The 133101-nt window shown below is 48.5% G+C and overlaps 1 protein-coding gene across 3 annotated transcripts; it reads left to right on the plus strand.

Annotated features, from left to right (window-relative positions):
- The first annotated feature begins 43226 nt into the window (after positions 1–43226).
- ALDH9A1 (aldehyde dehydrogenase 9 family member A1) lies at positions 43227–91338 on the plus strand. Of its 3 annotated transcripts, none has more exons than XM_040419339.1 (12): positions 43227–43382; positions 46315–46503; positions 52343–52488; positions 57994–58123; positions 59717–59851; positions 61196–61392; positions 66344–66484; positions 72331–72519; positions 74563–74650; positions 74818–74959; positions 90763–90875; positions 91044–91338. In XM_040419339.1, the coding sequence occupies exons 2-12, from the start codon at positions 46323–46325 to the stop codon at positions 91136–91138; spliced, it is 1557 nt and encodes a 518-aa protein (XP_040275273.1). In that variant the 5' UTR covers positions 43227–43382; positions 46315–46322; the 3' UTR covers positions 91139–91338. The 3 variants fall into 3 exon arrangements, with proteins under 3 accessions (XP_040275273.1, XP_040275272.1, XP_040275274.1); XM_040419338.1 differs by lacking the exon at positions 43227–43382 and adding an exon at positions 45594–45611; XM_040419340.1 differs by lacking the exon at positions 43227–43382 and adding an exon at positions 46034–46149.
- Positions 91339–133101: the final 41763 nt, after the last annotated feature.

Genomic DNA, 133101 nt, shown 5'->3' on the forward strand with positions numbered 1-133101 from the left:
GCTTCCTCCATCGCCTACTCTGCCTCTTTCACCTACACCGCCATGTCCACCTCCTCCTTCTCTACTCGGACCTCTACCTCCTGGCTCAAGATTATTATTTTTTATGTTTATGTATTTTATGTTATTTTAAGTCATTTCTCTATCCACATTAGTTTGCAGAACAATTGTACTGCTCTTAAACCCATTTTGGATCCTTGTGCAGACCTCTAGCCCTTTCTATGACTTATTTACAGCAATTTTTCAGCCCAAAAGTTCGGGTCTTAATTGACTCCATTGGGTTTCAGTGTTCAGGGTCAAGTTTGGGACCCGAATCGAACTTTGAATCAAATTTTGGCCGAACCTGTCTAACCCGTACATCCACGGGTTCACTCATCTATAGTTACTAGTCAGTTGACTAGAACGAGTTGCTGGAGGTAGGTTCTACCAGCAGTAACTCCATTCTAGACAGTTCTGTAGTGAGGATTACTGATGGATGAACATCGTCCGGGACGGTTTCAAAAGCGATCACGCAAATGCGTTGAAATGTTCGGGAACCGCGAGTTCGCGGCGGGCCCCTATCACTTTAATGGCAGGTGAGCCTGAAAAACCTTCAGCTCATATTTGCAGCCACCAAATACTTAGTAGAAGTGTACAAATAGTCCCACAACATGGACAGTGACATACTAGAGGGGGATCAATGACAAAAATTCCAGCAAAAAATATGGATCTTAATCAGGTGACTCTTTTATGCGTCTTAAAAGGAAATTCTCTGAAATGTGCCCTGTTGAAGCTTAGAAAAATTGTATTTTAAGCCACGGGAGTACGGGTCTTAAAAATTAGGCATTCACCTGACAGAAAATAAATTCTGATTATGTGGCTCGAGGTACATTATGCGGTCAATGGATAACAATTTTACTGTAGGCCACCGGACTACAGCCCCAAACATTAAACATTCACCGGACAGAAAAGATCAAGTGATTATGTGTCCGGAGGTAGATTACACGATCATTCGATATCAACTTTCCAGCAGGCCAGTGGACTACAGGCCCCAAAAATTATGCATTCAGCGTACATAAAAGAACAAGTAAGTAAGTGGCTGGAGGTGTATTAGACGGTCAATGGATATCAATTTTACTGAAGGCCAGTACAAATGCAGGTCAAATACATATGTTTAAAAGAACTAAAAATATAAAATTGGATTAAAAACATGGCTAACAAAATCCCCCCTCTTGAAAAAAATAACTAATGATAATAGTTGAAACACGTGGTCGTCACAGGTGTTGAATTCCTCCAAGGCCCAAAACATTAGGCATTTAACGGATAGTAATGGCCGTTTATGCCGCAATATTTACCTAAGACAGGGACCAATATTTGTTCTGGGTGGTGGCGGATATTTGTGGGCTGGCATGAGGAAATTTAATTAATTGTGGTCGTCACATGTGTTCAATTCCTCCGAGATCCATGCCTCATTCATTTTTAGAAATGTGAGGTAGTCCACACTGTCGTGAGCTAGGCGAGTGCATTTATCAGTCACGATCCCCCCTGCTGCGCTGAACGTCCTTTCGGACAGGACGCTGGACGAGGGGAAAGCCAACAGTTTCATGGAAAATTGTGCCAGCTCTGGCCACAGGTCAAGCCTGCATACCCAGTAGTCAAGGGGTTCCTCGCTTCTCAGAGCCTCCACATCAGCCGATTTAGTCGGACACCTGAGGCTGGATACGGAGGGCGGCTGTCGATGGGTTGGCTGCTAGAATGATCTCACATCTGAAGTGACCAACACATCTTCAAATTACCCTCTTCTTGCATGCACTGTTGGATTGGTACCCGCAACTGTTTCTCTGTCAGTGGAAATTCCTCTGCCAGTGCCCGCAAAAGCAGAATGCAGTATTTCTGAAAGCAAGACATGGAAGTGCTGCATTCTGACAGCCTTCTGTGATGCTGGTAACATGTTTGCCATTTTGTGTTTGTCCCAGGGGTCTAAGTATGTTACCACCCAGTACTGGTTCTTGCCCTTTATGCTTTTTATACAAGGGTCCCCCTTCAAACATTGGAGCATGAAGGCCCACATTTGCACTAAACTGGAAGAGATGGAGTGGCCTGGCTCCAGCTCATCGTCCAGGATAATATCATCCTCGCTCTCCTTCCCCAGCCACGGACAACACCAGGGATCCCAAAAACGTTTAAAGCATGCTCTTATTGCTCCTCCTCCGCCCTGGAACCATCCTTCTCTGACTCCTCTTCAGACTTCTGTTGACTTGTCTCAGATGAATTAGCCCCCCTGGGAAATCATCCAGCATTGCGACTTCCTCATCTTCCTGCTCATACTCCTCGATGGCTTGATCAATGACACGATGCAATGCACGCTCCAGAAAGAAGGTGTAAGGTACGATGTCACTGATGGCGTCCTGGCTGTTACTGACCAGTTTGGGGATCTCATCAAATGGCCGCAGAAGTCTGCATGCATCGCGCATGAGCAGCCACTGGCGCGGTGAAAAAAAAAACAAGCTCCCAGAACCTGTCCTGCCACAGAGTTCATACAGGTAGTCGCTAACTGTACATTTCTGCTGGAGAAGCCTATCAAGCATATACAAGGTGGAGTTCCATCTCGTCGGGCAGTCACAAATCAGACGTCTGACAGACAGGTGGTGTCGCCGCTGAACATCAGCAAGGCGAGCCATGGCCGTGTAAGATCTAAAAGAATAACCAGAGATTTTCCTGGCCTGCCGCAAGATGTCCTGGACCCCAGGGTACTTGGCAACGAATCGCTGCATGATTAAGTTCAGGACATGTAACATGCACGGCACGTGTGTCATTTTGCCCTGTTTCAACGTGCTAAGCAGATTGGCACCATTGTCACACACCATTTTACCAACTGTCAAATTGAGCGGGGTTAGCCAATGATCGGTCTGTGACCACAAAGCTGAAAGGGGTGCAGGACCAGTGTGGCTCTTGGCTTCCAGGCACAACAGCCGCAGCACAGCATGGCAAAGTCTCACCCGGAACGTCAAATATGTTTTGGGGATCTTGGGGGCGTAGCGGAAGAGGCGGTAGCAGTGGAAAAGGAGGAGTCACCCGAGGAGGAGACGGCGGATGGAGTAGGAGAAGGAGAAGAAGAGGCAGGCCTGCATGCAATCCGTGGCGGTAACCCCAAATCCACACGGGTGCCACGGGTTGCATGCTTGAGATTCACCCAGTGGGCAGTAAAAGTTATGTACCTTCCCTAACCGTGTTTGCTAGATGTGTCTGTGGTCAGATATATCTTGGCACCGACACTGTGTGCCAGAGATTCACTTGCCGCTGAATGTGGCCATATAGCTCCGGGATGCCATTCTAGGAGAAATATTTCCTTCCGGGGACCTTCCATTGCGGTGTGCCAATGGCCACAATGTTTCTAAAGGCCTCCGAGTTCACCAGTTTATATGGCAGTAGTTGTCGGGCTAGCAGTTCCGACAAGCCAGCGGTCAGCCGTTGGCAAGAGGGTTATCCAGCGTCATCATCTTTTTTCGCTCAAACATTTGGGCCACGGAAGCCTGACTTTTGCCAGATGAACGCGACGACGGCATGGTGGAAGGTGGAGTGGAGGACAAATGGGAGGAGAAGGAGAAGAGTCAGGACGTGGAGCACCAGGAGTGTGTCTTTGTGGGTTCTGATAGTGTTGCTCCCACTGGGCTCGGTGATGGGAGGCCAGGTGCCTTCTTAAGTCAGTCGTCCCTAGGTGAGTGTTGGGCTTACCGCGACTTATGCGTTGACAGCACAGGCTGCAGATGGCAACACTATTGTCAGCAGCGGACACGTTAAAAAAAGCCCACATTGCGGAGCTATGTGCCGGCGTCCTGGGAGTGCCAGATGTGACTGTGCATGGTGGATGGCTCATTCCATATACATTAGCAGTCTGCTTTTTGCCTCCTGTGCACTGTAAGTTCTGCCTGCTTCTCCTCCTTCTTCTCCCTAATCTGCTGCTCCGTCTCCCCCTCTGAACTTTCCTCTTCTTCCTCTCTTGTATGCACCCAAGTGACGTCCATAGACACGTCATCATCGTCCCCTTCACAAACACTGACATTAGAGATCTCGTTGTAGGCAGCAACAGTGGGGACCTCCCTCCTTGGGCTGATCTGGGTACTGTCGTCAGACCGCTGGGTGGCGACCGTTTATACCTCCTCTTCCTGATCCGAAGCCAAGAATGGCTGCGCATCGGTAAGGTCTTGTAATTGATGGGAAAATAATTCCTCTGACTCGAGCGGAGGGTATATAGTGATGGTGGTGGTTTCTTTGGGGATGCACACAGCAGAGAGTGAATAGGGTCCAGATAGAGAGGATGAGGAGGGTGCAGAAGCGGAAGGCTGAGTGAGTCACTCAACCGAGTCTGGTGCGTTCTTTGACGTAATCGCACGCACCCTCTGCAACTCCCATTTAGGCTCCGGCCTGGTGCACCTGCCCGACCCCTACCACCCCTGCGGAATGGCCTGCCTCTTCCTCTGCTTGTCATTTTCAAAATGACCATGTGACAAAAGTCCCTATAGAAGAGCAGTATTTGTGGAAGATGGTATATCACACCCCTGCCTCAATCAGTTTTTTTGGGGGGTCAACTGTAGGGATGAGCGAACCCGAACTGTATAGTTCGGGTTCGTACCGAATTTTGGGGTGTCCGTGACACGGACCCGAACCCAAACATTTTCGTAAAAGTCTGTGTTCGGGTTCGGTGTTCGGCGCTTTCTTGGCGCTTTTTGAAAGGCTGCAAAGCAGCCAATCAACAAGCGTCATACTACTTGCCCCAAGAGGCCATCACAGCCTTGCCTACTATTGGCATGGCTGTGATTGGCCAGTACAGCATGTGACCCAGCCTCTATATAAGCTTGGGTCACGTTGCGCTGCACGTCACTCTGCTGATTCAAGCATAGGGAGAGGTTGCAGCTGCGACGTTAGGGCGAGATTAGGCAGTGATTAACTCCTCCAAAAGACTTCATTCTGTGATCGATCTGCAGCTGTGGATCATTGAAGTGCTAATATTGACTTGCTCACTTTTTTGAGGCTGCCCAGAGCGTTTTTAGATCACTTTTTTTCTGGGGTGATCGGCGGCCATTTTGTGACTTGTGGTGAGCCAGCACAAGCTATCACCAAGTGTATTTAACCATCAATAGTGTGGTTATTTTGTGCTATATCCTACATCAGCTGCAGGCTGAGCCTGTGTCACCGAAGTGCATTTAACCATCAACAGTCTGGTTATTTTTTGGCCATATACTACATCAGCTGCAGGCTGAGCCTGTGTCACCGAAGTGCATTTAACCATCAACAGTCTGATTATTTTTTGGCCATATACTACATCTGGTGCAGGCTGAGCCTGTGTCACCCAAGTGCATTTAACCATCAACAGTGTGGTTATTTTTTGGCCATATACTACATCAGGGGCAAGTTGAGCCTGTCACCCAGCGCCTAAAAAATAGACCTGACATTTCTATTCAACCAAATCTGTACTGTTTTAGCTGGTCAAGTTATTTGTAGTGACCGTAAAAGCACACTTTTTGTTCTGGGTTGAAAAACTATTCCCAAATTTGCCATTCTCAAAATAACTAGTTTCTGGTATATGAGGCCTACTTGAAATCTATCCCAAAAAGGATATCTTACATTGAAGGTACTGATAGTGTCATTCAGAAAAACCTAAGACACACGCTAGCGTGCTGATAGAAGTCTGATTCTGTGATTAAACCTATACCTGTCACACAGCGCAAAAAAAAACAGGTCTCACATTTCTATTCAAGCAAATCTGTACTGTTTTAGCTGGTCAAGTTATTTGTAGCGACCGTAAAAGCACTTTTTTTTTTCTGGGTTGAAAAACTATTCCCAAATTTGCCATTCTCAAAATAACTAGTTTCTGGTATTTGAGGCCTACTTGAAATCTATCCCAAAAAGGATATCTTACATTGAAGGTACTGATAGTGTCATTCAGAAAAACCTAAGACACACGCTACCGTGCAGATAGAAGTCTGATTCTGAGATTAAACCTTAACCTGTCACACAGCGCAAAAAAAAACAGGTCTACATTTCTATTCAAGCAAATCTGTACTGTTTTAGCTGGTCAAGTTATTTGTAGTGACCGTAAAAGCACTTTTTTTTTTCTGGGTTGAAAAACTATTCCCAAATTTGCCATTCTCAAAATAACTAGTTTCTGGTATTTGAGGCCTACTTGAAATCTATCCCAAAAAGGATATCTTACATTGAAGGTACTGATAGTGTCATTCAGAAAAACCTAAGACACACGCTACCGTGCAGATAGAAGTCTGATTCTGAGATTAAACCTTAACCCGTCACACAGTGCAAAAAAAAACAGGTCTCACATTTCTATTCAAGCAAATCTGTACTGTTTTAGCTGGTCAAGTTATTTGTAGCGACCGTAAAAGCCCTTTTTTTTTCTGGGTTGAAAAACTATTCCCAAATTTGCCATTCTCAAAATAACTAGTTTCTGGTGTTTGAGGCCTACTTGAAATCTATCCCAAAAAGGATATCTTACATTGAAGGAACTGATAGTGTCATTCAGAAAAACCTAAGACACACGCTACCGTGCAGATAGAAGTCTGATTCTGAGATTAAACCTTAACCTGTCACACAGTGCAAAAAAAAACAGGTCTCACATTTCTATTCAAGCAAATCTGTACTGTTTTAGCTGGTCAAGTTATTTGTAGCGACCGTAAAAGCCCTTTTTTTTTCTGGGTTGAAAAACTATTCCCAAATTTGCCATTCTCAAAATAACTAGTTTCTGGTGTTTGAGGCCTACTTGAAATCTATCCCAAAAAGGATATCTTACATTGAAGGAACTGATAGTGTCATTCAGAAAAACCTAAGACACACGCTACCGTGCAGATAGAAGTCTGATTCTGTGATTAAACCTTAACCTGTCACACAGTGCAAAAAAAAACAGGTCTCACATTTCTATTCAAGCAAATCTGTACTGTTTTAGCTGGTCAAGTTATTTGTAGCGACCGTAAAAGCCCTTTTTTTTTCTGGGTTGAAAAACTATTCCCAAATTTGCCATTCTCAAAATAACTAGTTTCTGGTATTTGAGGCCTACTTGAAATCTATCCCAAAAAGGATATCTTACATTGAAGGTACTGATAGTGTCATTCAGAAAAACCTAAGACACACGCTACCGTGCAGATAGAAGTCTGATTCTGAGATTAAACCTTAACCTGTCACACAGTGCAAAAAAAAACAGGTCTCACATATCTATTCAAGCAAATCTGTACTGTTTTAGCTGGTCAAGTTATTTGTAGTGACCGTAAAAGCACTTTTTTTTTTCTGGGTTGAAAAACTATTCCCAAATTTGCCATTCTCAAAATAACTAGTTTCTGGTATTTGAGGCCTACTTGAAATCTATCCCAAAAAGGATATCTTACATTGAAGGTACTGATAGTGTCATTCAGAAAAACCTAAGACACACGCTACCGTGCAGATAGAAGTCTGATTCTGAGATTAAACCTTAACCTGTCACACAGTGCAAAAAAAAACAGGTCTCACATATCTATTCAAGCAAATCTGTACTGTTTTAGCTGGTCAAGTTATTTGTAGCGACCGTAAAAGCCCTTTTTTTTTTCTGGGTTGAAAAACTATTCCCAAATTTGCCATTCTCAAAATAACTAGTTTCTGGTATTTGAGGCCTACTTGAAATCTATCCCAAAAAGGATATCTTACATTGAAGGTACTGATAGTGTCATTCAGAAAAACCTAAGACACACGCTACCGTGCAGATAGAAGTCTGATTCTGAGATTAAACCTTAACCTGTCACACAGTGCAAAAAAAAACAGGTCTCACATTTCTATTCAAGCAAATCTGTACTGTTTTAGCTGGTCAAGTTATTTGTAGCGACCGTAAAAGCACACATTTTTTTCTGGGTTGAAAAACTATTCCCAAATTTGCCATTCTCAAAATAACTAGTTTCTGGTATTTGAGGCCTACTTGAAATCTATCCCAAAAAGGATATCTTACATTGAAGGTACTGATAGTGTCATTCAGAAAAACCTAAGACACACGCTACCGTGCAGATAGAAGTCTGATTCTGAGATTAAACCTTAACCTGTCACACAGTGCAAAAAAAAAACAGGTCTCACATTTCTATTCAAGCAAATCTGTACTGTTTTAGCTGGTCAAGTTATTTGTAGTGACCGTAAAAGCACATTTTTTTTTCTGGGTTGAAAAACTATTCCCAAATTTGCCATTCTCAAAATTGTGGTGAACGGGAACAATGAGGAAAACATCTAATAAGGGACGCGGACACGGAAGTGGACATGGTCGTGGTGGTGTTAGTGGACCCTCTGGTGCTGGGAGAGGACGTGGCCGTCCTGCCCCAGCCACACGTCCTAGTGTACCAACTACCTCAGGTCCCAGTAGCCGCCAGAATTTACAGGGATATTTGGTGGGGCCCAATGCCGTTCTAAGGATGGTAAGGCCTGAGCAGGTACAGGCATTAGTCAATTGGGTGGCCGACAGTGCATCCAGCACGTTCACATTATCTCCCACCCAGTCTTCTGCAGAAAGCGCACAGATGGCGCATGAAAACCAAGCCCATCAGTCTGTCACATCAACCCCATGCATATCAGGGAAACTGTCTGAGCCTCAAGTTATGCAGCAGTCTCTTATGCTGTTTGAAGACTCTGCTGCAAGGGTTTCCCAAGGGCATCCACCTAGCTCTTCACCAGGGGTGGAAGAGATAGAATGCACTAACGCACAACCACTTATGTTTCCTGATGATGAGGACATGGGAATACCACCTCAGCACGTCTCTGATAATGACGAAACACAGGTGCCAACTGCTGCGTCTTTATGCAGTGTGCAGACTGAACAGGAGGTCAGGGATCAAGAATGGGTGGAAGACGATGCAGGGGACGATGAGGTCCTAGACCCCACATGGAATGAAGGTCGTGCCACTGACTTTCACAGTTCGGAGGAAGAGGCAGTGGTGAGACCGAGCCAACAGCGTAGCAAAAGAGGGAGCAGTGGGCAAAATCAGAACACCCGCCGCCAAGAGACTCCGCCTGCTACTGACCGCCGCCATCTGGGACCGAGCACCCCGAAGGCAGCTTCAAGGAGTTCCATGGCATGGCACTTCTTCAAACAATGTGCTGACGACAAGACCCGAGTGGTTTGCACGCTGTGCCATCAGAGCCTGAAGCGAGGCATTATGTAGTGTACGGGGACTGTAATACCCGTCACTACCAAAGTGTCACTTGGTGTGCTGTCGTCCCTCCTAATTATGGGAAGTTGGTATATGTCAGTTTTATAAAATGTCATATAATGTAATGCATGTATTTCCCTGTTACTGTGAAACTTGCATGTACAGGCCTGCTAGGGGTGTCATTCCAGCTTCTAGTCATTAGAGGGAGCTAGGGAGCCCTAGGTTATATAAGGCCCAGACAGGGAAGTGAAGGGGAAACGGAGTCTAGTGTCTGTAGTATACAGTTGGAGATTAGACAATGTCAGAAACCAGTCCAGGCCTGAAGCCTGATGTCCAGGAGAAGATTCCCTCCTGAATTCCCTCATGCAGAAACAGGAATACTTAAGTGAGGAACCTAAGGAAGCAGAGAGAGAGAGAGGCAAAGTGCAGAGAAGCAAGAGGTACTCAAAATAACAGAGGAGGTACTTTCTAAAGCTACAACCAAGGATATAAAGCCAGAACTAGGTTATTGGGCCTTGGTGAAGAATTGCTATATTCCAGGATCAGACAGAAATAGAGTGCAAGCTCCTGTACTGCAAGTCCTGTGGTCAACACTCTGTAATCACCTTGCTAAAGCTGTAATTGCCTGCATCAACCGTATTGCAAAATCGACTGTATGCCAAGGAACTGCGCTTCCATCAATGTCTCTATATTTATAACTACTAAAGTTGGAGTTCTGTTTTAACACCACGTGTTTCTCAAGTTATTCCTGCTATCCGCAAACGGCGTGCCACCGTTTACTTGGCACTAGCGTCACGAACAATTTCTACCATCACCTGCCTATGCAGAGAGTCAGCCGTCTCAGGTTAGTGTCATTGCACTACTACACCCAGAAACTCTATTACACACAACTTGAGTACGCTGCACCTTCTCTTTTGGCGTCACGAACAGGATACGCACGCTTTATAGTGCAAGAAGCGTGAACTTTGTGCCTTATACAGTTGCCTGTGACCAAAGTGACAATTTGCCCGTTTTATTCAAGTGGACTTTGTGGACTGAAAATCATACCCAAAGTGTACCAAAAACCTCTAAAAAGCGCTGTGCAGGGTTGCGCTACCCAGAGGAAGAAAATCGCCGCATTGGAGTGTGGTTTTGTGGACTTTTTACAATCCTGCTTGCTGTCAGTGAATGGACAGCGTTTTGCTAAAGATGGCTGCTGGGCTTGCTGAATTTACTACTGCATCATCTTTATCCCGTAAAGGCGTGAAAAATTGGCGCCTTTCTGAGGAAAAAGCGGGAAGAAGTTCAAGGTCAGGCGCCACTGCTTATCTGGACATTTGCATGTCTGCCAGCATGGACACCGCCTTCCATATACTGGAATACCTGGGGGGCGGCCTCCCAGTGCAATGGGAGGAGCTGGCTACTTTAATTGACGCGACCCTATCGCTCTCCAGAGAAGGATCGAGCATGTTGGAAAGTGAGCAGAGTGTTGCTGCAGCGTCCGCACCTGAAATTGCAAAGATGACTGACATCGGTGTAGAGCCAGAGGAGGCTCCACCGGCCTACTCTCCGGGACCGGAGCAACCCACCCGCCGCCTAAGGGAGAAAGAATCCGAGCCCTACTATGGCTCGTGGAGAGACTTTTTCCAGCCCTCGTTCAAATGGTCCTCACTAATGGCGGAGATCCGGGAGGCCGCTATAAAGCGGAATACAAAGACCAAAATCTATTATGAAGAATTGACTAAGACCATACATGAAAAGCATACTAACACCCAACCCCGCCTGGAAAGGAGAAAGGGGGTAGTGGTGTCCTTCGACAAAATCCGTGGCTACGGGTTTATCCAGGACTATCTAACTGGCAGAGACCTCTATGTGAATCGAAGGTCTGTCAAAAAAGACTACCTCCCTTCTTATCAGCACAGCCTCCGTGAGGGAGAGGAAGTGGAGTACACCCCTGCCACGAGCCTACGAGGCCCTTATGCGACTGCCGTGACCCGTCCCAAGCGAGCACCTGAGGACTGGGAGGCAGAAGAAGGAGAAGACTACTCTGGCTGCGAGCGGGAACCTGAACGCTCTCCAGAGCCGGCCCATCACGCCTTCCAGGAGCGGAGCTCCTTCATTGGGCCTAACGTCTTCTGGCAGCCAACCGTGTTGGAGAAATGGGTGAGCCCCTATCCTTCCCCCGAGCTGCCTCGTCGGGAAAAGACCATGTCAGAGATAGAAAACTGGAAAGGACTTCATGCTACCTTGGAGAACATCCGGAAGGGTCGGAGACCAGACGCATCGCCAGCAGATGACAGCGACTCTGACACGGGGAGCATCGGTGAGCAGATTGTCCGGCTGGAGGAGAAGTTGCGGGAGCTGCGCAAGATCGCGACCGCCAGGATCCAGACGCCGCCAAAGAAGGACGAGGTAAGGGTGACTGTCTCCACCCGCAGACCACCTTCTGTTGCCACCGCTCCGTCAGTGCCCCAGACCGGACCGCTTGCGGCGGCGGTACCCAGCACATTACACCCTGCAGTGATCATGCCAGGACCGGCACGGTCCACAAGAGGGTTCACCCCTAGGCCTATGGGGCCAATACCTATTAGGGGCCCCTTTACCCTACAGCTGCCCCCTGACACAGTTATGTGGGCACACCCTCCTGTAGAGGAATACTACAGACGATACTTGCCAGCGGAGCCAAGTGGTTATGATATGCCACTGTGATCAGCCTGCTAGGCCTTTGATTTATTTCCTCAATGAATGAGGGTATTAACCTTTCCAGGACAGGAGTCCTATGTTTCTGGCCCTTTGTTGCGGCTGCCAGTTTGTCCACGGCTCAGTGGTAGGTGTTGACCACTGAAATCACAAAGTCAGCAAGGCCAAGTTTGTTTCCAGGACCTCCTGCCTGCTTTTGCTACCCCACGCCAAGTTGTGCCTGTTCCTTTGTTGCACCTTTTACCCTTCACCCCCTTTTCAGGTTGATCAGGGGTATTACAGCACTTGTCTTTGCTGTCATGTTATTGTGCAACTTCATACTAAGGAACCGTGCCCAGAGACAGACTCAAAAGAACCTGAGCCTCTGAGATTCTTATTCTTTTAAAAGTATTGTGCCCAGAGATGGACTCCACCGAACGAGAGCCTCTGTGATTCTATAAGAAATAACCTGGGTACGGACTCATGTTTGTTCTTTGAGCCTCCAAGAACTTTTATGCTGTTTTATCCATTTTACTGTTCTATTATGGACTTATTCATTGTCATGGACTATCCTGGTTATAATGTTACGCTGTACCAGGTCAGCGCCCCCGTTCCATTCATTATCCTGAGAGAAGAGAACGACGCCCCTTGTCACCACACTTCACCTTTGCCAATTGGACCTGATGTAAATGTAAATGCAGATGAATTACATGTATGTATGCCTGCATGTCTCTTTTTCTGTTTCAGGTGGAGATTCCAGTTGGGCCAGCCATGATGGAGTACGAGGTCGTACTCAGCTTAAAGCAGTGGGGTATGTAGTGTACGGGAACTGTAATACCCGTCACTACCAAAGTGTCACTTGGTGTGCTGTCATCCCTCCTAATTATGGGAAGTTGGTATATGTCAGTTTTATAAAATGTCATATAATGTAATGCATGTATTTCCCTGTTACTGTGAAACTTGCATGTACAGGCCTGCTAGGGGTGTCATTCCAGCTTCTAGTCATTAGAGGGAGCTAGGGAGCCCTAGGTTATATAAGGCCCAGACAGGGAAGTGAAGGGGAAACGGAGTCTAGTGTCTGTAGTATACAGTTGGAGATTAGACAATGTCAGAAACCAGTCCAGGCCTGAAGCCTGATGTCCAGGAGAAGATTCCCTCCTGAATTCCCTCATGCAGAAACAGGAATACTTAAGTGAGGAACCTAAGGAAGCAGAGAGAGAGAGAGGCAAAGTGCAGAGAAGCAAGAGGTACTCAAAATAACAGAGGAGGTACTTTCTAAAGCTACAACCAAGGATATAAAGCCAGAACTAGGTTATTGGGCCTTGGTGAAGAATTGCTATATTCCAGGATCAGACAGAAATAGAGTGCAAGCTCCTGTACTGCAAGTCCTGTGGTCAACACTCTGTAATCACCTTGCTAAAGCTGTAATTGCCTGCATCAACCGTATTGCAAAATCGACTGTATGCCAAGGAACTGCGCTTCCATCAATGTCTCTATATTTATAACTACTAAAGTTGGAGTTCTGTTTTAACACCACGTGTTTCTCAAGTTATTCCTGCTATCCGCAAACGGCGTGCCACCGTTTACTTGGCACTGGCGTCACGAACAATTTCTACCATCACCTGCCTATGCAGAGAGTCAGCCGTCTCAGGTTAGTGTCATTGCACTACTACACCCAGAAACTCTATTACACACAACTTGAGTACGCTGCAATTAACGTTCTGAACCTTAGCACAACCTGCATGACCAGGCACCTGCATGCAAAGCATGAACTGCAGTGGAGCAAACACCTTAAATACAAAGAAGTCACTCAGGCTCCCCCTGCTGCCTCTTCTGCTGCTGCCGCCTCGGCCTCTTCTGCTGCTGCCGCCGCCTCAGCCTCTTCTGCTGCTGCTGCCGCCGCCTCGGCCTCTTCCTCTGCCTCTGGAGGAACGTTGGCACCTGCCGCCCAGCAAACATGGGATGTACCACCAACACCACCACCTGCGTCACCAAGCATCTCAACCATGTCACACGGCAGCGTTCAGCTCTCCATCTCACAAAAATTTGAGAGAAATCGTAAATTCTCACCTAGCCACCCTCGATCCCTGGCCCTGAATGCCAGCATTTCTAAACTACTGGCCTATGAAATGCTGTCATTTAGGCTGGTGGACACACACAGCTTCAAACAGCTCATGTCGCTTGCTGTCCCACAGTATGTTGTTCCCAGCCGCCACTACTTCTCCAAGAGAGCCGTGCCTTCCCTGCACAAACAAGTGTCCGATAAAATCAAGTGTGCACTGCGCAACGCCATCTGTGGCAAGGTCCACCTAACCACAGATACGTGGACCAGTAAGCACGGCCAGGGATGCTATATCTCCCTAACTGCACACTGGGTAAATGTAGTGGCGGCTGGGCCCCAGGCGGAGAGCTGTTTGGCGAACGTCCTTCCGCCGCCAAGGATCGCAGGGCAACATTCTTTGCCTCCTGTCTCCTCCTCCTCCTACTCAGCTTCCTCCTCCTCTTCTTCCACCTGCTCATCCAGTCAGCCACACACCTTCACCACCAACTTCAGCACAGCCCGGGGTAAACGTCAGCAGGCCATTCTGAAACTCATATGTTTGGGGGACAGGCCCCACACCGCACAGGAGTTGTGGCGGGGTATAGAACAACAGACCGACGAGTGGTTGCTGCCGGTGAGCCTCAAGCCCGGCCTGGTGGTGTGCGATAATGGGCGAAATCTCGTTGCAGCTCTGGGACTAGCCGGTTTGACGCACATCCCTTGCCTGGCGCATGTGCTGAATTTGGTGGTGCAGAAGTTCATTCGCAACTACCCCGACATGTCAGAGCTGCTGCATAAAGTGCGGGCCGTCTGTTCGCGCTTCCGGCGTTCACACCCTGCCGCTGCTCGCCTGTCTGCGCTACAGCGTAACTTCGGCCTTCCCGCTCACCGCCTCATATGCGACGTACCCACCAGGTGGAACTCCACCTTGCATATGCTAGACAGACTGTGCGAGGAGCAGCAGGCCATAGTGGAGTTTCAGCTGCAGCACGCACGGGTCAGTCGCACTGTGGATCAGACACACTTCACCACCAATGACTGGGCCTCCATGCGAGACCTGTGTGCCCTGTTGCGCTGTTTCGAGTACTCCACCAACATGGCCAGTGGCGATGACGCCGTTATCAGCGTTACAATACCACTTCTATGTCTCCTTGAGAAAACACTTAGGGCGATGATGGAAGAGGAGGTGGCCCAGGAGGAAGAGGAGGAAGAGGGGTCATTTTTAGCACTTTCAGGCCAGTCTCTTCGAAGTGACTCAGAGGGAGGTTTTTTGCAACTCCAGAGGCCAGGTACAAATGTGGCCAGACAGGGCCCACTACTGGAGGACGAGGAGGACGAGGATGAGGAGGAGGTGGAGGAGGATGAGGATGAAGCATGTTCACAGCGGGGTGGCACCCAAAGCAGCTGGGGCCCATCACTGGTGCGTGACTGGGGGGAAACACAGGACGATGACGATACGCCTCCCACAGAGGACAGCTTGTCCTTACCTCTGGGCAGCCTGGCACACATGAGCGACTACATGCTGCAGTGCCTGCGCAACGACAGCAGAGTTGCCCACATTTTAACGTGTGCGGACTACTGGGTTGCAACCCTGCTGGATCCCCGGTACAAAGACAATATGCCCACCTTACTTCCTACACTGGAGCGTGATAGGAAGATGCGCGAGTACAAGCGCACGTTGGTAGACGCGCTACTGAGAGCATTCCCAAATGTCACAGGGGAACCAGTGGAAGCCCAAGGCGAAGGCAGAGGAGGAGCAAGAGGTCGCCAACGCAGCTGTGTCACGGCCAGCTCCTCTAAAGGCAGGGTTAGCATGGCAGAGATGTGGAAAAGTTTTGTCACCACGCCACAGCTAACTGCACCACCACCTGATACGGAACGTGTTAGCAGGAGGCAACATTTCACTAACATGGTGGAACAGTACCTGTGCACACCCCTCTACGTACTGACTGATGGTTCGGCCCCATTCAACTTCTGGGTCTCCAAATTGTCCACGTGGCCAGAGCTAGCCTTTTATGCCTTTGAGGTGCTGGCCTGCCCGGCGGCCAGCGTTTTGTCTGAACGTGTATTCAGCACGGCAGGGGGCGTCATTACAGACAAACGCAGCCGCCTGTCTACAGCCAATGTGGACAAGCTGACGTTCATAAAAATGAACCAGGCATGGATCCCACAGGACCTGTCCATCCCTTGTGCAGATTAGATATTAACTACCTCCCCTTAACAATATATTATTCTACTCCAGGGCACTTCCTCATTCAATACTATTTTTAATTTCATTTTACCATTATATTGTGGGGCAACCCAAAGTTGAATGAACCTCTCCTCTGTCTGGGTGCCGGGGCCTAAATGTGTGACAGTGGCCTGTTCCAGTGGTGGGTGACGTGAAGCCTGATTCTCTGCTATGACATGAAGACTTATTCTGTGCTGACATGAAACCATATTCTCTGTTACGCAACCTCTCTCCTCTGCCTGGGTGCCTGGGCCTAAATATGTGACAGTGGCCTGTTCCAGTGGTGGGTGACGTGAAGGCTGATTCTCTGCTATGACATGAAGACAGATTCTGCGCTGACATAAGGCCAGATTCTCTGTTACGGGACCGCTCTCCTCTGTCTGGGTGCCGGGGCCTAAATGTGTGACAGTGGCCTGTTCCAGTGGTGGGTGACGTGAAGCCTGATTCTCTGCTATGACATGAAGACAGATTCTGTGCTGACATAAGGCCAGATTCTCTGTTACGCGACCTCTCTCCTCTGCCTAGGTGCCTGGGCCTAAATTTGTGACAGTGGCCTGTTCCAGTGGTGGGTGACGTGAAGCCTGATTCTCTGCTATGACATGAAGACTTATTCTGTGCTGACATGAAGCCAGATTCTCTGTTACGCGACCTCTCTCCTCTGCCTGGGTGCCTGGGCCTAAATATGTGACAGTCGCCTGTTCCAGTGGTGGGTGACGTGAAGCCTGATTCTCTGCTATGACATGAAGACAGATTCTGCGCTGACATAAGGCCAGATTCTCTGTTACGGGACCGCTCTCCTCTGTCTGGGTGCCGGGGCCTAAATGTGTGACAGTGGCCTGTTCCAGTGGTGGGTGACGTGAAGCCTGATTCTCTGCTATGACATGAAGACAGATTCTGTGCTGACATAAGGCCAGATTCTCTGTTACGCGACCTCTCTCCTCTGCCTGGGTGCCTGGGCCTAAATGTGTGACAGTGGCCTGTTCCAGTGGTGGGTGACGTGAAGCCTGATTCTCTGCTATGACATGAAGACAGATTCTGTGCTGACATGAAGCCAGATTCTCTGTTACGCGACCTCTCTCCTCTGCCTGGGTGCCTGGGCCTAAATATGTGACAGTGGCCTGTTCCAGTGGTGGGTGACGTGAAGCCTGATTCTCTGCTATGACATGAAGACAGATTCTGTGCTGACATAAGGCCAGATTCTCTGTTACGGGACCGCTCTCCTCTGTCTGGGTGCCGGGGCCTAAATGTGTGACAGTGGCCTGTTCCAGTGGTGGGTGACGTGAAGCCTGATTCTCTGCTATGACATGAAGACAGATTCTGCGCTGACATAAGGCCACGTTCTCTGTTACGGGACCGCTCTCCTCTGTCTGGGTGCCGGGGCCTAAATGTGTGACAGTGGCCTGTTCCAGTGGTGGGTGACGTGAAGCCTGATTCTCTGCTATGACATGAAGACAGATTCTGTGCTGACATAAGGCCAGATTCTCTGTTACGGGACCGCTCTCCTCTGTCTGGGTGCCGGGGCCTAAATGTGTGACAGTGGCCTGTTCCAGTGGTGGGTGACGTGAAGCCTGATTCTCTGCTATGACATGAAGACAGATTCTGCGCTGACATAAGGCCAGATTCTCTGTTACGGGACCGCTCTCCTCTGTCTGGGTGCCGGGACCTAAATGTGTGACAGTGGCCTGTTCCAGTGGTGGGTGACGTGAAGCCTGATTCTCTGCTATGACATGAAGACAGATTCTGTGCTGACATAAGGCCAGATTCTCTGTTACGGGACCGCTCTCCTCTGTCTGGGTGCCGGGGCCTAAATGTGTGACAGTGGCCTGTTCCAGTGGTGGGTGACGTGAAGCCTGATTCTCTGCTATGACATGAAGACAGATTCTGTGCTGACATAAGGCCAGATTCTCTGTTACGGGACCGCTCTCCTCTGTCTGGGTGCCGGGGCCTAAATGTGTGACAGTGGCCTGTTCCAGTGGTGGGTGACGTGAAGCCTGATTCTCTGCTATGACATGAAGACAGATTCTGTGCTGACATAAGGCCAGAATCTCTGTTGCGCGACCTCTCTCCTCTGCCTGGTTACCTGGGCCTAAATATGTGACAGTGGCCTGTTCCAGTGGTGGCTGACGTGAAGCCTGATTCTCTGCTATAACATGAAGACTTATTCTGTGCTGACATGAAGCCAGATTCTCTGTTACGCGACCACTCTCCTCTGCCTGGGCCTAAATATGTGACAGTGGCCTGTTCCAGTGGTGGGTGACGTGAAGCCTGATTCTCTGCTATGACATGAAGACAGATTCTGCGCTGACATAAGGCCAGATTCTCTGTTACGGGACCGCTCTCCTCTGTCTGGGTGCCGGGGCCTAAATGTGTGACAGTGGCCTGTTCCAGTGGTGGGTGACGTGAAGCCTGATTCTCTGCTATGACATGAAGACAGATTCTGTGCTGACATAAGGCCAGATTCTCTGTTATGCGACCTCTCTCCTCTGCCTGGGTGCCTGGGCCTAAATGTGTGACAGTGGCCTGTTCCAGTGGTGGGTGACGTGAAGCCTGATTCTCTGCTATGACATGAAGACAGATTCTGCGCTGACATAAGGCCAGATTCTCTGTTACGGGACCGCTCTCCTCTGTCTGGGTGCCGGGGCCTAAATGTGTGACAGTGGACTGTTCCAGTGGTGGGTGACGTGAAGCCTGATTCTCTGCTATGACATGAAGACAAATTCTGTGCTGACATAAGGCCAGATTCTCTGTTACGGGACCGCTCTCCTCTGTCTGGGTGCCGGGGCCTAAATGTGTGACAGTGGCCTGTTCCAATGGTGTGTGACGTGAAGCCTGATTCTCTGCTATGACATGAAGACAAATTCTGTGCTGACATAAGGCCAGATTCTCTGTTACGGGACCGCTCTCCTCTGTCTGGGTGCCGGGGCCTAAATGTGTGACAGTGGCCTGTTTCAGTGGTGGGTGACGTGAAGCCTGATTCTCTGCTATGACATGAAGACAGATTCTGTGCTGACATAAGGCCAGATTCTCTGTTACGCGACCTCTCTCCTCTGCCTGGGTGCCTGGGCCTAAATGTGTGACAGTGGCCTGTTCCAGTGGTGGGTGACGTGAAGCCTGATTCTCTGCTATGACATGAAGACAGATTCTGCGCTGACATAAGGCCAGATTCTCTGTTACGGGACCGCTCTCCTCTGTCTGGGTGCCGGGGCCTAAATGTGTGACAGTGGCCTGTTCCAGTGGTGGGTGACGTGAAGCCTGATTCTCTGCTATGACATGAAGACAAATTCTGTGCTGACATAAGGCCAGATTCTCTGTTACGGGACCGCTCTCCTCTGTCTGGGTGCCGGGGCCTAAATGTGTGACAGTGGCCTGTTCCAGTGGTGGGTGACGTGAAGCCTGATTCTCTGCTATGACATGAAGACAGATTCTGTGCTGACATAAGGCCAGATTCTCTGTTGCGCGACCGCTCTCCTCTGTCTGGGTGCCGGGGCCTAAATGTGTGACAGTGGCCTGTTCCAGTGGTGGTTGACGTGAAGCCTGATTCTCTGCTATGACATGAAGACAGATTCTGTGCTGACATGAAGCCAGATTCTCTGCTATGGCATGAAGAGACTGATTCTCTGCTGACGTGAAGCCACATTCTCTGCTATGGGACCTCTGTCCAATTGATATTGGTTCATTTTTTTTTATTTTTTTATTTTAATTTTAATTCATTTCCCTATCCACATTTGTTTGCAGGGGATTTACCTACATGTTGCTGCCTTTTGCAGCCCTCTAGCTCTTTCCTGGGCTGTTTTACAGCCTTTTTAGTGCCCAAAAGTTCGGGTCCCCATTGACTTCAATGGGGTTCGGGTTCGGGACGAAGTTCGGTTCGGGTTCGGATCCCGAACCCGAACATTTCCGGGAAGTTCGGCCGAACTTATCGAACCCGAACATTTAGGTGTTCGCTCAACTCTAGTCAACTGGTATATCACACCAGTAGAAATTATTTGTTCTAATAGCGTTTGTCACTATCTGTAGCTAAGGTACTGCAGAAAACCTGCAAACAAGTGCTGCACTACCCAAATGCACTACTGTAGATGGGCCCGTGGCTGGATTGGTAAAGGGCAGAGAGCTCCAGTCCGACTCAGACGCCAGCAAGGTGGAGGTGAAGTACTGGTTTGGGCTGGTATCATTAAAGATGAGCTTGTGGGGCCTTTTCGGGTTGAGGATGGAGTCAAGCTCAACTCCCAGTCATACTGCCAGTTTCTGGAAGACACCTTCTTCAAGCAGTGGTACAGGAAGAAGTCTGCATCCTTCAAGAAAAACATGATTTTCATGCAGGACAATGCTCCATCACACGCGTCCAAGTACTCCACAGCGTGGCTGGCAAGAAAGGGTATAAAAGAAGAAAATCTAATGACATGGCCTCCTTGTTCACCTGATCTGAACCCCATTGAGAAATTGTGGTCCATCATCAAATGTGAGATTTACAAGGAGGGAAAACAGTACACCTCTCTGAACAGTGTCTGGGAGGCTGTGGTTGCTGCTGCACGCAATGTTGATGGTGAACAGATCAAAACACTGACAGAATCCATGGATGGCAGGCTTTTGAGTGTCCTTGCAAAGAAAGGTGGCTATATTAGTCACTGATTTGTTTCTGTTTTGTTTTTGAATGTCAGAAATGTATATTTGTGAATGTTGAGATGTTATATTGGTTTCACTGGTAAAAATAAATAATTGAAATGGGTATATATTTGTTTTTTGTTAAGTTGCCTAATAATTATGCACAGTAATAGTCACCTGCACACACAGATATCCCCCTAAAATAGCTAAAACTAAAAACTACTTCCAAAAATATTCAGCTTTGATATTAATGAGTTTTTTGGGTTCATTGAGAACATGGTTGTTGTTCAATATTAAAATTAATCCTCAAAAATACAACTTGCATAATAATTCTGCACTCCCTGTATATTGTACGGGATGGTGCAGGGGTTATACTGTATATTGTACAGGATGGTGCGGGGGTTATACTGTATATTGTACGGGATGGTGCAGGGGTTATACTGTATATTGTACAGGATGGTGCAGGGGTTATACTGTATATTGTACGGGATGGTGCAGGGGTTATACTGTATATTGTACAGGATGGTGCAGGGGTTATACTGTATATTGTACAGGATGGTGTAGGGGTTATACTGTATATTGTACGGGATGGTGCAGGGGTTATACTGTATATTGTACGGGATGGTGCAGGGGTTATACTGTATATTGTACGGGATGGTGCAGGGGTTATACTGTATATTGTACGGGATGGTGCGGGGGTTATACTGTATATTGTACGGGATGGTGCGGGGGTTATACTGTATATTGTACGGGATGGTGCAGGGGTTATACTGTATATTGTACGGGATGGTGCAGGGGTTATACTGTATATTGTACAGGATGGTGCAGGGGTTATACTGTATATTGTACAGGATGGTGAAGGGGTTATACTGTATATTGTACGGGATGGTGCAGGGGTTATACTGTATATTGTACAGGATGGTGCAGGGGTTATACTGTATATTGTACGGGATGGTGCAGGGGTTATACTGTATATTGTACAGGATGGTGCAGGGGTTATACTGTATATTGTACAGGATGGTGCAGGGGTTATACTGTATATTGTACAGGATGGTGCAGGGGTTATACTGTATATTGTACAGGATGGTGCAGGGGTTATACTGTATATTGTACGGGATGGTGCAGGGGTTATACTGTATATTGTACGGGATGGTGCAGGGGTTATACTGTATATTGTACGGGATGGAGCAGGGGTTATACTGTATATTGTACAGGATGGTGCAGGGGTTATACTGTATATTGTACGGGATGGTGCAGGGATTATACTGTATATTGTACGGGATGGTGCAGGGGTTATACTGTATATTGTACAGGATGGAGCAGGGGTTATACTGTATATTGTACGGGATGGTGCAGGGGTTATACTGTATATTGTACGGGATGGTGCAGGGGTTATACTGTATATTGTACGGGATGGTGCAGGGGTTATACTGTATATTGTACGGGATGGTGCAGGGGTTATACTGTATATTGTACAGGATGGTGCAGGGGTTATACTGTATATTGTACGGGATGGTGCAGGGGTTATACTGTATATTGTACGGGATGGTGCAGGGGTTATACTGTATATTGTACGGGATGGTGCAGGGGTTATACTGTATATTGTACAGGATGGTGCAGGGGTTATACTGTATATTGTACAGGATGGTGCAGGGGTTATACTGTATATTGTACGGGATGGTGCAGGGGTTATACTGTATATTGTACAGGATGGTGCAGGGGTTATACTGTATATTGTACGGGATGGTGCAGGGGTTATACTGTATATTGTACGGGATGGTGCAGGGGTTATACTGTATATTGTACGGGATGGAGCAGGGGTTATACTGTATATTGTACAGGATGGTGCAGGGGTTATACTGTATATTGTACGGGATGGTGCAGGGATTATACTGTATATTGTACGGGATGGTGCAGGGGTTATACTGTATATTGTACAGGATGGAGCAGGGGTTATACTGTATATTGTACGGGATGGTGCAGGGGTTATACTGTATATTGTACGGGATGGTGCAGGGGTTATACTGTATATTGTACGGGATGGTGCAGGGGTTATACTGTATATTGTACGGGATGGTGCAGGGGTTATACTGTATATTGTACAGGATGGTGCAGGGGTTATACTGTATATTGTACAGGATGGTGCAGGGGTTATACTGTATATTGTACGGGATGGTGCAGGGGTTATACTGTATATTGTACGGGATGGTGCAGGGGTTATACTGTATATTGTACGGGATGGTGCAGGGATTATACTGTATATTGTACGGGATGGTGCAGGGGTTATACTGTATATTGTACGGGATGGTGCAGGGGTTATACTGTATATTGTATGGGATGGTGCAGGGGTTATACTGTATATTGTACGGGATGGTGCAGGGGTTATACTGTATATTGTACAGGATGGTGCAGGGGTTATACTGTATATTGTACGGGATGGCGCAGGGGTTAGACTGTATATTGTACGGGATGGTGCAGGGATTATACTGTATATTGTACAGGATGGTGCAGGGGTTATACTGTATATTGTACAGGATGGTGCAGGGGTTATACTGTATATTGTACAGGATGGTGCAGGGGTTATACTGTATATTGTACGGGATGGTGCAGGGGTTATACTGTATATTGTACAGGATGGTGCAGGGGTTATACTGTATATTGTACGGGATGGTGCAGGGGTTATACTGTATATTGTACAGGATGGTGCAGGGGTTATACTGTATATTGTACGGGATGGTGCAGGGGTTATACTGTATATTGTACGGGATGGTGCAGGGGTTAGACTGTATATTGTACGGGATGGTGCAGGGGTTATACTGTATATTGTACAGGATGGTGCAGGGGTTATACTGTATATTGTACAGGATGGTGCAGGGGTTATACTGTATATTGTACAGGATGGTGCAGGGGTTATACTGTATATTGTATGGGATGGTGCAGGGGTTATACTGTATATTGTACAGGATGGTGCAGGGGTTATACTGTATATTGTACAGGATGGTGCAGGGGTTATACTGTATATTGTACAGGATGGTGCAGGGGTTATACTGTATATTGTACGGGATGGTGCAGGGGTTATACTGTATATTGTACAGGATGGTGCAGGGGTTATACTGTATATTGTACGGGATGGTGCAGGGGTTATACTGTATTGTATGGGATGGCGCAGAGGTTTGTATGCTCTTTGAAGTGACAATTATCTTAGGTTTTCCTATCGCCCACCTTTGATGGCGCTGTGCCCAGCTCTGAGCCGACCCCGCTCAGCAGCTGCCAAGGCTTAGAGGGAACACTGATAGTGTGACCCTGTCAGCGATGTTTATGGATAGATCTGGGAGCGTGGCCCTTATAGTGTCACCCTGTCAGCGATGTTTATGGATAGATGTGGGAGCGTGGCCCTTATAGTGTGACCCTGTCAGCGATGTTTATGGATAGATGTGGGAGCGTGGCCCTTATAGTGTCACCCTGTCAGCGATGTTTATGGATAGATGTGGGAGCGTGGCCCTTATAGTGTGACCCTGTCAGCAATGTTTATGGATAGATGTGGGAGCGTGGCCCTTATAGTGTGACCCTGTCAGCGATGTTATGGATAGATGTGGGAGCGTGGCCCTTATAGTGTGACCCTGTCAGCAATGTTTATGGATAGATGTGGGAGCGTGGGCCTTATAGTGTGACCCTGTCAGCGATGTTTATGGATAGATGTGGGAGCGTGGCCCTTATAGTGTGACCCTGTCAGCGATGGTTATGGATAGATGTGGGAGCGTGGCCCTTATAGTGTGACCCTGTCAGCGATGTTTAGGGATAGATGTGGGAGCGTGGCCCTTATAGTGTGACCCTGTCAGCGATGTTTATGGATAGATGTGGGAGCGTGGCCCTTATAGTGTGACCCTGTCAGCGATGTTATGGATAGATGTGGGAGCGTGGCCCTTATAGTGTGACGCTGTCAGCGATGTTTATGGATAGATGTGGGAGCGTGGCCCTTATAGTGTGACCCTGTCAGCGAAGTTATGGATAGATGTGGGAGCGTGGCCCTTATAGTGTGACCCTGTCAGCGATGTTTACGGATAGATGTGGGAGCGTGGCCCTTATAGTGTGACCCTGTCAGCGATGTTATGGATAGATGTGGTAGCGTGGCCCTTATAGTGTGACCCTGTCAGCGATGTTATGGATAGATGTGGGAGCGTGGCCCTTATAGTGTGACGCTGTCAGCGATGTTTATGGATAGATGTGGGAGCGTGGCCCTTATAGTGTGACCCTGTCAGCGATGTTTATGGATAGATGTGGGAGCGTGGCCCTTATAGTGTGACGCTGTCAGCGATGTTATGGATAGATGTGGGAGCGTGGCCCTTATAGTGTGACCCTGTCAGCGATGTTATGGATAGATGTGGGAGCGTGGCCCTTATAGTGTGACGCTGTCAGCGATGTTTATGGATAGATGTGGGAGCGTGGCCCTTATAGTGTGACCCTGTCAGCAATGTTTATGGATAGATGTGGGAGCGTGGCCCTTATAGTGTGACCCTGTCAGCGATGTTATGGATAGATGTGGGAGCATGGCCCTTATAGTGTGACGCTGTCAGCGATGTTTATGGATAGATGTGGGAGCGTGGCCCTTATAGTGTGACCCTGTCAGCGAAGTTATGGATAGATGTGGGAGCGTGGCCCTTATAGTGTGACCCTGTCAGCGATGTTTATGGATAGATGTGGGAGCGTGGCCCTTATAGTGTGACCCTGTCAGCGATGTTTATGGATAGATGTGGGAGCGTGGCCCTTATAGTGTGACCCTGTCAGCGATGTTTATGGATAGATGTGGGAGCGTGGCCCTTATAGTGTGACCCTGTCAGCGATGTTATGGATAGATGTGGGAGCGTGGCCCTTATAGTGTGACGCTGTCAGCGATGTTTATGGATAGATGTGGGAGCGTGGCCCTTATAGTGTGACCCTGTCAGCGATGTTTATGGATAGATGTGGGAGCGTGGCCCTTATAGTGTGACCCTGTCAGCGATGTTATGGATAGATGTGGGAGCGTGGCCCTTATAGTGTGACCCTGTCAGCGATGTTATGGATAGATGTGGGAGCGTGGCCCTTATAGTGTGACGCTGTCAGCGATGTTTATGGATAGATGTGGGAGCGTGGCCCTTATAGTGTGACCCTGTCAGCGATGTTTATGGATAGATGTGGGAGCGTGGCCCTTATAGTGTGACCCTGTCAGCGATGTTTATGGATAGATGTGGGAGCGTGGCCCTTATAGTGTGACCCTGTCAGCGATGTTTATGGATAGATGTGGGAGCGTGGCCCTTATAGTGTGACCCTGTCAGCGATGTTTATGGATAGATGTGGGAGCGTGGCCCTTATAGTGTGACCCTGTCAGCGATGTTTATGGATAGATGTGGGAGCGTGGCCCTTATAGTGTGACCCTGTCAGCGATGTTATGGATAGATGTGGGAGCGTGGCCCTTATAGTGTGACGCTGTCAGCGATGTTTATGGATAGATGTGGGAGCGTGGCCCTTATAGTGTGACCCTGTCAGCGATGTTTATGGATAGATGTGGGAGCGTGGCCCTTATAGTGTGACCCTGTCAGCGATGTTATGGATAGATGTGGGAGCGTGGCCCTTATAGTGTGACCCTGTCAGCGATGTTTATGGATAGATGTGGGAGCGTGGCCCTTATAGTGTGACCCTGTCAGCGATGTTATGGATAGATGTGGGAGCGTGGCCCTTATAGTGTGACGCTGTCAGCGATGTTTATGGATAGATGTGGGAGCGTGGCCCTTATAGTGTGACCCTGTCAGCGATGTTTATGGATAGATGTGGGAGCGTGGCCCTTATAGTGTGACGCTGTCAGCGATGTTTATGGATAGATGTGGGAGCGTGGCCCTTATAGTGTGACGCTGTCAGCGATGTTTATGGATAGATGTGGGAGCGTGGCCCTTATAGTGTGACGCTGTCAGCGATGTTTATGGATAGATGTGGGAGCGTGGCCCTTATAGTGTCACCCTGTCAGCAATGTTATGGATAGATGTGGGAGCGTGGCCCTTATAGTGTGACCCTGTCAGCGATGTTTATGGATAGATGTGGGAGCGTGGCCCTTATAGTGTGACGCTGTCAGCGATGTTTATGGATAGATGTGGGAGCGTGGCCCTTATAGTGTGACCCTGTCAGCGATGTTTAGGGATCTATATGGGAGCGTGGCCCTTATAGTGTGACCCTGTCAGCGATGTTTATGGATAGATGTGGGAGCGTGGCCCTTATAGTGTGACCCCGACAGCGATGTTTATGGATAGATGTGGGAGCGTGGCCCTTATAGTGTGACCCTGTCAGCGATGTTTATGGATAAATGTGGGAGCGTGGCCCTTATAGTGTGACCCTGTCAGCGATGTTTATGGATAGATGTGGGAGCGTGGCCCTTATAGTGTGACCCTGTCAGCGATGTTTATGGATAGATGTGGGAGCGTGGCCCTTATAGTGTGACCCTGTCAGCGATGTTTATGGATAGATGTGGGAGCGTGGCCCTTATAGTGTGACCCTGTCAGCGATGTTATGGATAGATGTGGGAGCGTGGCCCTTATAGTGTGACCCTGTCAGCGATGTTTATGGATAGATGTGGGAGCATGGCCCTTATAGTGTGACCCTGTCAGCGATGTTATGGATAGATGTGGGAGCGTGGCCCTTATAGTGTGACCCTGTCAGCGATGTTTATGGATAGATGTGGGAGCGTGGCCCTTATAGTGTGACCCTGTCAGCGATGTTTATGGATAGATGTGGGAGCGTGGCCCTTATAGTGTGACCCTGTCAGCGATGTTTATGGATAGATGTGGGAGCGTGGCCCTTATAGTGTGACCCTGTCAGCGATGTTTATGGATAGATGTGGGAGCGTGGCCCTTATAGTGTGACCCTGTCAGCGATGTTTATGGATAGATGTGGGAGCGTGGCCCTTATAGTGTGACGCTGTCAGCGATGTTTATGGATAGATGTGGGAGCGTGGCCCTTATAGTGTGACGCTGTCAGCGATGTTTATGGATAGATGTGGGAGCGTGGCCCTTATAGTGTGACCCTGTCAGCAATGTTTATGGATAGATGTGGGAGCGTGGCCCTTATAGTGTGACGCTGTCAGCGATGTTTATGGATAGATGTGGGAGCGTGGCCCTTATAGTGTCACCCTGTCAGCGATGTTATGGATAGATGTGGGAGCGTGGCCCTTATAGTGTGACCCTGTCAGCGATGTTTATGGATAGATGTGGGAGCGTGGCCCTTATAGTGTGACGCTGTCAGCGATGTTTATGGATAGATGTGGGAGCGTGGCCCTTATAGTGTGACACTGTCAGCGATGTTTATGGATAGATGTGGGAGCGTGGCCCTTAGAGTGTGACCCTGTCAGCGATGTTTAGGGATCTATATGGGAGCGTGGCCCTTATAGTGTGACCCTGTCAGCGATGTTTATGGATAGATGTGGGAGCGTGGCCCTTATAGTGTGACCCTGTCAGCGATGTTTATGGATAGATGTGGGAGCGTGGCCCTTATAGTGTGACGCTGTCAGCGATGTTTATGGATAGATGTGGGAGCGTGGCCCTTATAGTGTGACCCTGTCAGCGATGTTTATGGATAGATGTGGGAGCGTGGCCCTTATAGTGTGACCCTGTCAGCGATGTTATGGATAGATGTGGGAGCGTGGCCCTTATAGTGTGACGCTGTCAGCGATGTTTATGGATAGATGTGGGAGCGTGGCCCTTATAGTGTGACCCTGTCAGCGATGTTTATGGATAGATGTGGGAGCGTGGCCCTTATAGTGTGACCCTGTCAGCGATGTTTATGGATAGATGTGGGAGCGTGGCCCTTATAGTGTGACCCTGTCAGCGATGTTTATGGATAGATGTGGGAGCGTGGCCCTTATAGTGTGACGCTGTCAGCGATGTTTATGGATAGATGTGGGAGCGTGGCCCTTATAGTGTGACCCTGTCAGCGATGTTTAGGGATCTATATGGGAGCGTGGCCCTTATAGTGTGACCCTGTCAGCGATGTTATGGATAGATGTGGGAGCGTGGCCCTTATAGTGTGACCCTGTCAGCGATGTTTATGGATAGATGTGGGAGCGTGGCCCTTATAGTGTGACGCTGTCAGCGATGTTTATGGATAGATGTGGGAGCGTGGCCCTTATAGTGTGACCCTGTCAGCGATGTTTATGGATAGATGTGGGAGCGTGGCCCTTATAGTGTGACCCTGTCAGCGATGTTTATGGATAGATGTGGGAGCGTGGCCCTTATAGTGTGACCCTGTCAGCGATGTTATGGATAGATGTGGGAGCGTGGCCCTTATAGTGTGACGCTGTCAGCGATGTTTATGGATAGATGTGGGAGCGTGGCCCTTATAGTGTGACCCTGTCAGCGATGTTTATGGATAGATGTGGGAGCGTGGCCCTTATAGTGTGACGCTGTCAGCGATGTTTATGGATAGATGTGGGAGCGTGGCCCTTATAGTGTGACCCTGTCAGCGATGTTTATGGATAGATGTGGGAGCGTGGCCCTTATAGTGTGACCCTGTCAGCGATGTTTATGGATAGATCTGGGAGCGTGGCCCTTATAGTGTGACCCTGTCAGCGATGTTTATGGATAGATGTGGGAGCGTGGCCCTTATAGTGTGACCCTGTCAGCGATGTTATGGATAGATGTGGGAGCGTGGCCCTTATAGTGTGACGCTGTCAGCGATGTTTATGGATAGATGTGGGAGCGTGGCCCTTATAGTGTGATGCTGTCAGCGATGTTTATGGATAGATGTGGGAGCGTGGCCCTTATAGTGTGACGCTGTCAGCGATGTTTATGGATAGATGTGGGAGCGTGGCCCTTATAGTGTGACCCTGTCAGCGATGTTTATGGATAGATGTGGGAGCGTGGCCCTTATAGTGTGATGCTGTCAGCGATGTTTATGGATAGATGTGGGAGCGTGGCCCTTATAGTGTGACCCTGTCAGCGATGTTTATGGATAGATGTGGGAGCGTGGCCCTTATAGTGTGACCCTGTCAGCGATGTTTATGGATAGATGTGGGAGCGTGGCCCTTATAGTGTGACCCTGTCAGCGATGTTTATGGATAGATGTGGGAGCGTGGCCCTTATAGTGTGACCCTGTCAGCGATGTTTATGGATAGATGTGGGAGCGTGGCCCTTATAGTGTGACCCTGTCAGCGATGTTTATGGATAGATGTGGGAGCGTGGCCCTTATAGTGTGACCCTGTCAGCGATGTTATGGATAGATGTGGGAGCGTGGCCCTTATAGTGTGACGCTGTCAGCGATGTTTATGGATAGATGTGGGAGCGTGGGATGTGGGAGCGTGGCCCTTATAGTGTGATGCTGTCAGCGATGTTTATGGATAGATGTGGGAGCGTGGCCCTTATAGTGTGACGCTGTCAGCGATGTTTATGGATAGATGTGGGAGCGTGGCCCTTATAGTGTGACCCTGTCAGCGATGTTTATGGATAGATGTGGGAGCGTGGCCCTTATAGTGTGACCCTGTCAGCGATGTTTATGGATAGATGTGGGAGCGTGGCCCTTATAGTGTGATGCTGTCAGCGATGTTTATGGATAGATGTGGGAGCGTGGCCCTTATAGTGTGACCCTGTCAGCGATGTTTATGGATAGATGTGGGAGCGTGGCCCTTATAGTGTGACCCTGTCAGCGATGTTTATGGATAGATGTGGGAGCGTGGCCCTTATAGTGTGACCCTGTCAGCAATGTTTATGGATAGATGTGGGAGCGTGGCCCTTATAGTGTGACCCTGTCAGCGATGTTTATGGATAGATGTGGGAGCGTGGCCCTTATAGTGTGACCCTGTCAGCGATGTTATGGATAGATGTGGGAGCGTGGCCCTTATAGTGTGACCCTGTCAGCGATGTTTATGGATAGATGTGGGAGCGTGGCCGTTATAGTGTGACCCTGTCAGCGATGTTTATGGATAGATGTGGGAGCGTGGCCCTTATAGTGTGACCCTGTCAGCGATGTTATGGATAGATGTGGGAGCGTGGCCCTTATAGTGTGACGCTGTCAGCGATGTTTATGGATAGATGTGGGAGCGTGGCCCTTATAGTGTGACCCTGTCAGCAATGTTTATGGATAGATGTGGGAGCGTGGCCCTTATAGTGTGACCCTGTCAGCGATGTTTATGGATAGATGTGGGAGCGTGGCCCTTATAGTGTGATGCTGTCAGCGATGTTTATGGATAGATGTGGGAGCGTGGCCCTTATAGTGTGACCCTGTCAGCGATGTTTATGGATAGATGTGGGAGCGTGGCCCTTATAGTGTGACCCTGTCAGCGATGTTTATGGATAGATGTGGGAGCGTGGCCCTTATAGTGTCACCCTGTCAGCGATGTTATGGATAGATGTGGGAGCGTGGCCCTTATAGTGTAACCCTGTCAGCGATGTTTATGGATAGATGTGGGAGCGTGGCCCTTATAGTGTGACCCTGTCAGCGATGTTTATGGATAGATGTGGGAGCGTGGCCCTTATAGTGTGACCCTGTCAGCGATGTTTATGGATAGATGTGGGAGCGTGGCCCTTATAGTGTGACCCTGTCAGCGATGTTTATGGATAGATGTGGGAGCGTGGCCCTTATAGTGTGACCCTGTCAGCGATGTTTATGGATAGATGTGGGAGCGTGGCCCTTATAGTGTGACCCTGTCAGCGATGTTATGGATAGATGTGGGAGCGTGGCCCTTATAGTGTGACCCTGTCAGCGATGTTATGGATAGATGTGGGAGCGTGGCCCTTATAGTGTGACCCTGTCAGCGATGTTATGGATAGATGTGGGAGCGTGGCCCTTATAGTGTGACGCTGTCAGCGATGTTTATGGATAGATGTGGGAGCGTGGCCCTTATAGTGTGACCCTGTCAGCAATGTTTATGGATAGATGTGGGAGCGTGGCCCTTATAGTGTGACCCTGTCAGCGATGTTTAGGGATCTATATGGGAGCGTGGCCCTTATAGTGTGACGCTGTCAGCGATGTTTATGGATAGATGTGGGAGCGTGGCCCTTATAGTGTGACCCTGTCAGCAATGTTTATGGATAGATGTGGGAGCGTGGCCCTTATAGTGTGACGCTGTCAGCGATGTTTATGGATAGATGTGGGAGCGTGGCCCTTATAGTGTGATGCTGTCAGCGATGTTTATGGATAGATGTGGGAGCGTGGCCCTTATAGTGTGATGCAGTCTGCTATCCCTAAGGGTGTATACCATGAGTAACTAGCACAAGCATAAAACTAAAAATGATCTACCATTGTGGAAAGATGGAGCCGCTTCCTGTGAGTTAGTTCACTGTCTGCAAACACTGAGCCCATGACATGTGCAAGAGACAGAGGGGGAGGGGTTTATGGGGGAGGAATATGTAAAAGGGGCGGATCTATGGAGGAGGCTGAATATGTATGAGGGGGCGGGTCTATGGAGGCTGAATATGTATGAGGGGGGCGGATCTATGGAGGAGGCTAAATATGTACGAGGGGGGCGGATCTATGGAGGAGACTGAATATGTATGAGGGGGCAGATCTATGGAGGAGGCTAAATATGTACGAGGGGGGCGGATCTATGGAGGCTGAATATGTATGAGGGGGGCGGATCTATGGAGGAGGCTGAATATGTATGAGGGGGCAGATCTATGGAGGAGGCTGAATATGTATGAGGGGGGCGGATCTATGGAGGAGGCTGAATATGTATGAGGGGGGCGGGTCTATGGAGGCTGAATATGTATGAGGGGGCGGATCTATGGAGGAGGCTGAATATGTATGAGGGGGCGGATCTATGGAGGAGGCTGAATATGTATGAGGGGGGCGGATCTATGGAGGAGGCTGAATATGTATGAGGGGGGCGGATCTATGGAGGAGGCTGAATATGTATGAGGGGTGCGGATCTATGGAGGAGGCTGAATATGTACGAGGGGGGCGGATCTATGGAGGAGGCTGAATATGTATGAGGGGGGCGGATCTATGGAGGAGGCTAAATATGTATGAGGGGGGCGGATCTATGGAGGAGGCTGAATATGTATGAGGGGGGCGGATCTATGGAGGAGGCTGAATATGTATGAGGGGGGCGGATCTATGGAGGAGGCTGAATATGTATGAGGGGGGCGGATCTATGGAGGCTGAATATGTATGAGGGGGCGGATCTATGGAGGAGGCTAAATATGTACAAGGGGGGCGGATCTATGGAGGAGGCTGAATATGTATGAGGGGGCGGGTCTATGGAGGGTGAATATGTATGAGGGGGGTGGATCTATGGAGGCGTGGCTGATGTGGAGGAGGCTGAATATGTATGAGGGGGGTGGATCTATGGAGGAGGCTGAATATGTATGAGGGGGGGTGGATCTATGGAGGCGTGGCTGATGTGGAGGAGGCTGAATATGTATGAGGGGGGCGGGTGCAGGGAGGGGATCTTACACTGTAGAAACCAGGAGCTGCTGATCTGCACTGGGAGCCACAATGCACATAAACACCTGTATGTACACCGTCTGCTGGGGACTGTAGGAGAAAGATTTGGCTACTAACAGTGAGTAAGCAGTTTTAAAAAAAAAATGTTTGATCTCGGACAACCCCTTTAAGAGCCAATCAATAGGACCAAAAGCACCTAATGGGGGCGGGACTAAGCTGACAAGCACATGACCGCAGTGTCAGAGGTGGATCATAAGACACGCCCTGACCATGCCAGGAAAGCCAATCAGTGGCCCATGTAGTCATATGGAGGAGGAACTGGGGGCAGTGCAGTAGGTGCGGCCAAACGTCTGAGTGACAGCGGCACCAACAAAACATGAGGCCTCAAACTCCAAGGGGCGGAGGGATAGTGATGCGGCGATCACGTGACACAGCACGCGACCGCGATGTCAAGGGCGCCGCCAAGGCAACGCCCCCACTGGAAAAGCACAAGCAGTGGTGAACGCCCCACCCCGGCAACGCAGGCAAGCCTTAGTGACGGAGCGGCCACGTGATGCGGCACACTTAGGCTACTTTCACACTTGCGTTCAGAACGGATCCGTCTGCATTATAGCTCAGAAAAATTCCAAGTGTGCAAATTAGTCAGACGGATCCGTCCAGACCCCACACCGAAAGCCAATGGGGGACGGATCCGTTCGAAGTCGCACCATATTGTGTCAACTCCAAACGGATCCGTCCCCACCGACCCACACTGCAAGTCCGGACGGATCCGCACGGCCAGGCGGACACCCGAACGCCGCAAGCTGTGCTCGGGTGTCCGCCTGCCGAGCGGAACGGAGGCCAAGCGGAGCCAACCCGGTGCACTCCGAGCGGAAGCGCATCCACTGAGAATGCATTGGGCTCCACGGATCCATTCGGGGCCACCCGCGAGAGCCCCGAAACGGAACTCACAAGCGGAACCCCGAACGCTAGTGTGAAAGCGGCCCAATGCAGATACACATAGCAGCCCACAGACACCTCTAAATATGGGCAGATGATCAAAATGCATGGAAACTTATTAAGTACAAGGGAGCTGACATAGACCACGGAAGCACACAGTTAACTCCTCATTGTCCTAATGGACGGCAGATGGAGTAGGAGGCGATGTCTGTCTAACGTTTTCTGGAGAAGGAACATTTGGCACATTAGTAGTTACCTGGGGGTCTTTTGCTGGTTAACCAATTCACTGCCTTGTCTTTAGCTAAACGGCTGCTGACCAATACATCCTTTAAGGCGTGGCACCTTTTAAAAGCCACTCGCAGTTTATTGCTCGCTATATCCTGTAAGCGGGGCTCATCCCTGAGAATATCCCAGTTGTGGCAAATGATTTGGTTGACCAGTTCAGAGACGGGACTGAATTTAAATGTGAACACAAAGCTATCTTCTCCCTTCAGTGATGGTCAGTTGGCAGCGAACACGTGCCGGCTGCCATCTTTAGTAAGGTAGACTCACCCGTCCGGCGATGCACAGGTAGGCCGGTCTGAAATGAAATGCGGTCACCGGGAGCAGGCAGTTTGGAGAACAGCCCGATGAAGGCCCCCGGCGGCTGTTCTCAGAACTGCCTGCTCCCGGTGACCGCATTTCATTTCAGACCGCAGGGATCTCAAGTCTCCCGGAGGTTCAGGGAGTCTCCCGCTATTAGACGCCCGCATGTGAGACAATATATCCCGGAAAGGTTCACTGATAGCAGAGAGAGAAGAGAAGAGAAGTGACAGGACAGACGGCAGTCAGCAGAGAGAGAAGAGAAGTGACAGGACAGACGGCAGTCAGCAGAGAGAGAAGAGAAGTGACAGGACAGAGCAGTCAGCAGAGAGAGAAGAGAAGTGACAGGACAGACGGCAGTCAGCAGAGAGAGAAGAGAAGTGACAGGACAGAGCAGTCAGCAGAGAGAGAAGAGAAGTGACAGGACAGACGGCAGTCAGCAGAGAGAGAAGAGAAGTGACAGGACAGACGGCAGTCAGCAGAGAGAGAAGAGAAGTGACAGGACAGACGGCAGTCAGCAGAGAGAGAAGAGAAGTGACAGGACAGACGGCAGTCAGCAGAGAGAGAAGAGAAGTGACAGGACAGAGCAGTCAGCAGAGAGAGAAGAGAAGTGACAGGACAGACGGCAGTCAGCAGAGAGAGAAGAGAAGTGACAGGACAGACGGCAGTCAGCAGAGAGAGAAGAGAAGTGACAGGACAGAGCAGTCAGCAGAGAGAGAAGAGAAGTGACAGGACAGACGGCAGTCAGCAGAGAGAGAAGAGAAGTGACAGGACAGACGGCAGTCAGCAGAGAGATAAGAGAAGTGACAGGACAGACGGCAGTCAGCAGAGAGAGAAGAGAAGTGACAGGACAGAGCAGTCAGCAGAGAGAGAAGAGAAGTGACAGGACAGACGGCAGTCAGCAGAGAGAGAAGAGAAGTGACAGGACAGAGCAGTCAGCAGAGAGAGAAGAGAAGTGACAGGACAGACGGCAGTCAGCAGAGAGATAAGAGAAGTGACAGGACAGACGGCAGTCAGCAGAGAGATAAGAGAAGTGACAGGACAGACGGCAGTCAGCAGAGAGAGAAGAGAAGTGACAGGACAGACGGCAGTCAGCAGAGAGAGAAGAGAAGTGACAGGACAGACGGCAGTCAGCAGAGAGAGAAGAGAAGTGACAGGACAGAGCAGTCAGCAGAGAGAGAAGAGAAGTGACAGGACAGACGGCAGTCAGCAGAGAGAGAAGAGAAGTGACAGGACAGACGGCAGTCAGCAGAGAGAGAAGAGAAGTGACAGGACAGACGGCAGTCAGCAGAGAGAGAAGAGAAGTGACAGGACAGAGCAGTCAGCAGAGAGAGAAGAGAAGTGACAGGACAGACGGCAGTCAGCAGAGAGAGAAGAGAAGTGACAGGACAGAGCAGTCAGCAGAGAGAGAAGAGAAGTGACAGGACAGACGGCAGTCAGCAGAGAGAGAAGAGAAGTGACAGGACAGACGGCAGTCAGCAGAGAGATAAGAGAAGTGACAGGACAGACGGCAGTCAGCAGAGAGAGAAGAGAAGTGACAGGACAGACGGCAGTCAGCAGAGAGAGAAGAGAAGTGACAGGACAGACGGCAGTCAGCAGAGAGAGAAGAGAAGTGACAGGACAGACGGCAGTCAGCAGAGAGAGAAGAGAAGTGACAGGACAGAGCAGTCAGCAGAGAGAGAAGAGAAGTGACAGGACAGACGGCAGTCAGCAGAGAGAGAAGAGAAGTGACAGGACAGAGCAGTCAGCAGAGAGAGAAGAGAAGTGACAGGACAGACGGCAGTCAGCAGAGAGATAAGAGAAGTGACAGGACAGACGGCAGTCAGCAGAGAGATAAGAGAAGTGACAGGACAGACGGCAGTCAGCAGAGAGAGAAGAGAAGTGACAGGACAGACGGCAGTCAGCAGAGAGAGAAGAGAAGTGACAGGACAGACGGCAGTCAGCAGAGAGAGAAGAGAAGTGACAGGACAGAGCAGTCAGCAGAGAGAGAAGAGAAGTGACAGGACAGACGGCAGTCAGCAGAGAGAGAAGAGAAGTGACAGGACAGACGGCAGTCAGCAGAGAGAGAAGAGAAGTGACAGGACAGACGGCAGTCAGCAGAGAGAGAAGAGACGTGACAGGACAGAGCAGTCAGCAGAGAGAGAAGAGAAGTGACAGGACAGACGGCAGTCAGCAGAGAGAGAAGAGAAGTGACAGGACAGAGCAGTCAGCAGAGAGAGAAGAGAAGTGACAGGACAGACGGCAGTCAGCAGAGAGATAAGAGAAGTGACAGGACAGACGGCAGTCAGCAGAGAGATAAGAGAAGTGACAGGACAGACGGCAGTCAGCAGAGAGAGAAGAGAAGTGACAGGACAGACGGCAGTCAGCAGAGAGAGAAGAGAAGTGACAGGACAGACGGCAGTCAGCAGAGAGATAAGAGAAGTGACAGGACAGACGGCAGTCAGCAGAGAGAGAAGAGAAGTGACAGGACAGAGCAGTCAGCAGAGAGAGAAGAGAAGTGACAGGACAGACGGCAGTCAGCAGAGAGAGAAGAGAAGTGACAGGACAGAGCAGTCAGCAGAGAGAGAAGAGAAGTGACAGGACAGACGGCAGTCAGCAGAGAGAGAAGAGAAGTGACAGGACAGACGGCAGTCAGCAGAGAGAGAAGAGAAGTGACAGGACAGACGGCAGTCAGCAGAGAGAGAAGAGAAGTGACAGGACAGACGGCAGTCAGCAGAGAGAGAAGAGAAGTGACAGGACAGAGCAGTCAGCAGAGAGAGAAGAGAAGTGACAGGACAGACGGCAGTCAGCAGAGAGAGAAGAGAAGTGACAGGACAGACGGCAGTCAGCAGAGAGAGAAGAGAAGTGACAGGACAGACGGCAGTCAGCAGAGAGAGAAGAGAAGTGACAGGACAGAGCAGTCAGCAGAGAGAGAAGAGAAGTGACAGGACAGACGGCAGTCAGCAGAGAGAGAAGAGAAGTGACAGGACAGACGGCAGTCAGCAGAGAGAGAAGAGAAGTGACAGGACAGACGGCAGTCAGCAGAGAGAGAAGAGAAGTGACAGGACAGAGCAGTCAGCAGAGAGAGAAGAGAAGTGACAGGACAGACGGCAGTCAGCAGAGAGAGAAGAGAAGTGACAGGACAGACGGCAGTCAGCAGAGAGAGAAGAGAAGTGACAGGACAGACGGCAGTCAGCAGAGAGAGAAGAGAAGTGACAGGACAGACGGCAGTCAGCAGAGAGAGAAGAGAAGTGACAGGACACGGCAGTCAGCAGAGAGAGAAGAGAAGTGACAGGACAGACGGCAGTCAGCAGAGAGAGAAGAGAAGTGACAGGACAGACGGCAGTCAGCAGAGAGAGAAGAGAAGTGACAGGACAGAGCAGTCAGCAGAGAGAGAAGAGAAGTGACAGGACAGACGGCAGTCAGCAGAGAGAGAAGAGAAGTGACAGGACAGAGCAGTCAGCAGAGAGAGAAGAGAAGTGACAGGACAGACGGCAGTCAGCAGAGAGAGAAGAGAAGTGACAGGACAGACGGCAGTCAGCAGAGAGAGAAGAGAAGTGACAGGACAGACGGCAGTCAGCAGAGAGAGAAGAGAAGTGACAGGACAGACGGCAGTCAGCAGAGAGAGAAGAGAAGTGACAGGACAGACGGCAGTCAGCAGAGAGAGAAGAGAAGTGACAGGACAGACGGCAGTCAGCAGAGAGAGAAGAGAAGTGACAGGACAGACGGCAGTCAGCAGAGAGAGAAGAGAAGTGACAGGACAGACGGCAGTCAGCAGAGAGAGAAGAGAAGTGACAGGACAGAGCAGTCAGCAGAGAGAGAAGAGAAGTGACAGGACAGACGGCAGTCAGCAGAGAGAGAAGAGAAGTGACAGGACAGACGGCAGTCAGCAGAGAGAGAAGAGAAGTGACAGGACAGACGGCAGTCAGCAGAGAGAGAAGAGAAGTGACAGGACAGAGCAGTCAGCAGAGAGAGAAGAGAAGTGACAGGACAGACGGCAGTCAGCAGAGAGAGAAGAGAAGTGACAGGACAGACGGCAGTCAGCAGAGAGAGAAGAGAAGTGACAGGACAGACGGCAGTCAGCAGAGAGAGAAGAGAAGTGACAGGACAGAGCAGTCAGCAGAGAGAGAAGAGAAGTGACAGGACAGACGGCAGTCAGCAGAGAGAGAAGAGAAGTGACAGGACAGAGCAGTCAGCAGAGAGAGAAGAGAAGTGACAGGACAGACGGCAGTCAGCAGAGAGAGAAGAGAAGTGACAGGACAGACGGCAGTCAGCAGAGAGAGAAGAGAAGTGACAGGACAGACGGCAGTCAGCAGAGAGAGAAGAGAAGTGACAGGACAGAGCAGTCAGCAGAGAGAGAAGAGAAGTGACAGGACAGACGGCAGTCAGCAGAGAGAGAAGAGAAGTGACAGGACAGACGGCAGTCAGCAGAGAGAGAAGAGAAGTGACAGGACAGAGCAGTCAGCAGAGAGAGAAGAGAAGTGACAGGACAGACGGCAGTCAGCAGAGAGAGAAGAGAAGTGACAGGACAGACGGCAGTCAGCAGAGAGAGAAGAGAAGTGACAGGACAGACGGCAGTCAGCAGAGAGAGAAGAGAAGTGACAGGACAGACGGCAGTCAGCAGAGAGAGAAGAAAAGTGACAGGACAGACGGCAGTCAGCAGAGAGAGAAGAGAAGTGACAGGACAGACGGCAGTCAGCAGAGAGAGAAGAGAAGTGACAGGACAGAGCAGTCAGCAGAGAGAGAAGAGAAGTGACAGGACAGAGCAGTCAGCAGAGAGAGAAGAGAAGTGACAGGACAGACGGCAGTCAGCAGAGAGAGAAGAGAAGTGACAGGACAGACGGCAGTCAGCAGAGAGAGAAGTGACAGGACACAGAGTTTAGATTACAGGTTGAATTAACCCTTTAGGGTCAAATTGGCTTCTCAAGGAGATTTATATGTTAAAGGCATCCCTTCTTCTGTCTCATTCAGTAGCTATATAACTATTGAGAGAGATGTATTTTTTTTAAATACATTTACACATTTAACCCTCCATTTTAATTACCTCAGCCGTCTTAGCCCCCCCATATCTAAATTTTTGAACAAAACCTATGCAGTTGGTTAGATCTTTGTTAGATCAATTGTTGTTTGCGTTACATCTCACACAGAAGTAGAGATATTAACAGTTATTTGCAGGGGGGGCTAACCCGTCATCAGCCCCCCCTTATCAAAAAATTGACCAAACAATTAGCTATTTTGGAAGATATTTGTTAGATTAGGTAAGATCAACTAGTTGTTTTGTTAGATCTCACATAATTACAGACTTATTAAGTGATTAATGAGGGGGGGGCTAGCCCCCCACATGCAATTTTTTGGTAAAACTTGATGCAGACTAATAGGCCTTCGTTAGATCCGGTAAGATCAAGTGGTGTCAACGTTAGATCTCATTTAATTACAGAGATAATTCACATAAAAACACAGATATTAGGTAGTATTAAATAGGGGGGCTAGCCCCCTTATGTAATACCAAATATTCATAATATCTCTGTAATTAAATGAGATCTAACGTTGACACCACTTGATCTTACCGGATCTAACGAAGGCCTATTAGTCTGCATCAAGTTTTACCAGAAAATTGCATGTGGGGGGCTAGCCCCCCCCTCATTAATCACTTAATAAGTCTGTAATTATGTGAGATCTAACAAAACAACTAGTTGATCTTACCTAATCTAACAAATATCTTCCAAAATAGCTAATTGTTTGGTCAATTTTTTGATAAGGGGGGGCTGATGACGGGTTAGCCCCCCCTGCAAATAACTGTTAATATCTCTACTTCTGTGTGAGATGTAACGCAAACAACAATTGATCCAACAAAGATCTAACCAACTGCATAGGTTTTGTTCAAAATTTTTTATATGGGGGGGGGGGGCTAAGACGGCAGAGGTAATTAATTCTATTATTTACCCCAGTGTTAAGGCTGGGTTCACACTTGAGCGCATTTTATATGCGCGTTTAACGCGCGTTTTTGTCGCGCGTTTTTATGCGCGTTTGTGTGATTGACTGCAGTGTCCTATGGCCACAAACGCGCGTCAAAACGCCCCAAAGAAGCTCAAGAACTTGTTTGAGCGTAGGGCGTTTTTCAGCGCGTTCAAACGCGCTGTAAAACGCTCAAGTGAGAACCATGGCCATAGGGAAGCATTGGTTTTCATGTGTTGAGCGTTTTACAGCGCGTTTGAATGCGCTGTAAAATGCTCAAGTGTGAACCCAGCCTAAATTCACACCCCCTGGACGCTTAATTTTTTTCCTACAGTGGGGAGATAATTACACACAGGGTTTTAAAGAATAAACTTCCTGACTCAGACCAAGAGCCGACTCAGCGAGTCAGCAAGTGAATGGAAGCATCCGCGCTTCTTGTCAGCTCAGCGAATGAACCGATTCATGTGAAAGATCAGAACTTCCCATCTCTAGTTTACTCGCAGTAAACCTTTCCGGCGACCTGTAGCAGCGTCCCCTTCTCGGCGCGTGCGCACAGTGCAAGAAGAAGCCGATGCCAGCAGTCCGCAACGGCGCATCAGGCTGAGCCTGTGCGCACGCGCGGGATCTCAAAGCGGGAGGAGGGGGAGGGAGGGGGCTGAGCCTGTGCGCACGCGCGGGATCTCAAAGCGGGAGGAGGGGGAGGGAGGGGGCTGACCCTGTGCGCACGCGCAGGATCTCAAAGTGAGAGGGAGAGGCGGCACTGAGGAGTAGAAGGCGGCGCTGGGCACGAACGGCGATGCGTGCGGCCGGGCACCATGCATCCACAGACCTCCCCTGCTTGGGCACCTTAATTCAATGATTGACAGGTTAGTAAAACCTGTTTTTCCGCAGAATAAAGCCACAAATTGCTGTTATAAGGCCACCTTAGAAATCAGAATGCTACCTGGACATGAGCAGATGTTTAGCTCACAGGACTTATAGGTGGTGACAGAATCCCTTTAATCATATACATAAATATGATAATTTGGGGCCGGGTAATGAGCCCCGTCCTCCGCACCATAGAGCACAGTGTGCGGATACTGCAGATGTCTGGAAAATGTCATAAAAAGATTGTGAAAGAAAAAATAAAGAAAACCTCCCTGAAATGAGTTTTTGCAGGTTGGGATGTCTGAGACCGGCTCCGGGCACAGATAAGGTCTTACCTGTGCATCGCCGGACGGGTGAGTCTACCTTACTAAAGATGGCAGCCCGCGTGTGTTCGCTGACCATCACTGCCTCCCTTGTGTTTTCTAGACAATAAACCCTGTGCTTCGGCCGTTGCCTCCTCTAGATCTGTTTCGGGGAAGCCTCTCCTGATTAACCTATCTTTTAATTCACGACCCTGTCTCATAAAGCCCTCATCGGTGATTCTAATGAATTGTCCGTACGGTACGGATTTCTTCGCGCTACGTGGATGAAAGCTCCCATGGTGCGGAGATTGGGTCGGGGACGGAATCTTTGTCCAGATACCGGGTCTGGTTATTACGTCCTTTATTGCAGAAACCTCTCACCTACCTGAGCGACACCAACCACTTCCTCCTACCGCTGAAGGATGTTCCGTGGCAGGAGAGTTGGCGCCTGGTCTCTATACACGTGTACCTCATGGGCATCCAAGCGGGTCTAGAAGTCCACACGTGTCACATATCGCTAGTTTGTGGAGGAAGCCCTAGGGTTTGTACTTACAAATAAGGGTCCAATCAGATGTCCGTAAGGCCTCATGCACACGACCGTTGTTTTATTCCGTGTCCGTTGTTCCGTTTTTCGTGATTTTCTGCAGACCCATTGACTTTCAATGGGTCCGTTGAAAACTCGGCTAATGCACCGTTTGTCATCCGCGTTCATGATCCGTGGTTCCTGTCCGTCAAAAAAATATGACCTGTCCTATTTTTTTCACGGACAACGGTTCGCGGACCCATTCAAGTCAATGGGACCGTGAAAAAACGCGGAGGCACACAAGATTGTCATCCGCGTCCGTTTTTTTCCTATCATTTGCAAGGCAAACTTGACTTTTTTTTTACTTTCCTTCATGTCTGGTGATCCTCCAAAAAATAAAGGGAGACACACGGAAACAAAAACGGAAACGGATCACGGAACAACGGAAGAACATTTTGCGGAACGGAACACAACAACGGTCGTGTGCATGAGGCCTAAGTGTTTTGCGGATCCACAAAACACGGACACCTGGAACGTGCGATCTGCAATTTGCCGACCGCACATCACAGACACTATAATAGAAAATGCCTTTTTCTGGTCCGCAATTGGGGAACCAGAATAGGACATGTTCTATTTTTTTCAGGAACGGAATTTCGGATCCCGAAAAAACGGATGCTGATCCCGGAAATGCGGATTCGCATCCTTCCAGCCCCATTGAAAGTGAATGGGTCTGCAAATTGCGGAACGATTGCGGACTCAAATTACGGACGTGTGAACGGAGCCTTATACGTTTCCATTTGGCCAGCAGTGGTACAGCGCTGTGTGGATGATGTCTTCATGGTGTGAATTGCAAAAAAAGTAGTAAAATGCAAAAAAAAAGAATTACCGTAAAAACAAAACGATATGTACTTGGAGTAGGGGCTGGAGGAGGAGGGGCAGGAGGAGCAGAGGAGGAGCTGGAGGAGGGGCTAGAGGAGGAGCTGGAGATGGAGGAGGGGCTGGAGGAGGAGCTGGAGATGGAGGAGGGGCTAGAGGAGGGGCTGGAGGACTTTGGTCTCCTCCGCCCCTGACATAAGAGGAGCAGGACGCGCCTAGGGACCGCAGTAGTAACAGCCTCGGATCAGGAGACAGCCGCAGGTCCGCGGACAGCAGTGACGTCACAGTAAGCCGCGCTCTCCTCGTCGTCTGTGTGTCTACGTCATCAGTGTGTGTAGCGACAGGCATTGCTGCAGGAGCGCAGAGCTATGGATGGGCAGGCGCTTGTCAGGGATCTGGCCGCTCTATAGGTGACATCCCTGCTGTCTGTGTGTCAGGAGCCAGCGCCTCAGTGTCCTCAGTCTGCCGACTATTTAAAGGGATCTTCCAGTAATAACAATTTCTTAGCTTGTTCCCGCAGTCTGCCCCCTGAGAGGAGGTTGATAGTCCCCTGCACCCCCCCCCCTGAGAGGAGGTTGATAGTCCTCTGCACCCCCCCCCTGAGAGGAGGTTGATAGTCCTCTGCCCCCCCCCCCCCTGAGAGGAGGTTGATAGTCCTCTGCCCCCCCCCCCCCCTGAGAGGAGGTTGATAGTCCTCTGCCCCCCCCCCCCCTGAGAGGAGGTTGATAGTCCTCTGCCCCCCCCCCCCCTGAGAGGAGGTTGATAGTCCTCTGCCCCCCCCCCCCCTGAGAGGAGGTTGATAGTCCTCTGCCCCCCCCCCCCCTGAGAGGAGGTTGATAGTCCCCTGCCCCCCCCCCCCTGAGAGGAGGTTGATAGTCGCCTGAGAGGAGGTTGATAGTCCTCTGCCCCCCCCCCCCCCCCGGAGGGGGGGTTGATAGCCCCCTGCCCCCCCCCCCCCCTGAGAGGAGGTTGATAGTCCTCTGCCCCCCCCCCCCCCCTGAGAGGAGGTTGATAGTCCTCTGCCCCCCCCCCCCCCTGAGAGGAGGTTGATAGTCCTCTGCCCCCCCCCCCCCCTGAGAGGAGGTTGATCGTCCTCTGCCCCCCCCCCTGAGAGGAGGTTGATAGTCCTCTGCCCCCCCCCCTGAGAGGAGGTTGATAGTCCTCTGCCCCCCCCCCCTGAGAGGAGGTTGATAGTCCCCTGCCCCCCCCCCCCTTGAGAGGAGGTTGATAGTCCCCCTGCCCCCCCCCCCCTTGAGAGGGGGTTGATAGTCCCCTGCCCCCCCCCCCCCTTGAGAGGAGGTTGATAGTCCCCTGCCCCCCCCCCCCCCCCGAGAGGAGTTTCATAGTGGAAACATCGCTGGGACCACAAGATGCAGACAGTGGGGCCCAGGGGTGGACTGGGAAAGTGGCCGTGGAAAAAAAAACTAAAAGTTGCCCCGTTTACTTTGTAGGCATGCCCAAACTGACAGGAGGCGGGACAGTACACATAGATGGGCATTACCATATTGCGGTATGTAACACCACCACATTAGGACCAGATACCGCAGTGCAGCACAATATACTGCCCCAGCAGAACCAACTACCATAGTGCAGCACAATATACTGCCCCAGCAGAACCAACTACCACAGTGCGGCACAATATACTGCCCCAGCAGAACCAACTACCACAGTGCGGCACAATATACTGCCCCAGCAGAACCAACTACCACAGTGCGGCACAATATACTGCCCCAGCAGAACCAACTACCACAGTACAGCACAATATACTGCCCCAGCAGAACCAACTACCACAGTGCGGCACAATATACTGCCCCAGCAGAACCAACTACCACAGTACAGCACAATATACTGCCCCAGCAGAACCAACTACCACAGTGCGGCACAATATACTGCCCCAGCAGAACCAACTACCACAGTGCGGCACAATATACTGCCCCAGCAGAACCAACTACCACAGTGCGGCACAATATACTGCCCCAGCAGAACCAACTACCACAGTACAGCACAATATACTGCCCCAGCAGAACCAACTACCACAGTACAGCACAATATACTGCCCCAGCAGAACCAACTACCACAGTGCGGCACAATATACTGCCCCAGCAGAACCAACTACCACAGTGCGGCACAATATACTGCCCCAGCAGAACCAACTACCACAGTGCGGCACAATATACTGCCCCAGCAGAACCTGTGGTTTGTATGGGGGGGTCTTATTCACATTGGGGTCTGATCTGAGGACTGATGAAAAAATATTTTTCCTCAGATTTTCCTCCTCTAAAACCTAGGTCTTATGTGGAATCCGGCGCCTGTTTCTGTGCCCTGGCAAATAGAGGAGAAATAGAAAACGTGGTGTGGCTGTATAAAGTAATGCTCTGCGACATGCTTAGCGACATATGTGCAGGAGCAATGCTCTGCACTGTGGTCAGCAGGATGGGCGAGCGCTCGTCATACATTTGTGATGTTCTGTCGGGTGGTCAGACGATAGACATGCAGGATATTGCACTGCAGGCTGGTCAGCTGATGTAATGCTCTGCAGATAGAAATAACTGAGGTCTGTTCTGAGATTCCTTGCCTGTGGGGGACCGGGCTGCAAGGCTTACAATCTAAGAAGCTTCCCGCTTCAGCTGGGGTTTACTCCTCTGGGTGACCTGTAGATATGAGGGATGTGTTTCTTCTTGGTGTCAGTTCACAAAGCGCAGCGACAGGACAGATGTCTACAACCTGAGCTTGTGACTGAGGTTGTGCTGAGCGTCTACATGATGGACGCCTCTGACTGAGGAGAGCGCGCCTGCTCTGTGCGTCTACATGATGGACGCCTCTGACTGAGGTGAGCGCGCCTGCTCTGTGCGTCTACATGATGGACGCCTCTGACTGAGGTGAGCGCGCCTGCTCTGTGCGTCTACATGATGGACGCCTCTGACTGAGGTGAGCGCGCCTGCTCTGTGCGTCTGCTATGCCGGTTATTCCTGGAATGTAACGCACTGAAGACTCTGACTTGGATCCACTCCCAACCGCCCTTGAGATTGGAAGCAGAAGCTACAAGTTTAAGGGGACGACCATACGGGGTGGTGGCATGGAGCTTGTGACGATTGAGGACTGCGCCGATCATTGTATTGTAACTGGCCGGGCAGCACCACTATTCAGGATGTGATATCTGCACGGACGTCTCTTCCATATATAAAAGCTCATTTGTTGCCCTCTTGTCCATCCTGTAGGCCACTGGATGAAACTTCTCCGAGCTGCTCCTATCATTCGCTTTCTGATCCCCAAACTACAACAAACCATGAGCCGTTCTCTCAGCACCGGGGTTTTCCAGAACTCCCAGCCCCTCAACTACCGGGCAGGGGGTAGAGTGCAACCCGTGGACTCGGTGGGACAAGAACAAGCCTATGAACCATCCACAGGTAAGTCACCAGGGCTGTTTATTATTCATCTGCATCTACTTCAGTGTATCATACCATATGTAAGTGACTGTACGTCATGGGGCGACTTCACTGTGTTATACCGTATGTAATGACTGTACGTCACAGGGCGACTTCACTGTGTTATACCGTATGTAATGACTGTACGTCACAGGGCGACTTCACTGTGTTATACCGTATGTAATGACTGTACGTCACAGGGCGACTTCACTGTGTTATACCGTATGTAATGACTGTACGTCACAGGGCGACTTCACTGTGTTATACCGTATGTAATGACTGTACGTCACAGGGCGACTTCACTGTGTTATACCGTATGTAATGACTGTACGTCACAGGGCGACTTCACTGTGTTATACCGTATGTAATGACTGTACGTCACAGGGCGACTTCACTGTGTTATACCGTATGTAATGACTGTACGTCACGGGGCGACTTCACTGTGTTATACCGTATGTAATGACTGTACGTCACGGGGCGACTTCACTGTGTTATACCGTATGTAATGACTGTACGTCACGGGGCGACTTCACTGTTATACCGTATGTAAGTGACTGTACGTCACGGGGCGACTTCACTGTTATACCGTATGTAAGTGACTGTACGTCACGGGGCGACTTCACTGTGTTATACCGTATGTAAGCGACTGTACGTCACGGGGCGACTTCACTGTGTTATACCGTATGTAATGACCACAAAACGCCAGAAAAACAGCAGCAAAATATCTATAACGACCCATACCAGGAGTCGGCAACCTACAGCATCCCACCCGCTTTATCCACTTCTGGCTTTGGCTCAAAAACTGCATGTTACACCACCTTTTAGCTCTTAAAGTTTTTCATATTTATGACCTGTCCTCGTCATTACCATGAGATCGGTGTGGTTCTGACTCCTGGCACCCCCTCTGAGCTCCGTATAGTATTAGAATGTATTGGCTCTAATGAGCCGAAGTTATTGCTTCGTGAAGTCTCGCTAGACCTCTCTTAATAACTTCATAAATTAATTTGTACTGTAGAAAAACATTTCCCGAACTCTGGTTCGGTTCCAAGGTACCACTTGGAACCACTTGGAACCGAACCCGAGTTTGGGAAATGTTTTTTTACAGTAGAAATGAATTTCTAAAGTTATTACACCAAGTCTCGTGAGACTTCGCGAAGCAATAACTATGGCTCATCGGAGCTCCGTACAGTATTAGAACAAAGTTTTATGCGAATCGACTTCGGTTGTTTCCTCCGAAGTCGATTCGCTCATCCCTAATGGTCAGACACACAGGGGGGAGATTTATTAGGACTGGTGTTACATGCTCCACAGTTATTATGAGGTTCCGTCTCCTTAATAACTGTGGTGCAGGTCGGGCCACCCGTGCTCCAGAATTGAACTCTGCTTGGACCAAGAGCTGGAGTAGATGCCTGGTGTAATGTGCCCTAGTTTTCTAGTACACACGTTATATGAGCCGGGCCATGAAGTCACATCTTTGGCCTGCCTCCTGCCACCCACTTGGCGAGGGTATTGGAGAAGGCTAAAATAAAAAAAGCAGTAAATTTAGGGGGTCATTTATTGACCAGAAATATGCCTATAAATCTGAGACTTCTCCATGCTCACGCCAGGTCTAAAAAAAGTGGTGTTGAAAGGGACCAGGGCGGCTGACCCGTCTCAGTGACCGTTTTCTATCCCTGATTTAGGGAAATGGTCTAAATGTGAGACATGGCCCCGAAGCTGGCTTACATTTAGAAGCGGTGGTGGATCTGCCGAAGTTGGAGATGGAGAGGCCGGCGCTTCTTCAAAACTTTGGCGGATCCACCGCCAGCACTGGGCCTCATTAAGACCGTTGTTTTATACAATTGTGCCCCTTACTTTTTTCTACACCTGAAAACTAAAGTACTACAGTAGTAAGTCTCCTCCACTGTGTGCAATATACTCCACCAAAAGGTGGGTAAAAAAAAATCTTCAAATGTTTCTTCTGGTGTTTTTATTTTTCCTGGTTTTCATGTGTTGAGGGACCCTGATGCATAGATGTGAAGAATGAAAGCCTCCAGCCTGTAATCCCAGGGCCTCGTGTCCTGTCTCCTTCCCCTGTAAGCCCCCATCTGCAGCCTCCTCCCCCCGCTACACCAGTGTATCACTGGTAGCTCATTTTTTATACTTCTTTTTGTATTCTCCATGTAAACCCTTTTCATATGCACCCTGGGATGACCTGATAAGACTCGACAAAAAACAAAATGGCTGCACAATACCGACTATAAATGAGTAATGGAAGCTCTTAGCGCACATACGTGTCGGGCCCACGTCTAAGACTCTAGTCAGTAAGAAGCCACCTTCTGGTGAAATTCCAGAAATGCCACAGACTGATGTGCAACCCCTAAAACACCTGGCTTCTTACCAGATCATGCACGTTGACGCCTCATGGATAGGATTGTTGTATCTGTATCTCCCAAGATGGCTGTGTGGGGGGCCATGTGATTTACCCACCTGACTTCTGCTCGAGCTGTGTCCTCTTCTGCAGTGGACAGTCGAGGAGACAAATTATGGGAGTTTAGGACACAACAGCCGTCATGGCCATGGGTGGTTCAGTCTGTGCGTGGCGGTGAGGATTGCATTGTGTTGCATATGGCGTTACACATTTCTTTATATCTTACTTGCTGCTTTAAGAGGTCCCACTTATGTAAAGCACAAGCTCCTCGTTCTGTGGGAGTTTATATAAACTGGTGGAATTCAGCGTTGTGCAATCTGGCCGTCCTCCAGAGGTCTTGTTTGCAGATGTCTCGCAACACAGAGTTACAGGATCAGTGCTGACTTCGTTTTTTCTATTGTCTTTGACATTTTATGTGAGAAATCGTCAAGATGGCAATAAAAGCTTTTGCTCAATTGAATCACCAGTAGGATTGCTTAGGCCTCGTGCACACGACCGTAACCATGGATCCACAAAATGTGGACACCGCATTTTATTGCGGACCCTTTCGCTTTGGTTGCTTTGTGGATAGCATTTGATGGACCAGAAGAGGACCATGTTCTACAATTTGCAGTACTGCAGTGCATATGGCTATCATCCATGTTCTGTTGTCCACATCCGTATTTTCCTTCCGCAAATTATTGAAGAGGTCCTGTTTTGGTTCACAAAATGCAGTCAATGGATGAACTGAAGTGAGTGGGTGTGCAAAGTAATGTGCATGGCACATGGACGGCATCCATGTTTTGTGGTTCCAGGGTTTGCAGACTGCTAGACGGATACGGTCTTACGCACGAAGCCTAAATAAGAAGATATCCGGCAAAACCTTTTCTACCCAGCTTTATTTGGAGTCCTCTGGGGTTTACACGGTGACGGCCCGTCCGAAGCTGAGATCTCTCAATTACGTTAATGATTTACAAAGGTCTTAAAAATGTCAGACTGTAAGCAACGTGACCAGGAGACTTCTTAATTCCTACTACTTCTCAATCGTTACAAAGGTTTTTATCAAATCAAAGTCTAAATTGAAGAGCAACAAATGTCTGAAGATCTCATCCCTGCTGTGACTCTCCTCCTAAACCATAGTTAAGAGGTTGTGCAGTGGATTTATATTGATGACCTCTCCTCAATATCAGACTGGCGGGGGTCCGTGAGCACTACTACTACTTCAAGAATGGGATGTGCAGTTGTCCTTACATTGCACTGCCTCTGCAAGAGAGATGAGCCAGACCATGTGCAGATCGTTTTCAAGAGGAAGTACCGGTACCACTCCTCTAAAGCTGATCAACGGGGGTTCCAAGAGTCGGACCCCTACAGGTCTGATATTTTTGACCTCTCCTCAGGATAGGTCATCAATGTTCTCTCAGATAGGGAATCTTATCACCAGGTCTCATCAGATCCCACACAGGCTGGGGCTTGGGCAGGGAAACCTTGACTCAGGAGTAAAACACCTGCCTCCTTGACTTGAACAAACTCATTTCCATACAGCTGGAAAATATGAAAAGTGCATTTACTAGTTAGAAATCTGCAATAAGAACTGCTTCCAGAACCTCATATGGAGGACCCCATCTTTGATGACCTTCTGCCTATTAGGCTGTATACACAAGGAGGTCACTTACTAAGAATTTTGTATGTATTTATAGTTTTTACTCTGTCACTGGGGCCCCGGCAAATTCACGGCAAATATTTCTGCCCGTTTCCAGGAGAAAATGACAATTTAATGTGATCCGGTCAGAGACTTGCGTAGATTTCAGCCGAGGTGCACAGACTGCCGGAGGAAGCTCCTTGCCAGTAATCGAGCGCATCATCCAGGACCACAGGGGCGATCAAACCCCTGGCGTAAAAACCGTGCTCTTTAATAACCCCCATTCCCCTTTAAAGATTTGTGGTAAATCCAGCAAGATCAAATAACAGCATTAGGTGTCACCCAGCCAACTTCTGCAAGCCCTTTCCAAGAGGAGAAGAACCTCTGATGTTCCTTGACCCTCTGGGATTGAAGGCAAGATTCAAGGACTAGTATTTCCCATACTCTCGCATTAGGAAAGTAAGACTGAGGAGCAGCGCTAGAACTAAGCAGAAGCTCCATCCCCTTCCCCCCCCCCCCCCCCCCCCCCCCCCCGGATCCATCGCTTATGGGCTGAATATCTGCCAGACCTTTGAAAAGAATTTATGTAATCCAGAGCCTTCTGCTTGGGATGGGCCATCTGTGTTTAAGCTGAACTTAATCTAATATGAAACAGACGAGTTTTTCCAGATGCTTTATCAAAACTCTACATGTTCAGAATGAGAGAAAAGTTCTAATCTTGCTGATTACATAACATAGCCGAGTGAAGGTAGCCTCTCTCCTTCAGTACTGGTTTATGGCACAAGTCCAGGGGTTTAACCCTCTGCAGACAGTCAATGTTGTCTTTACAATACTGTCATTGTTTAATGCTCATTACTTAATGGAGTCCTTCGCAGACTATTAGGCCATCAGTATCAGGCCCAGGGAACTACTTTTGAAGGGCATCTGTCAGCAGTTCTGCACCTATGACACAGGCTGACCTGTTACATGTGCTGTTGGCAGCTGAAGGCATCTGTGTTGGTCCCATGTTCACATGTGTCCGCATTGCTGAGAAATATGATTTTTAATATATACAAATGAGACTCTAAGAGCAACGGGGGCGTTGCCGTTACACCTAGAGGCTCTGCTCTCTCTGTTACAGCCACGCCCTCTGCATTTTGATTGACAGGACCAGATGTGATGACTTTTCCACTGCCTGGCCCTGTCAATTAATGTGCAGAGGGCGCGGCAGTTGCAGAGAGAGCAGAGCTTCTAGGTGTAACGGCAACGCCCCCATTGCTAAAAACTTTGATATATCATGGAGACCTATCGAAGGTTCTGATCGGTGGGGTCCTCAGTGCTGAGACCCCCCCCCCCCCCCCACACTGATCTCTAGAATGAGGTGAGAGAAGCGCTCTCGGGACCATAGACTTCCTAATGTCATCCTCCACTATGAAGAGAGCGCGTGATATGCACGTTTCTCTCTCTCGTTCTAGCAATCATTGGGGGTCTCAGCACTCAGACCCCCATCAATCAAAACTTTTGATATGTCTAGGACATGTCAAAAGTTTTACGAAAACCACATACACCCAGATGTAACCAGAAAGTGTTCTATGGGAGGCAAAACTACAGAGCATGGACTCTGGAGGACGAGCTGGTGGCCAGGCGTCTTATAGCATGGGGCTCGAGCTTTGAGAATTAGATCAAATTTCCTTTTAAGTCCCGTGATCCTGTAGCAACTATTAAGGAAATCTCAAAGTTTGAGCTAACGTACTGCCTGCATGACATGGATTCAGGCCGCGGACTGTAGTCACGTATCTGGTGTTCTGTTATAGGCCGGGTCATTGCAACCTTTGCTTGCTCTGGAGAAAAAGAAGTAAATGAAGCCATTCAAAGTGCCAAGTCTGCTTTCAAAATATGGCGTCAGAAATCGGGAATGGAGCGAAGCCGCGTCTTGTTGGAGGCAGCGCGTATTATCAGGGTCAGTATTTCTTAGTCTGTCTGTTTCAACAAGACCTGGTTCAAACTCCCTTTTACTACAGGTTGCTACCTACAGTGGAATAGCCGCCCTAATAAGAGTAACCTAACTAGATGACCTCGAGTGGTCCCTGCAGGTGGAATGGAAGCGATCTTGTGTCCACTGTGTAGCTTCTGGCAGGTGGAGCGGACACGTCAAGTAGTCGTACTAGCTGGTATCCAATAGCATTGTCTGAAACAACCTGAGGCAAAACTAAGAGAGGCAAAAAGTAGAGAGATGCAAAGGCAGGAGAATGGTCAAACAGTCTGAGGTCCAGCAGAGTGGCGGGCAAGGAGACGTCGGGTAAACAAGCCGGGGCAGCAACACAAGAATAATCTAATATATAAAGCTGAGTGTATGTCTGCTAAAAGGAATCCGCACCGTCGCATTTACAATCACGAAATTTGGCACACAGGTACATCAGGTGTCCGGGAAGGTTTTAGACCAGGTCTCAGCTCTCTAGGATGTACCGTTCCTGAGATATTCCCAAAAATGCATTAGCCAATAGCTTGATCACATGACCCTTATCAGCCAATAGAAGCTCACAGGTTCTCCAGTCTCTACATACACAGTTTTACTTCAGGTTTCCATAACAACCCAGCCATTTATCTTCACGGCTGTAGGAGAGCTTTAACGGAAATCTGTCACCAGGATAATCGCTATTGCAGTAAAGCCATGGCCTGATAGCACTTAGTACCTTATTTCCAGATGTGCCTTTCTTTCAGCAATAGATGTTTTTTTCCTCTGAAAATCCAGTTTATTTGAAATACAAATGAGGAAGTAAGGTGCCCAGAGGGGCGTCACTCTTGCAGGAAGGAGCCCAGACACGCCCCCTTCCACTATATGTCCACCCTCCAAAAAACTTAAAACCCCGCCACCCAGGTCCCACTAAGCCACGCCCCTCATCTGGTTAGGCCTCGCCCACTCCTGGACCTACAGGGATTGAAAAAATGAAGGTAAAAATCAACTTCTGTCAGCTGTAGAGGTGGGAGGGAGGGTGACTTTCTCCAGTGCTGCTGTCTTAGAGTGAGCTGTTCAAAACGACACGGCCCCACTCCAGTAAAGGCCACTGTTAAGGGGGCGGGCTAGGACGTACCGTTCCTGAGATTCCCAAAAAATGACCTGCATTAGCCAATACACGCCTGCAAGTCTTTCTCTTCATATCCCAACTGCCATATAACACGGCCACATGTCCCTTATCAGCCATTAGAAGCTTGCAGGCTCTTAGTCTACACATACACACAGTTTTACTCCCAGGATTCCATAACAACCCAGCCATTTTTCTTCACTGCTGTAGGTCAGCTTTAGACTAGGGCTACAGGACGAAAATAAGTCTCATGACACATAGGGCACAACTACACTGCTACATGTGTCGCGTGACAATTTTTATAATGATAGTCTATGGTGTTGCGCTGCGACTGTGACGCAACAGTCACGGAAAAATCCATCTTGGATGGATTTTTTTAGACTGTCGTGTCGCAGTCGCAGCATGTCGCATGTCGCAGTGCGACGCCATAGCCTATCATTATAAAAATTGTTGTGCGACATTGGTGGGACAAAATGTCGCTTGACACATGTCGTCGTGTAGCCCTAGCCTTAAAGGGGCAGGGCGCTGTGAAGGTCACTGTTAAGGAGGCAGGGGCACTATTAAAAGGGCAGTTGCTGTGAAGCTCACTGTTAAAGGGGCGGGCACTGTGGAGGTCAATGTTAAAGGGGTGTTCACTGTGGATGTTACTGTTAAGGGGGCAGACCGCTGTGGTGGTCAAAGTTAAGGGGATGGGCTGCTGTGGAGGTCCCATTTTAAGGAGGCGGGATACTGTGGGGGGCTCACTGTTAAGGGGTGGGGGGCTGTGGAGGTCACTGTTATGGGGGATACTGTCAATATCTTTTAACGACACACACAAACATTAATTAAGATAGATGAAATATACCCTGTGCAAGGCCGGGTCCTTCTGCTAGTGATCTTTATATAGCGCCAACATACTCTGCAGCGCTTTACAGTTCAGGGGTTCATGTACAAACAGTCATAAATAACATGGCAACAGACATGTAACAGCAAGAGGAATGAGGGCCCTGCCCGCAAGAGCTTACAGTCTAAGAGAGGGAAAGGGGTGACACAAAAGGTAGAAGTGCTTGTTTTGTACAATGGTCCAGCCATCTCTGGATAATAGGGGAGTAGATATAAAGCTGCATGAGCCGGTCACTAGCTGATATTTGTAGTGCTTCTGGGTGCATGGGGACTGTGTAGAGATTGGGGGAGGATCAGGTTCAGAAAATTATGATAAATGGTCTATATATGGAGAGGGGTCAGATCAGGGCATGTGATAGGCCACCCTAAAAAGATGTGTTTTTTAGGGAGCACCTGAAACTGTATATTGTGATTTAACCTAATATCTTGGGGTAGGACATTCCAGAGAACTGGTGCAGCTTGGGAGAAATCTTGGAGCCGTGAGTGAGAGGTTCGGATTATGGTGGAAGTAAGTCGTAAGTCATTGGCTGGACGGAGAGCACGGGAAGGGTGGTAGACGGAGATGAGGGAGGAGATGTAGGGGGGTACAGCACTGTGGAGAGCACGGGAAGGGTGGTGGGAGGAGATGAGGGAGGAGATGTAGGGGGTGCAGTACTGTGGAGAGCACGGGAAGGGTGGTAGATAGAGATGAGGGAGGAGATGTAGGGGGTGCAGCACTGTGGAGAGCAGGGGAAGGGTGGTAGACGGAGATGAGGGAGGAGATGTAGGGGGTGCAGTACTGTAGAGAGCACAGGAAGGGTGGTAGACGGAGATGAGGGAGGAGATGTAGGGGGTGCAGCACTGTGGAGAGCACGGGAAGGGTGGTAGACGGAGATGAGGGAGGAGATGTAGGGAGTGCAGTACTGTGGAGAGCACGGGAAGGGTGGTAGATAGAGATGAAGGAGGAGATGTAGGGGGGTGCAGTACTGTGGAGAGCAGGGGAAGGGTGGTAGACGGAGATGAGGGAGGAGATGTAGGGGGTGCAGCACTGTGGAGAGCTCGGGAAGGGTGGTAGACGGAGATGAGGGAGGAGATGTAGGGGGTGCAGTACTGTGGAGAGCACGGGAAGGGTGGTAGATAGAGATGAAGGAGGAGATGTAGGGGGGTGCAGTACTGTGGAGAGCAGGGGAAGGGTGGTAGACGGAGATGTAGGGGGTGCAGTACTGTGGAGAGCACGGGAAGGGTGGTAGACGGAGATGAGGGAGGAGATGTAGGGGGTGCAGTACTGTGGAGAGCACAGGAAGGGTGGTAGACGGAGATGTAGGGGGTGCAGCACTGTGGAGAGCACGGGAAGGGTGGTAGACGGAGATGAGGGAGGAGATGTAGGGGGTGCAGTACTGTGGAGAGCATGGGAAGGGTGGTAGATAGAGATGTAGGGGGTGCAGCACTGTGGAGATCACGGGAAGGGTGGTAGACGGAGATGAGGGAGGAGATGTAGGGGGTGCAGCACTGTGGAGAGCACGGGAAGGGTGGTAGACGGAGATGAGGGAGGAGATGTAGGGGTGCAGTACTGTGGAGAGCAGGGGAAGGGTGGTAGACGGAGATGAGGGAGGAGATGTAGGGGGTGCAGCACTGTGGAGAGCACGGGAAGGGTGGTAGACGGAGATGAGGGAGGAGATGTAGGGGGTGCAGTACTGTGGAGAGCACGGGAAGGGTGGTAGATAGAGGTGAGGGAGGAGATGTTGGGGGTGCAGTACTGTGGAGAGCATGGGAAGGGTGGTAGATAGAGATGAGGGAGGAGATGTAGGGGTGCAGTACTGTGGAGAGCACGGGAAGGGTGGTAGATAGAGATGAAGGAGGAGATGTAGGGGTGCAGTACTGTGGAGAGCACGGGAAGGGTGGTAGATAGAGGTGAGGGAGGAGATGTTGGGGGTGCAGTACTGTGGAGAGCACAGGAAGGGTGGTAGACAGAGATGAGGGAGGAGATGTTGGGGGTGCAGTACTGTGGACAGCACGGGAAGGGTGGTAGATAGAGATGAGGGAGGAGATGTAGGGGTGCAGTACTGTGGAGAGCACGGGAAGGGTGGTAGATAGAGATGAAGGAGGAGATGTAGGGGTGCAGTACTGTGGAGAGCACGGGAAGGGTGGTAGATAGAGGTGAGGGAGGAGATGTTGGGGGTGCAGTACTGTGGAGAGCATGGGAAGGGTGGTAGACAGAGATGAGGGAGGAGATGTTGGGGGTGCAGTACTGTGGACAGCACAGGAAGGGTGGTAGATAGAGATGAGGGAGGAGATGTAGGGGTGCAGTACTGTGGAGAGCACGGGAAGGGTGGTAGATAGAGATGAGGGAGGAGATGTAGGTGGTGCAGTACTGTGGAGAGCACGGGAAGGGTGGTAGATAGAGATGAGGGAGGAGATGTAGGGGTGCAGTACTGTGGAGAGCACGGGAAGGGTGGTAGATAGAGATGAGGGAGGAGATGTAGGGGTGCAGCACTGTGGAGAGCACGGGAAGGGTGGTGGGAGGAGACACCCCTCGCCGCCTTTCCGTTACTTATAAAAGTGTTTTTATCAATATGAAAATTACTTTACTTTGTGCCCAAGGGTCTGTCCCTCATTCAGTTGTTTTCACCTTGGGACTGTTGCAGCAGAGGTTTGCTGAGATGACGCTGTGTAATCTGCCTGTTAATGAGAAGCCACTGACGGCAGATAATAAACTCCTCTGTCCCATCATAAATGACTGCGGCACTCCGCACATTTACCCCCCCCCCCCCCCCCTTATCAGTGACCCTGATCAGGTGGAGAAATGAGACACGGCAAATACTAAATACCTCCAGCGCATTTCAGGGCAAAGTTTATTGGCAGCCACTTTGTGGAGATGCAGAGAAAAACGTTAGGACAGCTCCAGTGTGAAGGCCCTCCTACACCACCCAATTTCAGGCAAATTATTGGGAACTAGTGATCATGGGAAAATGCTGAAAAATGGAAAGGGTCCAGCAAGCTGGGTCGTCCTAAAATGGTGGCATGCCCTTTCTGCTGCAGCTGAAGGAGTGAACTGAGCCTGTGCTTCTATCTCGGTGAGCGGGACCGAGAAACTAGAAAAGGAGCAAACAGCAGGTGGCGCTATACAGATTATTATTTTCTTTTCTTTTTTTTTAAATAACTCGGTAACAATAGTAAATGTTTAATTACACGCAATGACAAATCTATTCAGATGCAGGCGCTAGTGCGAAAAGTGTAAAATATTTTTCATGGGACAACCCCTTTATAATATTAAAAGATTTAACTTTTAGAACTGTATTCCAGGGATCAGTGACCTCCAGCTGTTTTGACTACAACTCCCAGAATGCTCGCTTCAGCTCACTTCATTTGCAAGAACAGCAAGCCAATGTGCATGCTGGGAGATGTAGTTTCACAGCATCTGAGGTGCTGAAGGTTTCCGACCCCTGATGTACAGCACAAGCATCTGTGAGGTTAGCTAGACGAATTGTGGGAACCCTTCAGTATAAATGGCTTCATTACAGGAGCGCAGTGAAGAACTGGCCACCATGGAGACCATCAACAATGGGAAATCCGTCTTTGAAGCGAGAGTGGACATTGAGGTTTCTTGGCAGACGCTGGAGTATTATGCTGGACTTGCAGGTAGCATGGCTGGTAAGTCCATTCTGATATATATATATCCTCATTCAGAACAAGGGTTAGAATGTGCATAGCAATTTATTTACAATAACCCCTTAAAGGGGTTGTGCCGGGGTTTTATATTGATGACCTATCCAACAACGGAGACTAGTCCCCTCCACTACACACAGAAAGTAAAGGAGAATATGCTTCCTAATTTTCACTCAGTCAGACCCAGAATCATGGAAGACGTTCTAGAGAAGTGCTGACCTATATTAATGTCGATAAAACACATTTGGACTGAGATAGAAACTATTTATGTAGCTGGTCTCCTGTCACACAGCTCCTGCTCACTCCCCCCTCCTCACCATATACTTCTATTGACATATGTCATCTGGTCCTTCTCAGGCGAGCGGGTGTCACACTCCGGAGTCGCACGCAGCACCCGTCCTGACCTCCCAGCACTGACGGAGTCACATAGCATTAAATTGATTTATGATGCTATGTAACCCTTACAGTTCTGGAATGTATTGGATAACACTGACAGCATTATGTCAGTGTTATCCAATACATTCAAGACCTCTAAGGGTTACATAGCATCAAATTCATTAAAATTTTTAAGAAAAGGGGCTTTCCTAGTGGAAACCACACATAAATGGCCCCATTTTAGAAACTACACCCCTCAAAGTAGTTAAAACGGACTTTTTACTAACTTTGTTAACTCTTTAGTTTTTTTACAGGAATTAAAGGAAAATGAAGGAGATATTTCAAAATTTCACTTTTTTTTTTTCTGGCACATTTTCCATTTTAAATCCATATTTTCCTAGAACACAGCAATGGATGTCCACATCCATTGTTCTGTTCCGCGGAAAAGATAGTGCGAGTCCTATTCTTGTCCACAGTCGCGGACAAGAATGGGCATTTCTAACACAGTGCCGGCCATGTGCTGTCTGCAAAATGCAAATGCACTGGGATGATATCCGTGTTTTACGGATCCACAAAACACTTGAATGTGGCCTAAACCTCAGATTTTTTACAAGGGGTAACAGGAGAAAAAGCACTGCAGAATGTGTTACTCATTTTCTCCTGTATAGGACAGAACCCTATATGTGGTTGTAAACGGCAGTCTGGGCACACTGCAGGGTTCAGAAGAGAGAGAGCGCCATGTGCATTTGGAGCCAAGTTTATTGATTCATACAGCACTGGCCGGCAACAACGGAGGCTCTGAGGTGAAATATATAAATAAGTACTTTCAATTCTGCAGTGCTGCCTCGCCACTGGCCCAATGGGCCATAAAAGACCTGTTCTGCCCCTGCCCATAACAGCTGCTCCAGGTGTGCACCTTACTGCACGACCAGAATTACAGGGAGCGGCCCACGTTCCTGCCACGTGAGAGTACAAGGCAGAGATGGATTTTTTTGGAGAAATAATGCAGGCTAGATATCTTGCGGTGAAGAGGAGCTCGCGCCATCAGCTTCCTAAAGGCTGCAGAATCCACTAAGTTGTACGGAAGCTACTGCACTGCAAGGTGGGAGTTAAAGGGGTATTCCAGTAGGTAAAAGTGTACACTGTCTAACTTCCCCATCCACATAACTATCAAGTCCCTTTGTGTGCTGTATTCCTCTGCAGGACAACATGTGCAGCTCCCAGGAGGATCGTTTGGTTACACAAGAAGGGAACCTCTCGGGGTCTGTGTAGGGATTGGAGCCTGGAACTACCCCTTCCAGATTGCCTGCTGGAAGTCCGGACCTGCCCTAGCATGTGGTATGTACAGAAACTGGAAGCTATGAATGTTCTAACCCTCCGTGGAGGTGCAGGTGTGATAGACTGCTGTAGTCACCAGGAAATTCACCGCAGGGCTGGGAAGGCCTGATATTTATCACTCAGTGATCCGTGTCTTCATTCTGGAGGGAAAAAAAGACTTTGAATCCATTTGCAAAATGAGCAGTTAAGTGCACGGAGGGCGGCACGCTCCAGCCATCCTGCTCCTTCTGCCAGCTTCTCCCTCCCTTCCTGATTGGCAGGCCCCAGTGAGATGACCATACACGAACCTGTCTCTGTCAATCAAGAAGTAGAGGGAGGGGCTGGCAGAGGAGCAAGATTGCACAGAATGACCTGGACCCGCCCTCTGTGCACTTAACAGCTCATTTACATATAGATTTAAAGTGCTTTTTCTCCAGAATGAATCCACAGATGACTGAGTGAAGACTATCCTTACATTCAGCTGAGCGAGCCCTGCATAGCTTTGAGGGGCATTTACTAGACTCTTCACACCACTATTATGGAGCACGGCATATTTGCTCCATAATTTCCAACTTTCAGTTTCTCACCATTTTTCTAAAGTGGCAAAAAGTCTAGTCTATGCCAGCTTCTGGCGCACGGAGGGGCAGAGATTCGACATCAAGACCGACGTATTGAAACGCCAGACGTGAGGAGTCTCTCCCCCCCATTGTGCCTAGTTTAACAGTGAATTTCCCGGTGACAGACTCCTTTTTTACACTGAACCCATGAGTTTGTTGTATTGGGGTACGTTCACATCTGTTCTACCTGATCTGGTAGTCTGTACCAGTAGAGGGACGGACTACCGGATTTCATCTAATCTGGCATAGCCGGATACTGCCGTTCACTGCCGGACCCAGTTTACTATAATGGCATCCAGCAAACGGTGCCCACTATTCTGGTTACAATGGAATCCAGTCTGTTCCGGCAGAGGAGTTCATGACCTGGTCGGGTATCTCCGGCACAGGAGAGCTGTTGGGTCTAAGCTCTGCCTGTGCACAGTGCCCCCACGGCGGGCTGTTATTCGCTGTAACCGGGGCTCCTTTGGATGCTCCAGTTACATCGGTAGTGCAAAATGAAGAAGAAAAATGTTGCTTCCTTCCGGACAATTGCCTGCTCCGTAGGTGATGTCACAGCTCATCTTGTGCAGGTCAGAGAGCATGCCTCCGGTCTGTTGTGTCTATGACCCATGTGGTCTTGACATATTCTAGGCCCGGTGACCAATGCGTTGGCATTGTGTACTCCTTTTGATTCGGTACATAAAGACGTTAGAACTTTCACTGATAAGACGTGGCTCCTGTACTGACGTGGCTGTTTTTCTATTCCCAGGCAATGCTATGGTGTACAAACCGTCTCCCTTCACTCCTATCACGGTAGTTTTGCTTGCTGAGATCTTCACGGAGGCCGGGGCCCCTCCAGGTCTCTTTAATGTGGTCCAGGGGGCCGCAGCCACTGGGGAGTTCCTCTGTAAGCATCCAGAGGTGGCCAAAATATCATTCACTGGCAGCGTCCCCACCGGCTCAAAGGTAACTCTGTCCCTGACCAATGTAACCAATGTGACGCCAAAGACTGAATTCTGTTGCCCTAAAATGTGGCTCATTTCAGACGTATTTTTGAAGCAGTAAGGCCCCTTGCAGACGAGCGTGTCCGGATGCATTGCGGCAAACCCGCGCGAGTAGGTACCCAATTGCAGTCAGTTTCGACTTCGACTGCGACTGCGTTCCGTTTTTATGGCGCTTTTGCACGCGCGTGATAAAAAACTGAATGTGGTACCCAGACCCGAACTTCTTCACAGAAGTTCAGGTTTGGGTTCAAGGTTGTGTAGATTGTATTATTTTCCCTTATAACATGGTTATGAGGGAAAATAGTAGCATTCTGAATACAGAATGCATAGTAAAACAGCGCTGGAGGGGTTAAAAAAAAAAAAAAAAATTTTTTTTTTTTTAACTCCCCTTAATCCACTTGTTCGCGCAGCCGGCATCTCTTCTGTCTTCTTCTTTGAGGAATAGGACCTTTGATGACGTCACTACGCTCATCACATGATCTTTTACCATGGTGATGGATCATGTGATGGACCATGTGATGAGCGTAGTGACGTCACCACAGGTCATTTTCCTGTGCACAGCAAAGATGAAGACAGAAGAGATGCCGGCTACGCAATCAAGTGTTGAATTAATATAAATATATATTTATTTTTTTTAACCCCCCCTTCCCTATTGTACATTCTGTATTCAGAATGCTATTATTTTCCCTTATAACCATGTTATAAGGGAAACTAATAATGATCGGGTCCCATCCCGATCGTCCCCTAGCAACCGTGCGTGAAAATCGCACCGCATCCGCACTTGCTTGCGGATGCTTGCGATTTTCACGCAGCCCCATTCACTTCTATGGCGTCTGCGTTGCGTGAAAAGCACAGAATATAGAGCATGCTGCGATTTTCACGCAAAACGCAAGTGATGCGTGAAAATCACCGCTCGTGTGCACAGCCCCATAGAAATGAACGGGTCCGGATTCAGTGCGGGCGCAATGCGTTCACGTCACGCATCGCACCCGCGCGGAAAAAAACTTGCTCGTGTGAAAGGGGCCTAAGTCAAAAAGAAAAGTCCACTCCACCTTGCTCTCCAAGGGGCCTGGCTTCTTCTGAAAGGCGCAGGAGTTTCAGGAGAAATGTACATGGCCTGAGATGCGCAATTTTGCCAAAATTCTGGCACAAAAAAATAAATAAATTATCTTCCAAAATAAACCAATTAATCGGTGATATAAAGTGAGACTAAACCATCTAGAGGCGGCCAGGTTTGTCACCCAGCATCTAGTTGGTCTTGTAGACTGCCTGTCTACGGCTGTGCTCACATCTCCAGCAGAAAGCCAGTGTTTATTCCAGAGATCTCGCCTGATCCCATTATAGGCAGTGGGGATCTGGTGGATACAGTAACTGTGGAAGTCTGTTCCACTGCCGGAGATGTGAACATGGCCGAGGTCACTACTACACTAACTATTAGGCAGAATTACCAAATGACCCCAATGTTTCCACTAACCGGAGTTTAAAGGGGTTTTCTGAGTTCATTCAAGCCCTGTGATTGCCTTTCTCCGGCGCTGACAGACAGCAGCAGTACCACGTTACGGTATGTGCCTGGTGTGGCCATCAAGGATAGAGCACTGAGGGCAGTGATTGGCCACAGAGGTCACACGTCACCAACATTGTGATATGCTCATCACTGAAGCCAATCGCTGCCCTCTGTGATAGACCACTGGGGACAGTGATTGGCTGCAGTGGTCACGTGCTGTATCCTGGAACATCAGTGTCAGTGATGTGAACAGCGATGTACTTGGGTATGGCACATGTTCCCAGCAGCCAGTCACTGTCCTCAGCAGTAGACCAATAGGAGGACAGTGATTGGCTGCAGCAGTCACATGCTGGCATGTCACCGCTGGAGTTTGTATACAGTGGCAGAAGGACGAGACTGGGGCCACAGAGAAACACTGGAGAAAGGGCTGAGTATAACACGCCGCCTTATTTGAAGCAATTGTAGGGCTTGTCCGAGATTTCTAATTATGTCGGACAACGCCTTTAAAATGTGGCGCAGTGGAGACGTTGGGACAAATTAGCTAGTCCCGTTAATAGTTAGACAGTGTACACTTGGGCAGTCTAAAAGTCAACCAGATTTATCTCACTGACTTACGCTGGCACACCCTTAGGCCCCTTGCGGACTCGCAGCGAGGGACACGGCCAGGAACTGCTGGGGTCACACAGCATTATATTGATTTATGAGGCTATGTAACCCTTAGATTTCTGGAATGCATTGGATAGCACTGACCTAATGTTGTCCGTATTATCCAATACATTCCAGAACTGTATTCCGCGCGGGTGCAATGCGTGATGTGAGCTCATTGCACCCGCACTAAATCCGGACCCATTCATTTCTATGGGGCTGTGCACACGAGCGGTGATTTTCACGCATCACTATGTGTGGTCCTGCAGACTGTATGGTGACTGACCGTAGAAACCTAAACCATGAAGTGCTCAACATTTACTGTGCTGATGCTACATAATACTGTGATATTCTGCCACAAGATGTCTATCAGGTATTTGTCTGTGTGTGGCCACCTAGTGCATGTGTTGGAGTACTTAGCCAATTCAAGCTGTGGTAAGGATGGACACGTCTGTGTCAACAACTGGTCAGTGTATAGTGTCTGGCCAGTGGGTAGATGGTAAAGTAAAAGGGACCCGATGGTGGCATCGCTATAGAAGGTAACTGTTAAGGAGCACTGCACCAACTAACCGGTCTGGCATATGGCCTGACCCTCAGGGTGTTATACTGGCACCTCCCTGGTATTCACCCTTTAACCCCTGTACAGGGATGTGGACTTCGTTGTAGGTTAACAACCAGACCGCTACATCCTGGGATAATCCTGGTTCAGAGACACTAGTTCGAAGCACCGGAGGCAAAGACATTAATTCGAACCCAGACAGATCAGCGGCCAGAGCGAAAACACAGTGCACTGGCAGACAGACAACCTTCAGGAACCGGGACACGCATACTACAGGAACCCATTCATACACAGCAGATACTTGTACAAAAACTTAGCAAAACATAACTGGGACCAAATTCAGACAATGCACAAAACAACCCATTTCGGGATTGTACTTCGTCAGGTCGAAATTTACTATGGTGTATCTTAGGGGTAGGCGATATGCAATATAAATTTGTGCCACGATATGGGTTTTGTGCATATCGCCTATATCGCCGGACCGCGATATGACCACGGAGCGGTAGTGAATGATCGCGCTCTCGGTGCGCACCATGTTCTCCTGAGCCGGCACAGTGGAGAAGGAGAGAGAGTCCCTCCCTCTCCACTGTGCGCGGCTGCCGCTGGCCACTAATAAGAACAGAGTAGGAGGAGGGGAGGGACTGTGGCACTGCGCCACCAATGAATGCCTGAATACCAACGTAGCGTTCATGTGCCGGCCATATCCCGGCCCCTATGACTGCACGCTGCGATCCGCCGCAATTAACCCCTCAGTTGAGGGGTTAATCGCGTGGATCACTGCGTCCTGTCAGAGGTCGGGTGCCGGGAATGTTCTTCAGTCTCTGCATTGGTGGCAGTGGGCAGTTCCGATCGTAGTCCCAGCATTGTAATGCTGGGGCTCCGATCGGTTACCATGGCAGCCAGGAGTCACGGACTGTCACGCTACTGAAGTCCTGGCTGCCATGGTATGTTAGTGAGCAGCATTATACTCGCGTGTGGCCGCCGGGCACTCCTTCTGTCTGTGCGGCGCATTGCTAATGCTTATAGCATTAGCAATGCGCCGCACAGACCTATGAGAAGGAGCGGCCACGGCGCACGTGAGTATAATGCTGCTCACTAACATACCATGGCAGCCAGGGCTTCAGTAGCGTCCTGGCTGCCATGGTAACCGATCGGAACTGCCCACTGCCACCAATGATGGGGGGGGGGGGGGGGGGGGGGACCCTGTGGCCACTGCCACCAATGATTAATACTGGGGAGGGAGGGGGGGGTGGGTTTGAGTTACCAGAGGGGGCTGATGAGAGGCTGGGGGGCACATGAGAGGCGGGGGGGGGGGGGGGGGGGGGGGCGGATCAGGGGCTGGGGGGCACATGAGAGGGGCACATGAGAGGCTGGCTGCCATGGTCAGCTCCCTGCTGTTGTGTGCACAGGGCAGCAGGGAGAGTGTAAAGTCCTATTCACCCTAATAGAGCTCTATTAGGGTGAATATGACAAGGGTTCTAGCCCTTAAGGAGGCTAATAGTTATTAAATAAAAAGTAAAAAAAAAAGTATAAACACCCTCCCCCCCAATATAGAAAACAATATATCGCAATATATATCGCATATCGCACATGCTTAAAATTATATCGCAATATAGATTTTAGGCCATATCGCCCACCCCTATCTGACCTGACAAAGGAATTGGTACGATCCTGAAACCATGGTATGTCCGACTTGATGGGATCAGTAAGATCCTGAACCATGTTGTTTTGCCAGTATTCCTTGGAGTTGTCTTCTATAGCAGTGCCAATATTGGGTCACTTTTTTTCTTCTACCATCTACTCGCCAAGTTCAAGACCCTGTTTAGGACCAGGTGGACAGCAAGCGTCAGCTGGAGCCACTCTGATCTACAGCCTGGAGCACCCTTTACTATAAGTGCTTTGTCATGGAACGATAGTCCTGGCTGTGACGGTCTTCTCTTCTCTCCCAATCTGACTGGGTGATATTTTGTGTTGTGCTATAATTAAAAATTTAAGAAAAAAAATCCCAGCTCTTCAGTCTTTCCATTCTGCTGCTACATTGACCGACTCCAATAATGTGGATGGATTTCTCTTGACTGTGTGTGTAGATATCTTTGCTGTTAGACTGCTTACTGTGCATGAAATGTCTACTTTCCTTATGTACCAAGTTTTAAACCTTCAGAAAATGTGACGTGTGCCAGTAAGTGTTTACCCTGCGTCTTTCAGATCATGGAAATGGCTTCCAAAGGTATTAAACCTGTGACCCTGGAGCTTGGAGGAAAGTCTCCTCTCATTATCTTCTCCGACTCTGACTTTGACAGCGCTGTGAATGGTGCTCTGATGGCCAACTTCCTCACCCAGGGACAAGTAAGATCCAAATTACATAGATACATTGTAAATGTCATCAGTAATGTTTAAGCAGTGCACCCTGTAGGTCAATAGATTGAGACATCCTGACAAAGATTTGTTCTCCATTTTTAACACAAAGGAGGCTTCCCATGATATGCTACCATTCAAGGTGACAGTATAGCTGACAACCAGTTATGATTAGGCCTAAAAGGTTCCTGCTCCAGCCAGGAGGAAGAGGAGGCTAGGACCTGGCACATGGAGATTTGTTTATAAAATTGTGGCCATAAGCTGCTGTATGGGCACACGGCAGAGCTCAGAAGGGAAGGAGCGCCACTTGGCTTTTGGAGGGCTGTTTTTGCTGGAATGGTTTGCGGGAGCAATGTCACATTTACATAGACCTTGAGGTACCAGTATGGTGGAAATCCCCAATAATTGCCCCCATTTTGGAAACTAACAACATGTTATTTATCAAGGGGTGGAGTGAGCATTTTCACACTACAAGTATTTATCCTTTTCTGGCTTGATTCACTGTTTAATAGGATTATACATTGCTAGTTTCCAGGGGTTCTGACCTCCCTGCAATCCAGCAGTGGTGGCCGTGCTTGCACACTATGGGGAAAAGTGGTGACCAGGACTGCGGGAGTGTGAATAGGCAGCACGCATGCACAGCAGCTCCTGTCCTGGCTGTAACCCCTGCATACAAGCATAATGTATAATGTGGTGGGGAAATGATTCCAGCCAGGAGAGGAGGCAATATGGACAATCGCAATACATTAGTAAGAGCCTCATATTAACGGTCTGCATGATAAATGCCATTCGCTGAGGTGAGACAACCCCCAAAACAGTAGGACATGGCAACCAGAGGCAACATTATCCAGTGGAGAAGCCAGGATAACCCCAAAGATGTCAGTGGAAGATACAGCTGTATAGCGCCCCCTAAAAACTGCAGGTCGCCATGTTCAAGGAGCGATTTGTGTAGAGTGCCAGTAAACAGAAAAATACATTGATAAATGGGGGCTCTCCGGCTAAAAGAAAAACCCCACAAAAAATGAATCCCTCCTCGTTGGAACACTTGTGTCTGAGAGGGGGAAGGTCAGCACTGTTAAATGATAAAGGTTAATGGGGTTGTGCAACAATACATTATATAGCGGTCATCAATATCTGATTGGTGGGGGTCCAACACCCGGGGCCCCTGCCAATCAGCAGGAGGCGGCGCCCTATGTCAGCGCCACTTCCTCTTCATTGCACTGCCCATCATCTTGGAGTCTCGGCGGCGCGGTGTAATTACAAGTACTGTACTCGCTCCATTCACTTGGATCCCTGTCGATCAGATATTGCTGACCTGTCCTCAGGATATATATATATATACACAGTGGATATAAAAAGTCTACACACCCCTGTTAAAATGTCAGGTTTCTGTGATGTAAAAAAATGAGACAAAGATAAATAATTTCAGAACTTTTTCCACCTTTAATGTGACCTATAAACTGTACAACTCAATTGAAAAGCAAACTGAAATCTTTTAGGTGGAGGGAAGAAAAATATAAAAATAAAATAATGTGGTTGCATAAGTGTGCGCTCCATCTTATAACTGGGGATGTAGCTGTGTTCAGAATTAAGCAATTACATTTAGGCTCCATTCACACGTCCGCAATTCTGGTCCGCATTTTGTGGAACGGAATTGCGGACCCATTCATTTCTATTGGGCCGCATGATGTGCGGCCTGAATCCGGAAATGCGGACCCGCACTTCCGGGTCCGCAATTCCGATCCGGAAAAAAAATAGAACATGTCCTATTATTGAACACAATTGCGGACAAGATTAGGCATTTTCTATTAAGTGCCGATGATGTGCGGTCCGCAAGATGCGGAATGCACATTGCCGGTGTCTGTGTTTTATGGATCCATGGATCCGCAAAACACACACGGACGTGTGAATTGACCCTTTAAATGCTGTTAAATAGGAGTCAGCATACACCTGTCATCATTTAAAGTGCCTCTGATTAACCCCAAATAAAGTTCAGCTGCTCTAGTTGGTCTTTCTGACACTTTCTTAGTCGTATCCCACAGCAAAAGCCATGGTCCACAGAGAGCTTCCAAAGCATCAAGGGGTTCTTATTGTTAAAAGGTATCAGTCAGGAGAAGGGTACAAAAGAATTTCCAAGGCATTAGATATACCATGGAAGACAGTGAAGACAATCATCATCAAGTGTAGAAAATATGGGACAACAGTGACATTACCAAGAACTGGACGTCCCTCCAAAATTGATGACAAGACGAGAAGAAAACTGGTCTGGGAGGCTACCAAGAGGCCGACAGCAACATTAAAGATGCCGCAGGAATATCTGTCAAGTACCGGCTGTGTGGTACATGTGAGAACAATCTCCCGTATTCTTCATATGTCTGGGCTATGGGGTAGAGGGGCAAGACGAAAGCCTTTTCTTACGAAGAAAAACATCCAAGCCAGGCTACATTTTGCAAAAACACATCTGAAGTTTCCCAAAAGCATGTGAGAAAAGGTGTTATGGTCTGATGAAACCAAGGTTGAACTTTTTGGCCATAATTCCAAAAGATATGTTTGGCGCAAAAACAACACTGCACATCACCAAAAGAACCCCATCCCCACAGTGAAGCATGGTGGTGGCAGCATCATGCCAAGGGGCTGTTTCTCTTCAGCTGGAACTGGGGCCTTAGTTAAACTAGAGGAAATTATGAACAGTTCCAAATACCAGTTAATATTGGCAGAAAACCTTTAGGCTTCTGCTAGAAAGCTGAACATGAAGAGGAACTTCGTCTTTCAGCATGACAACGACCCAAAGCATACATCCAAATCAACCAAGGGATAGCTTCACTAGAAAAAGATTAAAGTTTTGGAATGGCCCAGCCAGAGCCCAGACCTGAATCCGATTGAAAATCTGTGGGGTGATCTGAAGAGGGCTGTGCCCAGGAGATGCCCTCACAATCTGACAGATTTTGAGTGTTTTTGCAAAGAAGAGTGGTCAGATCTTGCCAAGTCAAAATGTGCCATGCTGATAGACTCATACCCAAAAAGACTGAGTGCTGTAATAGCATCAAAAGGTGCTTCAACAAAGTATTAGCTTAAGGGTGTGCACAGTTATGCAACCATTTTATTTTTATATATATATATATTTTTTTTTTCCTCCACCTAAAAGATTTCTGTATACATGAGGGATAAACCGCTGGGCTGTACTCTATACATATGTGAGGAAGGCTATATGTACCTCACTCTGTCCATTACACCATAGCTTAAGTCACTTCCCACTGCTCCGTTATATATAGAGCAAGGGTCCGGTAGGGGTTAAAATCAGTTAAAAGTGCTGCAGAAAGTCCAGTCTTAATCCACATGAACGGGTGCTATTATTGGAAGTTTAGGGGCTGTCCAGGATCATTTCCCATAAATAGTACCGTACATTTGCACTAGAACGGTGATGAGCTGTAATCTAGCAGTGTCCCCCATCTCCAGCCCTCAGGGCCACCTACCGGTCATGATGACCCACAGAATGAATACCTGTGGTAGGTTGTGAGGCACTGACACCAATGATATCACCTGCAGATGAGGAACACTGATCTAATGGAGACGAGCGGACCACTCTCAGGCTGAGACCACCTGCGGCCTCCTGAGCAATCAGAAGGAGACCCCCCCCCCCACCTTACCGTACTCCAGTCTACAAGTCAAATCCGCTCCAGCTATTGAGAACCAATACCTCAAAGATGCGGCATCTTAAAGGGGTTTGCTTGGTGACAGATTCCCTTTTAATAATTTGGCCTTGTGAATACCAGATAGAACTGTCTGCCAACAGTTTTATACAACAATCCAGTAATAGAGGCCGTAATAGAGCATGTTTTGGACAGAATATATTTTAATATTTGGTCAAAAAAAAAACAATCAAGAAGGAGGCATGAAGTCTGTGCATCTACAACAATGGCATTTTATGTCTTGTTCTATGTGTTAAACATTTTCATTCTACACATAGCCATTGTACTGTACTAACATTTTTTGCAAGACAATTAACTGCAGTACCTCTGTGGGGCACTGCAAAGGGTTAATTAGTACTAAAACACTTAACCTAAGTTACCACGTTAAATGCTGTGATTGATGTTTCAAAGAGCTTGTTTTCCCCAGCATTCTGTAAACTCAATGACCAATGTATAGGCAACTGCATGGTTACTAGTTAGGTTGCCAGGGTTATGAACTTGACCCTCCCCCTGGTTAGTGAGTCTAGCATGTGCAGAGCTTCAGGAAGGATGCATGTGAGTGAAACTCTGCAGACCAGGCCCTAGTTCCAGAGAACTGCCATCTCTGAGACTTCAACTGCCTGAAGAACCACTTTAAGACTAGAGTAGCCCTGAAAGAAGGAGGAAAGCCTTCTCAGAAGGTCTAGGACCTCATGAAAGCTGTGTAAGCTAACTTCGGTGAGGTGTAGACCACTTGAAGCTAAGGATGTTACTGCTGTGGGTGGCTTACGTTGCTCAGGCACCTACCACTCTTTGATACAGATTGGCCACCTGGATCTTGGATCTGCAGAAAGAGGGTCACCAAGAACAGTGTAGCATGTCTATGGAGAGACTGCAAAGCGTAAAAAGAGAGAGACTGGGAGTTCTACAACTGCCTCCATTGTTGCTGTCATTGCACAGCTTTTGAGGAAACTCTGCTACATACCCCTGAACCGTGACTTTTCTGGTACCTGTATTACTACCCTCATCATCAACCGAGTAGAAGCTTTATTACAATGATTGGGCCTGGTCATTGCCTGTGGCCTCCATCACCTAACACCAAGGGCATCCCACTTACCATCAAGCAGGAGCCCCAACACCAGGAAGTGAGCCAGGGGTAAGAAGGGTTAAACCTCTTCAGTTTCTTCATGGTCCCAGGGAGCGCCAGAGTCAGGATATCTGCTGTTAACCACTACTACTCCGATCGGTGCCACCACTACCACTCCTATCTTCTAGTCACAGCTCTGCCCCAGCGAGTTTCTACATATCTACAGCATGCAGGTTCATTTGGGGTCCATTTTTTTTTTTGTAACAAGTGCCGGTAAACAATATGGAAAGTTGATCGGCGTGGTACGGTATGTGACAGTACGTGACCTAACCATCGTTGGTGCAGAGGTTCGCGCACATTCAGGGTTATTGTTGCCTGCAGAACATCACTTTATAAACGAGGTCATGTGCTGCCGACAGTCAGCTCATCTTTGACCTGATCTCTGGGCAGTGACCGGACATGGACATACCTAATTATCACATCTGTAAAAGGGTCTTTCTTGTGTTTTTTATTTTTGCCTATGTAAAAACCTCTGGGGAAAAAGGCCACAAAAAGCACAGTGAACCGCCCTAAATGCCACTATTTGTAGGTTGTTTTATCATTTTCTATTGCCCAGAGCTGGAGCGCCAAAATCTCACGATGCGCGAGCTAGCGCATGCGCAGTGTCGGCATCATGTTCATTCCCTGTGCTGGCATCAGCACAGGGAACGAACTACGCATGCGCGCAGCTCGCGCATCACGAGATTTCGGCGCTCCAGCTCTGTGACGTCAGCCAGCAAGGAGGAGATTCGGAGGACGCGGGGCGTTGCTGGGCTCCTTTCCGCTGGACTCATCTCCGGATACAGGACTCATATCAGGTCATTTGCATATGGATCAAAACTGTTTTTTAACATAATAAAAGCGCACAGAGCTATGGGGACTGGGTATTGCAGATGAGCTAGTGGCCATCTAGCAGCCCATGTCCCCAGCTCTATGCACAAAATCCTGGTGACAGGTTCCCTTTAACACCTTTACTGTGGTATGTGTTGCGATCAGCATGACACAAGACTTGGCATTTACTTGATTTTGATGTTGTCCATTAGGTATGTTGCAATGGCACACGTGTCTTTGTTCAAAGGGACATATTGCAAAAGTTTACTGAGGAAGTGGTGAAGAAGGTGGCAAAAATAAAAATTGGGGACCCTCTTTTAGAAGACACCAGGATGGGACCACTCATTAACCGTCCTCAGCTGGAGAAAGTGCTCGCCTTTGTTAAAGGTGCAAAAGAACAAGTAAGTTGCTTAGCAGTAAAAATAGTAAAGAGAAAGCAAACTGCAGCTGACGTCTCTTAGGAAACCTTATATTTCAGACATATATTATCCTGGAAGGATGACCCAGCTTTGCTCAGGTATACTTCAACTATTCCATTTAATATTTGTGTATGTGGTTTAAAGATGTCTATACTGTTCCCCATAACAGTGCCCTCCACAGTGCTCCCCATAACAGTGCCCTTCACAGTGCTCCCCATAACAGTGCCCTTCACAGTGCTCCCCATAACAGCGCCCTTCACAGTGCTCCCCATAACAGCGCCCTCCACAGTGCTCCCCATAACAGTGCCCTTCACAGTGCTCCCCATAACAGCGCCCTCCACAGTGCTCCCCATAACAGCGCCCTCCACAGTGCTCCCCATAACAGCGCCCTCCACAGTGCTCCCCATAACAGCGCCCTCCACAGTGCTCCCCATAACAGCGCCCTCCACAGTGCTCCCCATAACAGCGCCCTCCACAGTGCCCTCCACAGTGCTCCCCATAACAGCGCCCTCCACAGTGCTCCCCATAACAGCGCCCTCCACAGTGCTCCCCATAACAGCGCCCTCCACAGTGCTCCCCATAACAGCGCCCTCCACAGTGCTCCCCATAACAGCGCCCTCCACAGTGCTCCCCATAACAGCGCCCTCCACAGTGCTCCCCATAACAGCGCCCTCCACAGTGCTCCCCATAACAGCGCCCTCCACAGTGCTCCCCATAACAGCGCCCTTCACAGTGCTCCCCATAACAGCGCCCTTCACAGTGCTCCCCATAACAGCGCCCTTCACAGTGCTCCCCATAACAGCGCCCTTCACAGTGCTCCCCATAACAGCGCCCTTCACAGTGCTCCCCATAACAGCGCCCTCCACAGTGCTCCCCATAACAGCGCCCTTCACAGTGCTCCCCATAACAGCGCCCTTCACAGTGCTCCCCATAACAGCGCCCTTCACAGTGCTCCCCATAACAGCGCCCTTCACAGTGCCCTGACCCCCACATCTGCCTACCCTCTTAACATTGCCTTCTACAGCGGCCCCCTTCCTTAACAGTAACCCCTCACAGCCCCCTGCCCCCTTAACGGTGACCTCCACAGTGCCCCGTCCCCTTAACGGTGACCTCCACAGTGCCCCGTCCCCTTAACGGTGACCTCCACAGTGCCCCGTCCCCTTAACGGTGACCTCCACAGTGCCCCGTCCCCTTAACGGTGACCTCCACAGTGCCCCGTCCCCTTAACGGTGACCTCCACAGTGCCCCGTCCCCTTAACGGTGACCTCCACAGTGCCCCGTCCCCTTAACGGTGACCTCCACAGTGCACCCCCCCTCCCCCTTAACGGTGACCTCCACAGTGCACCCCCCCTCCCCCTTAACGGTGACCTCCACAGTGCACCCCCCCTCCCCCTTAACGGTGACCTCCACAGTGCACCCCCCCTCCCCCTTAACGGTGACCTCCACAGTGCACCCCCCCTCCCCCTTAACGGTGACCTCCACAGTGCACCCCCCCTCCCCCTTAACGGTGACCTCCACAGTGCACCCCCCCTCCCCCTTAACGGTGACCTCCACAGTGCACCCCCCCTCCCCCTTAACAGTGACCTATGACAGTGAAGAAAAATGGCTGAGTTGTTATGGAAACCTGGTGTAAAACGGTGTATGTCAAGACTGAAGGACCTGTGAGCTTCTATTGGCTAATAAGGGTCATGTGACTGTGTGTATGGCAGTTAGGATATGAGTGAAGAACCTGTGAGTTCCTATTGGCTAATACATGTTTGGGGAATATCTCAGGAATGGTGCGTCCTGAGACCTTTACTAAAACCTTCTTGGATACCTGATGTGCCCTTGTACCAAATCTGGTTTAGGTGTCTGGAATGGATGCCTGTAGAGGACAGACGGACATTGATTTGTATAATATAGATTTATTAGATGTGTCACACTATATACAGTCTATGTTCAGAGGTAGTAGGTCTTTTCACTGGTGAGGAACCGCTGGTTAATAATGCATTTTATATATTTATATGCATCTCTCATTCTTATCAGGGTGTCAAGGTGCTGATCGGTGGTGAGCCATACGTCCCAGCAGATCCTAAACTGAAGTCCGGGTTTTTCATGAGCCCTTGTGTATTAGGTAACAATCCATATATTCCACATACTGTTATCTCTGGATTTCATCCTCCTCCTGTGGATCTCACCCGCTCCATCTGGTTTATCATCTCTACTGACTCCTAGTCCTTTATTGTCAGTGGGTCCATCTCGGCCATGCGGCTCACCATAAAGTCTCTTTATCACCCATAGGAGAATGCAGGGATGATATGACCTGCGTCAAGGAAGAAATTTTTGGTCCTGTGATGTCCATCCTGCCTTTTGATACAGAGGAAGAAGTTCTGGAAAGAGCCAATAACACAACATACGGTTTGGCTGCTGGAGTCTTTAGCAGGTTTGAGCTTTGTTTTAATACTCCAACACTAAATAGAAAAATCTAAAATGAAAATAAAGAATATGTTTGTTAATCGTATTGTCCAGACATGAATACCGTATTTTTCGCTTTAAAAGATGCACTCCCCCCCCCCCCTAAAAAAAATGGGGGGGGGAAATGGTCGTGCATCTTATAAAGCGATTACTAGTGAGTGCTGCGTCTTATCATCGGATGCGTCTTATAAAGCGAAAAATACGGTAGATGCATGCCATCTGAGTCGTATACGTCTGCCTCTGACCTTGTACACCACATTTTTACATCTCTGGGATTAATATACAAATAATAGCGGCAAGCTCTTCTTAGTGGAACCAAATGGAGTCAAAGGTTCGTCTCCCCTACTTCAAACTAACAGAAATATTTGACCGTAAAGAATATGCATACCGGCTAGAAGTACAGTATGCCAAGAGGACAAAATTCTGTTCCCTTCCATGTATAATGAAAGTGTGCTGATAATGCCCGGTGACCATTGACATTATTTCCTAGGCCATCCACAAGTTCATTAATAAAGCTAATAACTGAAGGATACAGAACTTTGTGGCACTGCTCTACCAGACACCGGCCCTGTTATATAAGCTGTTATATAGCTAATAGAAACTCCCTTATCCAATTCCCTGATTATTATGTACACGGGATGATGTTCAAGCAGATTGTCAGGAAGGAAGTGTTCCTTCCAAACAATCTGCTGATCACTAGCAGAGTTGCCCAGTACATGTACATGCATCGATCTCCTCCACGGTGTTATCGGAAAAAAAACAAAAAAAACTGTGGCTTGTTGGGACCAAGAGTCCAAAATCTATGCCTCGACAGGCCTGCACCTGTTTATAAACACACACAAGTTAATGTCGTAAGAAACTGTGGCTTGTTCTGCACAAGCGTCCAAAAATTATGCGTTAACATTGGTAAAATGCCTGCTTGTATTTATACACACACACGAGTGTTAATTGTCAGAAGAAACAGTGGCTTGTTATCAAGTTGAACAAGCCTGGAAAACTTCTCCCTTTTTATTTGGAAGCAGCAGCAGTACAGCGTGAATGTGGAAAGGGTAAGGAGTGTAGGGGTAATAGTGGCAGCAATAGTAGTGCCAGAAGTAGCAGCACGGCATGGAACAAACAAGCCAGTAAAAAGTTGTATGGAAGCTGTGTAAGGGTAATAAAACGGTAGGGATTGGCGGCAGTCGCATGGACGAAAAAGAGGGTTCCAGCACCACTTGAGTCTTGAGTGATATTTTATCTTTATTTTCAGTGATACAAACTTCACAGGTCCTGGTTCAATCTACGCGTTTCCAACAGGTAAGTTCTTATTCATGACTGGCATGTGTGAGAGCGGCCATATATACTCTCATACAGATCGCCCATCCCCCAACTCGGGGAGGAGATTATATCCAGGTGCATATGGCACCGCAATCACACACGAGTGCAAGACGGGCATCTGTTCTATTCAGAATGATAAAAATACTGATGGATTGGAGCGGTATAAAAACCTCAGTGTCATGGTGAATACTCCCAGGGCCAGTATGCAGCAGCGCACGTCTTCATAGAAATAGATAGAAAAAACCGCAAGGTGTGAACACGGTTCCAATCAATAGAAGTAGATCAGGTCTTATTTAAGATTGAATCCAGCAGGAGATCCGGATCCAGTACGCTTCTCTCTGTGTGATCACCTCTATATGGGGGGACAACACCTTCTGGACGGGATGTCCATCGGATATACATTACATTCTGTGCATCCTATTACATACACCGCACCCGGAGGGTTACAATTCATGTATCTTCTAATTGGAAAGTCTCCGGATTGCAAGAATCATGAAAGGCCTCACATGTAGTAACAGAACTGCAGGCCTTACAGGGGTGACGGCCACGTTTAGTGAAGCCGGTGTATTTAAGCCAGGTAGACCTGTGTTTTGCAGCAGATACATAAAGGGATGGAGACAGGGAGGTGGCAAGAGACGGGGGTCGTCTTGAGACCACCCTGTGTACTGATTTCTATGAAGACGTGTGCTGCTGCATACTGGCCATGGGAGTATTCACCATGACATTGTGGTTTTTATACCACTCCAATCCATCAGTATTGTGATTGCGGTGCCGTATGCACCTGGATATAATCTCCTCCCCGAGTTGGGGGATGGGCGCTCTGTAGGAGAGTATATATGGCCGCTCTCACACAAGCAAAACATGCCAGTCATGAATAAGAACTTACCTGTTGGAAACGCGTAGATTGAACCAGGACCTGTGAAGTTTGTATCACTGAAAATAAAGAAAAAATATCACTCAAGACTCAAGTGGTGCTGGAACCCTCTTTTTCGTCCATACTATCAAGGTCTAACCTACACTTCGTGCACCCGGGGAGGAATATGTGCATCATCGCTAAACAAGGGCGAGCTGGATATTCACATTATCTAGCGGCAGTAGCAGTCATATGGTACAGAACATGACGGTAGGTAGGAAGGCAGCGGCATTACGGGGTTGGAGATAAATGGCCATCGGCCATGCCACCTCTATTTATTGGGCTCAACCAGATGAGTGATAAAATCCTTATGGATCAATGCCTCATTCATTTTTGAGAAAAATGAGGTGTTGTACACTGGTGGTGGTCAACTTTGTCTGTTTGGGTGTCACAACGCCCTGTGCCACGCTGAAGACCCTCTGAGATGACACTGGAGGCTGAGCAAGATAGAAGAGAGAGAGCATACTGGGCCACTGTTGTAGTCTGCCTGACCAGAAGTCCGTGGGGTCAGGAAACGCAGTATGTGTCATATGGAGAATTAAACAATTTTAAACCATTTAAAAAAAAAAAATGGACAGCTGGGGAAAAGTATGATCATACAGAAGAATTCGAATCCGACCATAGAAACATAGAATGTGTCGGCAGATAAGAACCATTTGGCCCATCCAGTCTGCCCAATATACTGAATACTATGGATAGCCCCTGGCCCTATCTTATATGAAGGATGGCCTTATGCCTATCCCATGCATGCTTAAACCCCTTCACTGTATTTGCAGCTACCACTTCTGCAGGAAGGCTATTCCATGCATCCACTACTCTCTCAGTAAAGTAATACTTCCTGATATTACTTTTAAACCTTTGCCCCTCTAATTTAAAACTATGTCCTCTTGGAGCAGTTTTTCTTCTTTTAAATATTCTCTCCTCTTTTACCTTGTTGATTCCCTTTATGTATTTAAAAGTTTCTATCATATCCCCTCTGTCTCGTCTTTCTTCCAAGCTATACATGTTAAGGTCCTTTAATCTTTCCTGGTAAGTTTTATCCTGCAATCCATGTACCAGTTTAGTAGCTCTTCTCTGAACTCTCTCCAAAGTATCAATATCCTTCTGGAGATATGGTCTCCAGTACTGAGCATAATACTCCAAATGAGGTCTCACTAGTGCTCTGTAGAGCGGCATGAGCGCCTCCCTCTTTCTACTGGTAATTCCTCTCCCTATACACCCAAGCATTCTGCTAGCATTTCCTGCTGCTCTATGACATTGTCTGCCTACCTTTAAGTCTTCTGGAATAATGACCCCTGAGTGACCCTTCACACCGTGTTGAGACACAATTTACATATTTTTATTTTTCAAATGGTCATTATGACCAATAGTTGTCTCTTGACTGACACGTGTGATAATTTTAAACTAAAACGTAACATTTATTATTTCCTATAAATAAAAAACCACTATAATGCACTAACATTTAAAATTTTCAGCTATGCCTGCTGTATGGATCATGATTGTTATTTGTATTAGTGGAGCCCTTTAGATAGGTGTGGAGGTGCTACTGACCGCTCTGCTCTCCTGTTTGCTGCTTTATATTTAGCAGCCGATGCAGGTGAATGCTGAAGCTAGCTCCGTTACTGCACAGTATGGGCACTCACTCCACACAGTCTGCCTATCTAGCTACCACTACTTTGACAATTATATATATTCTAAATCGCAGGAAAACACTGTTTAAAACACATGCTCTACAGCACTCTGCCCCCCGACATGTTTCGCCAATTTCCTTGGCGTCTTCAGGGGTATGGGCAGTCTGCTGTGGAGAGGACCGTGACCGGAGCTAACATTGTGAGGCCCATTGGGGACAGCGTGATGCTAATGTATGTAAAGCGCTGTAGAATATAGCAGCGCTATATAAGTGTGTACAGTAAATAAATAGAAACTGCGCAACAATTACCACAACTAAATGGTACGGCAGCAGCTTGGCCATGTGGGAGTGCGGCTTTCACCAAGCAATCTGCTGGTCGCACATAGCTTTCTCAATGCCATTCCATTAAAGGGGTATTCTGGTTGGTTAAAGTTATCCCCTATCCACAGGATTACTATTAGATTAGTGGGGATCCTACTGCTGGGACCCTCGACAATCATGAGAATGGGGGCCCAGTACCCCCTGCAGCTCCCCTGAAACGACTGGAGCGTTTTTTGTAATACAAATGCACTGAAACGGGTGTTTATTGCAGTTTTTGTAGTGAAATGCGTTCATTAGCACAGATATATACTAAAGCAGGTTTTTTAGCAAAATCTTTTTGATTTAATTTGACCGCAACAAAGTAATGCAACACGTTCACTAACATGGGTATACTAATGCAGTAAAATGCGTTCACTAACACAGGTATAGTAATCCAGTTATTAGTAAAATGCTTTTGCTGTAACTAAATGCATCCCGTTTAATAACCCAGACATACTATAGGTGTTATTGCTGTAACACTGAATAGTGTCTTTCAGTAATATAAGGGGTATAATGTGCTGAAAAGCCCAGTTTTAAACAAGAAATTGAAAATTTATTATTTTTTTTTTTTTTAAAGAAGGCAGTTGCTCAGCATTTGCAGCAGAATGTATGGAGGTGATGGCAATAAGAAAGTCTTACCGAACAACAAAAATAAACAGCGCGCCGTCCCTCCTCTCACTGTTTGTGCTCAGCTTTTTCTGATAAAGCTATAAAATCGACCCAATTAGCGTTTTTTTTCTTTCTCAGCAGAAGGACCTACCTGAATACCGGCCCCTGATTGGCTGATGGGGCTGTCTTTCCGCCTCTAAGCCAATCAGGGCAAGTTCTCCACCCTCCCTCCGTGTCATGTGATCCTTCATCTTCATCCTCCCTGCTGTTTTCTCAGCCAATCTCCTCCACAGTAAAATGGTCCAAAAGGAATTAAAAACAACTTCATATTTGATATATCGCATCAACAGCGTTACCAGCGTGCAGATGTATATTAACGCCCCAATTGTAAATGTTGGTTACACTTGACTTGTTTTGCCTGGTTATCAATCCTCAGATTATTTTTCGATATGCCGCTTTGCCATTATCCATTTTACGTATGTCAGAAGTCGGGCTTACTGGGCGATAATCGCAATTGTAATCGGTGCATTTACTGAAAACAGTGGTACAAGAAACACCAATATATAATGACCAAGCAACATTATTGTATTCAGTTACAACCTAAAATCACACAAAACACTATAAAAAGTCATGTAGAGGTGGTGGACAGGGCATACAGAATTACATAGAAAACCGTAATGGGCCGTACACAGTAATAATCCACAGGGGAAAAAATAAAGGGATATCAATTAAAGTGCAAAGACCAGGGCCGGCGTTATTAGGGGGGGGGGGGGCGGCAAACTGGGCAATTGCCCTGGGCTCCATTACCAACGGGGCCCCCTTCAGGTGGTCGTCTTCCTCCTATATTTACAGAAAACAATGCTATGAGGCTCTGGAGTCGAGAGCAGAGGTGAACCGGGATCGGTCTGCGCCATCAATTAGCCGGGCAGCAGCTAACTCCTTCTAGAGGTTCCCGCTGATTTGCTGCCCGTGCTCCCGTCATACACTTCCCCCTCCCCCGGTGCACACAGATACCTCAGCCCCTTATTAGTCATGAAGAGCAGCGTCGGGACAGAGAGGGTGGGGGGGGAAATGTCTTCAACCACTCTGGATCCTGCCAGCGGACTCTCCCTCCAAATCACCATTCATGCTGCATAAAAAGTAAGTGAATGTAATTACAGTATGTGCCTACCGGAGTGTAAATGTGTATATTGTGTGTTTTTATGTAGGGGGGTGTGTGTGTGTGTTTATATATATATATATATATATATATATATATATATATATATATATATATATATATATATATATATATATATATATATATATATATATATATAATCAGTACAGACCAAAAGTTTGGACACACCTTCTCATTCAAAGAGTTTTCTTTATTTTCATGACTATGAAAATTGTAGATTCACACTGAGGGCATCAAAACTATGAATTAACACATGTGGAATTATATACATAACAAACAAGTGTGAAACAACTGAAAATATGTCATATTCTAGGTTCTTCAAAGTAGCCACCTTTTGCTTTGATTACTGCTTTGCACACTCTTGGCATTCTCTTGATGAGCTTCAAGAGGTAGTCCCCTGAAATGGTTTTCACTTCACAGGTGTGCCCTGTCAGGTTTAATAAGTGGGATTTCTTGCCTAATAAATGGGGTTGGGACCATCAGTGGCGTTGAGGAGAAGTCAGGTGGATACACAGCTAATAGTCCTACTGAATAGACTGTTAGAATTTGTATTATGGCAAGAAAAAAGCAGCTAAGTAAAGAAAAACGAGTGGCCATCATTACTTTAAGGCCTCTTTCACACGGGCGTTGCGGGAAAATGTGCGGGTGCGTTGCGGGAACACGCGCGATTTTTCCGCACGAGTGCAAAACATTGTAATGCGTTTTGCACTCGCGTGAGAAAAATCGCGTGTTTGGTACCCAAACCCGAACTTCTTCACAGAAGTTCGGGCTTGGGATCAGTGTTCTATAGATTGTATTATTTCCACTTATACAGTAACATGGTTATAAGGGATAATAATAGCATTCTGAATACAGAATGCATAGTAAAACATCGCTGGAGGGGTTAAAATAAATAAATAAATTTAACTCACCTTAGTCCACTTGTTTGCGGTGCCGGCATCTCCTTCTGTCTTCATCTGATCTCTGTGCAGCAACAGGACCTTTGACGTCACTCCGGTCATCACATGATCTTTTACCATGGTGATGGATCATGTGATGACCAGAATGACGTCACCAAAGGTCCTGTTGCTGCACAGAGATCAGATGAAGACAGAAGGAGATGCCGGCACCGCAAACAAGTGGACTAAGGTGAGTTAAATTTATTTATTTATTTTAACCCCTCCAGCGATGTTTTACTATACATTCTGTATTCAGAATGCTATTTTCCCTTATAACCATGTTATAAGGGAAAATAATAATGAACGGGTCCCCATCCCGATAGTCTCCTAGCAACCGCGCGTGAAAATCGCACCGCATCCGCACTTGCTTGCGGATGCTTGCGATTTTCACGCAACCCCATTCATTTCTATGGGCCTGCGTTACGTGAAAAACGCACAAAGAGGAGCATGCTGCGATTTTCACGCAACGCACAAGTGATGCGTGAAAATCACCGCTCGTGTGCACAGCCCCATAGAAATGAATGGGTCGGTATTCAGTGCGGGTGCAATGCATTCAATTCCCGCATCGCATCCGCGCGGAATACTCGCTCGTGTGAAAGGGGCCTAAGAAATGAAGGTCAGTCAGTCAGCCGAAAAATTGGGAAAACTTTGAAAGTAAGGGCTATTTGACCATGAAGGAGAGTGATGGGGTGCTGCGCCAGATGACCTGGCCTCCACAGTCACCGGACCTGAACCCAATCGAGATGGTTTGGGGTGAGCTGGACCGCAGAGTGAAGGCAAAAGGGCCAACAAGTGCTAAGCATCTCTGGGAACTCCTTCAAGACTGTTGGAAGACCATTTCAGGGGACTACCTCTTGAAGCTCATCAAGAGAATGCCAAGAGTGTGCAAAGCAGTAATCAAAGAATATGACATATTTTCAGTTGTTTTACACTTGTTTGTTATATAATTCCACATGTGTTAATTCATAGTTTTGATGCCTTCATAGTCATGAAAATAAAGAAAACTCTTTGAATGAGAAGGTGTGTCCAAACTTTTGGTCTGTACTGTACATATATACAGTCAGGTCCATAAATATTGGGACACCGACACAATTCTAACATTTTTGGCTCTATACACCACCATAATGGATTTGAAATAAAACGGACAAGATGTGCTTTACCTGCAGACTGTCAGCTTTAATTTGAGGCTATATACGTCCAAATCAGGTGAACGGTGCAGGAATTACAACAGTATTCATATGTGCCTCCCACTTGTTTAAGGAACCAAAAGTAATGGGACAGAATAATAATCATAAATCAAACTTTCACTTTTTAATACTTGGTTGCAAATCCTTTGCAGTCAATTACAGCCTGAAGTCTGGAACACATAGACATCACCAGACGTTGGGTTTCATCCCCGGTGACGCTCTGCCAGGCCTCTACTGCAACTGTCTTCAGTTCCTGCTTGTTCTTGGGGCATTTTCCCTTCAGTTTTGTCTTCAGCAAGTGAAATGCATGCTCAATCGGATTCAGGTCCGGTGATTGACTTGGCCATTGCAGAACATTCCACTTCTTTCCCCTAAACTCTTTGGTTGCTTTTGCAGTATGCTTTGGGTCATTGTCCATCTGCACTGTGAAGCGGCGTCCAATGAAGCATTTGGCTGAATATGAGCAGATAATATTGCCCGAAACACTTCAGAATTCATCCTGCTGCTTTTGTCAGCAGTCACATCATCAATAAATACAAGAGAACCAGTTCCATTGGCAGCCATACATGCCCACGCCATGACACTACCACCACCATGCTTCACTGATGAGGTGGTATGCTTAGGATCATGAGCACGTGAAATGTACTCTGGGCCTTTTATCTGCTCATTGTAATTGGGATAATGAGGGAATAACACACACCTGGCCATGGAACAGCCGAGAAGCCAATTGTCCCATTACTTTTGGTCCCTTAACAAGTAGGAGGCACATATGCAAACTGCTGTAATTCCTGCACCGTTCACCTGATTTGGACGTATATAGCCTCAAATTAAAGCTGACAGTCTGCAGGTAAAGCACATCTTGTTTGTTTCATTCAAATCCATTGTGGTGATGTATAGAGCCAAAAATGTTAGAATTGTGTACATGTCCCAATATTTATGGACCTGACTGTGTGCTGAGTATATGTGTGTGTGTGTCTGTGTGTTATATATTTCTCTAATATAAGAGAACATGGAGGCAGAAGTGCTCAGTCCCGTCTTGTCCCTCCTCGCTAGCTGAGGACTGGGTAAGGCCTCGTGCACACGGCCGGATCTTGGCCATGAGCATGTTGTCTTTTATTTCTAGTCTAGAGAAAAGAACATGCTCTCTTTTTATGAGAGGCCACGGAAAGGCAGTACGGATGCAGACAGCACGTGGTGTAAATAAATGGCTCTGCATCCGATCCCCAGAAACCTGGAATGCATTCAGACCTGAGATACCGTCACGTGCACGAGGCCTTATAGAAAGTCTGTGATCCGGTCTTTCGGACAGTACAAGGCTCAGCCTCTCTGCCTCCTTGCAGGGTCTCAATACCCCGATTTCCACCAGTCTACATTGGCAGGTCACTATGACACGTAGAAAGTGTTCTTAAAGGAGAGTTACTCTATATATGTTTGTCTTTCCAACCCTGATTCTTGTTTTTTCACTTAAAAGGTTTTCTTAAGAATTTGATATGGACGGTCTATCCTCCAGGATAGGTCATCAGTATCAGATCAGTGGGGACCCGACTCCTGACGCCCCTGCTGATCAGCTGTTTGAAGGGCTGCGGTCTCTATAGCTCGCCAAGCCCAGCGTCGTCCATTAGACAGCAGCGGTGCTTGGTACTGCAGCTCATCTCCCTTACAACTAGGCCTTGTGACTGATATACAGGGACATCACTGACCTCCCAGCAGCTGATCGGGTCCTGGGAGATGGACGCCAGCCGATCTGATATTGATGACCTATCCCGAAGATAGAATCGGCAGATAAGACGTTGTTCTTCTGAGCTCCTGTGTAGAACTAGGATCTGCCCTTCATGGTCACTGTATGGTGGTGACATTGGTCTTTGTGTAGTGCTTTTTATTCAGTAAGACTACAAAAAGGAGAAAGGCGCGTATAGGGTGACATGTAGGATACAAACTAGATGACTATGCTGCAGTCATAGGCTGTGTAGGTGCCATCGGTCGTTGGGTCCTCCACACAAGGGTGAGCCAGCCCTCCGGAGGACCGGGAGTAGTATAAGGGGTGCAATGTTCTGACACCTCTGGGCGCAAACACAACCACAATAGGATGGAATAGATTTTTCTTATATTTTATTTATTTTTTGTTGTAGTGGTAATATGTGGTCCTGGTCTAGTAGTATTATCTGATGATTACTGTATATACATGGCATTCTGCAGATTTCTAAATCCACTTGGCAGGTCAATTTACACAAGGAGCAAATAAGCAAAATGTCCCTGAGATTTGTCTCATCCTGTACACCTCGCGGGTGCTGTACTGGATGACGCAAACCATGGTCGTCCGCAATCCGGGCAGGCGGTGTGTGACTGTGCCGATCGTGCAATACTTCACTCAGGGCCCACTTTGTCTAAAGCCGGCCCCGGCAGAGATATAGGGGGGGATTTATCATGAAGGTGATGTTTGAAGGCAGGTTCCTTGCAGCAGCGATGGAATACTTTGCGCCACATTTATCAGACCGCATGCGGTGTTTGTTGAATCTGGCTCATATGTAAACCAAAATTTTGAAATTTTTCTTTTTCTTTTTTTTTGGGCTAGAAATGCTAGACACCCCCTTACTGGAGTAGCTTTGGTGCTTTTTTTTTTTTTTTTTTTTTTTTTTTTTTTTTTTTATAATTATTATTTATTTATTTTATTTTTTTGTAACCTTTAAAAAAAATAACATAAATAACCACGCCCACTTCCCCACCTACTTTTAAAATCTGGAATGAGGGGTGCGAAAACGTGAAAAAAATGTTGCTCAAGTGACAAAAGCTCTTTTTTTGCCTACTTTTAAAAGACCGGGTGGGGGGAGTTGCCAATCAGATTCCACCTCTCATTTTCAAAGGAGCTGTGAAAAATGAAAGGTGGAATCTGATTGGTTGCTGTGGTCAACTAAGCCACTTCTACTTTACACCAGTTTGATAGATGAGCCCAGAATTCTGGGGTGCAGGGTGGGACAGCATTAATAGTCACCGTTATTACAAGAGGCAGCCAAAGAAATGCGTACACATATGCAGCTAACCCACTTGGGACATAATTTAAAACCCTGAAAGATTGCACCTCCTCAGACCCCAGCGAGCCGAAAATTACTTCCCCTCTACCTTTTTACCCTTGTTACAGTCTAACTCCAGGAAAATAATGCAGATCCCCTACTATAGTCTACTAGGTGTTAGCTTAAAGGGGTTGTCCCATGAAAAATATTCTGCAGTTTTCTCAATCACCAGGATCTGAGTACTTTTGTAATTGCATGTAATAAACATTAGCGCCACCTGTTTGTTCTTTTCTTATTTCTTTGACCTGCTCACTGAGATGGCCGCACATGCTCAGTTTCATCCTTCAACTGCCCCCTGATCTGTGATAGGGAGAGCATGGACACTCCCCCTGATCTGTGATAGGGTGAGCATGGACACGCCCCCTGAGCTGTGATGGGGAGAGCATGGGCACGCCCCCCTGAGCTGGGATGGGGAGAGCATGGGCACGCCCCCTGAGCTGTGATGGGGAGAGCATGGGCACGCCCCCTGAGCTGTGATAGGGAGAGCATGGGCACGCCCCCTTGAGCTGTGATGGGGAGAGCATGGGCGCGCCCCCTGAGCTGTGATAGGGAGAGCATGGGTGCGCCCCCTGAGCTGTGATGGGGAGAGCATGGGTGCGCCCCCTGAGCTGTGATGGGGAGAGCATGGGCGCGCCCCCTGAGCTGTGATGGGGAGAGCATGGGCGCGCCTCCTGAGCTGTGATGGGGAGAGCATGGGCACGCCCCCTGAGCTGTGATAGGGAGAGCATGGACACGCCCCCTGAGCTGTGATGGGGAGAGCATGGGCACGCCCCCTGAGCTGTGATAGGGAGAGCATGGACACACTCCTTGAGCTGCAGCAGGAAAGACACTCCCCTTGAGCTTTCAGCTTAATATAAATCTAGCAGAGCAATGAATGGGGAGATCTCTGGATCCATGTGAGGTCCAGGGCTGGTTCTAGCTTTGTTAGATAGAGATTGTCACGTACTACATGAGGTCTGATTTTTACTTTTACATTAGTCATGGAGTAACCCCTTTAAGGCCTCCTGCACATGACCATATCTGTTTTGCGGTCCACAAATTGTAGATCTGCAAAGTAATGTGTGGTCCATGTGCATCTGCAAAAATTGTGGATCAGCTACAGACCAAAAATATGGTTGTGTGCATAATGACTAAAAGGGTTGGTGAGTTTTTAGTTTTGTTTGTCCCCAGCCTGGAATATCTGTGGAGAAATCCAAACTTACCTGCTCGGCCTAGTATCGGCCTATGTGTTTACAACGGTCATAACCTACAATCGCTGTGATCAGACAGTTGGGACCTTTAATACCAAATTGGATGTGTGTGTGTACACTGCGTGCAGAATTATTAGGCAAATGAGTATTTTGACCACATCATCCTCTTTATGCATGTTGTCTTACTCCAAGCTGTATAGGCTCGAAAGCCTACTACCAATTAAGCATATTAGGTGATGTGCATCTCTGTAATGAGAAGGGGTGTGGTCTAATGACATCAACACCCTATATCAGGTGTGCATAATTATTAGGCAACTTCCTTTCCTTTGGCAAAATGGGTCAAAAGAAGGACTTGACAGGCTCAGAAAAGTCAAAAATAGTGAGATATCTTGCAGAGGGATGCAGCACTCTTAAAATTGCAAAGCTTCTGAAGCGTGATCATCGAACAATCAAGCGTTTCATTCAAAATAGTCAACAGGGTCGCAAGAAGCGTGTGGAAAAACCAAGGCGCAAAATAACTGCCCATGAACTGAGAAAAGTCAAGCGTGCAGCTGCCAAGATGCCACTTGCCACCAGTTTGGCCATATTTCAGAGCTGCAACATCACTGGAGTGCCCAAAAGCACAAGGTGTGCAATACTCAGAGACATGGCCAAGGTAAGAAAGGCTGAAAGACGACCACCACTGAACAAGACACACAAGCTGAAACGTCAAGACTGGGCCAAGAAATATCTCAAGACTGATTTTTCTAAGGTTTTATGGACTGATGAAATGAGAGTGAGTCTTGATGGGCCAGATGGATGGGCCCGTGGCTGGATTGGTAAAGGGCAGAGAGCTCCAGTCCGACTCAGACGCCAGCAAGGTGGAGGTGGAGTACTGGTTTGGGCTGGTATCATCAAAGATGAGCTTGTGGGGCCTTTTCGGGTTGAGGATGGAGTCAAGCTCAACTCCCAGTCCTACTGCCAGTTTCTGGAAGACACCTTCTTCTAGCAGTGGTACAGGAAGAAGTCTGCATCCTTCAAGAAAAACATGATTTTCATGCAGGACAATGCTCCATCACACGCGTCCAAGTACTCCACAGCGTGGCTGGCAAGAAAGGGTATACAGGGAGTGCAGAATTATTAGGCAAGTTGTATTTTTGAGGATTAATTTTATTATTGAACAACAAACATGTTCTCAATGAACCCAAAAAACTCATTAATATCAAAGCTGAATATTTTTGGAAGTAGTTTTTAGTTTGTTTTTAGTTTTAGCTATTTTAGGGGGATATCTGTGTGTGCAGGTGACTATTACTGTGCATAATTATTACGCAACTTAACAAAAAACAAATATATACCCATTTCAATTATTTATTTTTACCAGTGAAACCAATATAACATCTCAACATTCACAAATATACATTTCGGACATTCAAAAACAAAACAAAAACAAATCAGTGACCAATATAGCCACCTTTCTTTGCAAGGACACTCAAAAGCCTGCCATCCATGGATTCTGTCAGTGTTTTGATCTGTTCACCATCAACATTGCGTGCAGCAGCAACCACAGCCTCCCAGACACTGTTCAGAGAGGTGTACTGTTTTCCCTCCTTGTAAATCTCACATTTGATGATGGACCACAGGTTCTCAATGGGGTTCAGATCAGGTGAACAAGGAGGCCATGTCATTAGATTTTCTTCTTTTATACCCTTTCTTGCCAGCCACGCTGGGGAGTACTTGGACGCGTGTGATGGAGCATTGTCCTGCATGAAAATCATGTTTTTCTTGAAGGATGCAGACTTCTTCCTGTACCACTGCTTGAAGAAGGTGTCTTCCAGAAACTGGCAGTAGGACTGGGAGTTGAGCTTGACTCCATCCTCAACCCGAAAAGGCCCCACAAGTTCATCTTTAATGATACCAGCCCAAACCAGTACTCCACCTCCACCTTGCTGGCGTCTGAGTCGGACTGGAGCTCTCTGCCCTTTACCAATCCAGCCACGGGCCCATCCATCTGGCCCATTAAGACTCACTCTCATTTCATCAGTCCATAAAACCTTAGAAAAATCAGTCTTGAGATATTTCTTGGCCCAGTCTTGACGTTTCAGCTTGTGTGTCTTGTTCAGTGGTGGTCGTCTTTCAGCCTTTCTTACCTTGGCCATGTCTCTGAGTATTGCACACCTTGTGCTTTTGGGCACTCCAGTGATGTTGCAGCTCTGAAATATGGCCAAACTGGTGGCAAGTGGCATCTTGGCAGCTGCACGCTTGACTTTTCTCAGTTCATGGGCAGTTATTTTGCGCCTTGGTTTTTCCACACGCTTCTTGCGACCCTGTTGACTATTTTGAATGAAACGCTTGATTGTTCGATGATCACGCTTCAGAAGCTTTGCAATTTTAAGAGTGCTGCATCCCTCTGCAAGATATCTCACTATTTTTGACTTTTCTGAGCCTGTCAAGTCCTTCTTTTGACCCATTTTGCCAAAGGAAAGGAAGTTGCCTAATAATTATGCACACCTGATATAGGGTGTTGATGTCATTAGACCACACCCCTTCTCATTACAGAGATGCACATCACCTGATATGCTTAATTGGTAGTAGGCTTTTGAGCCTATACAGCTTGGAGTAAGACAACATGCATAAAGAGGATGATGTGGTCAAAATACTCATTTGCCTAATAATTCTGCACGCAGTGTATAAGAAGAAAATCTAATGACATGGCCTCCTTGTTCACCTGATCTGAACCCCATTGAGAACCTGTGGTCCATCATCAAATGTGAGATTTACAAGGAGGGAAAACAGTACACCTCTCTGAACAGTGTCTGGGAGGCTGTGGTTGCTGCTGCACGCAATGTTGATGGTGAACAGATCAAAACACTGACAGAATCCATGGATGGCAGGCTTTTGAGTGTCCTTGCAAAGAAAGGTGGCTATATTGGTCACTGATTTGTTTTTGTTCTGTTTTTGAATGTCAGAAATGTATATTTGTGAATGTTGAGATGTTATATTGGTTTCACTGGTAAAAATAAATAATTGAAATGGGTATATATTTGTTTTTTGTTAAGTTGCCTAATAATTATGCACAGTAATAGTCACCTGCACACACAGATATCCCCCTAAAATAGCTAAAACTAAAAACAAACTAAAAACTACTTCCAAAAATATTCAGCTTTGATATTAATGAGTTTTTTGGGTTCATTGAGAACATGGTTGTTGTTCAATAATAAAATTAATCCTCAAAAATACAACTTGCCTAATAATTCTGCACTCCCTGTGTGTGTGTGTGTGTGTGTGTGTGTGTGTGTATGTGTGTATATATATATATATATATATATATATATATATATATATATATATATATATATACACACTGTGAAGCCGTTAACCGCTTGTTCCTTTCTTCTACCAGGGACATCCAGCGCGCACATAGAGTGGTGGCTGGTCTGCAGGCTGGGATGTGTTTCATCAACAATTACAACGTGAGCCCCGTTGAACTGCCTTTTGGAGGGTACAAAAAGTCTGGTAAGTATTTCTCACGCTTCTGTAGAGAAGTTGTTTCTGGAATTACGTTGTTTATAAACTTGCGATATTGGGACAATCTGCATCTTTCTTACTTCTGTCGAATGTTCTGGACATGCAATTACCAGTAATAATAATATTATAATAACTAAGTATGAACTGTGCTTGCAGGCTTTGGACGTGAAAATGGACAAGTTGCCATTGAGTACTATTCGCAGCTGAAGACGGTCTGCGTGGAGATGGGAAATGTCGAGTCAGTGTTTTAAATGGGCGGCGTGTCCCCACAGCGTCGTTCTTGTTCGTATTCTACATCGAATGATAAAGATGTTTTCTATGGAAGGGTCTCGTCACACCACATATATTTTTTCTAGTGTCATAATAAAATTTGTAGACTGTGCTACCCAGCGTCTTAATGAGGACTTCTCACGACTCCGACATCTGTTCTCGAAAATACTTTATATTACAGGGTGATTCAAAAAGAAGGGCGCAAAATTCTCCCCTCGGTATTCACAACTTCATTGAAATCTGTACACTACAAATGTTCGATGTGCGCTCCATCGGTGACCAGACCTATCTAGGCGGTAGTCCAGTTCTGCCCAGACGTGTGCCAGCATATCCTCAGATATGGACTCCAGTTATGGTCGTCTCAGGGCGTTTAGATCCTGTGGCTTGGGGAGGCAGATACACTTGAGGAGTCATTTATGAACAGAGATCCGCCACTTTTGGGGCATATAGCTGGCTCAGATTCTGTCGCACGCCATGTTGTGGCAGAATCTGTGACTTATTCCTTGCTCACAACAGGTCTAAAAAAAGTGAGCGGGGACGGGCCATTAGGCCGGTCTCATTCGTCATTTCCTAGGCCTGGTTTAGGAAGCAGACAGAAGGAAGCAGTCTTGCACTTGGCATCAGCGGTGGATAGGCCAAAGTTATGTACAGTCCTGCTCCTCCTCATAACTTTGACGGATCCACCGCCAGATATCGGGCTTATTAAGATCGGCGTCTAAAATGCTGATCTAACTAAATGTGTCCCTTAGTTCTAGATGTCGCCCCACAGAAAGAAGTCACAGGGTATTCATGGCGGTCACACAGCATTGGTGAATGGTTTAGTCTGGCGTGGACAATCCAACGTTCCTGCAGGTATCGCCCATCTGGAAGTGGGAAGGAGCACCATCCTGCTGGCAGATCTTCCTCCATCTGCGGCATTGCCTACAGTAATCCATCTCGGCACAGCACTCCTTTTTGAATCGCCCTGTATTTTTCATTAAAAAAACAATTCTGGAGCATTTTTCCCTCAAGGCGGGTTCACATACACATTGTATATTCCGTTATACCGTAGCGTTATAACGGGCTTATAATGGAATTCTAGGACGGAATGCAAAACGGAAACGTTTAGAGGCATTCTGTTTTGATCCGTCCAAATAAAGTTCTTTGGGCACAAATAAGGGTTCCATCGCTTGTTCCGTTATACAAGATGGAAAAAAATCCTGTCAACCAACTTTCTTTTAATTTTTTTTCGTCTTGCATAACGGAACAGTTATTTGCGCCCATACGACGGATCACAACGGGATGGATGCCTCTAAAGGTTGCATTTTAAAACCCTGTTATAACGGAATATACAGCGCCCACGTGAGCCCGCCCTTAGACCTCTGCACTGTTCCTTGTAGGCGTTACCAGTTTGGGGGTCTGTCCGTACATAGTCGGATCAGTGCTGGCCGTACCAGGCTGTGTAGCGCCATGTTATCGGTTTATTCATGAATATTCTGGAAGAATAGCGGGTAACGGCGTAGCGCAGCATTATGAGAAGGAAAAAAAAGCTTCAGCGTTGCATGACGTGTCAAAAGAGATGTCCGGTCCTGTGAGCATGCGGATGTTACATTATAGAAAACGGGAATGGTGTGAACGGCGCCCAAGTACATTGTAATCCGCTACCATTTCATATAACCTTGATAAAGCTTGCTTGCAATTTTATATTTCTATTATACATTGTACTAATAAAAAGCATGAACCTTAAACGCTCTTCTCGTCTAACACGTGGCGATTGCAGTACCTGATATACGGCCCTCCGTATAATGCTGAATGTCCATGGATGGGTCACAAGTAGGGAGGAGCGCAGCGAGCTTCGGAGCCTAGATCCAAAGTCGCTTTGCTCAAAGCTTCGGATCAATGCTGTAGTGAGATCCGTGTACGGCCTCCGACGAGGCGAAGTCTCGCAATACTTTGGTGAGTAACTTCGGTAATTGATTTTTAAACTGGAAAACCATTTTAAAACATGGATCTGAACCCGGCTTCGGTTCCCACTGGTACGTCGGGGCTGAAGCCGAGTTCGGTTCTCAGTTATAATCAGCGCAAACTGTGACCACCGTATAAAGAAATGCCGAATGTATCGACTGTAATGAGTCTGGGTCAACTTTAGATGCGATACCACCTATTGGTTTGCTTAAAGGTATCGTCCCACACACAATACTTCCCAGTTTTCAAACCCGCCCCTGGATCTACTGGGCAGCGGTGAGAGAATCCGGATCGTCGGGATTTGGACGAAGCTGATTCGTTCAGCTCAATAACTGAATTTCATTAAAACCTCTGTAGGCGCAGTAAAATGTATGCGCTCCGATGAGGCTGTTTAAAGATGGCCATCGTCATCGTGAGGCTACCTTAGTCTGAGGTTACTGTGAGCAGTGGAGCACGCCCCAAATGTTTACATCACGAATCCGAACCCAGATTCATCAATGATTGTGGCACACAAACGAATGATTGCGCTCATCACGACTACCGAGTTAGTCAATGAAATCCAGCTGTATAGCGCCACCTGCTGTTTGCTCTTTTCCTCATTTCTCTGTCCGGCTCACTGAGATGGAAGCACAGGCTCCATTCCATCCTTCAACTGCCACCAGCTGCAGCAGAGAGGACACGCCCTCTGAGAAAGGACACTCCCCCTAAGCTGCCAGCTTAAAATAAACCTAGCAGAGCATTTGGAGCAGTGACCGTGGAGCTCCCTGGATTCATGTGATGTACAGGTTGCCATGTACTAGATCATGGATCATTTTCTAGTAATTTAGGCACACATTTGCTCCATAAGCCATGTCCTTTCTGGGCGTGCTACACCCCTTTCACACTAAGCTGCAGAAGGTGTCTAAAAAAAAAATGGGCAAAACCTGTACATCAGTGCATGGACACGTAATTTAAAGGGGTTGTCCGGGTTCAGAGCTGAAACCGGACATACCCTTATTTTCACCCAGGCAGCACCCCTGAGGCTAGCATCGGAGCATGGGCATGGGCTCTTTTGTTTATCATAACACACTGCCGGGCAGAAGCTTCCGCCCAGCAGTGTGTTCGGTGACGTCACCGGCTCTGATGGGGCAGGCTTTAGCACCGTTTTACTGGCTAGGGCAGCGCTAAAGCCCACCCATCAGTGCCCGTGACTTCCTGGCAGCCCCATGGAGAGCCCGGTTTGTTACCGGAACTCCTAAAAATGCCTTTGCCCTGCGCGATTTAGCGCAGGGCAAAGGAGCGCATCGGAGCATGAACTGCTCCGATGCTCAAGTCAGGGGGGCTGCCGGGGTGAAAATGGGGGTATGTCCGGGTTCAGCTCTGAACCCGGACAACCCCTGTAAGCCAGAGTTCTGCCGCATTTAGCTCAGGAGCTTCTCTGTCATTACTACACAGTAATAAGTTACTACTCACAACCTGCTGAGGTTGAACTGTAGTATATTGGGTTTAGGATTATAGCTTGGCCTTGGCCTAGCTTAGTCTCTGGACCTGGCAGAGTACATCGTACTGTTAAACAGTAACCAAGAATAGAGTCTCATCAGTCAATGCACTATTGAACTTGTTATGGCGTGATATTCGTAACATCCATTTACTCCCCCTGGTCAAGTCTAGAACTTACCTCCTGACAGAAACTGAATAAATTAGTTTGACATGACCGATACAGCGTTATTTGCTTATTTTCATTGTGATACTCCAGGATACCCATGACAGATGTTAGACTACAGATGCTAGTACGAGTACTCCACACAGTAAAATAATCTAGTATGCCTGTGCCACGGACATCGTGACCAAAGCTTTACTGGGATTATTATTCCAGAATGAAAATCTTGTTTAACCGCCTCCGGACCGCCTAACGCAGACTCGCGTTCCGGAGGCGGCAGCCCTGCGCAGAGTCACGCATATATGCGTCATCTCGCGATGGCCGAGATTTCCTGTGAATGCGCGCACACAGGATCGGAAGGTAAGCGAGTGGATCTCCAGCCTGCCAGCGGCGATCGTTCGCTGGCAGGCTGGAGATGTGATTTTTTTTTAACCCCTAACAGGTATATTAGACGCTGTTATGATAACAGCGTCAAATTACCTGCTACCTGGTCCTCTGGTGGTCCCCTTTGTTTGGATCGACCACCAGAGGACACAGCTCAGTAATAAGTAGCACCAAGCACCACTACACTACACCCCCCCCTGTCACTTATTAACCCCTTATTCACCCTTGATCACCCTATATAGACTCCCTGATCACCCCCCTGTCATTGATCACCCCCCTGTATGGCTCCATTCAGAGGTCCGTATGAATTTTACGGATCCACTGATAGATGGATCGGATCCGCAAAACGCATACGGACATCTGAATGGAGCCTTATAGGGGGGTGATCAATGACGGAGGTGATCACCCCATATAGACTCCCTGATCACCCCCCTGTCATTGATCACCCCCCTGTCATTGATCACCCCCCTGTAAGGCTCCATTCAGACATTTGTTTAGCCCAAGTTAGCGGAAATTATTATTTTTTTCTTACAAAGTCTCATATTCCACTAACTTGTGTCAAAAAATTAAATCTCACATGAACTCACCATACCCCTCACGGAATCCAAATGCGTAAAATTTTTTAGACATTTATATTCCAGACTTCTTCTCACGCTTTAGGGCCCCTAGAATGCCAGGGCAGTATAAATACCCCACATGTGACCCCATTTCGGAAAGAAGACACCCCAAGGTATTCCGTGAGGGGCATATTGAGTCCATGAAAGATTGAAATTTTTGTCCCAAGTTAGCGGAAAGGGAGACTTTGTGAGAAAAAAAAAATATATATCAATTTCCGCTAACTTGTGCCAAAAAAAAAAAATTTCTATGAACTCGCCATGCCCCTCATTGAATACCTTGGGGTGTCTTCTTTCCAAAATGGGGTCACATGTGGGGTATTTATACTGCCCTGGCATTCTAGGGGCCCTAAAGCGTGAGAAGAAGTCTGGGATCCAAATGTCTAAAAATGCCCTCATAAAATGAATGTGGGCCCCTTTGCGCATCTAGGCTGCAAAAAAGTGTCACACATCTGGTATCTCCGTATTCAGGAGAAGTTGGGCAATGTGTTTTGGGGTGTCATTTTACATATACCCATGCTGGGTGAGATAAATAGCTTGGTGAAATGCCAACTTTGTATAAAAAATGGGAAAAGTTGTCTTTTGCTGAGATATTTCTCTCACCCAGCATGAGTATATGTAAAAAGACACCCCAAAACACATTGCCCAACTTCTCCTGAATACGGAGATACCACATGTGTGACACTTTTTTGCAGCCTAGGTGGGCAAAGGGGCCCACATTCCAAAGAGCACCTTTAGGATTTCACAGGTCATTTACCTACTTACCACACATTAGGGCCCCTGGAAAATGCCAGGGCACTGTAACTACCCCACAAGTGACCCCATTTTGGAAAGAAGACACCCCAAGGTATTCCGTGAGGGGCATGGCGAGTTCCTAGAATTTTTTATTTTTTGTCACAAGTTAGTGGAAAATGATGATTTTTTTTTTCTTACAAAGTCTCATATTCCACTAACTTGTGACAAAAAATAAAAACTTCCATGAACTCCCTATGCCCTTCACGAAATACCTTGGGGTGTCTTCTTTCCAAAATGGGGTCACTTGTGGGGTAGTTATACTGTCCTGGCATTCTAGGGGCCCTAATGTGTGGTATGAAGTTTGAAATCAAAATCTGTAAAAAATGACCGGTGAAATCCGAAAGGTGCTCTTTGGAATGTGGGCCCCTTTGCCCACCTAGGCTGCAAAAAAGTGTCACACATGTGGTATCTCCGTATTCAGGAGAAATTGGGGAATGTGTTTTGGGGTGTCATTTTACATATACCCATGCTGGGTGAGAGAAATATCTTGGCAAAAGACAACTTTTCCCATTTTTGGGCCCCTAGAATGCCAGGGCAGTATAACTACCCCACAAGTGACCCCATTTTGGAAAGAAGACACCCCAAGGTATTTCGTGAAGGGCATAGGGAGTTCATGGAAGTTTTTATTTTTTGTCACAAGTTAGTGGAATATGAGACTTTGTAAGAAAAAAAAAATCATCATTTTCCGCTAACTTGTGACAAAAAATAAAAAGTTCTATGAACTCACTATGCCCATCAGCGAATACCTTAGGGTGTCTACTTTCCGAAATGGGGTCATTTGTGGGGTGTTTGTACTGTCTGGGCATTGTAGAACCTCAGGAAACATGACAGGTGCTCAGAAAGTCAGAGCTACTTCAAAAAGCGGAAATTCACATTTTTGTACCATAGTTTGTAAACGCTATAACTTTTACCCAAACCATTTTTTTTTTACCCAAACATTTTTTTTTTTTATCAAAGACATGTAGAACAATAAGTTTAGAGCAAAATTTATATATGGATGTTGTTTTTTTTGCAAAATTTTACAACTGAAAGTGAAAAATGTCATTTTTTTGCAAAAAAATCGTTAAATTTCGATTAATAACAAAAAAAGTAAAAATGTCAGCAGCAATGAAATACCACCAAATGAAAGCTCTATTAGTGAGAAGAAAAGGAGGTAAAATTCATTTGGGTGGTAAGTTGCATGACCGAGCAATAAACTGTGAAAGTAGTGTAGGTCAGAAGTGTAAAAAGTGGCCTGGTCATTAAGGGGGTTTAAGCTCTGGGGGCTGAGGTGGTTAAAGGATAACTGTCATATTTTTTTATTTGCTAGTTTATTAGTGTTAGGCATGTATACCAGAGTTAGTCTGTCAATGATTGCCAAAAGATCTGTAATTACCTTATAATAACAGCTTTCATTAACCCCATAAGGACTTGTGACGTACATGTACGTCATATCTGGACGGGACTTAAAGATCTGTACGTCACAAGGTCCGCTGGGCTCTGGGGAACGATCGCGGGGGAATTGGGGCACCATGGCTGCTCTTAGCGGCAGTCAGCCATGCTCAGAGAGCTGCGATTGGCCGGTCAATGAAGACCGGCACATCGCAGCGCCGGAAGCTGTGAGAAGCATCGGGGCGGGGTGAGGTCAGAGGGAGGTGACCGATGCTGAACTGGTCAGCACCGGTCTCCTCCGGGGTAAGGCAGGGGACAGCGGTGTTTTGGGTCTCCTGCCAGCGCTGCGATTAGCTGGAATTACGCTCCAGCCAATGGCAGCGCTACAGCAGCACAGGAAAGGGTAGAACCTCCCTGCATGCAGCCATTCTAGTTGGTGACTACATGCAGAGAGGTTCTGTGCTGCTGTTGGCTTGCTTGGACTTGTGGTGCACCACCACAACACTTTTAATCCTTTCCTGCTCGAAGAAGAACAACATCTGGAATTGCTGCACAATTTTCAGCTTTTCCAGATCCCTAAACCTCCCTTCATCCCTTCCCACCCCCCATTCCCCCTTTCCCGATCTTTTTTTTTATGGATGCTATTTGGTCTGTGTGTTTTTTTCCAGCTCTGCACCACTTCTTCTGCGTGCGAGCTGTGACTGCCAAGTGCTGTTCAGTGCATACCTGCCTGTTCAGCACCTGGGGATTACCGTATTTTTAGCGCTATAAGACGCACTCCCCCCCCCCCCCCCCCTCAAAAGTGGGGGGGAAATAGCAGTGCGTCTTATGGGGCGAATGCTGCATTTTGCCCAATTTTCAATGATACGCCGCGCGGTGGGTGTATCAGCTGAGAGGGAGGAGGGGCTGGGGGCTGGCATCTGGTTTTATAATGACAGCGGGGCCCCTGCAGTGACTGTATTCTACTACACAGGCCCCGCTCACTGTACAAAATCGTATCTGTAATTGTAGGCATTGTTAATGTATATAAATTCTGGGTAATCAGCACCTGTATTACGGTACTTACAAGTGCTCGGGAGCAGAGAGGAGGCAGGCCGGGAGGACAGGCGCTGGCAGCGTGAGTCACTACGTCACGCACCTCCACCGCCCACTTTATAAATGAAGCAGGCGGCGTGGGCGCATGACGTAGTGACTCACGCTGCCAGCGCCCATCCTCCCGGCCTGCCTTCTCCCTCCTCTCTGCTATCAAGCGCTTGTAAGTACCGTAATACAGGCGCTGATTACCCAGAATTTGTATACATTAACAATGCCTACAATTACAGATACGATTATATACAGTGAGCGGGGCCCGTGTAGTAGACTACAGTCACTGCACGGGCCCCGCTGTCATTATAAAACCAGATGCGACCCCCACCCCCTGTATTGGGGGTCATTCACACTACAGGGACACTGTTATGGAGGGGATCTGTGGATGACACAGCATAAGATGCTATATATGTGTCACCCGCAGATTCCCCCATAACGGTGTCACCCGCAGATTCCCCCATAGCGGTGTCACCCGCAGATTCCCCCATAGCGGTGTCACCCGCAGATTCCCCCATAGCGGTGTCACCCACAGATTCCCCCATAGCGGTGTCACCCACAGATTCCCCCATAGCGGTGTCACCCACAGATTCCCCCATAGCGGTGTCACCCACAGATTCCCCCATAGCGGTGTCACCCACAGATTCCCCCATAGCGGTGTCACCCACAGATTCCCCCATAGCGGTGTCACCCACAGATTCCCCCATAGCGGTGTCACCCACAGAGTCCCCCATAGCGGTGTCACCCACAGAGTCCCCCATAGCGGTGTCACCCACAGAGTCCCCCATAGCGGTGTCACCCACAGAGTCCCCCATAGCGGTGTCACCCACAGAGTCCCCCATAGCGGTGTCACCCACAGATTCCCCCATAGCGGTGTCACCCACAGATTCCCCCATAGCGGTGTCACCCACAGATTCCCCCATAGCGGTGTCACCCACAGATTCCCCCATAGCGGTGTCACCCACAGATTCCCCCATAGCGGTGTCACCCACAGATTCCCCCATAGCGGTGTCACCCACAGAGTCCCCCATAGCGGTGTCACCCACAGAGTCCCCCATAGCGGTGTCACCCACAGAGTCCCCCATAGCGGTGTCACCCACAGAGTCCCCCATAGCGGTGTCACCCACAGAGTCCCCCATAGCGGTGTCACCCACAGAGTCCCCCATAGCGGTGTCACCCACAGAGTCCCCCATAGCGGTGTCACCCACAGAGTCCCCCATAGCGGTGTCACCCACAGAGTCCCCCATAGCGGTGTCACCCACAGAGTCCCCCATAGCGGTGTCACCCACAGAGTCCCCCATAGCGGTGTCACCCACAGAGTCCCCCATAGCGGTGTCACCCACAGAGTCCCCCATAGCGGTGTCACCCACAGAGTCCCCCATAGCGGTGTCACCCACAGATTCCCCCATAGCGGTGTCACCCACAGATTCCCCCATAGCGGTGTCACCCACAGATTCCCCCATAGCAGTGTCACCCACAGATTCCCCCATAGCAGTGTCACCCACAGATTCCCCCATAGCAGTGTGCCATCCACAGATCCCCCATAACAGTGTGCCATCCACAGACCACCATTAGTTCAAAACCCACCAAAAGCACACCTTTTGGTTCAAAATATTTTTTTTATTATTTTCCTCCTCAAAAACCTAGGTGCGTCTTATGGGCAGGTGCGTCTTATAGGGCGAAAAATATGGTATTCTTTCCGCTTTTTTTTTTTTTTTCACATCTGTGTTTTTTTTTTGCCAATTGTTTGTTTGTTTTTTGTTAAAAAAGAAGAAATAGTAGTTAGGGCTTTATATAAATATATATATAGTTCTACATTTCTATATACACTGCTCAAAAAAATAAAGGGAACACTTAAACAACACAATGTAACTCCAAGTCAATCACACTTCTGCGAAATCAAACTGTCCACTTAGGAAGCAACACTGAGTGACAATCAATTCCACATGCTGTTGTGCAAATGGGATAGACAACAGGTGGAAATTATAGGCAATTAGCAAGACACCCCCAATAAAGAAGTGGTTCTGCAGGTGGTGATCACAGACCACTTCTCAGTTCCTATGCTTCCTGGCTGATGTTTTGGTCACTTTTGAATGCTGGCGGTGCTTTCACTCTAGTGGTAGCATGAGACGGAGTCTACAACCCACACAAGTGGCTCAGGTAGTGCAGCTTATCCAGGATGGCACATCAATGCGAGCTGTGGCAAGAAGGTGTGTCTGTCAGCGTAGTGTCCAGAGCATGGAGGCGCTACCAGGAGACAGGCCAGTACATCAAAACGCCAGTGTGAAAGTAGCCTCAGATATATATATAAATTTCACTTAGTGTCAGAATTTTGCACAAATGCACCATCTGCGTACGTTCATTTTGCAACCACTGAGCACCGATCAGTAGTGTCCATTACTGATCGCGTCTGCTCAGTTTGCACTGCAGGTTTTTTTTGTGCTGAAAAGCCTTTTTTTTTCTCCTTTTTTTTCTCTTCTAAATGTAATTTCAAATCTATTACAAGCCCCTTCACGCGTGAAAACACAACATACATACCCCTCACACTAAATAAAGGTTTCCACATTTCACACCCCAATAAAATGAAAATGGCCCATCCATCCCAACGAGTGTACTCAGCTAAAGAGGCATACGCCATGCTTGCCTCCGATACTGAGTCTGCCAGTGAGGGAGAAGAGGATGCCACTTTCCTCTACTCCTCTACCCCCTCCTCCTCATCCACTGATGAGGGACCCTCTAGAAGGCACCCCAGGGTAGCAGTGGAGGCAGCCCCCCAGAGTGAACCCTTATGGACCCCCATCCCCAGCTCCGGAATACAGATAGCCTGTGCGGGCCTTACTGAACTAAATTTTTTCAAAATGATCTTTTCTGAAGATTTTGTAAATTTAATGGTGGCCCAAACTAATTTATACCCCCAACAATTCATTGATCATAACCCTACATCACCATACTATAGACCCCCTAGGTTGGACCCCAGTAAGTGCATCAGATATGATGATGTTTTGGGGACTTGTGCTGCATATAGGCTCCAATTTACAGTCAGACCATGACCTGGAAGCGATTTGAGCCAATTAGGAAATTCCTACACTACAATGACAATGCACAGTGCCCACCCTAAAACGACCCAACATTTGACCGTCTGTTCAAAGTTAGGCCTGTCATTGACCACTTCAGCACCAAGTTTGCTGAGGTGTACAACCCAGATAAAAATGTCAGTGTAGATGAGTCTCTATTACATTTCAAAGGGAGGCTTAGATTCCACCAGTACCTGCCCAACAAATTGGCAAGGTATGGCATAAAGTTATACAAACTTTGTGAGAGTAGCTCCGGGTACACCCACATGTTCTTCATTTATGAAGGGAAAGATTCCCGGATACAACCCCCAGAATCCCCCTCCCATCCTTGGAGTTGGTTGGAAAATCGTGTGGGACTTACTGCACCCACTGCTGGATAAGGGTTACCACCTCTATGTGGATAACTATTATACCAGCATACCCCTACTCATGTCCCTAACTGCCAGAGGTACTGTGGCACAGTGCGCAAAAATCAGAGAGGCCTCCATAGATCTCTGGTAGTGCAACCACTGAGAATGGGCGAAAGTAGGGCTCTCCTCCATGAGAACATGCTGGTGGTTAAGTACAAGGATAAGAATGACGTCCTTGTACTGACCACCATTCACAGTAACGCCAGCTCCCCGCTCCTGTATGAGGTATCACAACCACTACCCCCAAATCAGTTTGTATCCTGGACTATAACAGGCACATGGGTGGGGTGGATCTTTCAGATCAACTTCTGAAGCCCTACAGTGCCATGCAAAAAACTAAAGTGAGCGCACATGGGGTGTTTCTGTAAACACCAGATTCAGGGTAATAGATTTTGAGTTTTGTTTGGCTGTTAACCCTTGAAGTGTTGCAGAAAAAAATAGATAAAAATATAAAATCTGCTAAAAAAAAGGGAAATCGTTAATTTCTAACGATAATTTTTTTTCCCTTAGTCCTAACAGCAGCACAGATGGGGTTAACCACCGCCCATGGACTGGTAGGACCGGCGGAATTTTAATGAGCCCAAGTAATAATTAAACACTTAAACCTCCCCTATAAAGGAGGGAATCGCCTCCAGCCCATTGTGTTATAGCAAGAAAAAACTAGTCTTACTAGGGCGGGAAATTTGTGTGCTGCTGTTAGGACTAAGGGAAAACAAATTATCGTTAGAAATTAACAATTCCCTTACGTCCTACCAGCAGCACAGATGGGGAGATAGCAAGAAGAACCCCTAGGGAGGGCCATCATGCCTGGCAGAACTAAGAATAGTCTGCCCAAAGGCCGAGTATCCAGTTAATCTGGCATCTAGTCTATAATGGGAGATGAATGTTGATTCAGAGCTCCAGGAGGCAGATCTACAAATCATGTCGAGCGGAAGAAGACTCCTCTCGGCAAAAGAAGTAGCTGCAGCCCTCGTAGAATGGGCTTTTACAAACCCCGGAGGGTCTAGAGATTGGGAAACAAAAGGATTGCCCATTAGCCTTCTTAATCCATCAACTGATGGATGGTTTAGACGCCTTACGGCCTTTAAACTTACCGGCAAACAGGATTAGAAGATTTTCATCTTTCCTGAACTCCTTGATCTATCCTCATAGATCCGGAGGCATCTCAAGACATCCAAGGATGTATAGCAGGTTCCTCAGAGGAGGTAGAAGGTCTGGAAAGAACCGGGAGGGATATCACCTGGTTGATATTCTAGAAAGAAGGAACCTTAGGCCTAAAGTATGGGAGAAATCTTAAAAGGACCCGGTCTTGCAAAAAAATGGTATAGGGCTCGTGCGCTGATAGAGCTTGAAGCTCAGAGACCCTCTTGGCAAGAAGAAAAAACAAGTTTTCATGTGACAAACTTGAAATCTACCTCCTCCAAAGGCTCAAAGGGGGGAGATGCTAACCCCCTGAGAACTACTGATAAATCCCATTGAGGGATGGGTTTCAGTACTGTAGGCTTTAATCTTTCAGCTCCTTTAAGGAACCGTTTAACCCCTTAAGGACACATGACGTATCGGTACGGCATGTTTCCTGAGTCCTTAAGGACACATGACGTACCGGTACGTCATGTGTTGTTCCGATCACTGCCGCCCGGCCGGCTGTGATCGGAACAAGGTGCCTGCTCAAATCATTGAGCAGGCACCTCGGCTAAATGCGCGGGGTGGTCCCGTGACCCCCCCATGTCCGCGATCGCAACAAACCACAGGTCAATTCAGACCTGCGGTTTGTTGCGCTTTATGCAGTTTCTGATCGCTGCGGTCGCTGACCGCGGCGATCAGAAACTTTAGTGTGCCGAAAATATATTTTTATCACCCCCCCTGCACCTCTGAATGATTTTAGCCCGGTGGGAGGTGCAGGGGGGGTGTTGCGGGCGGTGCGGCAGGCGGGATCGCGATCCCCGCCCACCTCCCATTGAATAATCGTTGGTGTAGAGTGGGTATACCAGGGTGCCAGCACATTGCTGACACCCTGGTATAAACGGCTGACATCGGTGATGCGATGTCAGCCGTTTAACCCTTTCCATACAGCGGTCCGTACGGACCGCTGTATGGAAAAAGTTAACAGTAAGAGGGAGCTCCCTCCCTCTCCGATCGGGGGGCTGCTGTGCCTTTGCAGCCCCCCGATAGAGAGGGAGAGAGCTCCCAGACAGCCCCCCGCCGGCCCCGTCCTCACCCTTCCCCGTCTGCGCAGTTCTGAGCAGACGGGGAAGGTTCCCATGGCAACAGGACGCCTGCTCAGGCGTCCTGCTGTCCATGGTGCTGAACAGATCTGTGCTAAAAGCATAGATCTGTTCAGTGTAAGTAAAATACACTACAGAACAATATATATTGTACTGTACTGTATTATACAGACATCAGACCCACTGGATCTTCAAGAACCAAGTGGGTCTGGGTAAAAAAAAAAAGTGAAAGAAAAGTAAAAATCAAAAAACACATTTATCACTGATTAAAAATTGAAAAAATAACATTCCCTACACATGTTTGGTATCGCCGCGTCCGTAACGACCTGATCTATAAAACGGTCATGTTACTTTACCCGAACGGTGAACGCCATAAAAATAAAAAATAAAAAACTATGATGAAATTGAAATTTTGCCCACCTAACTTCCCAAAAAAAGGTAATAAAAGTGATCAAAAAAGTCGCATGTACGCCAAAATTGTAGCAATCAAACCGTCATCTCATCCCGCAAAAAATGAGACCCTACTTAAGATAATCACCCAAAAACTGAAAGAACTATGGCTCTTAGACTATGGAGACACTAAAACATAATTTTTTTTGTTTCAAAAATGAAATCATTGTGTAAAACTTACATAAATAAAAAAAAAGTATACATATTAGGTATTGCCGCGTCCGTATCGACCGACTCTATAAAAATATCACATGACCTAACCCCTCAGATGACCACTGTAAAAAATAAAAAATAAAAACTGTGTAAAAAAAGCAATTTTTTGTCATCTTACGTCACAAAAAGTGTAATAGCAAGCGATCAAAAAGTCATATGCACCCCAAAATAGTACAAATCAAACCGTCATCTCATCCCGCAAAAAATGAGACCCTACTTAAGATAATCGCCCAAAAACTGAAAAAACTATGACTCTTAGACTATGGAGACACTAAAACTTTTTTTTGTTTTAAAAATGAAATCATTGGGTAAAACTTACATAAATTAAAAAAATGTAATACATATTAGGTATCGCCGCGTCCGTGACAACCTGCTCTATTAAATTACCACATGATCTAACCTGTCAGATGAATGTTGTAAATAACAAAAAAAAAAACGGTGCCAAAAAAGCTAATTCTTGTTACCTTGCCGCACAAAAAGTGTAATATAGAGCAACCAAAAATCATATGTACCCTAAACTAGTACCAACAATACTGCCACCCTATCCCGTAGTTTCTAAAATGGGGTCACTTTTTTGGAGTTTCTACTCTAGGGGTGCATCAGGGGGGCTTCAAATGGGACATGGTGTCAAAAAAACAGTCCAGCAAAACCTGCCTTCCAAAAACCGTATGGCATTCCTTTCCTTCTGCGCCCTGCCGTGTGCCCGTACAGCGGTTTACGACCACATATGGGGTGTTTCTGTAAACTACAGAATCAGGGCCATAAATAATGAGTTTTGTTTGGCTGTTAACCCTTGCTTTGTAACTGGAAAAAAAATATTAAAATGGAAAATCTGCCAAAAATGTGAAATTTTGAAATTGTGTCTCTATTTTCCATTAAATCTTGTGCAACACCTAAAGGGTTAACAAAGTTTGTAAAATCAGTTTTGAATACCTTGAGGGGTGTAGTTTCTTAGATGGAGTCACTTTTATGGAGTTTCTACTCTAGGGGTGCATCAGGGGGGCTTCAAATGGGACATGGTGTCAAAAAACAGTCGGCGCACCTTTCACTCTACGCCCCGCTGTGTGGCCGTACAGTAGTTTACAGCCACATATGGGGTGTTTCTGTGAACAGCAGAGTCAGGGCAATAAAGATACAGTTTTGTTTGGCTGTTAACCCTTGCTTTGTTAGTGAAAAAAATGGGTTAAAATTGAAAATTATGCAAAAAAATGAAATTCTCAAATTTCATCTCCATTTGCCAATAACTCTTGTGCAACACCTAAAGGGTTAACGACGTATGTAAAATCAGTTTTGAATACCTTGAGGGGTGTAGTTTCTTAGATGGGGTCACTTTTAGGGAGTTTCTCCTCTAGGGGTGCATCAGGGGGCTTCAAATGGGACATGGTGTAAATAAACCAGTCCATAAAAATCAGCCTTCCAAAAACCAAACGGCGCACCTTTCACTCTACGCCCCGCTGTGAGGCCATACAGTAGTTTACGGCCACATATTGGGTGTTTCTGTAAACAGCAGAGTCAGGGCAATAAAGATACAGTCTTGTTTGGCTGTTAACCCTTGCTTTGTTAGTGGAAAAAATGGGTTAAAATGAAAAATTAGACAAAAAAATCAAATTCTCAAATTTCCTCCCCATTTGCCAATAACTCTTGTGCAACACCTAAAGGGTTAACAATGTATGCAAAATCAGTTTTGAATACCTTGAGGGGTGTAGTTTCTTAGATGGGGTCATTTTTGGGTGGTTTCTATTATGTAAGCCTCGCAAAGTGACTTCAAACCCGAACTGGTCCCTAAAAATTGAGTTTTTGTAAATTTCGGAAAAATTTCAAGATTTGCTTCTAAACTTCTAAGCCTTATAACATCCCCAAAAAATAAAATATCATTCCCAAAACAATTCAAGCATGAAGTAGACATATGGGGAATGTAAAGTCATCACAATTTTTTGGGGTATTACTATGTATTACAGAAGTAGAGAAACTGAAACTTTGAAATTTGCAAATTTTTCCAAATTTTTGGTAAATTAGGTATTTTTTTTGTGCAAAAAAAATAATTTTTTTTACTTCATTTTACCAGTGTCATGAAGTACAAAATGTGTGACGAAAAAACAGTCTCAGAATGGCCTGGATAAGTCAAAGCGTTTTAAAGTTATTAGCACTTAAAGTGACACTGGTCAGATTTCCAAAAAATGGCCTGGTCCTTAAGGTGAAAATGAGCCCGGTCCTTAAGGGGTTAATGAGTGGGTCCTGTGAAAAAGAATTGTTGAAACAAGCTGGAATGGCTGAAACTTCACCTCTCAAGGTAGATGTCTTTGTCACGGCCATCTTGCAGAAACTGAAGGATGATGGGGAGGGGCGGATCTGCAGATGCCACCTCCTTTGAGGAACACCAAGAGGAGAATATCCTCATAATCTGTGAGTAGGCTCTCTTAGTAGAGTCTGCTCTTGAATAAGACTGCGTTCTCAGGACCGACTCTGAAAGCCCTTCTATTCTGGGAAGGGACTGATCAACCTCCAGGCTGTCAGGTTGAACCTGTGCACATCTGGGCAGAGGTGAGTGTCCCATGACACCAGGGTCTGCCGTGGGGGGAGCCTCCAATAATGTCCCCGACTCATCTGAATGAGCTGGGTAAATCAGGATCTCTTGGGCCAAAACGGTATGATGGCTATTACCGAGGCTTGATCCTGACGAATTTTCATCAATACCCTCGGTATCATGAAAAAGGGAGGGAAGATGTAAGCCAACCTGAACTTCCAGGATATTGACAGAACATCTATCGCCAGGGGGTTGTCCTCCCTGTAAAGGGAGCAAAACCTCTCCACCTTGGCGTTGAACCTTGTTGCCATAAGATCCACCTCTGGCATTCCACACTTGAGGACTATCTGCTTGAATATCTCCGGATGTAAAGACCACTCCACTGTTGGAAGACCGCGGCTCAACCGATCCGCTATCATATTGAGGGAGCCTCGAATGTGGATCGCAGATAGGTGTGCAAGGTTCAATTCTGCCCAATCCAGAATCACCCCGATCTCTGATTAGAGGGTAAGTGATCTTGTGCCTCCCTGCTTGTTGATGTAAAGTGCCGCAGTCATATTGTCTGACTGGACTTTCACCGCTTTGCCCCGGATCTGAGGGGCGAAGTGAAGGAGGGCTAGCCGGATAGCTTGAATCTCGCAGAGATTGGATGAGAGGAGCCGCTCCTGAGGAGACCAGGATCTGTGCACTGGAGAATCGTCTAGATGAGCACCCCAGCCTACTTGGGACGCATCTGTTGTCAATATGACCCAGGTTGGCTCCACCATCTGAGGGAATGCCGAGTTTGCCAAGACAGGGAGTTCAGCCTGGCGGGGCTGCCATTCCATTTGGAGAGAACCTCCGACTGCAGCAGCCGGAGGTGCCATAAAGCCCAAGGGACTGCTTACGCAGACGCTGACATGAGCCCCAACATCTTCATGAGAGTCCAAATTGGAACTCGCCAAGGCACAGATAGGAATTCTGCCATGTTCTGTATTCGGGATCTTTTTTCTGGAGTCAACCGGAGAGATCTCCCAACGGAGTCGATTATGAAGCCTAAATATCTTACTGAAGTCGACGGGCTCACGTTCGACTTCTGCCAGTTGATGATCCACCTTAGGCGGAACAGAAAGGAAATTGCTACATGAAGATGGTGGGTCAGGACCACAAAGAAAGAGGCTTTTAGAAGCCAATTGTCCAGATAAGGAATGATGGTCAGTCCTTGGAGTGCTAGCCGCCACCACAGAAACTACCACCTTGGTGAAAGTGTGAGGGGCAGAAGAAATGCCGAAGGGAAGGGCAACAAACTGAAGGTGTCTGGTGACACCTGACACCTGGACCGCAATCCTGAGATATTTTCTGAAAGCAGGATGAATCGGGATGTGCAAATATGCATCCTTGAGGTCCAGGGTTGCCGTCACATCTCCAGGATTGAGAACGTGAACCACTGACCTGATTGTTTCCATACGGAACCTTACTTTCCTTACGTATCGATTGAAGAATCTCAAATCGATAATCATCCGGAGATCCCCTGACGCCTTGGGAACCAGAAACACTGGTGAGTAAATCCCTAAGCCCCGTTCCCCTGCCGGAACCTCCTCCAGAGCCCCCTTGTGGATGTAATCCTGAATGTAAGCCTCCAGAACCGACTGCCTTGCGGCCTGTGGAAGTTTGGTTCTGATGAACCTGTCCGGAGACAGAGAAAGAAGATTGATTGAGTACCCCTCTGATATGACATTCAGGACCCAGGGATCCAAAATCTCTCGGATCCAGATGTCCTTGAAGTGGGAGAGTTGACCTCCGATGGGAAGATGAGGCAGAGGAGTGGGGAAGTCTTCTGGCAGGATGGCAGGAGTCACGGGAGTCATCCAAGAGCATTGAGGAGGCCCGTAGTCAGGAGGTGGATTTTTTATCCTTGGCTCCTTCACGAGAGCGCTTCGAACCTCTTCGCTGCGCTCCCCAGTCCCTCCGGGCTCTTGACTGCTGGTCAGACCTACCACCACGGTTTTGTCTGCCCCGCCCCCAAAAGGTCTGTTGGGGAAGACTCTTCCCCTTTTAATCTGACAGGTCTTCCATAATCTTATCCAACTCTGAGTCGAACAAACGGTTGGGCTCAAAGGGAAGGCTACATGGAATTGTCAGCGACCCAAGGCTTAAGCCACAAAGGCCTGCGGGCCGCTGACACCAGGGTTATGGTTTTGGCCACCAACTTCAGCTGTTGTTGCGCTGTATCAGACAGTAAATTCATCGCCAGGTTGACAGTCTTGAAAGCCGCCAGAATGTCGTCCCGAGACACCTTCTGATCCACATCCATCTGGATCTGGTTTAACCGAGACCGGAGGAAAGTAGAAACTTCTGTAGCAGCGATGGCCGTAGACGCGGAAGCTGCAGCTGCCGTATAACCTCTCCTGAGTGTGCACTCTGCTCTCCTGTCAAGGGGATCCTGCAGACTCGACCCATCGTCCGCAGGAACCAGAGTGCGCTTGGACAGTTTGGCAATTGCCATGTCCACCTTGGGAATGGAACTCCACGATTCCACCAAGGGTTTAGCCATCGGAAACATGGTTCTGAATCTTTAGTTAGAATCGGACTACTTTTGGGTTTCTTCCACTCTGTGTGCATGACAGAGAGGAGGGTCTCATCCGCTTTAAAGACCCGAAGTGCCCGACTAGCGGGATCAGAGGGCTCCCCCAGGTCAACATCATGGTCCCCCGACCTGATGGACTTAAAGAGGACCTTTCATCATAATCAAGTATGTAAACTGAATATACATACATGGAGAGCGGCGCCCAGGGATCCCCCTGCACTTACTATTATCCCCGGGCGCCGCTCCGTTCTCCGGTTATAGGCTCCGGTAAAGTCATAGTTAGGCTCCACCCATTTGAGCCTGCCGCGGTCTCCTTCTCCTATGCTGTAGCCCTGGCCAATCGCAGCGCTCAGCTCTTAGCCATGTTCTCGGGAGCCTATAACCGGAGAACGGAGCGGCGCCCGGGGATAACAGTAAGTGCAGGGGGATCCCTGGGCGCCGCTCTCCATGTATGTATATTCAGTTTACATACTTGATTATGATGAAAGGTCCTCTTTAAGTAACTTTTGCGTCCTATCAGGAGGAAAAAAGCATGAAGTAAGCTCCTCCTCATCCGAGGAGGAGGAACTCAAGGAGACTACGGACGGTCTCTCTACTGGAGCAGAAGACTCCATAGGAGTCTGAGTAGGAAGCCTCTCATCCAGCAGGCTTATAACCCCTTTGATGGATCCATCAGCATAGGTCTTTACCCACTGATACATATCCTGCATCGTAGGTTCGGTGGAAGGTTGAACCCTCGGACGGCAGCCGTCACACCTGGAGTAGGGACAGCTATCCTCCAAAAGCGCGCTACAATCATAGCACGAAAAATGCTTGGAAACCGCCTTTCTGCCATTCGAATCCCGTGGAGGCTTTTTTTTTTTTTCTTAAAGTCAACGGAACAAGGGATTCCCAATTAGTCTCCCAAGCTGGTTCCTACCAAGCCCCAAGCTGCTTATCTTCTGCGATCTGACGAGTGCAGGTAAATTCAGCTTAGAATAACCGTTGACCGACCTCACTGCGGGAAAAAGAAAAAAAGGATAAGTAAAACATTTGTAAACAACCAATAAATGTTTTAGCAGAAAGGTAAAAGAAAAGGCAGACTGGCGGATAGCTGAAAATAAGGACCAGAAATAAGGCACCAACAAGTGGAGGAACACCAGCTTATGGGACTCTGGGAGCTAGCTTAAAAAGCATGTGCAGCCAGAGATCGACCTGGTTCACAATGTTTCCTTAAATAGGGGAGGGAGTGGGCTCAGAGCCGAGTCCCAGCCCCCAGAGGAGAAAACACATAACAGTAAATAAAAAGGTTTCCCCCCAGGAAGGAATACAATAAAACCTCCAACCGGAGGGAAAATCGCAGATTATATATTAAAAAATCGCAATAATGACGCGTAATCGCGTCGCAAGGAAAAAATTTCGGAAGTGACGTCAGATTCGGAAGATGGTGGCGCCCAGCGGCCGCAAGAAAAGGACCGAGGACGCCGAAAAACGCACAGCAGTGAAGCACCGCTGCGCAGCGCCGGCAGCAGGTAAGCTGCCGGACAAGCCATAGTAGTAAAAGCGGAGGCAAAGCCTGCAGATAACATGAAAAAAAGATTCCCCCCTAAGAGAGGGGGAATCACCGCCTAGTCCACAATGGGCTGGAGGTGATTCCCTCCTTTATAGGGGAGGTTTAAGTGTTTAATTATTACTTGGGCTCATTAAAATTCCGCCGGTCCTACCAGTCCATGCGGGGTGGTTAACCCCATCTGTGCTGCTGGTAGGACATAAGGGAATTTAGAAATTGAATTCCGATTTTCCTTTAATTCCCATTTTCCTTTAATAGTTTCTAATATGTAAGTCCCAGAAAGTGACTTCATAACTGAACTGGTCCTGAAAAAATTTGGTTTTGGAAATTTTCTTAAAAATTTTAAGATTTGCTTCTAAACTTCTAAGCCTTCTAACGTCCCAAAAAAATAATAAGATGTAATTTTAAAAATGATCCAAACATGAAGTAGACATATGGGGAATATAAAGTAATAACTATTCTTGGAGGTATTACTATCTATTATAAAAGTAGAGAAATAGAAATTTGAAAATTTGCTAATTTTTCCAAATTTGTGTTAGATTGTGTTTTTTTTTTTTATAAATAAAAAATAAATAAATTTTGACTCAATTTTACCACTGTCATGAAGTACAATATGTATCTCAGAATGGCCTGGATAAGTAAAAGTTTTTGAAAGTTATTACCACATAATGTGACACATGTCAGATTTGCTAAAAATGGCCTGGCCCTTAAAGGGGTTGGCCACCCTAAGTATCAAAAATCCAAAAAGCCCCAGACAATAGCCAAAACCATGAAGTATTTATAATATGTGAAATGTACTGGCTATATGTCCTGATTTCTAACCTGTTCCCCATGGCACACTTCCCTGGAGGAGCTCCTCAGACCGGCCGTGTGGGAGGAGCAGCTGTAAAGTGAAAGTAAAAATCCCAGCATGCACTGCAGCAAGTATCTTCAGAGGTGCAGTCACATGACATCCCCACCCACCTGTGTTCCCATGGGAACAAGAGCCCCTCCGACATTATAAATATCTCAGTCATCAGTGAATAACTGCAGACATAGTAATAGGAAGAACCCCCCAGTCCCAGCAGCACAGAGAGGTCACTGCCGTCCCACACAGTCACTACCGTGTATCACACATTTGTTGTTGGGGGAGTTACCCTGTTCATAAACTTGCTGTGGGGCCTAGTCATTTCTAGTTGTGCCACTGGATGTAAGCCATGAACAGAATGGATAGAAGGGGAGATTTATCATTTGCCTTGTTTCTGAAATGTGGTGTTAAAAAGTTGCAAACTATGTGTTTGCGACTTTTCAACTGTGCCTTTAAAAAAAAAGGGGGGGGGGGGGCGTGACAATGGCCAGTTTTCTGACTCAAATGAAGCCAGAAGTACAAATTGATCTTCTCACACAGCGAGGAGCATCCTGTCTATCATCACACGACTTGCTCCCAGCTGACAGCCTAGAAATCATCTATGAGTATATGACTGCCCTTCACCTGGGGAAAAAGAGAAATGAGTGTAGTCCGACATCTCTGTATACAGTATAAAGGGGGTCACAAATTACCAGTGTACATTGGTACCTTATAAACAGTATATAGTTGTATGTGTCCTACCTGTACACTGTGTATAGAGACACCCCCTTCCCTGTACACTGTGTATTATGATAATAATGAGATCCTCCGGTGCAGGGGGTCACACATCTCTATATACAGTATACAGGGGTGGGGGTCACATATCACTGCATACAGAGGGTCACACATCTCTATATACAGTATACAGGGGTGGGGGTCACATATCACTGCATACAGAGGGTCACACATCTCTGTATACAGGGGTGGGGGTAGGGGTCACATATCACTGCATACAGTATACACAGGGCCGTCTTTACCAAGGGGCAGCTGCCCCGGGCCCAGTTGTTCCTGGGGGGCCTAAGGCAGCTGCCTCTTGAGCCCTGCTAGCCACTGTCCCGTGTGTTAGGCTGTCAGCTCTACCAGGATTCCAGGCATCATGATCGTACTGTGTTAAAGTTGTGATTTAGGACCTTAATGACATCATCACCATGTGACCAGTAACCTAGCAATTACTGGTCACATGGCTATGAGGTCATCACAGGTCCTGTGGAGTGTTGCAGAAGTTAACCGTGGAGCTTTTTTGTGTGAACATTACATCAGAAAAAGGGGCTGTTATGTTGAAATACTGTAAACTACTGTATAGTGGGGTGCTGTATACTGTGTGGGGGCCTGTATACTGTGGGGGGCTGTATATTGTGTGGGGCTGTATACTGTGGGGGGCTGTATACTGTGGGGGGCTGTATACTGTGTGGTGGGCTGTATACTGTGTGGGGCCTGTATACTGTGTGGGACTGTATACTGTGTGGGACTGTATACTGTGTGGGGGCCTGTATACTGTGTGGGACTGTATACTGTGTGGGGGCCTGTATACTGTGTGGGGGCCTGTATACTGTGTGGTGGGCTGTATACTGTGTGGTGGGCTGTATACTGTGGGGAGGGGTCTGTATACTGTGTGGGGGCCTGTATACTGTGGGGGCCTGTATACTGTGGTGGGCTGTATACTGTGTGGGACTGTATACTGTGTGGGGGCTGTATACTGTGGGGGGCTGTATACTGTGTGGGACTGTATACTGTGTGGGACTGTATACTGTGTGGGACTGTATACTGTGTGGGGGCTGTATACTGTGTGGGACTGTATACTGTGTGGGGGCTGTATACTGTGGGGGGCTGTATACTGTGGTGGGCTGTATACTGTGTGGGACTGTATACTGTGTGGGGGCTGTATACTGTGGGGGGCTGTATACTGTGTGGGACTGTATACTGTGTGGGACTGTATACTGTGTGGGACTGTATACTGTGTGGGGGCCTGTATACTGTGTGGTGGGCTGTATACTGTGTGGGGGCCTGTATACTGTGGGGGACTGTATACTGTGGTGGGCTGTATACTGTGTGGGACTGTATACTGTGGTGGGCTGTATACTGTGTGGGACTGTATACTGTCTGGGGGCTGTATACTGTGGGGGGCTGTATACTGTGTGGGACTGTATACTGTGTGGGGGCTGTATACTGTGTGGGGGCTGTATACTGTGTGGTGGGCTGTATACTGTGTGGGACTGTATACTGTGTGGGGGGCCTGTATACTGTGTGTGAAGCCTGTATACTGTGTGGGGGCCTGTATACTGTGTGGGGGCCTGTATACTATGGGGGGGCTGTATACTGTGTGGTGGGCTGTATACTATGTGGGGGGCCTGTATACTGTGTGGGGGCCTGTATACTGTGTGGGGGCCTGTATACTATGGGGGGGCTGTATACAGTGTGGTGGGCTGTATACTGTGTGGGGGGCCTGTATACTGTGTGGGGGGCCTGTATACTGTGTGGGGGGCCTGTATACTGTGTGGGGGGGCCTGTATACTGTGTGGGGGCCTGTATACTATGGGGGGGCTGTATACTGTGGGGGGGGGGGGCTGTATACTGTGTGGGGGGCCTGTATACTGTGTGGGGGGCCTGTATACTGTGTGGGGGGCCTGTATACTGTGTGGGGGCCTGTATACTGTGTGGGGGCCTGTATACTATGGGGGGGGGCTGTATACTGTGGGGGGGGCTGTATACTGTGGGGGCCTGTATACTGTGGGGGGGCCTGTATAGTGTGGGGGGCTATACTGCTGTACTGTATACTGTGGGGGTCTGTATAATGTATACTGAGGGTGCGGTATAGTGTGGAGTGCTATACTGCTGTACTGTACACTGTGTGCAGAATTATTAGGCAAATGAGTATTTTGACCACATCATCCTCTTTATGCATGTTGTCTTACTCCAAGCTGTATAGGCTCGAAAGCCTACTACCAATTAAGCATATTAGGTGATGTGCATCTCTGTAATGAGAAGGGGTGTGGTCTAATGACATCAACACCCTATATCAGGTGTGCATAATTATTAGGCAACTTCCTTTCCTTTGGCAAAATGGGTCAAAAGAAGGACTTGACAGGCTCAGAAAAGTCAAAAATAGTGAGATATCTTGCAGAGGGATGCAGCACTCTTAAAATTGCAAAGCTTCTGAAGCGTGATCATTAGAGTTGAGCGAACACCTGGATGTTCGGGTTCGACGAGTTCGGCCGAACTTTCGAAAAATGTTCGGGTTCGGGATCCGAACTCGACCCGAACTTCATCCCGAACCCGAACCCCATAGAAGTCAATGGGGACCCGAACTTTTGGGCACTAAAAAGGCTGTAAAACACACCCGGAAAGGGCTAGAGGGCTGCAAAAGGCAGCAAAATGTAGTTAAATCCCCTGCAAACAAATGTAGATAGGGAAATGATGAGTTAACATAAAATAAATAAAAATTAAACAATATTAATTGGAGTGAGGTCCCATAGCACAGAATCAGGCTTCAAGTCACCCACCAATGGAGAAGGTCACTTACTATTATTTTGACCACAGCACCCAGACAAAGGAGAGAGGTCCCACAGCAGAGAACCAGGCATCATATCACCCACCACAGGAGTAGGCCACCATTTAGTTACTTTGACCCCTACACCCAGACGGAGGAGAGAGGTTACACAGCAGAGAATCAGGCATTTAGATCACCCACCACAGGAGTAGGCCCCCATTGAATCAGACCCTGGCAACCATGTCAGATGGCACAACCATCAGCTTTATATCAATCAGCACAGGAGAAGGCGACTTTGAAAGACTTTGACCCCTACACCCAGATTGTCACGGAACCATGAACCAGACGTACAACAAGAGATAAATGAAAATAAGAAGGCTTTATTGAAAACGGATGGTGAAACCGAGCAGAGTCTTTGCGAAGCCAGAGGTCAGGAACCAGAAGGGTAGTCAGACGAAGCCAGGATCAGGAACCAGCAGGGTAGTCAGACGAAGCCAGGATCAGGAACCAGCAGGGTAGTCAGACGAAGCCAGGATCAGGAACCAGCAGGGTAGTCAGACGAAGCCAGGATCAGGAACCAGCAGGGTAGTCAGACGAAGCCAGGATCAGGAACCAGCAGGGTAGTCAGACGAAGCCAGGATCAGGAACCAGAAGCAGCAGCAGTCTTAGAAGCATGTGAACACAAGAGGACCAAGCAAGGAACTGAAGCCACAGACCTCCTAAATATATGAGCTAGGCATCCAGCTCCTCCCAGGGGAAGGAGGAGCCGCAGGGTGGAAGGCTACAAGAAACCCAGACCCCAAGATGGCCGCCAGCACATGTCAAACGAAGGAGAGCAGCAAGCAGGTAAGACCATGACAGTACCTCCCCCTCAAGGGCCCCTCCTCCGCGGAGCACAAAACGGTTTCTGAGGGAAGCGTGCGTGGAAGGCTCGGAGCAAGGCAGGAGCATGGACATCTGCGGAGGGAACCCAGGAACGCTCCTCTGGACCATAACCACGCCAATGGACCAAAAACTGCAACCGACCGCGGACCAGGCGTGAGTCCAGGATATTGCTCACCTCATATTCCTCACGATTGCCCACTTGGACCGGACGAGGCCGAGGAACCGAGGAAGTGAAACGATTACACACCAGTGGCTTCAACAGGGAGACATGAAACACGTTGGAGATCCGCATGCCAGGAGGAAGCGCAAGGGCATAGGCTACCGGGTTTACCCTGCGAAGCACTCGGAAGGGACCAACAAAGCGAGGCGCCAGCTTGGGAGTGGGCACTCGAAGGTTGAGGTTGCGGGTGGACAACCATACACGGTCTCCGACCTGGTAGGAAGGAGCAGGCGCTCGTCTGCGATCAGCCTGGAGTCTCTGGCGCTGCGCAGAGACCTCAAGGGACTTCTGGATCTGTACCCAAGAAGCACGTAGGACGGAAAGGTGATCCTCCACAGCCGGAATATCCTGGGGAGAGAATACCTCCGGTAACACGGCAGGTTGGAACCCATAATTGGCCATGAAGGGAGACGTCCCAGAGGAAGAGTTCACCGCCGTGTTCCTGGCAAACTCAGCCCAAGGCAGGAGGTCAACCCAATTGTCTTGGTGATCGGAGACATAGCAACGAAGGAATTGCTCCAAGGCCTGATTGGATCGTTCTGCGGCCCCATTGGACTGAGGGTGGTAGGCCGAGGAGAAGGAGAGATGAATCCCCAACTGGGAGCAAAAGGCGCGCCAGAACCTGGACACAAACTGACTCCCCCGATCCGACACAATCTCCTTAGGCAAACCGTGCAACCGGAAGACCTCCCTGGCAAAAATCGTGGCCAACTCTTGTGCAGAGGGTAACTTCTTGAGAGGAACACAGTGGCACATTTTGGAAAACCGATCCACAATCATGAGAATGACCGTATGGCCTCGGGATGCAGGGAGGTCCACAATGAAATCCATCCCCAGGTGTGACCATGGGCGCTCCCCGGTGGCTATGGGTTGCAGAAGGCCCAACGGAAGGTGCCGAGGGGACTTACTCTGGGCACAAACGGAGCATGCCGCTACATATGCGGCGATGTCGGAACGTAGGGAAGGCCACCAGAACAGACGTGAAACAGCCCAGGACAGCTGATTCTTTCCAGGATGCCCCGCGGTCTTGGAGTTATGGTAGGTTCGCAACAACCGAGTGCGCAACTCCTCAGGCACAAAACATCTGCCGTTGGGTCTCCCAGAGGGAGCACCAGATTGAGCCGCCAAAATCTGCTCACCCAGGGGAGAGGTCAGGCTGGTGCGAATGGCGGCCAGGATCTGATTCGGAGGTATGACCGAAGTCGGAATCGACTCCTCCCTGGACAGCTCGGAGTACTGCCGTGATAAGGCATCCGCCCTGATGTTCTTGGAACCGGGTAGGTAGGAGACCACGTAATTAAAACGTGACAAGAACAGAGCCCATCTGGCCTGACGTGGTGTCAATCTCTTGGCCTCAGAAAGGTAGGTCAGATTCTTGTGGTCCGTCAGGATGAGAACCGGAACCACCGAACCCTCGAGCAAGTGCCTCCATTCTTTGAGGGCCTGCACGATGGCCAATAACTCCCTGTCACCAATCTGATAGTTGCACTCCGCGGAAGACAGTTTCCGGGAGTAAAACCCACAAGGAAGCAGAGGACCCTCTGGTGTTCTACGCTGAGACAGAAGGGCGCCTACTCCCGTCTCAGACGCGTCCACCTCGAGGACAAAGGGCAACCCAGGGTTGGGATGCGACAGAATCGGAGCCGACACAAAGGCGGACTTTAGGGCCTCAAAAGCTCGGATGGCCTCGAGCGGCCAGACCTGGGAATTACTGCCCTTCCTGGTCAGATCCGTGAGAGGCTTGGCCAGCATGGAAAAGTCCCTGATGAACTTCCGATAATAATTGGCGAAGCCCAAAAAGCGCTGCAGGGAACGAAGACCACTGGGCTGGGGCCACTGTAAGACAGCCGAAACCTTCTCAGGATCCATGGAGAACCCCTCAGCGGAAATGATGTAACCTAAGAAGGTTACCTGGGATCGGTGAAATTCGCATTTCTCAAGCTTACCGAACAGCTTGTTCTCTCGTAACCGTTGCAACACTCGTCTGACATCCAGAATGTGGGCCTCCATGGATTCAGAATATACCAAGATGTCATCCAAATAGACTACCACACACTGCTGCAACAGGTCACGGAAAACATCGTTGATGAATTCCTGAAAGACTGCGGGCGCATTGCACAACCCAAAGGGCATAACCAAGGATTCGTAATGACCGGTCCTGGTGTTAAACGCGGTCTTCCACTCATCGCCCGCCTTGATCCTTACCAGGTTATACGCCGCCCTCAGGTCGAGTTTGGTAAAGACCGTGGCCCCTTTAAGGCGATCGAACAGCTCGGAAATCAAGGGTATCGGGTAAGCGTTCTTGATCGTGATGCGATTGAGACCCCTGTAATCGATGCAAGGCCTCAACTCACCGCCCTTCTTTTTCACAAAGAAAAATCCAGCCCCTGCCGGGGACGAAGATTTGCGAATGTGTCCGCGTGAAAGCGCCTCCCTCACGTACTCCTCCATGGCCTCATTCTCCGCTACCGACAGTGGATAGACTTTGCCACGAGGAGGAACGGCACCAGATTGTAACTCTATGGCACAATCGTATGGGCGGTGCGGAGGTAGGGCAACCGCGCGCACCTTATCGAATTCATCCCGGTACTCCTCGTATTCAGGAGGCAACAGAGAGTCCGAGGAAGTACACAGCAACTTGACAGACCCATGGATGCAACTAGCCCCACACTGCGGTGACCACGAGAGGATCTCGACCGATCTCCAATCGAAAGTCGGATTATGCTTCTGGAGCCAGGGGTACCCCAAGACCACCGAGTAGTGTGGAGACGAAATAACCTGGAGGCAGACCGACTCTCTGTGAACGGCACCAATGGCTATCCCCACTGGAAGGGTCTCATGAGTCACGTGTGGCGGCAGAAGGGGTCTGCCGTCTATCGCCTCAAGAGCCAGTGGGGAACCTCGAGCCTGCAGAGGAATGGAATTGGCGGCAGCGAACACACCATCAATGAACAAACCACCAGCACCAGAGTCCACCAACGCCTGGGTCGTCACCGAGCCCCCGACCCAGGAGAGGACAACAGTGATCAGTGGTTTGTCAACACGGGAAACCGGGGACGAGGAGACTCCACCCAAGATCTGCCCCCGACAGGATCTCAGGGTACGATTGTTTCCCGGACGGTTCGGACATGCCAACCGAAAATGCCCACCGAGACCACAGTACATGCATCGGCCCTCGCGTCTCCGGAGTGCCCTCTCCCCCTCGGACAGGCGAGCAAACCCCAGCTGCATGGGTTCACCCCCAGACAAGTCATCCCCAGGAGGCGTGGGAGGAGAGGGAGGCACGGGTGGGACAGCAAACGTAGGCACCAATCTGTTAGAAGACCTCCGCAGGTTCTCCTTAAAGGAAGGTCTCTCCCTGAGTCTGGTGTCAATCAAAATCAGGAAAGAAATAAGAGACTCGAGCTCAACTGGTAGGTCCTTAGCTGCAACCTCATCCTTCAAGGCATCCGAGAGACCATGAGAGAAAGCAGCGACCAGAGCCTCATTATTCCAGCCCACCTCTGCTGCCAGGGTACGAAACTCAATGGCGTATTCAGCTACGGATCGTGAACCCTGTCTGATGGACATAAGGAGCTTCGCAGCAGAGGCAGCACGAGCCGGCACATCGAATACCTTCCGAAGAGAAGCAACAAAACCGGAAAACTCGGCAACCACCGGATTGTTGTTCTCCCATAAAGGGCTGGCCCAGGCCAAGGCCTTGTCCGAGAGCAGCGAGATCAAGAAGCCCACCTTTGATCTCTCAGTAGGAAAGGCATGTGGCAGCAACTCGAAATAAATGCCCACCTGGTTAAGGAAACCTCGGCACTGAGTTGGCTCTCCCCCAAAGCGCTGTGGAAGAGGGGCAGAACCGGTCATACCCCGACACACCGCAGGCGCAACATCAGGTGTCGGGGTAGACTCTGGCGCAACAACCGGAGCGGCAGTAGGAGCGAGCCCAGGAGCGACAACCGACCCATCGGCAACGGGAGCGAAATGAGCCGTGCGTTCAAGCAGGGTTTGCAACGCCTCAGCAAACCGACCCAACAGGCGATCCTGCTGATCAAGTCTGGCAACCAGCGTGGGTAGCGAGGATGGCCCTGTACCGTCAGAATTCATGGCTTGGTCCTAATGTCACGGAACCATGAACCAGACGTACAACAAGAGATAAATGAAAATAAGAAGGCTTTATTGAAAACGGATGGTGAAACCGAGCAGAGTCTTTGCGAAGCCAGAGGTCAGGAACCAGAAGGGTAGTCAGACGAAGCCAGGATCAGGAACCAGCAGGGTAGTCAGACGAAGCCAGGATCAGGAACCAGCAGGGTAGTCAGACGAAGCCAGGATCAGGAACCAGCAGGGTAGTCAGACGAAGCCAGGATCAGGAACCAGCAGGGTAGTCAGACGAAGCCAGGATCAGGAACCAGCAGGGTAGTCAGACGAAGCCAGGATCAGGAACCAGAAGCAGCAGCAGTCTTAGAAGCATGTGAACACAAGAGGACCAAGCAAGGAACTGAAGCCACAGACCTCCTAAATATATGAGCTAGGCATCCAGCTCCTCCCAGGGGAAGGAGGAGCCGCAGGGTGGAAGGCTACAAGAAACCCAGACCCCAAGATGGCCGCCAGCACATGTCAAACGAAGGAGAGCAGCAAGCAGGTAAGACCATGACACAGATGGAGGAGAGAGGTTTCACAGCAGAGAATCAGGCATCATATCAACCACCACAGGAGAAGCCACCATTTAGTTACTTTGACCCCTGCACCCAGGAAGAGGAGAGAGGCACCACAGCACATATTCTGGCATCATATCAGCCACCACAGGAGAAGCCACCATTGAGTTACTTTGACCCCCGCACCCAGGAAGAGGAGAGAGGCACCACAGCACATATTCTGGCATCATATCAGCCACCACAGGAGAAGCCACCATTGAGTTACTTTGACCCCCGCACCCAGGAAGAGGAGAGAGGCACCACAGCACATATTCTGGCATCATATCAGCCACCACAGGAGAAGCCACCATTGAGTTACTTTGACCCCTGCACCCAGGAAGAGGAGAGAGGCCCCACAGCACATATTCTGGCATCATATCAGCCACCACAGGAGAAGCCACCATTTAGTTACTTTGACCCCTTCACCCAAACAGAGGAGAGAGGTTCCACATCAGAGAATCAGGCATCATATCAACCACCACAGGAGTAGGCCACAATTTAATGGGACCCCGGCAACCATGTCAGATGGCACAACCATCAGCTTCATATCAATCAGCACAGGAGAAGGCGACTTTGAAAGACTTTGACCCCTACACCCAGACGGAGGAGAGAGGTTTCACAGCAGAGAATCAGGCATTTAGATCACCCACCACAGGAGTAGGCCCCCATTGAATCAGACCCTGGCAACCATGTCAGATGGCACAACCATCAGCTTTATATCAATCAGCACAGGAGAAGCCACCATTGAGTTACTTTGACCCCTGCACCCAGGAAGAGGAGAGAGGCCCCACAGCACATATTCTGGCATCATATCAGCCACCACAGGAGAAGCCACCATTTAGTTACTTTGACCCCTTCACCCAAACAGAGGAGAGAGGTTCCACATCAGAGAATCAGGCATCATATCAACCACCACAGGAGTTGGCCACAATTTAATGGGACCCCGGCAACCATGTCAGATGGCACAACCATCAGCTTCATATCAATCAGCACAGGAGAAGGCGACTTTGAAAGACTTTGACCCCTACACCCAGACGGAGGAGAGAGGTTTCACAGCAGAGAATCAGGCATTTAGATCACCCACCACAGGAGTAGGCCCCCATTGAATCAGACCCTGGCAACCATGTCAGATGGCACAACCATCAGCTTTATATCAATCAGCACAGGAGAAGCCACCATTGAGTTACTTTGACCCCTGCACCCAGGAAGAGGAGAGAGGCCCCACAGCACATATTCTGGCATCATATCAGCCACCACAGGAGAAGCCACCATTTAGTTACTTTGACCCCTGCACCCAGGAAGAGGAGAGAGGCACCACAGCACATATTCTGGCATCATATCAGCCACCACAGGAGAAGCCACCATTTAGTTACTTTGACCCCTTCACCCAAACAGAGGAGAGAGGTTCCACATCAGAGAATCAGGCATCATATCAACCACCACAGGAGTAGGCCACAATTTAGTTTTATTTGACCCCTGCACCCAGGAAGAGGAGAGAGGCCACACAGCACATATTCTGGCATCATATCACACACCACAGGAGAAGGCCTCTTTCAGTGATTTAGGCCTTTGGACCCAGACAGAGGAGAGAGGTCAGAGATTAGCTTCATATCCCCCATCACAGCAGAAGACCGCTTTATTTGACTTAGGCCTCAGCACCCAGACAGAAGACAGAGGTAGCATGGCAGAGGTTATGGCTTCATGTCACCCGTTAGTTTAACCGGCCACTTTCATCTGGTTAGGCCCCGGCGCCCAGACAGAGAAGAGTTTCATTCAACTGTGGGTTTCATAAAATTTGTATCAAATAAAGAAGTGGCCCGTAGCACAACAAGACATGTTTTAGGCAGTTAATAAGGACTACTCTGCACAAGGGACGGACAGGTCCTGTGGGATCATGCCTGGTTCATCTTTATGAAGGTCAGCTTGTCCACGTTGGCTGTGGACAGGCGGCTGCGCTTGTCAGTAATGACGCCCCCTGCCGTGCTGAATACGCGTTCAGATAAAACGCTGGCCGCCGGGCAGGAAAGCACCTCCAAGGCATAACATGCTAACTCTGGCCACGTGGACAATTTCGAAACCCAGTAGTTGAATGGGGCCGAACCATCCGTCAGGATGTGGAGGGGTGTGCAGACATACTGTTCAACCATGTTAGTGAAATGCTGCCTCCTGCTAACACGTTCCGTATCAGGTGTCGGTGCAGATAGCTGTGGCGTGGAGACAAAACTTTTCCACATTTCTGCCATGCTAACCCTGCCCTCAGATGAGCTGCCGTGACACAGCTGCGTTGGCGACCTCTTGCCACTCCTCTGCCTTCACCTTCCACCTGTTCCCCTGTGACATGTGGGAATGCTCTCAAGAGCGCCTCTATCAGCGTGCGCTTGTACTCGCGCATCTTACGGTCGCGCTCCAGTTCAGGAATTAAAGTGGGCACATTGTCTTTATACCGTTAAAACGTGGGCAACTCTGCTGTCGTTGCGCAGGCATTGGAGCATATATTCGCTCATGTGGGCCAGGCTACCCATGGTAAGGACAAGCTGTCCTCTGTGGGAGGCGTATCGTCATCGTCCACCGTATCCCCCCAGCCACGCACCAGTGATGGGCCTGGGCTGCCACCCCCGCTGTGAACTTGCGTCATCCTCGTCCCCCTCCACCTCCTCCTCCTCATCCTCCTCATCCTCCTCGTCCTCCAGTACAGTGCCTTGGCTGGCGACTTGTGAACCTGTCCTCTGCTGCTTAAACAAACCTCCCTCTGAGCCACTTCGAACAGACTGGCCCGAAAGTGTTAGAAACGAGCCCTCATCCTCCTCCTCCTCCTCCACCTGGGCCACCTCCTCTAACATCATTGCCCTAAGTGTTTTCTCAAGGAGACATAGAAGTGGTATTGTAACGCTGATAACAGTGTCATCGCCACTGGCCATGTTGGTGGAGTACTCGAAACAGCGCAGCAGGGCACACAGGTCTCGCATGGAGGCCCAATCATTGGTGGTGAAGTGGTGCTGTTCGGCAGTACGACTGACGCGAGCGTGCTGCAGCTGAAACTCCACTATGGCCTGCTGCTGCTCGCACAGTCTCTCCAGCATGTGCAAGGTGGAGTTCCACCGGGTGGGCACGTCGCATATGAGGCGGTGAGCGGGAAGGCCGAAGTTCCGCTGTAGCGCAGACAGGCGAGCAGCGGCAGGATGTGAACGGCGGAAGCGCGCACAGACGGCCCGCACTTTATGCAGCAGCTCTGACATGTTGGGGTAGTGGTGAATGAACCTCTGCACCACCAAGTTCAGCACATGCGCCAGGCAAGGGATGTGCGTCAAACCGGCTAGTCCCAGAGCTGCCACGAGATTTCGCCCATTATCGCATACCACCAGGCCTGGCTTGAGGCCCACCGGCAGAAACCACTCGTCGGTCTGTTGTTCAATACCCCGCCACAACTCCTTTGCGCTGTGGGGCCTGTCCCCCCAAACATATGAGTTTCAGAATGGCCTGCTGACGTTTACCCCGGGCTGTGCTGAAGTTGGTGGTGAAGGTGTGTGGCTGACCGGATGAGCTGGTGGAAGCAGTGGAGGAGGAAGCCGAGTAGGAGGAGGAGGCTACAGGAGGCAGAGAATGATGCCCTGCGATCCTAGGGGGCGGAAGGACGTGCGCCAAGGAACTGTCCGCCGGGGGCCCAGCCGCCACTACATTCATCCAGTGTGCAGTTAGTGAGATATAGCGTCCCTGGCCGTGCTTACTGGTCCACGTATCTGTGGTTAGGTGGACCTTGCCACAAATGGCGTTGCGCAGTGCACACTTGATTTTATCGGACACTTGCATGTGCAGGGAAGGCACGGCTGTCTTGGAGAAGTAGTGGCGGCTGGGAACCACATACTGCGGGACAGCCATGGCCATCAGCTGTTTGAAGCTGTCTGTGTCCACCAGCCGGAATGACAGCATTTCAAAGGCCAGCAGTTTAGAAATGCTGGCGTTCAGGCCAAGGGCTCGAGGGTGACTCGGGGGGAATTTGCGCTTCCTCTCTAAGGTTTGAGATATTGAGAGCTGAACGCTGCTGTGTGATATAGTGGAGACGCTAGTTGACGGTGGCGGTGGTGGTGGTGTCGGTGGCACATCCTCTGTTTGCTGCTCGGCAGGTGGCAACATTCTCTCGAGGCGGAAGCCGAGGCAGCAGCGGTAGAGGGAGCAGGGGGAGCCTCAGCGAGTGCCTGGTTTTTAAGGTGTGTACCCCACTGCAGTTCATGCTTTGCATGTAGATGCCTGGTCATGCAGGTTGTGCTGAGGTTCAGAACGTTAATGCCATCGCCTCAGGCTCTGATGGCAGAGCGTGCAAGTCACTCGGGTCTTGTCGGTAGGACATTGTTTAAAGAAGTGCCATGCCAGGGAACTCTTTGAAGCTGCCTTTGTGGGGCTGGGTCCCTGTTGGCGATGTCCAGTAGCAGGCGAACTCTGGGGGCGGCGGCTCGTCTGCTTTGGCCCCCTGCTCCCTCTTTGGCTTCGCTGTTGTCTCGGTCTCACCACTACCTCTTCCTCTGAACTGTGAAAGTCATCGCCACGACCTTCAGTCCATGTGGGGTCTAAGACCTCATCGTCCTCTGCATCGTCTTCCACCCAGTCTCCCTCCCTGACCTCCTCCTGTTCAGTCTGCACACTGCAAAAGACGCGGCAGTGGGCACCTGTGTTTCGTCATCATCAGAGAGTCGGTGACTCTGCTGTGGTGGTATTCCCATGTCCTCTTCATCTGGAGACATAAGTGGTTGTGCATCAGTGCATGGTATGTCTTCCTCCACTGGGGAAGGGCTAGGTGGACGCCCCTGGGAAACCCTGGAAGCAGAGTCTTCAAACAGAAGAAGAGACTGCTGCATAACTTGTGGCTCAGACCGTTTCCCTGATATGCTTGGGGGTCAGGGGAGGGCTGGCAGCCTTAGTCCCTGGGGGGCAAATCCAGTCAAGTGGCCCATTTTTAGCCCCGCCCATCATTAAAAGCCCCTCCTACATATAATAGGCCACTCCCAACACACACTGTACAGCTGACATTCTATAGTTGAGGCCTGTCTCTACATATCATACGGAGAGGGGAGGGTCTGTCCTGGCTGCACTGCCTGCTTATATAACAAGCTACAGCCAGGAAAGCTCCTCCCGCTCTCCTCCCTCCCCAGATCCTGCTCCAGGCCTGTGGTTCCCCCCACCATCTGCCACCCGCCCGTGGCCTGCTGCCCCCTTTTGTCGTCCTCACCCAGCTCTGAATCCTCCTTCTGCAAATGGCGGAGGGAGGAGCCGGAGCATCTCCTCTCCTACAGAGCGCCACATACCTCTTACATCCAGTGATGTCACCTTTGTTGTAGACGTTCTCTTTCCTCATCTTCTCCATTCAGACCAGACCGCCATGATGATTTTTCTGCCATCTCCCGTCTCTGCAGAGATTGAGAAACAGACATTAGTTTCCTGCCACCCCCAATACTATACTGCAGAAACAGTCCCCCTGGAACTACTACTACCACACAGATAGTGCCCCCAATACTGTACCCGCTATGCCCCCAATACTATACTGCAGAAACAGTACCCCTGGGAATACTACTACCACACAGATAGTGCCCCCTTAAACAATTATTGGCACACATTGCTCTAAAAAATAATTGTGCTAAGCTGATACTGTGCCAGGGTGCCCCCCAAAGTAACAGTGCTCCCCAAAATCCCACCAATAGAAATAATTCTCTGCCAGAGCACACTTAGTAGTAATAATGCCCCTATAGTGCCCTAGTAATCATGTTCCTCATAGCCCCCCAGTAGTAGTAAAGCTCCCCATAATACCCCCTAGTAGTACTAATTTTCCCTATAACATGACAGTACATGAAATACCCCCGCTTAGTGCCCGCAGTTAAGCTAATGTCCCCATAATGTATGCCAGTATAAAATACCCCTATATAGTGCCCCAGTAAATGCCTCATACTGTTCCTCTCCCCCTCCCCCATAGTGTCCCCCATAATATGCCAGTAAAAAAATGCCCCTTAGTGCCCCCAGCAGATGCCCCTATAGTGCTCCTCTCCCCCACAATGTGCCAATAAAAAAAATGCCCCTTCTTAGTGCCACCATATGCCCCAATAGTGCTCCACTCCCCCATAGTGCCCCTAAATAATGCCCCATAGTGCCGCTCTCCCCTATAGTGCCTCTCATAATGTGCCAGTAAAAAATGCCCCCTTAGTGCCACCAAATGCCATAGTGCCCCCATAATGTTCCAATATAAAAGGCCCCTTTAGAGCCCCCACTTCCCATAGTGCCCCAAATAATGCCCCTATAGTAACACCAGATGCCCCCATAGTGCTGCTCTCCCTATAGTGCCCCCCCAGAATGTGCCAATAATTTAAAAAAAGCCCCTTCAGATACCCCCATAGTGCTCCTCTCCCCCATGATGCCCCCCCATAATGTGCCAGTAAGAAATGACCCCATAGTGCCAGCTCCTCCAATAGTGCCAGCTCCCCTCATAGTGCCAGCTCCCCTCATAGTGCCATCTACCCCCCCATAGTGCCAGCCCCCATAGTGCCAGCCCCCCCATAGTGCCATCCTCCTTATAGTGCCAGCCCCCCCATAGTGCCAGCTCCCCCATAGTGCCAGCCCCCTTATAGTGCCAGCTCCCCCATAGTGCCAGCCCCCCCCATAGTGCTAGCTCCCCCATAGTGCCAGCCCCCCTATAGTGCCAGCTCCCCCATAGTGCCAGCCCCCCATAGTGCTAGCTCCCCCATAGTGCCAGCCCCCTTATAGTGCCAGCCCCCCCATAGTGCCAGCCCCCCATAGTGTCAGCCCCCCTATAGTGCCAGCTCCCCCATAGTGCCAGCTCCCCCATAGTGCCAGCCCCCCATAGTGTCAGCCCCCCCTATAGTGCCAGCCCCCCCTATAGTGCCAGCTCCCCCATAGTGCCAGCTCCCCCATAGTGCCAGCGCCCCCCCCCCCCCCCCCCCCCCCCCGAAGCAACCTCTCCTCCTCTCGACATCAATTCATCAGCCCCCCCCTTTGAGTGATTGTCCTGCATGGCTGATGAAAAAAAAACACTTTTCCTTCTGCTCCTGGAACTGGAATGGACGGGACGCTGGCCGGGCTCCGCCTCTTCCACTCTGCTTCTCTCTCCTTCAGGCTCCAGCGATCTGCTGTCGGCTGTTCAAGGCTGCGCACAGCTGTGTGACGTCAGTCACAAACTGCCTTACGCCTGTGCGCAGCCCTGCACAGACACAGCCGAGGACTAGGAAGCGCCGGTGAGTACAAACTTCAAAGCTTTCACCGCGGCTTCCTGGTCTCCCGGACCGGTTGCTCTGTGCTCAGACAGCACAGCGGCCGTTTTAAGTGCTTTAGGGCGGCCGTCCCCAGCCGCCCCTGCAGGAATAAAAAAAAATAAAAAAATTTTTGTATAAAGACGGCCCAGGCGGCCGTTTTTTTTAGGGCGGCCTGGGGGCCGGCAATTGCCTCCCTGCCCCCCGGCCCAGCCCGCCCCTGTTGGGGGTGATGTGACAGACTGGATGGGCTTGGTTTTCAGTGCCACCTGTGCGCTTTCCGCAGAAGACTGGGTGGAAGACCATGTGGTGAACGTGCTGGAAGCACTGTCGGCCACCCAATCGATAATGCCTGTACCTGCTCAGGCCTTACTTCCTAAGAGCGGCATTGGGCCCCCACGAGATATTGCGGTACATTCTGCCGGCTAGTTGAGGGAGTTCGTTCCCTACTGTGTGCGCCTGGGGGCCGAACGGCCACGTCCTCTACCAGCAACAGAGGCTCCACGGGACACCACCACGACCGCGTCCTCGTCCCTTATAGTATTTTTCTTCATTGTTGCGATTCAACTCGCACCACAATGAAATATATTATTTTTTATAAGCAAAATCCCCCTCACTGGAATACTTTCAGTCTTTTGACTGTATGGATTACAGATGGAATGACTGTTATATGTGAGTACCGCTTTCTTTGACAGATTCTAGTATGGGTACATATATGTTTTCCCAACCCCAGCACATTAGTTTGCTAATTCCAGATGTATGAAACGCAGGCCTAACTGTATCTAGTATATTGAACGCCAGATAAACTAACTTGGCCTTTTTTAAATAAAAAAAATTCCCTCACGGAATACTTTCAGTCTTTTGACTGTATGGATTACAGATGGAATGACTGTTATATGTGAGTACCGCTTTCTTTGACAGATTCTAGTATGGGTACATATATGTTTTCCCAACCCCAGCACATTAGTTTGCCTAATTCCAGATGTATGAAACGCAGGCCTAACTGTATCTAGTATATTGAACGCCAGTTAAACTAACTTGGCCTTTTTTAAATAAAAGAAATCCCTCACTGGAATACTTTCAGTCTTTTGACTGTATTGGATTACAGATGGAATGACTGTTATATGTGAGTTACCGCTTTCTTTGACAGATTCTAGTAAGGGTACATATATGTTTTTCCCAACCCAGCACCTTAGTTTGCTAATTCCAGATGTATGAAACGCAGGCCTAACTGTATCTAGTATATTGAACGCCAGATAAACAACTTGGCCTTATTTAAATAAAAAAAATTCCCTCACTGGAATACTTTATGGCTTTTCACTGTATGGATTACAGGTGGACTGGTATTAGTAGGGGTGACACAAGCACACCCGAGTCCCTGATGTAGGATTTCTATGGCACAGACCACTATTACAAGTGATTAATGGACGTTGGGAGAGATTGTGCTGCTGCACTAGTCCCAAGATGGCCGCCGCATATCAGCCCAGTAACATGTGCCACCAAATGGTCGGCACAACCTTTAAAAAAAATAGCCTTGGACTGTGCTGCTAATCGCTATTGGTCTGAATCCCAGGTGTAGATGTCCTGACTTGTTTGGAGCTTTGGAATGCACACTGTGGCAGCTTCTGCTGCAGCACTACAAGTCGCAAAATGGCGGGCCGGCGGTCAGCCAGGTACATGTGGATGGAAAAAATCACTTGGCCACTCTAAAAAATAGCCAATCCCTATCAAAAAAGCAGCTCAGCTGCAGTTGTTCAGATGAATCACAGGTGGAGGAGAGAAATTTGCTTCCAGTTATTTCAATTATCCCTGCCTATTCTCGCCCTCATGCATCAGCTGCGTCTATCCCTGTTCTATTCACATTGGGAGTGAGCACGTCCCGGACGTGCGCACAAGCTTATAAAGAGGCTGAGTCACATGCTGCACTTGGCCAATCACAGCCTTGCCAATAGTAGGCATGGCTGCGATGGCATCTTAGGGCAAGTAGTATGATGCATGTTGATTGGCTGCTTTGCAGCCTTTCAAATGCGCCAAAATACATGCCGAACGACGAACCCGAACCCGAACTTTTTACGAAAAAGTTCGGGTTCGGGTCCGTAGTCACGAACACCCCAAAATTCGGTACGGACCCGAACTATGCTCGAACTGTTCGCTCAACACTAGTGATCATCGAACAATCAAGCGTTTCATCAAAATAGTCAACAGGGTCGCAAGAAGCGTGTGGAAAAAACAAGGCGCAAAATAACTGCCATGAACTGAGAAAAGTCAAGCGTGTGCAGCTGCCAAGATGCTCACTTGCCACCAGTTTGGCCATATTTCAGAGCTGCAACATCACTGGAGCTGCCCAAAAGCACAAGGTGTGCAATACTCAGAGACATGGCCAAAGTAAGAAAGGCTTGAAAGGACGACCACCACTGAACAAGACACACAAGCTGAAACGTCAAGACTGGGCCAAGAAATATCTCAAGACTGATTTTTCTAAGGTTTTATGGACTGATGAAATGAGAGTGAGTCTTGATGGGCCAGATGGATGGGCCCGTGGCTGGATTGGTAAAGGGCAGAAAGCTCCTAGTCCGTCTCAGACGCCAGCAAGGTGGAGGTGGAGTACTGGTTTCGGCTGGTATCATCAAAGATGAGCTTGTGGGGCTTTTCGGGTTGAGGATGGAGTCAAGCTCAACTCCTAGTCCTACTGCCAGTTTCTGGAAGACACCTTCTTCAAGCAGTGGTACAGGAAGAAGTCTGCATCCTTCAAGAAAACATGAATTTTCATGCAGGACAATGCTCCATCACACGCGTCCAAGTACTCCACAGCGTGGCTGTCACGGATGTTTGTGAGCAACAATAGAAACTACACAGTTACAGAGCCTACTGACTGGACCCAGAACTAGGGAGGATAAAGGGTGACCCCTGTCGACCCTCAACGCTCTCCCTATTCTGCTAAAGCACATGCCCGGATCCAAATGGCGGAACGAGGCATGCCCACGTGCCTAAGACTAATGACCCCTGTAACCCCTACAATAGTGGAAGGGGCACGGCCACCAAGTGCCCTACCTCAGTATATGGAGGGAACCGTGGCCACCTCAGATCCAGTCAGAAAATAAACAGGAACACACAATGTCTGCACACTTAGCTGGAGGTGTTGCAGCCGCAGAGAAGACGGATCCAAGGACAGGCTGGCAAATTCCGGAGTGCTAGCTGCAGCAGAACACAGGTCCAGTGAACTGATAGCTACAAGTGAAGAAACTAAATCAAGAGCTACAACTGAAGTGAGAACTATAATCCACATCCTATCATAGGAGGAGGGGGTATAAAAGAGAGGGAAATCAAACACATGAAAAACAGCTGTGGTGAAAGAAACCAAAAGTAAACAGAGTAGTGAGAACTCCTCCCAGCTCTAGTAGTGACATCATCACAGGGTGGAGAAACAGAGCTGTGAGAACGTCCCAAAAGCTCTGGTAGTGACAGTACCCCCCCCCTCTACGGGTGGAGACTCCGGACACCCAGGACCCACCTTCTCAGGATGAGCCCTATGAAATGCCCTGATGAGGGCGAGTGGCTTTAATGTCGACACCGGAACCCACATCCTCTCCTCAGGACCATAACCCTTCCAATGAACGAGGTACTGAAGAGAACCGCGGACCATGCGAGAGTCCACAATTCTGGAAACCTCAAACTCCAGATTGCCATCAACCA

This window comes from Bufo bufo, chromosome 2, assembly GCF_905171765.1.
Source record: "Bufo bufo chromosome 2, aBufBuf1.1, whole genome shotgun sequence".
In the NCBI taxonomy this organism is placed as follows: domain Eukaryota; kingdom Metazoa; phylum Chordata; class Amphibia; order Anura; family Bufonidae; genus Bufo; species Bufo bufo.

Excerpts from the sequence above, each read along its gene's own strand:
- ALDH9A1 (XM_040419339.1), top strand. The coding sequence starts at position 46,323 with ATGAAACTTCTCCGAGCTGCTCCTATCATTCGCTTTCTGATCCCCAAA. Across the intron at positions 46,504-52,342 it reads AGCCTATGAACCATCCACAG|GCCGGGTCATTGCAACCTTT; the intron begins GTAAGTCACCAG and ends GTTCTGTTATAG. Across the intron at positions 66,485-72,330 it reads ACTTCCTCACCCAGGGACAA|GTATGTTGCAATGGCACACG; the intron begins GTAAGATCCAAA and ends GTTGTCCATTAG.